Consider the following 140,209-nt stretch of genomic DNA (forward strand, 5'->3'; position numbering starts at 1 on the left):
CAGCAGAAAATGTTCACTTCACACACCCCGGTCAAAATCTAATAAACAGCAAACATTATGTGCGAAAATGTCACAATTAAAAAAAGAAAATAAGGTGGTAGAAAATGAATATGTGAAAGACGTTCACCGTCCTGCCGTCAGATAAGTTGGAAGTCTGGAAGTGGTCAGAAAAGAAGGGACACACTGAAAAAGTGATTTGGAAATACATTTAGCTTGTCACACTCAGAGCTGATCCATCATGACTTTCTTTCTGCCAGGTAGCAACAGCTTGAGCTTTCCTGTTGCTTTGAGGAGCAACACTGGATGCGTCCCACCACCCTGTGGTGTGCCGTAAAAAAACCAACAACACTGTGTTGTTTTACTGGACGACAGCCAAAAGCAGCAGGGGGGATAAGGGGAGGTGGGCAAATCAAAAAATAATTGGAAATAAAATCCACCAAGAAAACTTTTCTTTGATGTTCTTTGTTTTAGTTTAAATGTGAAAATAAAGTCCAACCCCGACAAAGCTGTAGCAGCGTGCTAATTGCTTAAGCCTTTGCAATGCTTTTTTTCCCCTTCCCATGTGAGCATGTTTATTATCCATCCATCCATCCATTTTCAAGAACCACTGGTTCTGGAACTCAGGGTTGCAGGAGTCTGCTGGAGCCAAGCCCAGCTGTCATAGGGCAAAGATGGGTTGACACCCTAAGGACAGTGATCGTCTCTCTGTGCAGCTAAGATGGACAAAAACTGCTTGATGTTGGAATTTTTTCAAGATGGATTTGGGAGACTTCAAATCTTGTGCTGGCTCAAATCACTGCTGTTCACTGCCGCTGCTGCAAAAAGGAAAACTACAGAGGCTCATTTTTTGCCTTGAGCAGCCTCCAGAGTCTTGGATAAGACGAGATCTGAGGTACAGTTTTCTGTGTCACAGAAACCTACAAACGGGAGAGAAAGACGTACTTGCACAGCCAAACAGCAAGTGAGCAGCGTTCAAAAGCCTCTCGGTTCAGTATGCCACCAGTTTATCCCTGAGGCCACGTGGTCTTCGGTCTAACTGCTGCACTGGATTAATTTTCCCTGTGTTGCTTATTGAAAGTTTAATGATCCATGTGATTTAATGTGTGAGGCGTGTTTAGTTATTAGACTAAGGTCAGACCTGGAGATATAATCAGGTTAAGGTCACAAGATTTAATTTCTTGCGGTTTCGAAGCTATTATGTTTTTAATTTTCATTTAATGAGTGTTTGTTCATGTTTTTTTTACTGTTTGCCTCATCACACAGCTTCCTCTGCATCAATTGTGAAAATGAAACACCCTTCAGATGTTTTTTTCATGATAGAATTGACAGACTTCAAAGGTTTGGTTCAAGGAGGGCTTGAGACTTTTTAATTTTGAAGAGCTTATACTTTGGTTTTTTGGGGGTTTTTTGCTCCTGCAATTAAAATTTCTCCTTGCATGCTTGCACTGGAAAACTCATTTAGTCTGCACATACTTTGGCCGTATCTCAAACATCTGCGCGTCTACTCGCTGACAGCCTTTGCTGCAGGTGCTTTTCACACTGTCACCATCACCTGCGTAAATCTTCTCTCTAACGTGGAATCAGAGGGGCCTGCAAAGACCCTTAATATATACGCAAAATGGGCCGTGCTGTGGAAAGACTCTTCAGAGTGATAAATAATGAGCAACCGTTTGCTTGTTACATCATGAAAGAGGTTTGTCTCCAATCAGGAATTAGAGGGTTAACGTTTGACCCAGATACAGCAGCCATGTGCTCCACATCAAAGAGTTCTCATTTCAATAGAAAAAAATCTTGGAAACAACATTTTTCCTTTCTTTCACCTCCCCATCCCTCTCCGAACAGGCAGCCACAAGCGAATCTGACTCCCTCAAAGGTGACTTGAGCTGTTTCGACGACTGAAACAAACAAAAAAAATGTCTTGTCTGGTTCTCCTTAATCTTCATATCGATGGCGAATCTGACCCAATCAGGCCAGGGGTCCTGACTCTTGCAGCGTCACGCGTGCAGGGCAGATTTGCATCCTATAACCCTTGTGTGCTGCATTCCACGAGATAGCGGCCGTCCTCCGCAGCCAGCTGCTCTCAGAGCTCCAATATCAGCAGTAATGAACGGCCCGTGCAGTCGCTATCAGGGCCAGAGGCTGATCGCTGCTTTGTGTCTACTTCCTCCTCATGCTGTTCCCCAGTAATGATCTGCATGTGAGCACAAGGCGAGTCGGAGTGCGACAGATCTGTCAGACGAAGGGGGTGTGAATTTGACTCTCACTCTCATTTTTTACTGATACATCTACTCTGCGCTTAACTTGCAAGATGGTTGTGTACTTGTCATCTAACCTGTGTAATAGTGTCTAATGAAACCTGGCAGCGCCACACGGAGCGGATCAGGGATGTGTGTGTGTGTGTGTGTGCGCATTCGATTCACATCGCTGCACTTTGCTTTTGAAGTCGCTGCCAAAGATGACAGAGACATAAGAATTTGAATGTCCAAGGTTATTTCACAGTGGTAATATTCTAATTGTGACCAAGGTGCCCCCGACAGTGGAGTGTGTCAATGCATATAATGAGGAGAAGAAGACATATCAAACACTGAAGTCACACTGATTTTACTGATTTTTTTTTTCGTTTGTCTTTTTTTTTTGTTGACGCCTTTGGTTTCGTTGTTACTGCAGGAGCCTTCTGTTGAATTGTGGCCAAAACAAAGCCCTGCAGGATCCGGACCTGCATCCGCCGGGTGCCTGATGAAGCACAGAACAAGCAAAGGCCGAGCGAAACCCCCCTGCATGCTGGGAAGACACCTCAAGAGCTGACGTCAGCTGCCCGCAGAGCTGCAGATCCTTCTGTGGGGAACTAAATGAGAAACAAAGTTGGCATGGAGAGCGAGCGATAAGGAGCAGGACGGGACGAGAGAGGACGTGATTTCCAGAGAGCGCAGGATGACTCTGCTGCTTGTGGCCAACCGACTGGAACAGAATGGGACACCTGACACTTGAGTCTCTGGAAGCCATTCCCCGTTTCTGGCGCCTCCGTTTGTACATATATGGAACCCACACACCCGACACACACACACACACACGCCATACAAAGGCGTGTTTCTCACGGAGCAACAGAAGGCTGAGCTCCGCGCTGGAGTGTACATGTGTTGTGTTAGCTTTTATTATTCAGCCGTTAATTTTTCATTTTAACAGCTCAGTGAAAGAAAAAAGACTTTTTCACATTTTTTTAGTCAAGTTGGGACCTGATTCATGTTTCAAGTCCTTGTTTTCCCAAACCACCAAGGTTCAAACTCAATGAATGTTCATGTTGTCGAGGGTGTGTGTGTGTGTGTGTGTGTGTGTGTGTGTGTGTGTGTGTGTGTGTGTGTGAGTGTGCAAATTTCCTTCATGCACTTGCGTAAAAGAGTCAGCCAAAGAGTGAGTTGATGGGGGAAGTGTAGCGTAAGTAGAGCGAAGCGGGTTCCCTGGAGCGCTTAATAAAAGATGATGCTGCAAAATGGAAACCAGCTCGAGCTCTGACGGGGCGCGAAGGCCATGACTTCTGTGTGTGTGTGTGTGTGAGTGTGAGTGTGTGTGTGTATGTGTGTGTGCGTGTGTGTGTGCGTGTGCATGTACGTGCGTGCGTTGGTGCTCCTTTCTCTTCTTCTCATTGTTCTTGTTAAAGGTTTTTCCAGATCAGAACTTACAGATCTGAACTGCTACTGTCTAGTTAGGTTGCGGCTTTGAAGTTGGCCTGACAAAGAGAGCAAAGAATTTAACCGCACCAGATCATCAGCTAATGACCAACTAAGTCACACTTCCATGTGCTGTGAAGTGACATCTTCAAAAAGGATGCTGCATCTCCAGCAAGCCTAATGGCATGCTCGAAAAATAGGATTACAGACAGACAGATAGACAGACAGATAGCCAGATAGATAGATAGATAGATAGATAGATAGATAGATAGATAGAAGCATGAAGACTTCACAAGGACAGTGCATGCGCTGTCCGTGGTGCTGATTCAGCCACCTCGCCTGCTGCTGCTGTATCCGCTGGGGGAAAATGCTCATAATGCATTTTATCTCTGGGATTTTTTTTTTTGTTTTATCATCAATTTTTTGGTGCAGCACTCAAGCTTTATCGTGACTATTACAAGGATCAGAATCACCGCCTGCCCCTTAGTTCATCGCACATCAGAGTTCAGGACCTGTGCAGGTAAAGGTAAAAAGACAAAATCCTTCTCCGTTTATAAATCATCACGAAAAACATTTGCTGAAAGCTCAGTGTTGATTTGCCAACGCAATTTTACACAAAAAAGGGGGGTGATGTTCAGGGAAGGTGGGGTTGGGGTTCTAAAATCCACTCCTAATAATCCCCTCCCCCCTGCTGTCGTCATCACCTGTCGGCCAGTGAGGACGCGGCGCATGGGTGCCTTTGTGTCTCGGCGGCCAATCGGAGCGAGCGGAGCGCTTTATCACGGCGAAATCAAAGTTGTTGTAAGAGCGCATGAGTGCGCGCGAAGAGCGGCGGACGAACCGGCTGCTGCCGCGAGGAGACGCCGTGGCGGAGAACCGGACGCACGGGCGACAACCGGGCGCGACGTCAGTGGCCGCGCGCTGCTCCAATTTAAGAGTCACTTAAAAAAAAATAATAATAATAACAAGAAGAAGAAACAAACACACGCTGTGAATATTGTGATATTGTGGCGACAGGATGCCTCGAGCCCTGAAGTGGCTCTGCTTCTGTGGATGAGACCTGCACCGCGGACGGACTCAGCCGCGTGTTTTTGTGTTGTGCATGTGTTGTGAGAGGAGCATCTCGTGAGCACCCGACATGACGGAGATCAGCGAGAAGGAGAACGAGCCGCAGAACCTGCACCGGCCGCAGGCGACAGTTCCCAGCCAGCCCGAGTCCAAGGTAAACAACCACCGCAGCGTCTCTCTCTCTCTCTCTCTCTCTCTCTCTCTCTCTCTCTCTCTCTCTCTCTCTCCCTGTCTCTATGATTTCTGCCCATTTCTATCCAAAAACACAACGTGCGTGTTGCGTTGCGCTGCTCGTGCAGGTGCTCGGGTTGATCAATTCGCCGGCTAATGCGCCGCCTGACAAGCGAGGCTAATTCTGTACGAGCTCTTACATAAGAAGTCAAAGCTTCTTTAATTCTTGTCAACTATAGTCTGACCCCGGAGTTGGAGGGCACAGATTACATGAGGGGGCGTAAGGTTGGGGGAGGTGGGAGTGTGTTGTAAGGGGGGGGGGGGCATGCAGCAACTGAACCGGTGAAGGATGGTTTTGATTTTCATTCCATTGTCTTCCTGCTGGAGGCAGAAAGCAGCAGACAAGAAGGATGGTTTCTCGGTTGACGAAGGCTAAATTTAAGGCACCCCCCCCCCCCCCCAAACCCTCCACAATCCTTTTTTCAAATGTATGCTCAAACATCCGAGCAGGTGTGTTGTTGAACCTGTCTTCCATCTTACAAGAAGAAACTTTTGCTGCAAAGAAATGAGGCAGAGCTGCGGTCTCCCAACTCTTTTTCATCTCTAAATCTCTAATGAGCACTTCTGGGTCCTTTGGCTGCAGCAGTCGGCAAGATCACAGTGATTAACTTTATTAATTACATATTTTTTCATTTGTTCTCGCTTAGTTCCTACCACTACTCACCATGTTCACTTGTTTTTTGTTTTTGCTGAATCAGGTATCTTGCAAAAAATGATCACGCCACCAAAAGAAGCTGTCAGTGTGACACAGGATGAGTTGGGGATAAATGCAATTTCAGAAACCTGTTCCATAACTAAAATGTTCATAAGAATGTTTTAAAAAGTTTAATATGAGGCTGTGCTGCGTCATTCATAGTGGAAAATTATATCTTGCATCAATTTAGTATCTTAAAACATACAAGGGTCCACACATTTCCAACCTGCAGGAATCCTTTAAATTCTCAGCTAATGAACCCCTTTTTTGACTGAGTTTCTGCAACAAAGAGACGAGGAGCCGGCGCAATAAATTCCTTCTTCCTCTCTGCTTTGACCCAGATTCCCATCATTGCTTTTATTTCTCATCTCTTCCCCCCCCTAAAATAATCCCAGTGCCTTTAATTGCAGCGATGATCTGGGCAACAAATTGCACCGGCGCTGACGTTTGTCGGCCATCGCCGTGGGGACCCAGACGCCACCACAGTCCTCTTGTTTGACTGCACACCACAACGACACAATGGACGGTGTGTGCGGGAGGGCGATGACGGGTCAGGCCCGCCGTGGATTTATGAGCCAATCAGCCGGCAGATGTTTGCTATGTCTCGCTAAGAGCTAAGAGGCCACAATTCACACAAACGAGCATCCAGACAAAACAGAGCTGGGAGGCAACAAACCTCTGGAGCGGCAGAGAAGAGATGGAAGAAGGGAGGGGTGACAAGAAAAAAGGAGAGGATGAGGGATAATAAGAAAAAAGGAGGGAAGGATGACAAGTCAAGAAAAAAGGAGGGATGGTTGACTAAAAGTGAAGGAAAGGATGATGAGGAAAAAGGGAGGGAAGGATGATAAGATAAGAAGAGGAGAGAAGGATGATAAGACAAGAAAAAGGAGGGAAGGATGACAAGTAAAGTGAGAAAAGGATAATGAGAAAAAAGTAGGTAAGGATGATGATGATAAAAGAGGAGGGAAGGATGACAAGACAAGAAAAAGGAGGGAAGGATGACAAGAAAAGTGGAGGAAAAATGTGTCACAAACTGAAGGTCTAAAAATAGCTGCAACTTCTTCCTTCTTCACTTCTGTCTGCTCCACAACAGCGTTCAGACTCGTCTTTTCCTCCTCTTCCTCCTCCTCCTCCTCGGCTGCTCTTGCTGCCTCCCTCTCTGCCATCCTTCCCTCTTTGTTGTCCTCTCATCGAGCTCTCTCTCCTTCATCTCTCAGTTCACTGTCTCCACTGTCCCTCGGCTCTGCCGGTGTTTATTACGCCTGCCGGGTTTCTCAAGAGCGCTTCTAATCGCGGCTGTGAGAGACGCTGAAGAGGGGTTTTTTTCCACCTCGTCCGCCTACAGCTGAGGTGACGGCTGCGGCGACGTTGCCGTGTAATCACTCATCAACCGCGGTGCTCAGATGGGTTTCCGTGAGTGCCGTACAGACGGGGGCATCGTCGATGTTTGATGGACAAAGCGGCACTCAAAGGAAGCTACAGGTTTCAAAAAGTGCCTTTTTCTTTTTTTGCTCACCGTGAAAAGTTGGAATCGATCGGGACGTGACCCTCTGACCAGCAGTATGTTTAGCTGAAGGTATCTTGAGGAGTTTTAACATGTAGTCCTCTTGAAAAGAACTGAACTCAATCCTCTTAAAGTGGACCAAGAGAATAGGGACACAGTTCTCTCTCCGGCCCACATCCGCTCCGACGGGGTCTCTTCCTGTTCACACTACCGTCGTGTTTTTGAGCACACCTGTACCTGGAGCGAACCATGTCTCATGTCACATGTCTGAGTTCGCTTTGAAGGCTGAAAGTGTGAAAACAGCCTCAGTCAGTCGTCCCCTGTGGAGCAATTTGTTGTACAGCCAGCGGAGGGACACGTAAAAGCACGTAGTCAAACATCAATAGGTATGACTAGCAAGAAAAGGAGCTTGCAACAACTAAAACAGCAACTCAGCAAAAATGTCTGTCTAATGTCTCATATCTGCTGCAACCATTTAAAATCCAGTGCCAGCAGGTTGGTTAGAGCACCAGTGAGTTCACCATTAGTTCACCAGTAGGGGGCCGCTTTTAGGTCAACAACATGGCAAGTTTTTGAGATCAGGCTTCATTGCAGCCTCACTTTGCCCACTTTTCGAGCTCTGTTTTGCAAATCCAGAGGTCGTCATCCAAAAAAAACTAAAGAACATGTTTAGCCCTCTGTTTGCAGCCTCGCCGTCCTCAGAGGGCTCAACTTTGGCTCCCTTGTTAAAGTCTGATGCTTTGTCGGACCTCCTACTTGTTAGGAAGCAGACAAAGTGGAGGCAGTTTGGGGGCGGAGCCAACAACTGGCAGGGGGTGTGGTCAGCCGAGGTGTCGCTGCTGATTTTGGTTGCACTAGTTTTTGGTTTTTCAAATAGTTTTTGAAAAGTGAAGCGAGCAACCTAACTTTCTTTATAAGGGCGCAAGGACAGTCAGTTGCTGTGCGTTTCAGGCTGTAGAGACACGTAGCTAGAAAACACTGGCAAAGCCATTCAGGCAGAAAATAAGGTCTTTAAAAATCCCAAACTGGAAACGTTTCAAAATCCATTCGCATAAAACTTAATATTGAGGCTTTAAGCGCTGATGACGCTATTTGGCACCGCATCGTCCAGATCCGCAGGGCCTTCGCTCGCCCTGCCACTCTCTCTCTCTCAGCCAACACACTCAGCCAACTATACAAGGTGTGTTGATGCCACTTCTAACCTTCCACACTGGCTGAGTCTGCCTCACATCCCCTCAATCTGCAGCTCTTCCCACCCAGCAGCAACTTCTTCCCCTCCATCCTTCCACCAATCCATCACCAAATCAAATAAAGGAAATCTAACTTTATTTAGAAAGCACTTTTCATACAAAGAAAATACAATGGAAAGTGCTTTAGCAAAAAAACAAAAAAACAAATGCGTACCGGAAATGCAACAGCTATTAAAAACACACCAACTCCACTCAAACACATAAACCCACATTCATCCATCATCCATCCATCCATCCATCCACCCACCCACCCACCCACCTGTCCACTCAATTTACCTTTCCCTCCTCTGTTAGAGCAGCACATCCCCCAGTAACTGAGGACCAAAGGCTCTTTTTCATCTGTTCAACCTCTTCTTCACCCCTCTTGTTACCACACTGTTGTAGTTTAACTTCCGCAGTGGTGACATTTAATTTTTTCACCAAATTCCAAAGTCGGTTGGTTACTAAGAGTCTTTAACGGGAGCTTTTTTTTGACTCGGTGTCTTTGTTATTATCTCGTGTGGGTGAAGTTTCTGCAGAAAGCGTCTTTTGTCTCATCTGGTTTGTGGCTCGGCCGGCGCTGTTAGCTGACCGACGCTTCACTTTAGCTCCGAGCTGTCTGAGAGACGCTGATAAGGTTGTGTCTCTCCGGGCCAGAGCCAGTTGATTTATACGACTGACCTTTTGGATGAGAACTGTGGTCGGTGCTGAATGCAGATACACAGACAGTGACAGGGAGACGCTCGGAATGAACACGCACGCGTGAAACAGGACGACGTTCCTTCTCCAACATTTCCAGACTTTGTAAAATCACTTAACCCTGAAATTGAAACTTGTACATTTTATTCCTCACATGGAAATGTTGCAAAAACGTGTCTATGCATCAGTGAGGTAGTAATTTGCATGATTTTAAACGGGCGGAGGTTTCACAAAACTGCTACGGAAGCAGGAGGTGAATGATTATGCTGGAAATAATGGGAATAACTCTGGAACAGAGGGATGCGATGGAGAGAACCAAGAAGACGCTGCAGTCTCAACAGCAGTGAGTGCAGTTGTTGCTGTGGAAATAAACCTGTGAAACTCTGCCGCCATGCTTCTTGCAAAAACATTGATTTCGGAAGTGGGTTTTATCAACCTTGCCCCCCTCAGCTCACTAACCGTCGATCCCCCTCCGTACCAAAGGTTGACCCAGAGCACTTTGTTTGAGGAGTAAGTCGCTGAATCACTGTCCTTGATTGGGTTGTGCAGTGCTGCTGACCCAGCAGATGCCCCGTGCTCGGGGCTGGAGAGGCGTCTGCAGGGAATTAAGACGGACCCGGTGGTCTTTTGTTCGCTACTGACCCCCGAGAGTCACCCAAGGTCTGTTTGACTCTCAGTGGCAGGACACTCACCTTGACAGTAAGATTGGAAAATACACCCAATGAACATGCAAATAATTAATGATGAAGATCTGCTCAAAGGGGCAAAACTCAATTTTCATCATTGTCAGATTGAAGGTAATAGAATTGCCATCTTTAGCTCTATAGGTGTTTTTTTTTCAGCTGTGGTAGAGCGTCACATCACGCATCCTCTCACGCACCTGCTGATGTTGAGCCCTTTTTATTCTCTTGTGTACAAAATGTTAGCTATGTAAATTGTAAATAGGGAGAAGTGCTGCGACTTCAGAAAACACATGCAAATAGCATGAAACGCATTCCAAATGAATGTTAACGTTAGCTAAAACAATGCTGGAAGAAACCCTAAATCCAGAGAGTCACCTTCTGTTGCCAGAACTGTTACAATGTCGTGTTTCCAAGGGGGCAACTATCGGTGACGGACCTGCATCCGACATCACTGGTTTGATTTTATTTTAACCAGGGTTCGATGAGTGAAATGAAACAAAAGCTAGATGGGTGCGGAGGCAGGTCCCTCTGGATACTTCATATATTTGTATTCATACAGTAACCAACAAAATTATAAAATTAACCAGAAATATTTTGTTTTCAAGTCTCTAAATTTTAATCCCATGTTTTCATCTGTGGAGATGACAACATCAGACAGAATGATATAATAATAATGCTTCTGGTTGCACTTGATCCCATTAACTGGTTGGACTTGGACATGTTGGTGTTTCTGCAGTCCAGGCAGGCAGCCAGTGATCCTGCAGTCTGAGCAGGCAGGATGATCACACATCATTAAGAAAACTGTGTCAAATAGGAGCCAGAATTGAATTTCCTTTTTCCGTGATTTTTAAAAGATAAGCCTGTTCCTGGAACTTTAATTGCCTCGATGTAATATCCATCCGGCTGTGACATGATGCGGTTCACACATTTGAAAACTAATGACAGAATCTGAGCACAACAGAAATACGTTAAACAAGTCGTAGCAGCTGAACTCTGAGGCTTGAAAAGAATTCCATCATTCCTGCCTCAACACAAGGACCAGGTCCAAAACTCAGTTGCTGCACTTTGGCTTCTGACCGTTTTTTCAAAAGCCAGCTTGGCTGATTGAAACAAGTCAGTGATGAGTAATAAATCACATAAGTCTTTTGTCGTTGTTGTTTTCTATCCTTTGTGATGTGATGTGATGACATCTCGTCCTCAATCCGAAATAAGGGATTTTATGCAAAAAGGCTCTGTGCCCAGAAATTCCCACAGCCTGCTCGTCGTCTCTGCCGGGAGACTAAAGGACGACGACGGTCACGCGTTGACCCCAAAGGAGCGTTTGCTGCGCGATGAAAATTCAATTCCCCCCCGACCTGGAAAAAAACTGAGCTGCGGCGGCGGCGGCGGTGGCGGCGGCGTCAGCCGGGTGGTCGCGGCAGCGGTGGTGATGACTTTCCTGCCTTTCATCGGCATTTGCACATAATCATTTATTTATCCCCGCACGCTTCACAACAGGCTATTTATAGCCAACCTTCGCCAAACATCTCTGCCAACAGCTGAGGAGCGAGGCAGAGCCAGCGTCTGCCGCTGTTCCGACCGTCGGTGTGACGGAGGTGCGGCAGAGACGGGGCCCCGGTGCATTGTAGGGAATTTCACAAACAAGGCCGTTTGTGCTGGTTTTTGTGTTGTTTCTCTCATTTGTTCCCCTTTTTAGCTTTCCCTCCCTTTATGTTGAGCTGTTGGTTTCTTATTCAGCAGCTCACCGTCTGTTCCAATGCACTACACTGCACCTGCGCCGTGTGATGCGTTAATTGCCATCCGAAGTTCAGAGTGTGACTGGCTCCCCAGATCTGTCGTCCACAAATAGACTCTTCAAAACCTCCCAAAGAGACACAGAAGCACCGAGGACAAACACAGACACTTGCACACGTCGTAACTTTATTCAGCTTCTTTTAATTCAACACCTGTGTTTTTTCAAAACCGGCCAAGATTCACTGCCACAAAACCATGTGAGTTCCTAATAGAACAAAGTTGTGTTGTGCCCTTAAGAAACCTCAAGAAGCTGCTGCATTGTGATATATTCCGAACGTTTCTTTGGTTTTAATTTTTGTAAAAACTCTAAAAAGGTATACAAGTATTGATTGACATTCACATATGGCCCGTTTTTTGTTTTTTTTTTAAAGTTAAAGACGGTGTTCCGTTTCCCCCTGAAAGTGACGCACAGCAAGCGCAGCTGTCGCCACACAGAAGATTAACATTGTCGGACAAGTTAAGAATCTAATAGAGGGCAACATCCATTACCGGGATGGGACGGCGGCCTGGCCAAGAAAGAACCATTAAGGGAAGCTTTTGACTCAGCTCCCTCTAGGAAACATTAACGAGAGGCACTCACTAATGAGTCAACAGAGAGTTCACTTTTCATCACTCAAACTAATTGGCATGGGCAACTCCGTGGCTTAAAAGAGAGAAAAAGGAGAAGAAAAAAAAAGGCGAAGCAACTGGATCCTCATCGATCGATCGAAGGCGGCGACGCGGTGGCTTTCGTAGTTCCAGGGTTCGGCAAGGACGAGGAGGAAGATATGATGGGGGCGTAAAAGTTTTCTCAGTTTTTTTTTTGTCACTTTCCACAAGCGATGCTGTTTACATGGTAAACCTCAAAGCAGACAAATTGGCTCAATTAATTCTGCGCCTGTTTGAAGTATGAGGCCAGACGGGGGTTAACAAAACAATCTCCTCAACCCAGGCGCTAACGGTGGCGGCTAATGAGCCTTGTATAACTCGAGAGAGCTGGTGGTGGAGGTGGTGGGGTGTGTGTGTGTGTGTGTGGCGGTGCTCATCAGGCAGGTGGATCTGTCTCATCTCTCTGCTGCCCTCCTCCTCCAGGCTGTGATAGTCGGCTACTATCACTTTGCCGCTCTTTTGCCGACAGACGCGGGCTGGAGAAAAAAAAAAGGCTGAGTGGAAGATAAACACAGCATTTTTCCGCGCATCGCCGACTGCATCGAGTGCTGAGGCTCAGCGCCGCTCAATAAATCTAATCAAACGTGAATTTTAAGAAGTATTGACCGGTGGATGCGCAAGGGACGGCACTTTGGTGATGTTGGGAGGAGGGAGGAGGCGGTGTGGGTGATGGGTTGGGGGGCAAAAAGCTGAGAAAAAGCTGAAATTGTAAGGTCAGAGGGGCAGGGCAAGAGCAGTTAGGGGGCGGAGCTCAGTCTTTTTTTTTTTTTAATGGAATATATTTAAGGAAATATGCATTTGAAGGTATTTTAAAGTGTGTTTCAGTCATGTTTCAGTCAAGACATAGACATTAAAGTCAGTCAAATAGCAAACATTTTGACTGGTGGGCCACGATGGGTTCCAAAATGTGACAGAGAGGGGCCGGAGCAGGAGCGGATGGATGGAGTGTTTTGGTGACCTACCTCATAGGAGAAAAAAATATATATCATGGGATCTGTAGACAATATGTCCCTGCTACAGGGGAAGAAGAGGACCTTTAAAATAAAACCCTGTGAACTGTGGCTCAAGTAAGAGAGCGGAAGCTAAAGCTAGCTCAGCTCGGCAGCTGATAGAGCCTCTCCATCGAGATAAGCTTCTTACTTCCTGTGTTCTGTTTTCTTCTGCGGTGTTTCGGGCGACTTGCACCTTAATGCTCTCATCAGAACTCAGTTCTGGCTTCCTAGACCAAGTGGACAGGATGATACAGGAAAAAGATTTCAGATTTGGAAACCCTGAGAAGAACAAAGCGAGTGTTTTGTGTTTTGTGTGACGGATGGAGGACGGATTAGAAACAAAGCAGGTGTCGCCCTGAAACAGAATCACGTTCCTCCTCTGACAAAAAAAAAAACAACACTATTCCCCCCCCCCCTTGTCCTGCAGCTACAGCGGCTGAAGCGCTCGCTGTCCTTCAAGTCGGTCATGCGCAGCAAGAGCGTGGACAACTTCTTCCAGCGCAGCAACGGCGAGCCCCGCCTCCCCTCGGCCGTCATCGCTGCGCCCCCCACCCAGCAGCAGCAGCCCTCCCCTCCCCCCTTCTCCGAGTGCCCTCCGGCCTACGAGCGCTCGCCGAGCGGCAGCCCCGACCTGTCGCCGTCGTCGCACTCGCCCTCAGTCAGCCCCTCGCCGCCGGTGGCCTCCAGGGCCCCGCCCAAGTCTCAGGCCCCGCCCCCTGTGCAGCCGCTCAAGACTCACTGCTTCCAGGAGCACGTCTTCCGCAGGCCCGCCAGCTGCCAGCGATGCAAACACATGATCCAAGGTGAGTCGCTGGTTTTGTAGTTTTGCACTTAAAAGTCCAGTTTGTAAGATTTGGCTTGATTTACAATTTCTATATTGGTAAAAGCCCAAAAATAATCCCCCTAAAAACATTCTTAAAAGCTTGTACTTTGAGTGCAATAAAAATCATTTGATTTTCCCATACTTAAAATGGATCTCATGTATCTATAAGAACACACATAAAGCAGTAACGGTCTTGCTCCCAGTTAGCTGCCATCTTGCACCGACATATTTCTAAGGAAGCCTGGTGTGGACAATCCAGATTGCCTGACAGCACGTGTTGTATTTAGGGTGAACGCTCACGTCCTCAAATAAACCAACAAAGAAGAAGGTGGACGAGGTATCCAGGTTTGTGTGCGCAGGCCACCGTAGTTCACGGACAAGCTCAGGAGCGACGGGGGGCGTGGAAGAGCGATGCCAAAATGTAACCACCTGATGTTGCTGTTTCTTCTCAAAATCTCCCAATATTACACACCTAACCTATAATGAGTAAAGACTATAGGCTGCTTTTTGTTGTTGTTGTTATCCACAAGTCTGGACGACCTCATAAAAGGTTTCTTTTGCTTTTTAACTGGAAGAGTGAAAGGGGATTTAGTCTGAATGCTAAACTTGCTTTGAACGTCGTTCAGGTCTATTTATTGACGGCAAGATTTTCCCATTCAATGTATTGACCTGCTGACCTGAGCCGACCCTGTTTACGTGCCCCCCAGGCTGTCGTCTTATTCCGTTCTTAATTGGTCAGCTTCATCCAGTCAAGGCCCCGTTTCTCTAACAATTTACTGTATGTTTCCAATCTGTCAGTTGACTCCACCCTCTTTTGCTTCATGTCTTTTTTTTCATTTACTCAGTCTTATTTGTGGAACCCAGCCGTGCCCTTTGTGATGTCAAAAATGGCATCTCACTGATTCCTCTCCCAGGTTGATGATCAAAAGCCCAGCCAAGTGTTGGCTGTGACAACTTCTTTTTAGCAGGACGCTGAAAACAGAGGGCTAAATATGTTGTTTTCAGCACATCTAGAAGGTTTTTTTGTGTGAGCTGCAGCTCCACTGGGTTCAAGGATGAAAAGTGAAGGTCCAGTATGTCCTCAAAGAACATACACCTGCAGCCTGTAGTTTGTATGGGATTTAAATTCATGTTTCAGTTGTTTTTTTTTTTATGTTTTTGCAGGAAACTCGAAGCAGGGGCTGCGCTGCAAAGCCTGTAAGCTGGCGGCCCACCTCTGGTGCTCTGCAGAGCTCTCACAGCAGCCCTGCAACGGAAAGGTAAGAGCGCTCGCAGTGCTACTGCTCCTGCTTGAAGGGGGCCAGGGTGGGGTTTTAAATATTAAACTGACTGTAGAACCACCAACCTTTAGCACATCAGTGACAGAAATATCCTGTAGCCGCCCGGCTCGTCATGCACTGGAGTTTATGTTTTCTCACAACGAACAAAAATACTTCTTTTTTTTCATTTGTTTGTTTGTTTGCATTCTGTAAGTGTGCTAATTAAACCTCCAGCATTCTGCAGGGCAGAGACTTACCCAGGATGCATCGTGTCAGCAGAATTAGACAGCAACTGGATGCTGTAATTGTCTCTGTCAGTCACTTGGCACAGCCTTCAGGCCAGCTAATATGCTTAGTCTCAAAGCCCCTTTCTTGTTAAAGGAGGATGAAGCCCCATTTCTTTCTTTTCCAAACCAGCAGAGACAAAAAGTTAAAGGTTGGAAAATGCACTGCATTGGCAGTGGTTTTGATTCCCCCCCCACCCATCTTATTCAGTCGAATAAGACACTGAGAAACATGTGAAAGGGCTGCAGCGAGAGAAAATAATCTCCACACTATAAATGCCAGCAGGAGAAAAGCAGCAGCTGATGACACTGATAAAGTTTCAGCTACCACGTCTCCACATTTCTTCACTCTCTCTTTTTTTTTTTTTTTTTTGTCCTTGATGTCCTCACATGCTGCCGTCCCTCTCGCACAACGCTTCATCTCTGCGCTTCATCTCTCTCTGGTCCGGATGCTGCATTTCCTTCCTGCCCTCTTGACTCTGCGAGAAAATCAATATCTCCTCGTACCAGCTGGCCGCACTAATTCACTGTGAAATTCAGTGTTTTTGAGGCACACACAATCCCTAGAGGATGCGACACAGCAGCCTCTCGCCAAGCCTTTGGCTGCGGCGGCGGCAGTGGCGGCCTCCTGCTCCATCACTGCACACTCATCGAAGCAAGGATTAGGCATTTTATGGAGCTGGATGCAGACAGAGGCTACATTGACTGGGTCTTCACCCAAGCGGCTGCCTCTGACGCTTTGGTTTGCCAATGGAGTGTTGTCAATGGGTACTAGGTATCATTTCTGATTTCTTAATATCTAAGTTGGTGTCGTAAAAGCGTTTTGCATTACGCAACAATTCACCTCAACGAGAGGGCAAAATGTACTGTTGCAACCATGGAGTCTGGGAAAAACTGGGCATGGCATTTGACATTCATTGACAGAGTAAAGTCCAAAAGCAGATTTTTGTTGTTGTTTCCTTGTTGTCGACTAAATAACTGCAAACTTGGTAACTGTCAACTGCCAAAGTAGGGATTATGGTCCCGATCCGACTTCATGGTCAGTCAGTTTGGTGCCAACACACGTTTTATGATAATGCAAAAGTGCAATTAGTAAATTATCATAAAATGACATCATATCAGGGGAATGATTGGTTTACTACTGTGTGCCACATTAGGGTGCAAAACCCAAAAAGTTTTTTTTTTTTTTTTTTACAATCTCTCTCTCTCTCTCTCTCTCTCATGTTTCAAGTAGGTCTGAACTTTGCAAGTAATTTAGAATGTTTTAGTAAACTTTGAGCAAAGGTGGCTTTTGAGGTGAAACCTGACAAGCCAATCAATTACCTTAAATTAACATGGGTCACAGATATTCCTAAAAAAAAAAAAAAAAAAAGCCTGAATCGTGCCGACGCAGCACATCCATCCAAGATAGAGTTTATGCAAAGCAGTGTAATTAAGAAATTCTAAAATAAAGAATATTGATGACTGCGCTTCCTCTGGCTCGCTTGCCGCCCATTTGCTGAGTATGCCCAGTGCTCTTAAAAAAAGAAGAAGCAGACGGTAACGACTTTAGAGCAAGACAACATCAGGCTCATCAATCTTCAGCAGACCTGCAGATGTTTAACAGTTTGATTAAAGTGAGGGGGCCCAGAGAGAGGTGTCCTCTGATTCCAACACACACACACACACACACACACACACACACACACACACACCCTCGACAACATGAACATCCATTGAGTTTGAACCTTGGTGGTTTGGGAAAACAAGGACTTGGAACATGAATCAGGTCCCAACTTGACTAAAACTCCGCTTTGATCTTTGATTACTTCTTCTTGTGTGTCTCCAATGAGCAACGTGTGAAATCCATTGATTTTATATGAAGATGGGCAGAGTCATTGGTGATGTCACTCACAAGTTTATTGGCCCTTTTTACTCTAAATTAGACCAAATCAAACAAAACAGACATTAGATTTCCTGATTTTCTTTATTTCATTTTATTTTTTTGCCGTTGTTTTTAACGATTTAGACCAAGAGAAATATTGTTACCAGTTTGTAACGCTGTGTCATTTTAAGTCATTTCAGTCTTTTTGCAACCAACTACGGCAGTCTCTGCTGGCCAACAGATAGAACGCAGGTTTTTGGCACTTGGGCGTCGGTCTCCTTTTTGAAACTGGAAGCTCCACCCTTCTTTTTATCCAGTCGATCCTGAGATCTCAGTCGCTCAGTCCGATCTGACGGCTGGAGAGCAGAAAAGAGAGATTTGTCTGAACTGCCCTCAGTTCTTAGTGTGTCACTTTGTTTTAATTTGGAGCAGCGGCAGCAACGGAGGTGAAGTCAGTATCCACTCATTAATTAGCATAAGCTGACAGCGAGTCGAGCGCCACCGCCGCAGGTTTATTTTCAGAGACGTATTTAATGTTTCCCTTTTTTTCACTTACAACTCTCAAAGCCCAGCTGTCTCGTGTATTTTGTAATAATCAAATCATGTTCTCATGACTGGAGATCAAATAACCTTTTTTAATTTATTAATTTTTTTATCCGAATCAAATGGCTGAAGAGTTTTGCCTTTGCACTTAACCGCTGTAATCAGTTCTAGTCGAGAGGTGAAGTTTGTGTTTCTTGATTCCAGTCACTCAGACGCCACTTGTTTTGGTTCCTCTACATCAACACATTCCTCTCCTTCGACAGCTAAATGTACAAAATATTACACGTCACGCTTCCTTCTGTCACCGACACATTTCTTTTCTCCCCCTTCTGTGGTTTTTAAAATAAAACACGTCAAAGATTACAAGGACACTTTCCTGATGTTGCGCTATACTCCAGACACACTGAGATGAAACAAACTGTTTCTATTCGCGGTGCGCGGGACACATTCATCACAGGCTCCCATCAGCGGTAGAACGTTTGTTTTGTTGCTTTCATCCCGCGGACCGACGGCCAGCGCTGCACTTAACATTGTTTTTTCTGCTAAATAAAGACACAATCAGATATCTGAGCTGCGCAGTACCAGATCTGCACCACTTTTCAAACTTGTAAGTGGCGCCACCACACACACACACACACACACACACACACACACACACTCAGTGATGGAGGGCCGCACTGATTCGATCCTCACACCAGCGCCTCCCCTCGAGTGTATCGTGTCCATTTGTTCTTGTTTCACTGGGGTTTCCGAACGCTCCTCCCCTCCTCCCGGCTCCATTAGCTGGTTTCTTCCTTTCTACGCGGTCAAGTAATTCCATTTATGCCAATGTTACCTGAGAACAGAAAAGCCGGGAGAATATCGATGTTCTCTCTTCACTCCAGCTCCGGGGTGGCTGCTGGTAAACTGAGCCTTCCAGCTTTTCAGCGGCTGAATCATTCTGGGCGCGGCGTGAACAGACTGGCTATAAAGGTTCTGAGGTCCAGCGTTGCTTTAAGCGTTGTTGTATCGTCACATAATTGAACAGTTAACTTAATAGTGGTTACATTTTTTCTCTTAAGGGAGATCCATGATTCATGTAACGGATCAATGAATCGCCCCTTCCTCCCTGCCTTGAACCTTAGCACCACTCTGTTTTCCTGACAGCGTGTCAATAAAGAACAACCAGAGGGAAATGGACAGAGCTCAGTGCTAACACTGAAAAAGCCCGTTAGGATGAACAATTAGCAAAAAATAATTGTTTTGCAGTATAAGCGGCACATAACTGTGACATCTAGTGGTGGGATAATATTGTGGAGAGCCGCTTTAACATTATTGCATAAAACTTTCAACTGAATTTATACCTGTACTTATATTTTCCTATAACTGTAACCCCTGCAGTCACATAAACTGGTACATTGCCTTTAATTATCTGTGGCAGTGAACGGTGTTGGTCTCCCTCCCTTGAAAGTCATAACTCTTCAAACACACAATCTAACAGCTCCAAAATGCACAAGTGGACAAATAGTGACCTGCACCCTCACCACGCTATCAAGTAATAATGAAACATTACAAGACAAGAACTGTGTTCCAGACACAGCTGCTGGATGCTGCTGAGTTTCAAACAGGCCCGTTCAGTGCAGCCTCTTCCCTCATTGACACACAAAAGGTATAAAGGTTCTGAGGTTCAGAGCCACAAACCAAGTCAATTCCCACAGTGCTGTTTGAGGTGTCATTGCCCTCACAACCCCCCCCCCCTTAAAAGCCTCCTCATAACAACAGCCACTGATAATTAAAGTGAGTGTATCAACTATGGCATTGGGTCCATCTGTGTAACCAAATTGTTCCCTCTCCTCCACATTTCACTGATCTCTTCTTCTTTCTGTCCTTGGTCTTTTTCTTTATTCCTCTTTTTTTTTAGAGAAGTGCTTTCAAGAGGAACTTCAGCTCTCCTCTGCTCACGAGTGAGACGCTTGATGTGGTCAAAGAAGCTCCTGCCGCGCAGGGTACATGACCGACAACCTCTACACACACACACACAGACACACAGACACACGTGTAATCTCACAATGACAAATCGCCGGGTCTCTGGCCTTGGCGGCTACTGCAGGCGTGTGTAGGTGTTTGTGTGTGAGAATGTATTGTTGCGATAAAACTGTCTTCCCTTCCTGGCTGTGTGTTAGAGGCCGCTAACGTCATCGTGGACCCGGTGTACGAGGCGCTGCGCTACGGGACGTCGCTGGCTCAGATGAGTCGCTCCAGCTTCGGCAGTATTTCAGAGTCGCCGTGTCACAAGGTAGGAAAGTGTCGCAAGAAACCCAATGGGGTGACGCCTCCGCCTGGGCCATTTGCTCATGCCGACACTAATCACAGCAAGCATCATGGAAGTCAGCGTGCTTATCACCTTATCACCACAGGCGGAGAAGCTGCAGGAGAAACTGGAAAACCAGCCGATCGCCGAGGAGGAGCAAATCCCAGGAAGTGAGTCACAATGTTTGGCCTACCTGAAGGTTGGCAAAGTGCATAGACTGTGATGAGTGGTGGACAGAGGGTGTGCGGATGGAACATCTTGGTTGGAGAAATTGTATTTTATTGTCCTATCTAATAAGAAAATTAGACAAAAAATTGGCACGCATGCAAAAACACCTGAGCTAAAAGACAGAAGGAATTCTTTACCTCTAAGAGCTTAAAATTCCTTTTTCCTACGTTCTGCACTTCCGTCTTTATCATGTAAAGGCCATTTGATGTGGAAATCTTTCAAAGCCATTTAAGAATATAGAATAACACTCTAAGAACAACTCTAACCTCACATCCATCTAAGCCATCTTGAAAGCCTCCAATCTGAAGTGTTTTCAGATTATTTTAGCACGCCGTAACCACTCAGTGTCCTTTCAGTCATGAGGAAATAAAAGTAAAAATAATTTACTGATTGGTCAGCTTTGAACGTGACCAATCACTCCTCCCCAGAGTAACACTGCCAACTAATCCAACTGATTTAGGCTGAAGCGTTCATCCAGCCAGCATCCAGCAAGACTTTGCAGAGCGTCCGAATAAAACTGGGTGTGTTTTCTTTTTCCCGTCTGGCTGCAGAGAGAAATGATGTAATCCTCAATTCTTTGCACAGTGTCGCATGTTCCCCGCACAGGAACGTCATGGGGGAAATGTCAGTTGAGATACAGTATATACGCACACTGTGTGTGTCTGTGTGTGTGTGCACTTGTGTGTTTAACCTCTCTGCCTTCACTCCCAGGGGGCGGGATCATCTGTTTGCGCCGCTGCCGCTTCACCGTCGGGTGACCTCGGCCTCAACCTTCCGTTCATGTGTGTTCATCGCCATCTGATTCGCTCTCCTTTTCTTTCCCCCATCCCCCGTCCTTCCAGTGCTCACCCCGCCTGAGAGCGAGAAGGCAGATTCAGAGGACAGGGTCAGTCTGAAGGTTCGTAGTGGTCGTCTCTTCTGGCAAAAAAAAAAAAGCCCTCTGTCAGGATCTTTATCTTCTTACTTCTGGGCATGGGAAGGCTGAACCTTTAACTGACCTTTCCTCTTATGCACCTTCCTCCACCAGACCCCCAATAGGGTCGAGGTTCACTCCATCCATACCTATGTGGCTCTTTACAAATTTCTGCCTCAGGAGAAGAACGACTTGGAGCTCAGGTAAGTGACAACAGTTTGGTTTTTTACCTGGGACGACGGCATGAAAAAAAATTGTGTCACCTAGTGATCAGATTTGAGATTGTATCACTCATTGGCCCATCCTCAATCCTCCCAAGCTTTCCAGTAAACTATGGTGGCTTTCACAAGTCATAAAGCCTTTTGATTTCTCCATCTAATTTTGAGTCAGTACACGTTACGATCGTTTGTTGGCGCAGTTTGCAAAAACTTCAAGTCGTAGCCGCACACGACAGCCGTTATCGCAATGTTTTTTTTTCTCTCACACTGACACACATGCTGCCGCTGCCAGCATCGTATTTATTGGTGGTATATTAAGCTTTTACCAATTAATCATGTCAAATTTTACTCCTTCACTGACCGGCCATTCCTCCAGGATGACTGTAGAAGTTTGTTTCTGATGTCCAAAAAAATCAAATCAGCAGGTTTCCCACATTCCTGAAGTATTTGGCAGGATGTCGTACATCTAATTTGGGAAGGGGAAGAGTGAAACACTCGAAGCCGAGCTTTCTCACCAATGCAACTTCTGTCTCCAGGCCCGGCGACCGTGTCCAAGTCACAGATGACTCCAATGAGGACTGGTGGAAGGTAAAGCAATGAAGAAATAACCTCACTGTGAACCCTTCCCCCTGCTATGTCTTTTTTATTGAGCCTAAGCAGATTAGGTATTATTGCAAGAAAGTACCCGGGTTAATTTTAAGTAGGCAGGTCTTTTAAGCCCCTTTTTTAGTTGTACAGTCGCTAAATCAGCTGAAGCTGAAAGAGGAGCCACCCGTCAACATTAGGATTATAGGGTTGGTGGATGAGCTTGAAGGACTCCGAGTGCTAACTGTCGTTAGCGCACCTATTTAGCGCTGTGGGGGAAAGAGGAGGATTGGCTGATACATTTTCTCCACCGTTCACACAAAACAGCAGCGTACCATTTGAGGTAACACAAACCCATGTCCATTCTAGAGCAGTCTTGTGAGTACAAATTCACAGTATTTCACCAAATAAATCTGAAAACAATATCATTATTACACATACATTAATGATACTAACTCAATGAAAGTCATTTTTCTGTATCAAAACTTCAATTCCTTTCAGCCTCCGACTCACGACCTGCTGTCACACTGTGCACATGCGCGTGCTAAACTGTCAACACTCGGGGCAGGAAGAGTTTGCTGTGTCTGCCTCGGTGTATTTATGCTGGATTTCTGGGGATCAGGGTTTCACACATGCCTCTTGATCTCATGCTACAGTCGCTAAAAAGGAAACAAAAACGTGCCGTTGTTTTGTTTCTCTATGTTCATAGTTCAAGTTTAGTTTAGTTCTTTTTTCTGTGTGCGTTCTGTGTGTGTGCTTTAGGCAAACAAATGAAGAAAAAGGAAAAAACGGCACCTATTGTGACGCTCAACCACAGGCTGCAAGCATGCTTGTTTGGCCTGTTTGTTTGTATAGACGCAAGACCTTGCTTAATTGAAATCACTGCGGCTTAATCTGCTGAGGAGGGATTTGAATCGGAAATCGGACAAAGTCGTCGCCGTCGTCGCGGAGTTATGACGGCACGGGGAAGAGTGGAGTTCATTTTTGCAGCCACTCAGAAAAGGACACATCTATTAATATCCACCAGTGATTAACAGTCAGTGTGTGTGTGTGTGTGTGTGTGTGTGTGTGTGTGTGTGTGTGTGTGTGTGTGTGTGTGTGTGTGTGTGTGTGTGTGTGTGTGTGTGTGTGTGTGTGTGTGTGTGTGTGTGTGTGTGTGTGTGTTTGGCCAGGGGAAAAGCAGGGACAAAGTGGGACTGTTCCCGGCCAACTTTGTGCAGCGCGTCCGCCCCGGCGAGCGGGTGTGGAAGGTCACCGCTGGTTTCCACGGCAACCGAGACAAAGGCCAGATGAGCGTGAAAGAGGCCCAGGTGAGCGTGCCTGGCCAACACCCACAGTTGCTGTCTCTCGCAAGCGCGCGCACACACACACACACACAATGCAATGTATGTAAATTGATGCAGAAAACTGCTGAGATCACGGCATACTAATGGCTTCCAACGCAGCCGAGGGTTGTTTTTTTTTTTTCCCCACTCACACAAATATTTTTCTCACTCGCATCTGAATGTCACACGCTCCTCCCACCCCCGCCCTCCTCCCGACCTCCAACCCCCGCTGCAGATCTGCGTGGGGAAGGACGAGGAGAGCGACGGCTTCCTGCGGCTGAGCAGTGGGAAGAGGCGTGGCCTCATCCCAGCTACCTGCCTGCTGGAGATATGACGGCGCCCCCTTCGCCTCTTTGGACAAAGAAGCCGCAGCGAGACGGAGGGAATCCTCAGGACGAGAGTTTGAACCTACCTGCCTACCTGCCTCCATCCTTCCAAAAACACAGCGGGAGGGTGAATTTTTGAGAGCTGGAGTGGACAAATGACCCAGTTGCAGGCCGTTTCCCGGGCTGGGAGAGCTGGTGGGAGGGGCTTCACCCCAGAGTTCTCTCCAGCTACTCCCCTTGTAGCAACCATCAGTGGCGCGTTAGTATTTTTGTTTGTTTGTTTTTTTTTTACCTAGGCGGCGCCCCAAATGTAGCATGGTGTTGAAGAGGAACGGTGCGGAGCGAGTCTGGCTACCTCACTGGCAACTTCTCATTGGCCGCCCATCTGCGATGGAAAAAAGAGAGGAAAAACACCTTTTGGGATGTCACCATGTGTCCAAGCCCTCGTTTTGTTTTTTTTTTCTTCTTTTTGTTGTTGTTGTTTGTGTTTAGAGGTGGAAAGCAGATTAGAGGGGGAAAGGAGCCACGCCGGTTGGTGGCTTTGCCTGGAGCAGATTTTGGTCCCAGCGGCCCATTTAGAAACGAGAGCTCAGTCACCTGGCGGCTCGGCCCGACGTGTGCTCGCCGTTCCAGGTCTGTAAATGTGTCACGAAGGGATTCAGGTATTCAAAAAAAAAACAAAGTGTGACAAAAAGCAAGTCCTTTACTACAACATCATAGTCAAATGAAACACGCACGCGCACGCACGCGCACACACACACACACACACACACACACACACACACACACACACACACACACACACACACACACACACGCACACACTGCGCTGTGTGTGTGAGATTACTGTACAATCGCGCTCTTCACAGCTCTGATGTGACGAGCGCTTTGTGTGCACCATGGGGAGCTTCTCACTCACTTTGCCCTTCAGTGACACTCTCAATCCGCGCACGCACACACACACACACACACACACACACACACATACACACACACACACACACAGAGTCATGCCGCATTCCCAACCAGGCAATCAGGCAGACGGCAGCTGGCGGAGAGGCTGCAGCAGTGGATGGGATTGCAGAAAGGTGAAAATATTCAAATATATATATATATATATATGTTATATATATATACATATATGAATTTAAAGCCAGATATGACTTTGTTTCTGTAGGATAAAAAAGAACCGTGGACGCACACAGAGTGCAGTTGTTCTCGTTCCACTGTTCGTCTTGGAAAAGAAATGGATGACCTGACGTTTTGGAGGGAGAATTTAATTTTTTTTGGAAAATATTTAAAAATGAAGTTTCACATTGCAACATAGTATTTAGGGGGTAACAGTTAGGATCGTACTGTACTTTCATATCCATAATAATCACATACAATATTACCCGCTAATTTACTGACTGTATTCTAATCCAGTTTGTTGTAAACAATTTGACATTGTCATAGCAACATATTATCACATACACATAGTTTTGTCAGACAGATTATTATTATTATTGTTGTTGTTGTTGTTGCTCCCCTTTGTCTGCCGTCTGCCTGATCCCCTGTGAATGCAGCACAACACAACATTTATAGATTTAGTTCATTCTGTCCCATGTAAAAAAAACAAACCAACAATCAAAACAATGTCTATTATAATCAAACATTCATGCTCATTATATTCTCTGTGTTGTTTTACCTGTATGTAATAATCCTGTAATATTTGCTTGAATACGCCATCTGCTCGTACGCCACCGCTGGACGACTCGACACGTCGACGCACCGGCGTTCGCTCGGTGTCGTTGCGTCTTTGTCGTGTTGACTGACAACAGGTGTGAGTCATCACCTCGTCACCACAGTGACGAGCGGCCGGCATTCTTGGCAATAACTGTACATAACAATATTATTTAGAGAAAAAAAGACATAACCATGACACTGGATGTAAATAGCCTTACGAAGACGCTGAATTTCTGGGCTGTGAGCGTCTCTATGACCGACAACTAAGGGCATTAACTTCACACTTGCACCACACAGCAGATTGTTGCTTTTGAGTCCTTTGCACTGACCAGCATCCCTTCCTGTCACTCGACGTCACGCCCAGTCAGCACAAGTCCTTTCTAATATACTATGCACAACAGTTCTAGTCATCCACTTTACTTTAGTTCCCAGCCCGGCGCTTTCATTGCAGAATTTTGACCTAGGTTCTGGGGAAATTCAACCCAGCTTGAATCGAGCTGCACCGACGACTCATCCTGAACATTCCCACCACCGACTAGAACCCAGATTTGGCTCAGGATCAGTTTAAACCCAGGTGAAATCCAGCCTCTCCTCACCTCAGTGCACATGACCAGGCTAGTTCTGTCTGCATGGCTAGCTGCCCTTTGATCCTCACATATCTCAGCGCGCTCAGATGGACTGACCAATGGCGTGCTCTACTTACTCGAGAATTAATTTCTTCTTTCGCCTCCTCGGCTCTGTGCTTTGATCTGGCTGCACGACGGGCGGAATGGGCTGAAATGGGAGATTTGTCTTGACTGGAATTTATGCCATTTTCAATAAAGGCAGTATAGTAGCTTGAACTTTGTGTGGCTGTTAAATCTGTTTGTTTTTGTTTTTTTCCAGAGATATGATAAAAATGTGTTTCCACTACACTAATGTTCGACAAATAAAACTGAATTTATTGTAAAGTCCAAAATAAGACAAAACAGGTTCCATGTTATGTAGAATTCACTTCTCCAACTCTTTCTACCCACACCACAACTATTCTGTTACATTAAAGAAAAAAAAGAAAAAAAAACGGTCAAGGCACTTCTCTTGCTTGCCTCACTTTCTGAAAACACATGGTAGAGAACATGCTGTTCTGAAATCAATCCTGAATGATGTCACAAAGGGCACTCGCACGCATGTCCCGGGTCGGTGAGCACACCCTCAGCCAGGTGTTGGCCCCGCCTTCTGTTTGTGTTTGCCTCCAAATGTGTGGAAGGTTAAATAAGTTCTTACTTTTAGCAGGAAGCGTTTAACATAGGGATAAATATGTTTTTTTCTGGAGATCTGGAAGTATTTACAAATTGGATGAGGTCACATCATGTCAGTGAAGGAGCAAAGAAATGTGCATGCCCTTGGCTCAAAATCCATGGCAAAGATTTTCTTGCAATTGGCTGCATCCCCCGCAAAGATGTAGCTAAATACAAGAAATCCATTTAAAAGTCAAAGGTCAAACTGAAAGGCACCCAATGACCAATCATCAAAAACAGAGATGAAAGCAGTTTGAGCAAAAACAATAGAGAAAATTAGCTGGTGTGAGAAGCTTATAGAACCTCAAACATCAGGCCCTACGGCCTCTACGAGGACATTTCATTATCATTGTAACTGATAAGGCCACTCGTTGTTAGCCCAGCGAGTGGCTAAGTAACAGTGGACAGGAGGAGAGTGGTTAGCTAACCCAGCTAACACCACTAGCTTCACCTGGAAGCGTCCCGACCAGAATAGATGAACTAGAAGGACTAGTGGATTCATCCTGGAAGCTCACGGTTCCTCCTGAGAGTCACGCAAACTCCACTGTGAATGAGTTATACTGCTACTGCCACCTCCTGGACAGACAGCCGGGAGCTGTTAGCATCACTGAAGGACATCATAACGTATTGACCGGTTTTTATTTTTTATGCTCCATTAGGAGTGAAGTGACCACTATGTTTATGGTTCAAGCGAAGTCGGTACAGGTACAGGCCTGCAACTAAAACTGTGATGTAAACTGAAAACACGACAACTACAATAAAAAGCCCACTAGTCAACATTGGGGTGATATTGGGGATTGCAGGTTTAAAGGGTCAGGTCTATTTAAACTATTTTTTAAAGGTAGTCTCTTAGTGTGTTAATTATATCTGACCAGGCTGATGTTGCTTAGAAGAAAGACCAAGTATTAGTAGTAGTATTCGAAGTATTCTTTCCAAAGTAAAGAACTGAGGTCTCCATCTGCATATACAGTATTGATGGCAGATGGGCTACAAAAAGATAACAATAGTTCTGTCATTTTACTCGAAGCCCAAAACAGTGAAGGAGGAAAAGTAGTATGTGTTTCACCCAGTTGTGAAACACAATCTGAGCCTTGACTTTCCTCCTTAACTGCACTGAATTTGTAATTTCACACTTAAATTCACAAGCTGGTGAATCCAGAGAGGAAATATGATCCTCGGCGGACGCGGAATTAACACTCAGATTTCTCATTTGGGTTGACGGAGCAGAGCCGGCAAGGACTTCTTGTTCTTAATGACCGTAAATAATATGATTAACTCCCAATAAAATTAGCTGGCGGTGGCAGAGCTGCTGGCAGGCTGCTGGGCCGAGCTGGCAAAGACACTGTGAGCGTGTGTGCGCACATCCCCGCTGTGGTGTCGTGCGAGGAGCATTTCTCAAATCATGACCCAATTCTGTTATCAAATTGGATCAAATGTGATTTCCGTCTCTTCAGAGCGCGAGACGAGAATGTGTGTGTGTCTGGCCGCGCACCAGGCTGCTTGTACGCTCGGTAAAAACGTAGACTTCGGGAGCTCTTAGCTGACTGCGGTGCGGAAGTCTCTTTTTCACGCCAATTGACTTAGATGGATTTTTTTTTTTTTTTTTCTAAATCCCTGCACAAAAATCCTGGCAATCCGCCTCAAACGCAGTGACGTGGACGGGAGGTGTGAGGCTGAACGGCCGGCAAATCGCCTTCAGTTCTTTTACACGCCACATCCATCAACATCACCACGAGATACCAAAAGTGTTTTGTGAGGGTTCAACAGATCTGAAACTGAAGGGATGCACATCTCGGCAAAACAATGTGAAACATCTTCACTACCTGAGTGATTTGTGGCTCATTTGTGAGAATTTTCTTCCCCTCGCTATATGTTCTCCCTCATTTGTTTTACATCCTGACTAGCGTGAACAGCGAGATGGAGGAGGGGAGGGAAAAAAAAAAATGCAAAACGGGGATGGGGGTTGTTGGGGAAATCTGATCCAGAAATAGAACAGGTGATCAGGTTGGATGGGAAGCAGCGTCAGTAAAAGGTGAAGCTTTTTGCAGGGGGAAGAAAAAAACAACAAAAATTGCAGACTGTACACAACACCTGCAAACAATCTAATAATAAACAGTGGACTGACCTTCAGTGTTCATGGACAGGAGAGATTGATCTATAAAGGCCTCAGAAATGAAACCCGGCCTCAGGAAGGAGAAGGAAGGATGCATGGCGCTTCCGTCTGTCTCTCTCTCCCTCTCTCTCTCCCTCACTGTCCAGTGTATGATTGCGCAGTGCGAGGAAGGCGGAAAACCCGGAGGTAGCCGAAGCAGAGACAGGGAGAACATACAAATTGCACACGGAAAGGTCTCAGATTGGGATGGAATCCACAACCTTCTTGCTGTGAGGCGACAGACTGACCACTGCACCACCGTGTCGCCCATGGGAGTCAAACCAAGAGGACCTGTGAATATTTGATCGGTTTAATTCGACATGAACTCTCAAAACACCGACAGAAAGGAACAAGGTGTCTTCCACCTCCTCCCTCCTTCCTCCATCTCCGTCCTCCTCCTGACTCCTCCCTCCACCACCTCCCTCCCCTCCTACCTCATCCTCCTTCTCTCCTTCCGCCCCCACCTCCTCCCTTCTCTGTCCTCCTCCTCCCTCCCTACCTTCTGCTGTTGTCGTCCTCGCCGCTCCAGCTGTGTTTACTCTTTCCAGACTCCCCCTGACCGACCGTTGAAGACTGTTGGGGAAGGTGCAGGGAGAGGGCATGTTTAATGCATGGTCAGATCTCTGGCTGCTTTCTCAGGACAAACACTCTCCGGTGTCAGGGCAGCCGGCAGGGTCCAGGCCCGGGGCAGTGACAGAGAGAGGGAGAGAGGAGTCTGAACCGGAGGAGCCGCGGTGCAGATCCTCGCAGCTGATCTCAAGACAGGACGGAGAAAATAAGCCCCTCGGGGTGTCGACGCATGAAAGCCGTCTTTGAAGCGCGCCGCTGAGGGAACGGCAGATTGGAGCAATGACGTCTATGCTCATTTTTCTTTGAGAGAATCAAATTTTAAGGGGAGGCCCAGGGCTCTTTTGAATTCTTTTTTATTCTTTCCTCTCCCATCTTTCAAACACAATAAAGAAAGAGATCAAGAGAGTTTTATTTATGAGGATGGATGGATGGATTAGCCTCAAACCATTGTCACCGCGACGGGTTCCAAAATCATTCGTCTCACAAAGGGCATTATCCAGCGGATGAAAACCATTATGAAAAAGATCTGCAGTGTGAAATGTATTGACAAAATAAAAAGGAGACGAGAGATGCAGAGGGGCAAATGACCTGAGAGGAGATAATTTGCTGTTTTGTTAAGTTTTTTTACTCATACGTTCAGTTTACACTGAAATAAACTGTTGATATTTCAAGGGTTTGATGTTTGCAATGCAACTGAATTGCCCAGATTTCAATTCTGAACTCTTTTGAACCTCTGTAAAGCAAAGTCGGAATCACTTCAGCTTCTGCTGCTGATGCTTCTGGCTTTAGACAGGAAGAGGAAAAACAGGAAGTGAATGCCAGTCCACCTGCTGAGACGATGGAACTGCACATTTTCAGCTTTTTTGTTTTGTTTTGTTTGTTTCACACCTGATTGGTTGTGGTTTAGTTCACAGCAGCTGGCGATCAGCCGTGGCTGACAAGGACACATCAAATTTTACCAACCACTTCAACTGGTGAGAAAAAAAATCATGGACATTTTAATTTATTTACACTCTCTTGTGTTAAAATGATCCTTAAATGTGTGTGATTGATGGACTCGATCATTATCATCATCCTCCAGGTCTGTTTTTTTTTGCTGTCCTCCTCCTTGATGAAGGTTATTTCGGTTTAGTTTGCTGCTCAGCAATCACACAACAAGCACCACTTTGACTAACACAAACAGAGCTCAACAGCAATCATTTGACCAAACAGCAACAATTGACTCAATGGGCCCATTACTGGCCAATCACGTCGATGACTCCCGCAGACCACTCCTGGGCTCCCCGTCATCGACTCTCCGTTATTCACCATATTCAGACTTTAACTGGGCCTTTCGTTGTTTTTCAATTTGCACTTTTCTCAACGCCAGTCTGGTTGAAGTCGTGCTGTGTGTTGTCAGAACTTCACCGTCATGCTGCCTCGCCCCGAGCCGTCTGCAAGCCAGATGGCGTCTTGTGCCACTCGCCGCAGATGTTTCTCGGAATTCCAGGCCCACGACACCCGGCAGGAAACAGGACGACTCTGAGTTCCAGTCGTGCTGACGCTCTCCACCTGCACACCTGCTCCACGGCTGCCCACCGCTCTGCAGCCGCCATCACAGCAGCTTGCAACACTTGATCCCCTCTACAGCCCTCCTCCCCGGCCACACACACACACACAAACACACACACACACTCTACATCAGTAATGGCCACTTACATGGCCGCCCACCCCTACCTCCTTCCACCCACCTCTTCATCTTTAACCTTTCGCCATTAAAATTTGCTCTGATGATTCTGGCCTCTCGACTCGGCGGCACGAAGGAAAATCAAAAGAAGGTCAGGAGGCACTATCACGAAACAAGACCATTAGAAGGCGTCTCTTCACCTGAGAGCAGAGGGTCACTGTGTGTTTGCCTCCATCTTTTTTTTCTTCTAGAGGTGAAGAATGTTTTGTTTGCTGCCGATTTGCTGGCACTCACACACTGATTATTCTGCCCCGGCAAACACAAGAGGCTCTTGTTTGTTTGTTTTTTTAACTTCCTGCTTGTACAGTCGGGCTTCCATGTCCACTCCTCCTCCCAGTGACAAATCACCTGTTTTTCATGAGTAAACAAGCTGAGCTCACAACTTCTCTCAAAGCACTGACTTCCTGCTTCCAGCTTCCACCTCTCAGTCCGACGGCCGTGTGCTCTTCCTCTCAGGGATATGTGATCAGACAGCGGCTTGCCGCCGTTCCTCTTAATGCCTCTCTCACCAACCTCAGCGTCTTCCCAAATCCAAAAATGCCATAAAATCTTGAAAGCAACCTTCCGGATGCATTAAGTCGCTAAGAAAAGGATTTTAGAACTCAGCAGGCAGGTTTTCTTTGGAGCTCTCACTCCCTTCAGCTCAAACCTTGGTGCATTTGTGGATCAGACCATATTAATTTTTCAGCTTGGCTGTCTTGGCTTTTTTCATATGTGCACACACTTTATACTCTACTCGCATTCCACCATGGCTGATTGTTTCCTTACAAGCTCTTTTTCAAACAAACCCTCCGTTTGTGTTCAAAATATCCAGAAAGGGTCTTTTAAAATGTCCCAGTTGTGAAGAGGATTCGCCAAAGCAAAATCTTTTTCATGTCGAAACGGGTCACAAACTTGAGGTTTTGTTGCCCCAGCGGCTGCAGGGATTACAGGATATTTGGTTCTGCTTCGCTTTCGCTTAAGATGCTTCGCTTGCTATCAGCTGAGGCTACTTTTCTCCCCCTCCCTCCACTGCTCACCGCCTGAGTCAACAGCTTTGTTGTGACAAACAGAAAGATGAAAAAGCCAAAGGAGCGTAGTGGAGATTCAGCCAGCCGGGGACGAGGCCTGAAATGAGGCGCGCTTGTTTTTGTTTTTAGCAGAGGAGAGTGCACAGGAGGGGTTAGGAGAGGAGGGAGTTGGAAAACTGGAAGAGTAAGCTGAAAGATGAAAGCAGTGTGAAATAGTGGAACTAATTCTTGTGTCCCCTTGGCACAATTATCTCTAAAACTTTCCTCCGTGCACAAAGCACTAGAGTGTAAACAAGTAAAATCTCAAAATGTACAAAATGTACGCGACGTGACGTCTAACTGGACCTTTTTTAAGAGCAGCTGACTTGGAGGGTGGCATGAAGACGCGCAGGATCAGGATCACTAAAGCATCTATAGACGTAAGATCTGGCAGTGCCCTTCATCAGATAAGGTCTTATCTGCACCGCCGAGCACCATTAATCCTCCATCAACTCTGAAAGAAAGAGACAAACAGCAGAGAACGAGCCCTTTTGATGCTTAGCATAATATATACAGAAATGACAGAGGGGGAGGAGCAGAGAGACTGACAGAAAGCCATATTAAGTTCATTATGTAATGCGTTACATGCATCATTGTCGCATCTCATGGCACCTTAGTCCATTTCACAGTGTTTAGATGTAAATAAGCACCATGGCAGGCGGCAACGCACCAAGATTTGGCGATGGATAAAGTTCATGACTCTGCTACTGTAGAGCTGAACAACACTTTGTCTTGATCTGACGTTTCCCTACAGCAAGTCAAAGCTGGTCACTAGAATTCAATGTGAATTTTATTCACTTTTAAAAAGTTCTATGCACCAACTCTGGTGGTACGAACCACACGGTGCCAAACTTCAACGGAGAAATACAATCACATTTGAATTTCTTAGATCCTCAATAAATGAAGCCTATTCAACTAAATATGCAACGTAATAAATCATTTGAGCTGCTGATATTTATTGATTTTAGATATGGATTTTTTTTTTTCTATCTCAAGAAGAATCTCCATTTTAATTTCTTTCACGTCCCCATCTGAGTTGTGATCAATGATAACTTGATCACTCGAGTGTGCCTGGTTTTGTTTTGTTTTGTTGTTTGCTCGGGTAGGAGGCCTTTAGTGAAGGATGCTCCTCCATGTCACTTGATAATTGTCCCCTTATCTGATCCCCTTAAAGTGCACGCTTCAGGAAGTAGCAGCTTCGTGTGCTAATGAAGAAATGCATGAAATAAGCTGCAAAATGGCCTTGACACACTAGGCCGGCATCCACCCTCAGCATTCCAAATTTAAATTATCAACAAATTTGAATATCGAATTTCAACTCCTTGTTTTATAAAAATAATTACATTTCAATTTCAGACCACTCCTTATTGCGTAATAATGAAGTAATGTCAAGGTTAGGAGCTGCATTATTTCAGCTTGTGCTTCCTTCCTATATCCTCAAGGCCTCCAAAAGCCATTTCCAAGTGTGAGGATTCTTCACTGCCAGCCTCTAAAGCTTGTGCCCCCTGTTGTTTATGCAACACGCTACACACGCCACAACACCCTCAGCTGTGAAGCTGGAAACATCTGCCAGAGAGCAGCAAGTTGATGCCCCAGGGTACATTGTCTTGCAAAAAAAGGGAGCTAAACATCTCATTTCTTACTCTTCCAAAAAAACAAACCCTCTCGACTGTTGCTGCTACAATCCCTTTAATACCCTTCTAACATCCCAAGACGGACTTAAGTAGCAGGCTGCCCTGCAAGCTAATGGCTGCACTGTCAAGTGTTTAAGTCACAGCTCCTTTGGGAAAAAGAAGAGCGAATCATTCAATGTCCGAGCTCAAGGTGAAGACAGCCGGATGACAGCAGCTCCAGGAGTTTTTTTTTGGCCGACGATGTCAGCGAGCACAGCCAATGTTTATGAAAATTAAGAGAATGCAATCCATGAGATAAACCATGTATTTAAACAGTGATTAATTGGGTGCATATAAAATTGCTTAGAAAGCAAAAAAAAATGTTGGCTTCTTCACCTGTGTGAGCGTTCAATTTCAATGTCATTTTCAATTAACCTTGAATCACGTTCAAATTGGACGATGACATCCGATTACTCACACAGTTAAGAGTCCAAATTGATGAGTCATGGATTAAAACTACATCAGTGACTCAGAGACATGCAGAGGGAGCAGCCCTGAAACATCTCAGGTCACCTTCCATTTCTCACAGACAACTGGCTAAAGTGTTGTGTTGCCCAGTGATGTGCAAGTAGTTCAGTACTCGGTGTTCAATCAGCTGTGTGAGTACACAACCAGCTGCAAGTGAACTGGAAAAGAAAAAAAAAAGTTGGGCAGCATATACATTAAAAGTCCTTCCCTCAGCAAACTTTTAGATTTCATTATTTATATGGATTTTTTTGAGGGGAGGTGCATCATAAAAAATGCATTCTGTCTCAGAGTGGTAGAGTTGGTGCCAAGTTGTGTAGCAGCTTAATATGGAAAAAAAAAATACCGAGATATATACAGGGCATACGTGACTGTGCCCTTTTAAAAGGTGTCTGACGTTGCAGGAGATGACTCTTTGCCGCCACCTGCTGGGCATTTAAGGAAAAACGCAGCGTAAAGGGACTAGTCACATTACTTTATTTCATTTAATGCACGTTTACCAGGTGACTTAAGGTTTGTTCATGAACTTAACAAAGTGTTTATACTGCTAAACAGCCCAGAACTGAGCATAGTTGACTGTTGTTTTTTTTTCTTCATGTAACTGACATAAGACACCTTTAAAAGAATCTGTCTTGTTCATACAAATTTATTACCAAATGACAATCCAACCAGAACTTTAATTTAGACTCATTTCTTTGTGGATTCCTCCTCCTTGGACAAATTTTTCATGATCTCTTCTTTCTTGGCCAGGAGACGCTCTTCTCTGCGTTTGCGGGCCTCCTTTGTCTTTGTACGACGAGCCTCAGCTTGGTCACTGGATGGTGTTTAAAAAAGAAAAGAAAAAAAAAAGGAGTTTATGAGAGGAAAATAACAAGAAACAATTGCTTTAAAATCCCCACAAGGGAAAAACTTACGCCAGAAGCTTCTTGCGAGCCTTGTCTGCCTTCAGCTTGTGGATGTGCTCCATGAGGATGCGTTTGTTTTTGAAGACGTTACCTTTGGCCTTCAGGTAGAGACTGTGGTACCTACGAGACACACAATAGACCTTTGAGCATTTTTAGAGCAAGCGGCATCCTCCTTAAACACATAATACACTGGCATATTCATGACGAGTGAGGAAATTCACACTTACATGTGCCTGTCAATTTTCTTTGACTCCCTGTAGCGACGGAGAAGGCGACGCAGGATTCTCATTCGCCGCATCCATATCAATTTCTCAGGCATACGTGCGTTGGCTGTTCCCTTTCTTTTACCTGAGACAGATCAAAAATTAAACACAGAATTATTACTAGAAAAAATAAGACATTTTACTGATGCTTGGGGAGGGGATAAGACACTCAACACACCATAACCCGTGTGACGTCCCTTGCGGCGGGCCAAAGTGTTCTTGCGGCAGCGAGCCCGGGAATGAACCGTCACTGGTTTCCTGATGATCAATCCATCCTTCACCAGTTTTCGGATCTGCTGGCCTGAGAGACAAATCAACCCAGTTAGGATTCGGCCTATAGGACACGAAACCAAAATTCAACGGGGGGACGCCGCAACACAAACGGACAACTCACGAGAGTTTGCATTGGCGATCTCATTGGTCTCATTTGGATCCAACCACACCTTCTTCTTGCCACAGCGCAAGACGCTGGACGCCAGGCGCTTCTGGAGCCTGAGCATGCTGGCAGAAAGAAAAGTTGCATATTTTGTGTTATTGTTTTTCCCAGAGTGGGCAGGCAAGAATGTCCTAAATGATTTTTAAAGGTCCAGTGGTTTTTTTTTGTTTTTGTTTTTTTTTAAGGAAGCCAGGTATTAAAGGAAGCCCGTCTGACAGCACATTTCATATTTAAGGTATTGTCAGGTGGCCTTCCTTAAAAAAATGGCAGCAAACTAGGAGCAAGACCCTTGCTCTACATACATACATACATACATATATATATATATATATACATATATATATATACATATATATATGTGTGTGTGTGAGAGCTGAGGGTAGCAGTATGTTACATTTTATCCAATATAAAAATCATAAATCGAGCCAAATTTTACACAGTGGACCTTTAACTGTCCTACGTACTAATGACAGAGGCAGTTCGCTTATAGTCACTGTGTCACATGACATAAAGTGTAAAATATAGTACCCACGACTACATAATTGTATAAACCCAGAGTAGGCTGTATTATTTCTTCATATTTGTCCAGTCACAATATGGTAGTATCAGGTCTTCGCACAGAATTGTTGAAATACAGTTATCTGCTAATCTCTTAGAATGGACATTTTTAATCACAGTAGCGACTAATTTAAAGCCAACTTCTCACGATTCTTCTCTTTTATGTTAAACTGTGCGCTACTGACAGCTCGTTAAAAGACTGACGCTCAGTCGGGTGTCCAACCTAAAAACCCAACTTCACTGCCGTGAACTTCACTAGGTCTGCGACCGCAACTGTTGCTCCCAAATACTCAAATTCTGGTTTATGTGAATTCAATAGCAGGCGAATCTGCATAATAAAGTGTGCCGTAGGTAGACTTTGTGCACGTAAGCGTAAACGCTGCCCCTTCTGTCCAGGAAGATCATGTAGTGACATGTCTTTACCAAATTAGCACTCGGTTAGCATAACAATTTGGGCCTTCGCGATCCGTGATATCTGGCATTACGTTACATTTTAATCCCGAGTCTAATTTATTTAGTGTTCTGTCTATATTCTTAAATATCAAAGTCCTCAGTTATGGGACTAATCACTGGGGATTCTTGGGAAAATACTGTTTTTAGTTCCACATTGCTCGCTTACCTCATGGCTGCAGCTAGCTTAGAAGAAACAGAGGAAAAAGAAACCCGAAGCACAAACCATTATAGCTTCAGCCGCGGGCGACCGAACAGTGGTGGTGCTTACAGTTCTTGCATACAGCAACTTATTTTAAGATTACCATCTTTATTGTATTTCTTCGAAAGGGTGAAAAATATTGTGGGTTTTCTGTACACGTCGCTTTATTGCGCTTTAAAAGTCATGTCAGTCGAATTAATTGTCCCCCCCTCCTCTATTCCTCCAGTGGTACGTTCCAGGACACATTTACAGTCGATATTTGACCGCTAGAGGTCCCCCATTACCCATAATCTAAAATTAAATACAACTCTCAAATATTTTCATTTTACGTCTGTTGTCGTCATAGTGAGGAACATGGACACTCGAGGTGCTGTTGGAGGAGTGACTGAAGAAAACACACTTTCCATTCATCCATTTTGATTTCAACAGAATAAAATAACACATTTAAGTTATTTATAAACGTATAAACTGGGAGTGCAATTGTGCATAAAGCACGATTCTGTAGTTTAAAGGAAACTAAAATTCTATCCGATGTTGGTGCCGCAGATAAGAACGCTCGTTCACGGAAGAAGGTAAAGGGGGGAAATGCGGTCTTCGAGAGGGGCCGGTGCAGTTGCTTGCTGCCATCTCCTGGAGGAAGGTGGGAACTTGGATCCGGGCGGCAGCACCAAAACACTCTCCTCCTCCTCCTACCTCCTGTCACACGCTTTTTTTGTGTCTCAGAGAGCTGTGCGCCCGTCCAGACCGAGGTCAGCGGCAGCGTCAACAGTGGAGGGGGAGGACACGAAGGAAAGCAAGGAGCTAACCGTCGACGGCGTCGTCCTTTCTAAAGAAATGTGTGAACATAATCCAACGCTCAAGGTAAGACGGACCGTTTCCCTGTCCCTCTGTCGCATGTCTCCCCCCCCCCTTGGCGGCTAACCAGCTAGCATAGCCTCGCCCACCAAGTTACTGCCATGCGAGTTTTCATTCAAGACATGGACGGTGTTCCTGCACGGGCTTCGCTGCCACGCTCAGCTGAGGAGGAGGTCGAAGTGGGAATCACATGGGCTCGATCACCGCGGCACGGCCGCACGCTAGCCCGCCGCTCACTTTCCGCTGACATTGAGCTGAAGCGCAGCTGAGCGGAGCCTCGTCGCCGGGGCACCGAGGGTCTCCTGCGGGGCTCTCCTCCTGCGTCTTGCGCCCCCCACGGCTGCTTTATTCTGAACAATAGCGCGTTAGTTCCCTACACTAACAGCTTTCAGTGCCCTTTTAGCGGGACTCTTGGTGCCGTTCTAGTATCGCGACTCTCTGAATCCACCCCCGACCCGGCCGGCTTTTTGCTCATGATGCTCGGCAGCGTGCCACAGAGACGGCGACAGAAAGTGCACGAGTCATCATTTATTAACATCACAAGCCCGGCTTTTCGAAATGCAGTCACGGGAAGGGGTTTTCTCCCCCTCTCCTAGAATGCTTGTTACAAGGCAGCGTCGCTTCTTTTTGACCAAACCCGGCAGCCAGAGATACTGACCGGTTGGCTCCATTGTTGTCTGCACTGCTAGTTATCCGCACACCCCATCTGTCACCCGTACACTCCTGTCTGACCTGCTTACGGTTGACAGCCTGGAGGTCACGGAGCAGATTAACCCGCCAGTGTACAGTGTGAAGAGTGACGACCGTTACTGTTATCTGGAAAATAAACAGAATGTTGCTTTGTCTTGAGATTAGGTGTGTCCCCGAAGCCAGATTTAGAGTGTTGATTTGAATATGTTTTCCTTGTCGTTATTGTAGTGTGAGGTGGCTCCCCTGAAAACATATTTGGGATTATGTGCATTGCTTTAACAGTTTTGAAAGTAATTGTATTGTTTTCACGTGGTTGTAAATATTAACCTACTGATTGTCTGGGCAAAAAGTAAACATCTCCAGTGCAACAACCACTGCCTTTGCTATAATTGAGTGTATTGAGTTTCAAGGTGTCACTGCTCACAGTAAAACCGACATTGTTGTTGCCCAGTTTATGTCTTCAGTACTAAACTGTAACGTATTCTGTCACTTGTTTTACACAACTGTTTATCCTTGAGGTTTTTTTCTCAAATGAATCCTTCAAAAAAAAAAAAAAAAAAGCAGTCAGTTTTTTTCAAATCATCCTTTTCATCCTTTTAAAACATGAACCTAAAGGATCAAAAACCTAATCAAAAACAACTGAGGCAGCGCTTGGACTGTGCTACAATAGTGCTTAAAGCATTTGTCGATAAGATAGTGTTTTTCTTCATACCTTCCAAGTGATAAACAAGTATTATCTGTATTCTTGTCATGTCAAAACACTTAACATAAACTTTGTGGAAGATAAGATGCACATAAACAAGTTTAATTACATTGATAATTAGATCACTTTTATCTCCTGGCCAGCCAGTTGTTGTACCTCCACAGCATCTAGTTCTGAAATCCATTTGTTTTGCTTCCAAAAGAAGGCGCCCCATCCAGTGTACTACTCTCGGTCGTTGACCCCGTGGAAAGCTCAGCGCGCCTCATCAGTGTGCATGTCACCTGCTGCCAACCAACCACAACAAAACGGCAGTACAATGGCTAAAAGTGTATTCATCCCCTCCTGGTTGTTGGCTTGCTTTCTTCTTGTTATATTAGATTCTGTTTTTTACAGAAAGAGGGAAAAAAAAAAGTTCTTTTCATTTCACTTCAGGTCTTTTACGGTGACCTTGAATGCTGCACGGTTGGCATGTTGAGTATAGCTCATTACCTCCAACTACCGCTGACAAGCAAAAAGCTTCAGGGGAATTTTTCAAATTTTTCACGAAAACAAGTGTATGTCCGATCTGTCACAACAGACGAAATACTTATTTTAAAGTGATCATGATCCGTTGAAAACCATTTAGGGAAACAGCATGCAGGTCAAGTAGTTTAGTGCAGCGGTTCTTCTTTGCTGTTGGTATTTGGGACCGAGTCACTGTGGGTCTCCATTGTAATTACAAGATGGCAACCAGTATTGTACATAACATTCTTAGTCACTTAATGACTTATTAAAATACATTTTCTTAAACTTATTATGCTGCTATTATTCTTATGCGTTCAGCTGTTTGCTCACTAAAGTTTGTATCAGATGTTTGGGGTGAGCTGTGCCTCGAAGTTTCCGTTTCTGTGGGTTGTTCTCAAGGCTTTGAATGCAGCCCACGCAATTTGTAAAAACTGTCTAGAGACAATTTAAACAATGCCACACCGACAAAAGCCAGAATCTGGACAAACTGGAGCAAACAAGTGTTTGGCAGAATGTTTGTCGTACTACCCGGGTGGATCTCCAGTTGTGCTTTTGCTTTTTCAGCATTGAATGCACAATTTGTTTTTGTCACAGATCAACGTTTTTCTCTTGAGTGCGTCAAATAATTGTCCAAGTCATACTAGTTTTAGAGGCAGCTGTATAAACAGCAGACAGTGCACCAGGGACCTGATGTTGAGCACCGTCCCTGCCCTGCCTCAGATGTATTCGATTAGGTTCTTATTCTTTGATGCCCCCATGAGTAATTTAATCGTCTCCTTCTTAAGCCTCTTCTTACATCATCCTTAGGTGTGTCGAAATAGTTTTAAAATTACACATCGCTTTTGTTACATTATTACCAACACAATCTCGTCCAACCAGTGCGTAGAATCGTCATTTGTCTACATTTTATCCTGATTTGTCACAGCTGTCTCAGGTTGAGTTCAAGACCCAAAGAACGCAGCTTTAAAACTGAATATAAACTAACTGATAGATATCTATCTATCGTGTATCTATCTATATTTGTGTCTTAAGTATGTAAATGAATATATATATATATATATATTTTTAATTTCTTAAGCAATGATGATTTGCGCTATAAATGGATCAATTTATCTTTCCAGCTGAACAGCGAGTGCTGAGCGATCCAGAGAAGAGGAAGAGACAGCCGAGAACATGGAGGCCTCCGATGGTTTGTTGCTGCAGGTCAACAATGGAGAGCAGTGGTGCAACCGCTGGAAACATCCTGGCGAAGACTTGGTAAGCAACTGACTTCTATCCCCTCACAGGAACTTGTGTTGTTGTTGTTGCTTTTATCCAGTTTCCTGCAGAAAAGGCTGTATTAAATGCTTGTGTGTTCCTCTGAACCTTGCGGTTGTTGTGTGTGCAGGACCGCAGCACCAGCCCCTCGGTCCTGCGCTGCGTTGCCAGCACTTGGAGGGAAGGCCTGCTGAACAGAAAGAGGCCCTTTGTGGGTCGCTGCTGTCACTCCTGTACACCACAGAGCTGGGTAATGCTACACTCAAGCTAATTAACTCCCTCATGGGTTCTGTGGACTGGGATCCCCTGAGATCCAGGCGCTATTTAGTTATTTATTTTTCAAAGTTGCTATCTTGGAAAGGGACCAGGCCAAAGTCGGAAGCATTCAGCTTTAGCTTTTTGATGACACAGGAACTTGCCATGTGAGTAAGATCTCACTAAACTGCATCAGATGTGGGATGTGGATTAGCCCTTGCCACAAGCACAATGGCTGAGACTTAATATAAAAATGATTATTTACAAACCCATAACCGTCTGCAAGGCTTGGGATGAAAATGATGGTTCTGTCTTTGTGCTTCATAGTTAAGTGTGTGTGTGTGTGTGTGTGTTTGTGTGTAAATTGAGGAATTGTAGAAAAGGAATTTCCTACAATTACTACATTAATTTGTTTGTTTGTTTGTTTACCCAATCACAGGAGAAACTGTTCAACTCCAGTATTCCTTCTCTGGGGCTGCGCAACGTCATCTACATCAACGAGACCCACACCAGGTAAAAACTCCTGTGGTAGTACGAGGCTTGTTTTGGGAGTCTGATGACCTCAAAGTTGAACCTTGCGCTCTGTGAAACTGTGGAAAGGGCGACCGGTGAATAATTGAAAGCGCGTCGTGTGTCAATGGACACCAGCCACCACATCACAGCGGAAAGAGGCCGTTCAAAAAAATCTACTGTAAACAGTAACATGTAATGAATACGTATGAATATGTAATGCAATGATCCAACGATAGCAAGTTTTTTGTTTTCGTTGTTTTTAAATTATGCGTTGCAGGAGCGCCTAAAAGCTGCCATTACAGTTCATGAGTGTTGATGATGTGTTGAGTTTCATTACATCTGTGCTGTGTATGTCCGTGCAGGCAGCGGGGCTGGCTGGCACGCAGGCTCAGCTATGTACTGTTTGTCATGGAGAGGGACGTCAACAAGGACATGTTCACCAGAAACGTCGTAGACAACGTGCTCAACAAAAATCGGTAGGGGGCGCCACCACCGACTTGGCCACGCGAGCGTTGGTTGGACTTCTGCCGTTCAGGAGAAATACTGCCGGGTGCGAGATGTTCACCTGGTGGAACTCTGCTCCTTGTGTTCCGCAGGGTGGTGAGTGTGATCGAGGAGGTCGCCACAGATCTGGGCGGTTCAGCCAGCCAACCGGGCCAGATGCAGAAAAATGTCAGTAAGGTGAAGCAGAAAGCCAGAGCCTGTCTGCAGGAGATGGTGGCCGGCGTTTCACCTGCGTTCATCAGGTATCTACACGTGTATCAGCTGCTGTTCTGGGGAGGGGGGCAGTATTTTCAAACAAACACTGCATGTCGAGGTCTTTTTTCATTTACCTTTATCATATTTTCCTTCAGGCTGACAGGTTGGATCCTCCTGAGGCTTTTTAATGGGTTTTTCTGGAGCATCCAGATCCACAAGGGACAGCTGGAGATGGTCAAAAAAGCTGCTACAGAGGTAAACATCACCACAGACAAAAGTCTGTTGACATACTTTGTTAAAACTGCCTTTGACAAGGACTACATCAATTATTGTAGTAAACTTTTTTGTTTGTTTAAACTTCCTGTTTTAATTTGGCAGTTTAATTTATGCAGCAGTCAATTGAAATATAAAGACATTATTATGACACTTCAAATGGATTCTGTGCCTTAAAATCACTCCCTTGTCTTTGCAGCAGAACATGCCCATGATCTTCCTTCCTGTTCACAAATCCCACATTGACTACCTGCTCATCACTTTGATCCTGTTCTGTCACAACATCAAGGCTCCGCACATCGCAGCTGGAAACAATCTCAGCATCCCGATCCTCAGGTAAGACTTCCCCAAAGCCGCGCAGCAGATCCCCTGGCGCCTGGTTAGGATGTTAAAAGTAACTCTGGCGGTTCTGTATATTATAAAGGAATTAAGTCTGACCTCAAGACACAGGCCAAAGAATTAAAATCAAGTATTAAACTAAAAACAGACATTTTTTGACTTGTGGCTTTATTTGATTTGATTTTTATTTATTTATTTTTTATTCAACCCTCAACCCACACACAAAATAAAGTACGGTTAAAAATCATTCTTTAGTTCATCTTTGAGACACCACTTGATGAGAGCTTCTTTATTTTCCCCAGCACTCTCATCAGAAAACTTGGAGGATTCTTCATACGTCGGAAGATGGAAGAGACGAGTGATGGAAGGAAAGACATTCTGTACCGATCGCTTTTACTCGCAGTAAGTGTGGAAAACACTGATTTCTTTCATTTTTTCCCAATTCTTTCAAGGTCCTATGTTTTCTCACTCATATGGTTTGTTTGGTTGAAAAAAACCCTGCATATTGTGGTCTGGACTACAGTTTAACAGGTTTGCACATTTAATCATCTACAATACAAAAAAAATTGTTCTCTTGGTTGTTAAACTCTATCTTTAGCCCTCTGTTTACAACCCCCTGTTGAATCTCTGGTTATTAGCTTCCTGATAAAAACTTTATCAGGAAAGCAAGGTGGACTCAGGGGGCAGAGTCAACACTGAGTCTTCAATGCTAAATTATCTTTTCTCTTCTTTTTTATTTCCTCAAGCATTTGTTACACTTTGGCAAAGTGTCGATCATTAAAAATTATCATAAGAAATCAGAACTTAAATTAACTCCCATGTGTGTTCCCCAATGTAGCACTAATGACTTCTGTCTTATGACTAATGTCAATATTGAGGATTAGGTGTATTACAAAGTCCACTTTTCATCATCCAGGCTTCATGGTATAGAAAGACAGATAAGAAGAACAATCTGCTGAGCTTATCAGTAGCGATAGAAACCATGACAATGTTTATTTTACACAACTTTATTTTCATCTGGTCCTGGTTAGAAATAGCTGCATCAGATCTGGTCCTTCTCATGTTGCTCCTAAAACTCCTCCCCTCTTTGAAATATCAGGCCGCAGTTCATTCAGCTAATCCACACACTTTGTTTAATATTTCATCTCATCTGTTTTCCATCACGCAGAAGGAGAGGGTGCACATCCACTCCTTGTACAGTGTAATTAACTGACACGGGCGCTCATTGAGCAGGTCTGTGTTTCCCTCTGGGGGAGTGAAAATAGACACATGCATTCACGCTTTATGGAAACTATGTTGGGGGAGTTTTGGCAGGGGGAGGGGGGGGGGGGGGGTTGACCTTGCTATGTGTTTTTTTGTTCTCCTGCAGATTAGAAGATTAGATGTCGGTCTTGCTCACGATTGAAGTCATTAAGCGCGTTATATTTATATTTCATTCATTTAAATGCACCCAAACCTCGACTTGTGTTTCTAACCCTGCAGTCTAGGACAAAGCTTCTCCCCTCCAGCGTGTCTATACAGCCAGAGACAGCTGAGCACACACTGCACGCAGGCAGATAGTGTTGCACAGCATGTCAGCCCTGCAGCCATGTGACCAGCTCACCATCACATGGTTGCATGGGGCCCCGACTCAATTTTAACAATAAACCCCCCCTTGCAGAGCAAACGTGACTTGACTTTTGACTCGGTTTTGTGACGCTTTTTAAAGGTGGATTGTGTTCTGCTTTTTAGCAATGTTTTCCCCAGAATGTTCACTCCAACTATCGTCTCCCTCTGTGCGTGATTAATCTTTCCCACAGTACACCGAAGAGCTGCTGTGTCAGCAGCAGTTTCTGGAGGTCTACCTGGAAGGGACCCGCTCCCGCAGCGGGAAGCCGTCCCCGGCTCGCGCCGGCATGCTGTCCCTGGTGGTGGACTCGCTGTCCACCGGCTCAGTGGCCGATGTGCTGGTGGTACCGGTGGGCATCTCGTACGACCGCATCATCGAGGGCAACTACAACAGCGAGCAGCTGGTGAGTGTCCCAACACTCCCCGACAATCCAACATTGTAATATCTGGGAGAAGTACAGCGGGGAAATGCCCAGCTGCACTTCCTGTGCGTGGATGATTGAAGCTCACAGCTCTGGCTGTTGATCCCACCAGGGCAAGCCCAAGAAGAATGAGAGCTTGTGGGGAATTGCGTGCGGAGTGTTCAGGATGCTCAGGAAGAACTACGGATGTGTCCGCGTCGACTTCAACCAGCCTTTCTCCCTGAAGGTAGCCAAGTGTTCATTGAATGTCAGACTCACAGGTGATTGTGGATCAAACACACTGGGTGTCGCATTCACTCTCACCTCCCTGCCGATATCTACACCACCTTTAAAGGTCCAGCGTGTGAAATCTGGCTTGATTTCTCATATTTATGTTGGTGTAAGCTTAATATACTGCCCATATATAAATTAATAAAAGCGTATACTCGCAGTACAATACATTTAATTTGTTTTTTCCTTCCAACGGCCCTCATATGCATAATCAAGAGTCTTGATTCTGCCATCTTGCACTGACATTTTTTTAAGGAAGCCCAGCTGACAGCGGCTTCTATACAAATTTTACACACAAGACCTTTAATTGTCTTTAATCACCTATCTATGTCTAATGTAGGAGTACCTGGACACCCAGCGGAGCCGCCACATCTCACCTTCAGTGTCCCTCGAACAAACCTTGATGCCCATCATCATTTCTGCGCAGTAAGGATATAGACACACACACACACACACACACACTTATATCCTCCACAAGCATGCACGCTCTCACCCCCTCATGCGGCCTGCAGCTCCAGGGACCCTCGTGTCTGGAGTTCACCCTCTGCCTCCCGCTCCGTCGCTGCAGGAGTCTTTTGTCTGACACCCGAGCCCTGTGTTGGAGTTCGCGGTCGGCAAGGGTCACTTCAGTCTGGAGGACTCGCTGTGCCTTTCATAATACAGCTGACACAGTCGTACTCCGCCTCCACACAGAGGGCAGCATTTCACCGCAGCTGGTCTGGAGTCACAAGTTCAGAACTCTGCAGAGTTGACTGAAAAACCATCTGGACACAAACTGTAAACACGTCCAGAGGAGACGGCTGCAGGGCTTTGACATGCGCAAAAGCCGCTAGTCCCGTCTTGAAACTTTGAAGTTCCGTTGGCTGAAACTTGCGTAGAGTATGAGTGAGTTCCGGAAATTAAAGATGTGAGAAACTTGAAACAGAAGTGAAAGTAGAGTGAAAGTAAAAAATATCTTCACATTGCTTCGTTGCGTCGAAGCAATGCGTCGTTATATGTGTGTATTTTTTTAAAGGTCAACTATTGGATCTTTTTGCATGTCTTTATTTTTTTGTCCATTGCCACTAAAAAGCGTAAAAATAAAAATAAATAAAAAAAGCCCTCCGTTTACAGCCTCCCGATAAACTCCTGGCTTTTAGCTTCTTGCTTGAACCAATGCTGTGTTTGGTGACAAAAAACAGGGCTGACTCTGGGGACTAGAACCAACACCTGACTGTTGATGTCGTCACTAACCTGGGAGAGACATTTGTGCCCTTTGTGACATCACATGGGGCCGGCTTCCTGAACAGATTTTTCCAGCCCACACTTTGAGAGGTTGAGCGGACCAGAGCAGCACAGTCCTGGTCAAAATGCCGGTGACAAGACGCACGATGTGACGCTCTTTTCCCTGCAGACCCGACGCCCAGCTCATTGAGGGTGGACAGCGGCAGGAAGAGGAGCAACAGCAGAACCGAGAGCTGCCCGACGACATCGTGAGACGACAACTCATCCATAACCTGGCCAAGCACGTCATCTTCAGTAAGGACACGGCAAACCTTCAGCCCAACTATAGACCTGTTGGATTAAGTTATTACTGTGGAATAGTAGCAGGTGTTTTTTTAGGTTGTTCTAGAAGCATATGCATGGGACAGAGGTCGCAAACCACTAAAGTGCAGGTTTATTTAAAGCCTCTGTTTTGAGGGGGGGGGCACTATCAGCTACATTGTTTAAGACTCAAAATGTGAGTGAATCATCACGCTGCAGCATATTTTCATCTTCCCTCCTTTCTTTTTTCCTTTTTTCCAATGAATGAGTCATGTTTTAGAGGTGCACCTGCTTGCAAATCCAAGGTCGCACTTGCTTCGCAATAATCATTTCATTCCACTCTAATTCTGTATAATTGTAATCCCATACAGCCAATGAGCCGCCATCAGTTTCACACCCCTCACAGCTTCTTGGCCCCAGCACAACAATAAGCAAACCAGTTTTCCCCTGCTCCCTCGGCTGCATTCTCTCGCTCTGGACCCGTTTGCCTTTTCTTTTTTTTTCTCTTTTTTTAAATCACTGGCCAATCACGGAGCACCCAGCAGGATGGCATGTTGTTTTCAGCCAATAGGGTGACGGGAAGGACGGGGGAAGCTGAGGAGGCAAGGAATGCAGCACCAGGGCTCACAAGCGTTTAACACCCCTGTAGCAAGCTCAAGATGCCCGGAGAAGAAGCTTATTTTAAGACATTAGCCGGAATTCTTCCACGTCCAAAATCATTCAGATAATCCATCAATGTTGCATTGTTTTTCTCTTTTTAATCAGCAGGCACCTTTTCAATTGTTTGAGATTTGTATTAAAATCACGTTTTGCTGTTCTATCGATGTGGCCTACTGGTTATACCAGTAAAATACCACAACTCATAAATTATCAACACAGCACAACACATACTGCAGTTATTCAGGGATGTGGTAGTTAATTGTAAAGACACAATGAGCTTTCTGCCCTCAAACAATGTTGTGTGTTGAATTGTGTCTTGTTTTGTGTCTCACAGCGGCCAACAAGTCCTCAGCCATCATGTCAACCCACATCATCGCCTGTCTGCTGCTCTACAGACACAGACAGGTGAGCTTGGCTGCTTTTTTTGTTTCTTCACCCATGTGGGTGAAGATGTATTAGCAGTTAATATATGCCCCCTGCTGGCAGAGAGCTGTAAGTGGCAGAGAAGAGGAACTGGGCTCACTCACAGTCGGTCTCTCCGGTGGTTTCCCTCAGGGGGTGGTCCTCTCCAAGCTGGTGGAGGACTTCTTCAACATGAAGGAGGAAATCCTGTCGCGGGATTTCGACCTGGGCTTCTCGGGGAACTCGGAGGACGTGGTCATGCGGGCGCTCCACCTGCTGGGAAACTGTGTCAACGTGACCAGCAGCGCCAATCGCAACGGCGAGTTCACCATCGCCCCGAGAGAGACTGTCCCCGCGCTCTTCGAGCTCAACTTCTACAGCAACGGCCTCTTCCACGTCTTCATATCGGATGCAATCATCGGTACGCTGACCTCCTCTTCCTCCTCTTCCTCGTCTCCTTGCTCTCTGGTGCCTCTTTGCCTGCAAGTTTACCGTTTGTCCAGACTGACGATTTTAAAATTTTTTGTGGTGATGATTTGTTTTGCAGCCTGCAGCATCCTGTCACTGCAGCGAGAGCTGATGGCAGAGATTGAGTCTGGTCAGCAGCCTGAAGATCCCAACAGCCTCCCTCTCAGTCAGGAGAGACTCATCTGCAAGGCTGCCAGTCTGTCCTACTTCCTCACCAACGAAGTAGCCGTGGCACCGGTAAGTACTTTTCTTGGCATTTCTGCAAGTCTGCACAGTAAAAAGGAAAGCAGTGTTTGGTAGGATCGATTTCAAAGGGTTTTTGTTTTTCCATTTGATTTTTGCAATGAACAAACACCTTGCTGTCCATCTGGTAACTCTAACAGCGCTTCATTCTTCTTCTTGCAGCCTTGTCAGACTATTTACCAGGTTTTCCATGAGGCGGTGACACGTCTCATTCAGTACGGAGTGCTCTACGTTGCCGAGGTGAGATCCTCAGTGCCAGTGTCCCTCATCTCCAGTGCAGCGTAGGGTTTCTGATGTTGTTTGTTCCCATGTGTCAGGAGGACCAGGAAGAACTGAGTCCCAACCCTTCAGAGGAACCGTGGCCCAAAAAATTTCCCGAGCCGCTTTCCTGGCGGAGCGACGAGGAGGATGAGGACAGTGACTTTGGAGAGGAGCAGAGAGATCGATACTTAAAGGTCTTTCCTTTTCTTCCAAACACAGAGAGACTAAACTAGAAACGCGCGCTAACCTCACCAACTCTTTCTTTTCCCCTGCAGGTGAGCGTTTCAGCCGAGCACCAGGAGTTCTTCGTCTTCCTCCAACGACTCGTCAGCCCCGTGCTGGAAGCGTACAGTGGCGCCGCCATCTTCATCCACAGTCTGAGTCAACCCACGTCGGAGTCGGACTACACCCAGAGGCTCTTCAGATACCTGCTCACACGCACAGAGAGAGGAGTGGCTGTCTATGGTAGTTGGAAAATAATTGATTGATGACTTTTTAGTGTCAGAATTCCTCCTGAAAATTGTCTTGCATCCGAGACGCCTGCTTGCTTCACGCAGAGTTTTAGCAGAGAGCAGAATTGATCCTTTGTAATCTTCCCTTCTCCAGGCGAAAGTGCGACTCATTACTTGGTGAAGAATACAGTGAGGACGTTCAAGGAGCTCGGGGTGAGTGGTCCGTTGGACCAGAAGCGGCGTGCTTGTTGCATCTCTGTCAGGCAAGTGCGATTTCCAAATGGCTTTTAACTTCGCCATGAACTTTGCCTGCAGGTTCTGAAGCAGCGACGAGAGAACCGGGTGACCACACTGGAGCTGAGCAGCACCTTTCTACCTCAGGCCAATCGCAACAAACTCCTGCAGTACATCTTGGGCTTCACCCTGCTGTGACCGGGACGCCTCTCGCTCCGGCTCGGACCCCCAGGCTCCTTCCAGTAAAGGGCTTCTCATGGTTACTTCGAAAACAATCCCAGGTGCTACTCTGTGGAAAGCTTTACCAGGAAGTGCCTTCACGCAACTGCTCGCTGGTAGCCGGAAGCCAATCTTCCCCTCTGTTGCTCCAGTCCGGGAGCTTGGAAACTGTCCAGCTGATTGGAAAAGGTGCATTGTCTCTTTGAAGAAGCACCTCTAGGATTTCTCTTTCTTTGGTAAAATCTTGAGATTTTAAATATGATCAATATTTTAAAGTAGAAGAAAATGCGCTCATGCCTCGTGAGTGAATATACATAGATCTTTGCAGCAGAAGAAGGCAATCGGCCTCCCAATCTCTACAGATGAAGAACTAAGATGTGTCGACAATAAGCATTACTACTGATGTCTTTGCTGTATGCTTAAAACACTCTATTAGTACTATTAGTTTTGAAACAAAGTGAATAATCAAAACTGAATCAAGACTTAATTTTGGGCAAATTGACAAATTCTTGTACATAGACCCTGCAAAATGCATTCACATCTGTAAACGAAAGAGTTCTGACGCACATTTGTTGAGTTGTAGTGTCAGTGGCTGCTTTTCAGACTTGGAACACAATCTACTCGACAAACACGAAGCGCGCGTGTGTCTGAGACCCAGTTGAAGCCTATAATCACCATCGTAACAAGTGCATTCAATACACCGACATCAAGTGCATTCAGTTTCACTTTTTTTACCTCAGCCGTGATTTAAGAAAAAAAAAAAAAACGGTTTTGATTTTTGTGTTGCCACGTGTTTTTGTTTCGTTTTTTTTCTTCCATTCTTTAATGAATGTCACAGCAGAGCGCTCGAGCCACTCCACACCAGCCGTCGCATCCACTTCACTTCAGCGTAGTGAGAAACTCATTGCTCGTCAGGGATAGCTGAGATATTTGAGGTAACCGTTTGAGGTGTTTGTTTTTTTTTTTTTTTTTTTTTTAAGTGTATTATAACTGTAGAAAGCCGTCAATGCGTCTTCTCTGAGGGGGAAACGTCGCTCCAGTAGTCAGTCAGCTGTTCCCAAGACAGAGGAATTGTAAAGTTACACAAAATATAAACGGTACATATCTGTGGTAGAATGACTCTTTAACTCGAGGTCAAGTCTGTAAAAGCTCTAAGACAGAAAAATCATCTTTTCCTTTTGTTTCTTACATAGCAGCCAAGTTGACCTATTATTTATTTCTGTCTGTGTCAATCTTAGACCGGACGTTTCACAGCGAGTTCACACAGATTCATTCTGGACCTCCAGTTAGTTGATGCTGATATTTTGCAGTTTAGCTTGGATATGCATGTGAGGGGGAGGGAGGGAGGGTTGGCTATGGCATGTTGGTAATGGTACATCAGAATGTGTTGATTTAAAAAAAAAAAAAAAAAGAGAGAGAGAGAGAGAAATTTTGACTGGATGAAACATTTGTTTTCTGTTTGGCTGTTTGATATTTTTTTTTGTTTTTCCATATTGACCAATGATGTTGAAGTAAAAAACCCCGGCTGACCCTGAAGATGAAAAATGACATTGTTTAACTCATAGCTATGAGCCAGTGTAAATGTTCTAAATCAACATTCTTGATCTGCAAATCAAACAGGAAAAAAATGTGTCAGAAGGAAAAGGAAAAAAAAAAAAACGTAAAAAGTAATATTGATATTTATTCAAAAACAAGTTTGCTGCACTATAACATTATCGTTTGCTGCCGATAATGTTATATTACTTAAATTATTGCGTTATTTAACATTGGAAGGAAAAAAATGCATATTTTAATGCAATCTGTCAGACCTGTGTAGGAAGTATCCGTTCAGCTGCAGCACGTCGTATTGAAGAGGGGGAGGGTGTGTTTCATTTAATCGCTGAAATAGGAATTGGAGTGGGGGGAGAACAAAACAGGTTGTCTGCACCCGTCATGACTTTCATAATGTTTCTGAGCCGACAGTCTGTTAAAGGACGCTTCCGCCAAGATCAAAAGCACGCCACGTACTGTACCACCTGTTTCCTGTTTCCTCCGCTCATCTTTGTTGACATTCGAGCCTGGAACGCCGTTCTCGTCAACAGTTTAGCTCGTGCATAGGGCTGCAGAGAAAGGCGGCTTTTGCCTGTTTGTGCAGGAGATGAGTTAGTTACCTCGTGAATGTATCCCACCTGCCCCTCCGAGAAGGCCGGTGTCGGGACAATGGCTTCCCGGTCGAGTCGGTACAGATGCGGCACTCGCAGGGATCGTTAAACACTCGTTAGCTGCTGAAGCTGCATAACAACAAATGCAACAGCAACAGCAACATCCCTCTGTAACTTACTTGTTTCTAGGAGTAAAATGTCTGTATCTGGGGAACAGGTGCCTTTTTATGCACTGTTGTGGTGTGTGTGTGTTTTTTCGGGGAGTGTTTTTGTTTTTCTGCATGTTAACTATTTTCTTTTTGTGAAAATCCAAGAGAACACTGTAGATGACTATGTAAAAAGAAAGTACGCACACGCAAGAGCAGAGGACGTGTGATTAGTGAACGACGACTCACCAGCTACCGAGGAAGAAAATGTGTCATGTTGTTTTGTTTTGTTTTTTGCTTTGGCTGAGCGAAGCACAAATGGCATGATGGGATGGAATTTTGTTTTTAAAATAAATTAATGATAGATGAACAGTGGCCTCTTGTCTAACTTGTTTTTCTTTGTTTTTGTTTTTTTTTTACAACTGTGTGAGTAACTATAATTATTATTAGATCAGTTTGAATGTAACCACTTTGGTCACAGAAAAAAATTACACTCAAAGAAATCAGACAGTGTGAGACAAGAAATTGATTATTATTATACATTATTGGATATTCTGTCTCACCTCAATTTGCATTGTTTTTTTTGTCCCCTTTCAAACATGTGGAAAGTGCAAGGAGCTAAACCCTTTCTTTTAGAAGGAAGCTGTAAACACACGGCTAAACATGCTGTTTGCAGGAAACCTAAAGACTTTTCCTGTCTAATTTTGGCCATTACTCTTGAGTCTGTTGGGACACTTCACCAGGCATAGGAAAGTGTCCACATGTCGCTGAACCGGGAGGAAGGGTGAGCAGGGTGTGTCCAGGGTGAGGGGAGGATAAAAGGAGAGCAGCCTTGAGACTCCAGCCTGTTCGTGGCCATGAAGATTACGCAGAGACGACAAGTGTGCGTCCTCCTGCCTAACAGGCAGCACCTGGACTGTGCCATCAGGGTGAGTCTCCCTCTGATGTCACACACATGTAATATCCACACTTGACAGACACCTGTTTTACTGCCACACTGTGTTGTAATTCTCTTCACTTCTGAAAACTACAAGCTGAATGTGCATCTCCTGTTTGCGCTTTATAGGGATGTCAATGTTATTTGGTTAGTTGTGTGTCTCCCGCAACAGGGACCGTGATTGTGTTAAACTCATTTTTAGTGTGTGTGTTTAGGTGAAAGCCAAGGGACACGAGGTGCTGGATGTTGTGCTGGAGCACCTGGGCCTCACCGAGCTCCAGGTCTTTGGTTTGGCTGTTCTCAGAGGTCGGTGTCAGTGTGGGAGTTCAGGGGCCGATGTTTTGAATTAATTTGGTGAGAAGTGCCGCGAGTCAAGGAGGCGACGAGTGATGCTTTAATGAACCTGTAGAATGTTATTTTGCACAGGAGGGTCCTTCATTATTCCAGAACACTATTCACTGTGCAAAAAAGAAAAAATAATAACTCTCCAGCTGTCCAGAAAATGGCATACTCGGTGCTCCATTTAGATAACGCAGGTGAAGTGAACAGTGCATAATTGAACCTTTAACATTGTTTTTTTTTTATGTTCTACAGCTAATGAATACCTCTTTCTGGATCTGGAGCAAAAAGTAAGCAAGTACTTTGGCAGAATGTGGTGCAGGAGATCATTTAAGGTGAGGTCTGTGCTTAGATCTTTTTTCCTCCTAAACATTCACTAGATACATTTCTGTTCCTCCTGACATCCTTCACTCTTTTCAGTGCTCATTTGACAGATCCCTCCGATCATACTTGAGAATACTTGATCTGTATTTCCAGGTCCCATACATGTTGTTCCTGAGGGTGCAGTACCATGTGCAGAGCGGGCAGCTGATCTCGTGAGTCAGCCTTCTGCCATCCTGTCTTCTAAAGCAAATTCATCTGCACATGTTTGTCATGGTTTGTTTTTTTTCAATTTCTCAATGAAATAAACACAACAAAACATAGGAGCGCCAAGGTCCAGGAACTGTACTATGCCGAACTGAGGCAAAAGGTTCTGCAGTCACAGTCCCACCTGCAGGAGGCACTGTTCTTCCAGCTGGCAGCTTGTGCACTACAGGCTGAGGTGGGAGATCTGGAGCTGATAGACTGTCTGAATAATGTGGATGAGCAAGAGAAGATCAGACAGGATGGGAAACGGAAACATTACTTTCTCCCAGAGGATTACTTCCCCTCTTGGGTAAAATGAATAAATAAATAACAAGCATAGACTAAATAAAATCTTTTATAAATGTTTTGTGAGCTTATTTTGGTACCCACAGCTGATAAAGCGTCGTGGGCGGGACTTCCTGCTCCAACACTGTCCTGCATTGCACGATGAGATGAGGGCTGTGTCGCGCAGCCAAGCCATCCTGCAGTTTATCAAAGAGGCCGGTGGTCTGCAGGATGGACCAGTCAACTTTTACAGGATGAGGAAGGTCCGTCACTGAAACTGGCTCACACACATGATCCCAGGAAGAGTATAGTGTAACCATACTCCAAATTAGGCAAAGAGGATGCATGTTTATAACGCAGAGAAATGAGAAATGTTTTGCACGATTTAAAAAAACAACCCTAACATCTATAGTTTGGTACTTGTGCTGTTTTGTCTGCAGGATAAGAAAGAACAAAGAAGTCTCATCCTTTTCGCTGTTGGACTGAGCGGATTCCACATCTATCAGGCATGGCATCTACAATAGATCTTCTGACCTGCTGTCATGCGGATGTGAAAATGAACTGATGAACGATCCATATCTAAGTACCTTCACAACTGACCCTGCATCTACCATGATTTATTATTTATTTCTTGAGGAGGTGGAAGGAAAGCGGTATGTACTCCACGATTTCTCCTGGACCGACATTGAGCGTTTCACTTTTCAGGTAAACAAACAAACCAACCAACTAACTAATCAATCAATCAATCAATCAATCAATCAATCAGTCAATCAATCAAGGAACTTTTATTTATAAAACACTAACTCACATCCAGAGGCGTCTCAAAGCACTTCGCACAATCAAATGAAAAAAACCAACAGAGCAGCATGAACTGCGACTGTCAGGAAAAACTTGCCAGTCTGAAGAACGGTTGAGCAGACCTGGACACTAGAGGGCGACCTTCTGTTTTGACGCGTTGGGGTAAAGAGGAAATACAAGACGACAGAGCATGGCAGACATGTCAGGGAGAGACATAGTGGGAATACATCCAAAGATCTACAAAGTTACTAATGTATAGGCATATATATGACAGCATATATAGCCTCCAGAAAGAGCACTGGCACGCCAGGCTTCTGCTTTGATCATACATATATTTATACGTGAACGGCACTGTTTAACTTCCATACAGTTTTAAAGTCGGCTTAGAGGAAAATAATTTTTTCCTTGTTTTCTCTCTGTCTGCTTCACCAGGGCAGCAGGTTTGAAGTCTCTGCCGTTGGCTCTCTTTGCCTCCCCAAGCTTGTTTACTACACGTCCTCGGCTTTTCACTCCAAACACGTCCTGATGCACCTCAGCAACAGTCACCAGCTCCACATCAAGACCAGGGACGCCGTTCGTTCCATTCAGGAGCTGGAGAACATTGGAGGTCAAGGCTGATGTTGTATTTCAACAGTTAATTATCTTCCAACAATCAGAGACTAAAGGCGTCTCTTTTTTTTATCTACTATCAGCCGGTCAGTTCTACAAGGAGGCCTACATCTGTGACCCGACGCACCTCAAACACAGACTCCAGACACTGACATGCTCCATGTCTGACTGCAGTGTTGCTACTGAGGAAACCACAGCCTGGTTCAGAGGAGAAGAGGAAGGTAACAGCTTTTTTTGTTGGTGCAGCTATATACTTTGACCCGAGACTGAGGTCTTATGTTCCATGTGCCTGAGGCAGACTTGGAGCTGTGGGTGGACGAATCGGAGGAGCTACTAGTGGACGACCCTGATGAGGTGTCGTGGCTGGCCGAGCTGCTTCACAACGCGCCTATTAACGGACCGCCACTGTTTTCCCTCCCTCAGTGGGCAGGTTAGTCCAAAGAGAATCTGAGAAGAAAGATGAAGGTGAAAGCGCATTTTACTATTTGCTGATGTGCTCTCCTCCCCTCTTTTCTCAGCTGTCACCATGGAAATGGAACAGGTGAGCCAAATCTCTGATCACTGCTGATGGAACATTTTCGGGACATCAAGGTTTTCACTGTTTTGTTTGATCTACGCGCAGGTTTTCAGGCGCAGAGCTGATGAAGGGGTTTCTGTGGACTAATGCAGCCGGAGGGAAAAAGAGCAGAGGACAAGACACCTAATGACACCTCCCTGAACCTTATATTATCTATTTAAAAGTCCTGTGTTGCGCAAAGTCCACCAAACCACGGTTTTTCATCATAAAAGGGAGTCTAGACTGTCAATCACCTCCCCAGAAAATAAAAAGGTCTATTTATTAACTTCTTTAGGTGGTTCTTTAAAAATAAAAAATAAAAAAGAATAAATAAAAAGAAATCTGAAAACAACAGCAAAGCCTGCCTTTCTGAATCTTAGTTGTTTGAAACTAATATAGTACCAATTCAATCAATTGTAGTGAATTGAACAAATGCCCTAATAAAGTGCATGTGTACTCAGAATACTGTGCTGTGCTACTGTTTAACTGTCATTGTTGTGCTAAATGTGCCATTAGATTTGTTTCAAAATTGGCTTCATTTTTTTTTTTTTTTTTTTTTTTTAAGTTGACAAAATTTACAATTAAAGTAACACATTTCAGTTGGTAAGAAAAAAAAATTATTCGTTGTGTAGTACAGATTATATCATGCCGGTTAGGCATAAATGTCTTGTAAAGTTTTATTATTTATGTTGTGTTTTTTTTTTTTAGAGCGGGTACCGCGAGAACCCGCTTGAAATCAGCGTTTATCTGACGTAACAATGTATTCAGCCAATCAGTGCAGGAGGCTCAACCCAAATACGGAAGTGACGCTGAAAGGAATCGGAAGGCTGTTTAATTCCAACGCAGCTGCCTTTAATGGACGCTATTAATGTTTGCGCGGACTAGTTAGTCGTTCTACTTGACATTTACCGTCCGTGATGTCTGTCGCCGGCTTTGGCACCGTGGTGTGGCTTTCTGTGGCGGCTTTGCCAGTTGTAGTTGGGATCGTCGCACTAAGTTTGGGTGAGTACGAGCAGCTTTTCAACATCAACAGGAAGCGGTGTGTGGTTTGTTGGCCCAACAGCGCCCCCACATGGTCTCACTGATTCTCGTTTGTGTCGCTTGTGTAACAAACTCACTCACCGGCTCTTCTACATACAGCGATGCCGTCCACCGTGACCGCAGCCGCCACCGCCGGCGTCGGCGTTTGTTCGCTGGCCGGGATGGCGCTCGTCTGGAGGGACATCGGCTCGAAAATGAAGGGCGACAACAGGACGTTCGGCAGCCTGCTCAGCCAGTATCTGGCTGTCAAGGTGGTCGGCTGGCTCGGCGAGAGGCAGAGGCGCAAGCTCGAAGCCGACACTCGGAACGTGGGGCAGGTCCAACTGGAGACGCTGCTGAAGCGTCTGAGTAAAAATGCAAACACGCATTATGGGAGAAAGTACGACTTCAGCTCGATCAAAGGTGAGGCGGCTAACACACACACACACACACACACACACACACACACACACACACACACACACACACACACACACACAGCAATGACACTCAGTCGTCCTCTGTGATGTAACTATCATCACAGTGACATGCCAGTGGTTTCATTCTGTTCAACCTCTTCATTTTTCTGTCAAATTACCCATTTATTCTTTTGTTTTATTTTTGTGTTTTTACCGTTATATAAATTACTCATTTTATTGAAAAGGTCCAATGTCATACAACTCTGGCTCTACCTGGTAGCATGTATCTCTAGTCAGAGTCTGACAGTGAACTCGCCAAAAGTAAGGCAAACCTCTTTTGCCTCTCTCTTTACTTTTAAGAAAGTGTATGAACTAAAGAACTCACTTCTGTGATGTCACAAAGGGGACTGATCTCTTGAATGACAACAGGCCCTGCAAGATCTTGGCTCTGTTTTTTGTTCCCTCCTACATGTGTGGAAGGTCCAACAAACAACAAACAAACACTTTACAATATAATCCATACAACCTTGTTATAATTCTAATTGTTATAATATATAACAATATAATTATTTATATAATTGTTATACAACCACATTATTGCTCCAAACGAAAGGTGGACGGTAACTTTTGCATCTTGTTAGCACTGACCAACGGTAAGCTTTCCTGTTGTGTTGTTGTTTAATTTTCCTAGACAGCAGTGACTTTAGACAACGCCACCCCATCACCACATATGAGCACTACAGAGAGCTTATTGGGCGCATCGCGGCAGGTGAGGAGAAGGTGATCATCTCCGAGAAGCCTCTGATCCTGGCCATGACCTCCGGGACGTCAGGACCCAGCGCTATGCTGCTCAGCACCAGAGACACCAACACAGAGTTCTTCCTGCAGGTCATTGCTGCTTTGATGTAGCCAAACATTAATCAACCATTCACTCTTGATGATTTTAAACATTTGTGCCTTAATCTGTGTCTCCTCCAGGGAGTCACTGTCTGTTTGGATGCAATGAGAAAAGCCTTTCCAGCAACAGACGGCCTCCAGAGAACCACCAAGTTCTTCTACTCACCTACCTTCCGCCAGTCTGAGGCTGGTATCCCCATCGGCCCAAACTCCTCCACACCTGCCTCCTCTCGCCACATGCTCAACCTCTACACGACCCCGGAGCCTGCTTTTGAGGTACACACTCTTTTTTTTTTGTGTCACTGACTATGTTTAAATTGAACCTTTTCACATTTCTCTCCGTCTGTGTTTGCAGGTCCTCAGTGAGAAGGACACACTTTACCTGCATCTCCTGTTTGCTCTCAAAGATCCCAGTGTGGGGACGCTGGAGTCCAACTTTGCATCTACAGTCTTCTACGCCTTTGGTGCTTTGCAGGTGATTTTTTCATTTTTTCATTTTTTTTTTTTTTAGCATGACGCTGCTATTTATTTAAAGGTCTTTATTATTTGTTATGAACAAATAGCCTTTACTCATGTTAACATGAAAAAAATCATTATTGAAAGATAATTCATGAAAAGGTGTGTGTGTGTGTGTGAATAGATTGATAGGTTTATTTTGTCCTTTGCAGGAAATTAGTTTCCACATTCTGTCCAACCTCTAAACAGAAAGACCCACAGTATACATCTGAAACCTCAGTATGAAGCTTTTGCTGAATTTGACCTTTTTCCAGGCTATTGTTCTGTAACGGTGGTTGAGGGGGCGATTGGGGTAGTGTGCAATAGAATACACACACACACACATACATACATACACACACACACACAATAGTTCCTTTAATGTTGATTTTCAAAGTCTGTTTTGCTGTAAAATGTAGCTTTTTTTTTTTTAGAAACAGCCTCCACTGTCCCAAAGAAAAACTCTTTAACAGTAGCTTTTGACAGATCAGGGATTAGAACACTACTCACTCCGCCCCTGTCCTCTCTGGCCAACAGGACCGCTGGCAGGAGCTGGTGGAGGACATTGAAAGAGGGAAGGTCAGCAGCGCTCTGACCCTGGAGCCCAGTCTGAGGTCCAGGCTCGAGGCGCTGATGAAGCCTGACCCAGTGAGGGCGGCACAGCTCCGGTCCCACTTCCAGGACGGTTTCCGCGGCATTGCCAGGCGGCTGTGGCCTCACCTCCACCTGGTGCTGGCGGTCGACTCAGGCTCCAACCAGATCTACGGCGAGATGTTGAGGGAGAACTACGGCCAAGGGGTTCCTTTCTACTCGCCGTTCTACGCTGCGACTGAAGGTAGGCGTCGGCCCGCCTGACCAGTAGGGTGCTGTTAGTGGCAGCTCTGATGGTTCCCACTCCCGCAGGTCTTATCGGGGTGAACCTTTGGCCGCAGGAGTCCAACAGACGCTACTTGCTGAGCCCTCGCTCCATGTTTTGCGAGTTCCTGCCCGAGAGCAGCTTAGAGGAGGAGACGCCACACACCCTGCTGATGGAGGAGGTGAAGGAGGGCCAGAGCTACGAACTCGTCATCACAAATGCCTCCGGACTATTCAGGTCTGCTCCCTGTATGGAAAAAAACAGCTGTTAAAAGGGCATTTCTTGCAGGATTTGTTTGTGTAAAAGAAACAGTTTTGCGCATCTGCTTTAGCTGAGATTAGCTGGGAGCAATGTGACACAGACGGTGAATATGACAAAAGTGACCCTTGAAGTATTCTGATAAAGGTCCAGGTCAGTTTTCCAAACAAACCAAAGATAACCTGCTGGTGGTTGTGTGAAATTGAAGTCACCAATGCGTCTCCAAACGAGATTGAATTATTAAAACACTCTTCACAACAAAATTCGGTTGCTACCTCAAGCATGTTGCTTCATCTACACGCCAACATAAGTTTTGCAAACAGCCACGCCACAGTTTCAGCTGTTCTCCACTTCCATACTGCATTGTCTTGTAAACCTCTGCCGTGCCAAAACCTTGGCAAAACCTTTTTCTGTGTCCACGTCGTGACAGGTGTGAACAATATTTCACATTTCTGTGCTGTTTACACGCCACACATTCAGCGAGCAGAGGTCTTCAGTGTGACCTTTTGTGCGACAGGTCCTTTATCAAACAAAAGGTCAAACAAAGAGAACAAGACAAATCTTACCTGGCGCTTCTTACGTGGCCTTTGCTTTTTTCCTTCTTCTTTGACAGGTATCGCATCGGAGACATCGTGAAAGTGGTCGGTTTCCACAACCAGTGTCCCATTGTTGAGTTTCAGTACAGGTACATTATGACGAACACTTGTTAAATCAGTTTTGCTTTGTCTAATTTTGAGTGAATTGGGTCTTCTGACTGTCTCTCCTCTGTCTGTCAGACGAGGCCAGATGTTGAACGTCCGGGGGGAGAAGGTGTCCGAGGCGTTGTTCCTCAGTGCTCTGAAGGAGGCGCTGTCTCAGTGGCCCGCAGCTCAGCTGGTGGACTACTGCTGCGCCGAGAGTGGGATTATGGGTAAGACGTCCCATCACACACTCCCTGGATTCACACCTTGTGTTTCTTAATAAAATAAATGCCTGCTGTTAAATAAATAGTCATTTTGTCAGTTTCTTGAATTAAAAAAAAAAATCTTGTGTGTTTTTTTTTTAATTTTTTTTAGGAGATTCAATCGGAGGCTCAGATCCTCATTACCAGGTCTTCTTGGAGCTCAGAGGTGTAAGAAACCTCAGTGAGGAACAGCGATACAAGGTAATAATAATAATAAAAATTAAGCTACACTCGACTTCCTCTTGATAACGATAACGATTCTCTCCCGCCGTCTCCTTCCTTCCTTTCTTTGCCAGTTGGACGCGTGTCTCCAGCGGGACTCGGCCGTCTACAGGTCTTTCCGCATCAAAGGCAGCATCGGACCAATGAGGGTGCAGCTGGTGGCGGCGGGAGCTTTCGACGAGCTGCGCAAACGCATGATGGAATATTCAAACACGTCACCCAACACCTTTAAAATGCACCGAGTGCTGCGCAGGAAAGAGTACGCCGACTTCCTCCTGGGAAGAACCTTTTCCTGAGCGCCTCAGAAACTGACGGATTGGTTGCTTTAGTTTTGTTGAGCAGTGTGCAGAAACACTCGTGCCTGCATGCTCTTGTTTTGAGTCTGGTTGGTGCAACGGTTCACCAGGAGCAGCGTTTGTTATGGAGCTGTGATTCCTCTCCTTCACAGGCATCCTGCTGCTTATGTGGCTCAGCTTGTTGGTCTTCAGGAGTGGACACACAAATACTTAGATGTCAAGATGGGGGCTCTCCTGTCTTTAGTTGGAGATGATGAACTGTGCCTTTTGAAATGCAAAAAAAAAGGGTTCTATGACCGATTTTTCTATTTCATGATATTATGAAACTGTTAAAAGTTTTAATTCATCGGTTTGATGGCTTTGACTGCCGTGATTACCGTGGTAATAAACACAAACTTTTTCTTGAGTATATAATGTGTTTTAAATGGCTGCAATGGCAGCAAGTCCAACATTAAAAGAAAGATCAGTGCGTGCGTGCGTGCGTGCTTGTTTTCAGCAGTGAGATTTCTAAAGAGCTGCTCCACTCTGCAGGTCTGGTGCCCCTGGTTCAGTGTTTAACACATGTAACACCTGGACACACACACACACACACACACACACACACACACACACACACACACACACACACACACACACACAAACGGTCTCATACCTACAGCTGGTACCATCTGGTGTTGTTTAATCCATCATATTCCCACCTTCCCACAAGTGCAGCTACTGTGACGATTAAAGCTTGAGTTATGAGTGCAAATGAATCCCTCTTGTAAAAAAATCTGCAGTTTATTGAAATGTAATAATATAGAAATGTAGAATAATACAATGAAACTATATCAATTATATATTTTATATTATATTTCTGAATCTCCCCTCTTCTTAAAAAAAAAAAACCCACCTGAATCTCCACTCTTCTTTAAAAAAAAAAAACCTGGTTGTGTGGTTATTACGGTCCAGTGAGCTGTAGCGTGACCGTGCAGCATACCATGCTGCCACTAGAGGGGGGTAGACCTGTGTAAAATGTAAAATTGCGGCTTGCCATGTGGTCAAGTGCATATCGGCAGTTTCTGCCTCCGTTCATCTTGATCAGAACTACGGATTCCTGATAACAACATGTAGGTACGGGTGCATAAACCAGATCAAGAGTCTTTACTTGCACATTATTTTCAACAACCAGGGCAGGTCAAGCCACTCTAATAACCTCATTCATTCCAAGAGTGATTCCCTGGGCTGGCTTCAGCCTGTAGTTGTGTGGAAGTGGCCGAAGTGCTGTCTGACACCCTGCTGGACGTGTTGTGTCGTCAGGCTCTGTTGTTTCGCGCTTCTTCTCCTCTGCCGCTCTCGCCGCGTGCACAAAGTGGGCTAATATTTTTAGCACCGTCCCATTTCGGTGTGAGGTTCAACGGCTCTCGCGCTTCTTCTTCGCTTTTTTTTTCTCTCTCGTAGCGGGAAACCGAAACACTATTTATCATCAAATTGGTGTCGACCTGCGCCAACGGCCCTCTCAAAGTTTTAACAGCAGGACGTTAGAACTCACGGTGAGCCTGCCTCGGCATTTCACTGACTTGCTTTTCTAAGAAAAGAAAAGAAAAAGGTAGTAAATGGGTCACTCGCTTTCTTTTGGTTGTGCTGACATCTTTTTTTTTCTTCTTCTTTTTTTTTTGTTGTCACAGATCCAGCCGAGGTGACAGCCTGACAGGCAGGCCAGCGGATTTCCACACTGTCAACAGTTTGTTTTGTTTATTTACAACAGATTGACGACGACGAGTCGTTCTCTGCTTGTGTGCATCTTTCACAGGACACGTGCCTTCCCTTGAGGATTTGCATGTGGTGCAAATCCAGACACACACACACACACACACAAATCTGCTCAGGCATGACTCAATTCAAAGTAAACAGGGAGATCTGAGAATGACAGTCCTGATTTCTCAATGGGCCGCTGCTCAGGGACTGGAGAGTCTGGGCGCGTTTAATTGAGAGAAGGGAGGTTGCATGCTAAGTGAATGATGCTCGGCCATGGAGAAGAGCTTAACTCTTCTACACTCAGGATTAGGGCTGTGGATTTTCTGCAGTACAAAAAAAAGAAGAAAGAAAGACAGAATGTGACCCTCCAATAGTTTCTTTCTGTTAGAAAAGAATAATAGGAAACAAAAACAAACAAAAAACATAGATCCAGAGCTTCTGGTTTCTAAAGTTGGACCAGTGCTGAAGTACCAAAAACCTGCATTCTATTGCTTGGCCAGCAGGGACTGCCAATGTTGGTTGCAAAAAGATTAAAAATGGCTGTCTGTCAATATGGAAAGGAGCCCTAAATTCATCATACGGCAATTGAAAAAAAATTACAAATTTCTCATGTATTTTGTTGAATGCGTTTTGTCTAATTTCTTGTCTGATTTGTTCGAACTTTGAGTGCACAAAGTTGTGGGCTTAACTACAACGATGGGCGGAGGTGGTGAAGTGGGGCAGTGGGGGAGTCAGCAGTAGTTTTTCACCTGTCTACTTGGTGGACACTGAGCATGTTTAATGGATAAGTCCCTCTGTTAGCGACAAGCCCAGATGGATGGACGACGTGAAGAAACACAATGAATTGTCTTTAATAATAGACGACAGGCAGTGGCTGCCAGCAGCTCCAGCAGGATCTGAGAGGCAGAACAAAAGAGCTTCCTGCAGCCTGAGAGCCTTGGCTTGTAACGTCACTGCTCTACTTACCTGCCTTGGCAGCGAAGGGGGGGGGGCACACCTGCGCTGCCTGCTGGCTTCTGGGCCAGCGAGCCTCTCCGATCGCTGCCAGCAGGTTTCTGCCACGGTGAAACACAGACGCCGCTCACTTTTGTGCGTCACCTGAAATGAAAAAGCCGATGGGGTCGTTGCCATTCCTCCACTTCCTTGACCTTTTCAATCTCGCCAAGTCGAAATAGAAGCAATGGCAACAACACCAGTGTGGTTGACTGTGAATCGGGATCAAAAACAAAACTTACTTCTTGACCCTAAGAATTACAAACTTCACTTCAGGCTCTAGGAGACACCCACTCAGCTGAAGAAACCAGTTCAATTTTCCTTTTTTCTTTTCCCTTTTTTCAAGATTTCCAACGCCCCCACAAGTGTATTTCTATTTCTTTTTCTTCCAGCCATGTTTTTTTAGGCTTCCTAATTTCCATAAAGTTACACTTGTTCCATGGTCTTGAAAAGATATTATGAAGATGTGTTGTGCTTATTGTTGCAGGCTTAAGAAAATCTCTACACCTTATAAATAATTTGTTATGATTTTTGAATAGTGCTAAAATAATCTGCTGTGTTGCTGATATAGTGATGGACTTCCGATGCTATTTTATCTTGTCAAGCTGCCTTTGAGTTATTATATTGAGATAGTAGCATGGAGACCTTGTACGATTTTCAATCGTGTATGTTTTTTTTTTTAATATCTAAAAATGGAAAGGCTCACGGTTTCCAAAAGAGCAGGATGCATTTTCAATTTTTCAAAACACATCCTCCTCCCATGTTTTCCAATCATTTACACTCCAGGAAAAACATTCCCTCCCACTCAAAGCTGTTTCACCATCATTTAGGACGAGCCGAATCTGCATGGTCTCTCCTCCACCTTCCCACTGGCTCCCCCTTCAGGCGTTTTCAAACCGACGAACAATAACCTTTAATTACATGATTCATGGAAGCGGCGCTAAAAGTCTCGCTAAAATCATCTGCCACCTTCATGTAATTTCATATCATGACTATCTCACTGCAGTTCCTGCCGAGCAGGCGAAGAGCAGGATGCCACGGCCGATGACTGAAAAACGTTCCCCCTGATCTTCCACCATCCGGTATTTCCCGCCTTTGGTTTGACGGGAAGTAATTTTCCTTGTGTCTCCCCTCAAAGTATGTTGAGGCTCAGTGTTTCTTGTTGGTGTGTTAAACATCAAGTTCTCATGACAAACATCTCCCGGCTTATCCTTTTAATCCGCTCTTAGCCCCTTTCATCCCGGAGACTTAATTCCCTGGAGAGGACGCAGCAGGGTCTGGGATGGGAGGGCAGCAGAGTGGTCGACTCGGTCCGCATCCAGAGGGGGAGCAAAGTTTGGGACCTCGGTTGATGTTGCCGCAGCAGCCAGCAGTAGGTGCCTCGACTCGGCTGGTATGCTGGAAATGCATCTGAATATTTCTTCTGCTTCCCACACACACACAAACACACGCACACGCACAGGCAGGCTCAATTCTCCCTTGGAAAACGCTCCGGTGGCCAACAGTGGGGCCGAACACAATGGGCTGCGCTGAGCGACGTGCAGGTGATCCGTCTTTCCCTGGTTTGCAGACACGCACACAAAAGCCATGTGCTGATAGTAACACAGTAACACTGTGGGGTGTAATGGTGCTGTCAGCTGCTCCCAAAGCGTCCTCCCTCCTCCCTCCCTCTCTCCCTCCTCCTCCTCCTCCTCCTCCTCCTCATCTGCTCGCATCCCTCCCTCCCCGTCTCTTTGTACCCCCACCACAGATGAAAACAGGTCCCCACAGTGTGTGCCATCGTCTCATTGGCCGGGCAGTCACAGGAGTGGATACTGGAAGCTGGAGCGAGAGAGAGAGAGAGAGAGAGAGGGAGTGCGAGGCGAAGACAGGAGGGAGCGAGTGAGCGCGAGAAGATGCAAACAGTCGGCCGCAGCATCCACCCGGAGTGCCGAGCCGAGAGACGCTGAGGACGCAGACGTCTCTCTTCTTCTCTTCTCCTCTCTTTCCTCTCTTCTCTTCTTCCCTGCTGCCTGCTGGAAGTGGGAAAAGTGAAGTGAGGATTCCTCTCAAGTGGCAAGACGACCAGGATGTGGCGTCCAGTCAGGAGGGTCAAGCTGAGCGGGGCCCACTGATCTGGCCGTCACCTGGTCGGACGCCGTCAGCAGCAGCTGCTGAACAGCTGAACAGTCCAGGCTCCTCACACACACTCGGGATGAGCCGCCGCCACCACCAACGCCGCCGCCTCTCTGCTACCACCTCGCTGTAGATGTGCTCTCCTGCGGCAGGCGCCCGTCGTCTCCGCCGCCTGCACCTGCCGCCTGCACCTGCCGCCTGCACCTGAGATGGTGGTGTGACCCTCAGCCCAGCCGCAGGCTTGCTGCACGCCGGGGGTCACCATGCCGGTGATGAAGGGCCTCCTGGCCCCCCAGAACACCTTCCTGGACACCATCGCAACACGCTTCGACGGCACCCGTGAGTTCTAGCGCACACGCACACACACAGACACTCACACACACTATGAACTTGCTCTCGCGGTGTCGCTGGCTCTCCTACTCCAATCACACTTTGGTTCTTTTGTGATTCTGCTGCTGCTGCTTCCAGTGGGAGGCAAAAAGCAACACAAAGACGCTCCAGTTTAACAGTCACGTCTCGTTTTCTCTTCTTTCTTCTTTTTGCCTTTTCACTTCTGCTTCACTCTACCGTCCACGGCCATCAGGTGGCATCGCTGCACCTGCCCGGCTCGCTCGCTCGCTCCTGTGCCTCTTGTTTTGTACCCAGCGCCCCCTCAGGGGAGGCGGTGTCTTGGTTGTAAACAAACTCTGCGGGGATTTCACCGCTTTGTTCCTCCCTCGCTCTGTCTGCAGCAGCTGAAGAAGCCACGCAATGACTCCAGCTTTCACTGGGAAACAAAACAAAACAAAACAAAAAAAAATCCACAGAGAAAATAGGGAGCCATTGTTTAGCAAACCTTAATAAGTTGTGACTTGGCAGGCACACCTTCTAATTAGCTGCTGTGGAAGTCACAAAGCAATGGGGACATCTGGCTCAACCAGCAGCGCCTCACCAGTGTGAGGAGGTCGCTGGTCCGATCCGGTCCAGTCTGGTGCTCAGATGAGGTGGCAGGAGTACAGTTCAGTCGGAGGAGCAGGGGGTCGCGACCCCGCTGCTGCCAGGGGCTGCCGCAGAGCCCTTGAGCTAAACATAGACACTGTGCCAACTCCAGAGGGTCTCTGCTCTCTGCTTGAACCTGCTGTCTGACCTCCCCGCTGACAGGGATCCAGTCCAATGACTTTTTCCCTCATCCACAGCGAAGCAAAGCAAGGCATCACAATAACAAGGCTTTATTCACCGCCCTTCTTCTTCTTCTTCTTCTTCTTCTTCTTCTTCTTCTTCTTCTTCTTCCAAGGGTTGTTATTTTGCACAGTGCCAAAAAAGCATCTTGAGACGCCTTTATTTGAACTGATGTGGCGACGAGAGCGAGAGATTGTGTGTTCTCAAACCCTCGGGGAAGTGGCTTTGTACAGTGTCAGCCTAAAATAATGTATACACACATCAGGAAAAGAAAAACCTGCAGAAATATTTCAATACCAAATTTGTTAAGACATCACGAGATTAATACAAGTTACCTTCGGCCACTACAAGTGTCTACATGTATAGAAGTACTAATTAAATATGTGTGTATACATTATTTTGTGTTGCATCCTGTGTTCGTCTTTGCTGTTTATTTCTGCAGGTTTGTCGGTACATAAGACGCGTGTCAAAACTCTTGAATTAAACGTTGTCTTTGCCAGATTTTTGCGACGGAGCTCTAAGAGGCAATGCTGGGTGTCCGCAGCTCAAAATAGCTTCATTCCTGTTGCCGGGGCGACAGGGTCCCACTACTTGACATGGATGATGCTTAAACAGTTTGGCCTTGGAGGAGAAAGATGGTTTTCTAAAAAGAAAGTGCTCGAACCTGCTCCTCAGTCAGGGGAATTACAGTTTGCAGCTGGTTTCTTCTTACACGCTCACAGACGCGCACACCCCCAAGACAAACCCAAAGAAGCAGAATTGTGGGTCATGCAGCTGTCGGTGTAAGTGGTTCTAGCGCAGGATGTCATTTGGCGGTGGGGGGGGTTCTTTTTACTTTGTCATTTTAGTTTTGGGGTTGTGAGGTAAAATAAAGAAAATACACATCAAAAGCTTTTTACAGTTGGGAGAATGTGTGGAGGGAATCTTGTTCGTTCCGTTCAAAAAAATCTTTTCTCCTCCAGCTTTTAACACGTTAGTAAAAATCCTCCAGTCTTCTGTATTTTCTTCTTATTGTGATATCCACTAAGTGACAGTACTGCATGTTATGTCAACGCTTTCATTCTAGACCTCGTAAATGACGGTCGTTGTTAGCCCTCTGTTTGCATCCCGACTAATAAAACCGATGCTTTGTTAGTCGGACCTTCCGTGTGTTTTTTAAGGGGACAAATCAAGGGGTCAAGAGGGCAGAGCCAACAGAAGCCAACACCTGCAGCTGCAAGGGAGAGTTGTCATTGCCCTTTGTGACATCACAAAGTGCGGCCTGCCAACACTCTATTCTTAAAACAGGGATAAACAACATAAAGACATGAAAGATTGACTTTTCAGTGGTAAATTGTTTGTTGCTACATTTGGGACCTTTAAATATTTAGTGTATCTATTAAAAATGAACACAGAAGTGGCACAGAAGTGTTCACTGACAGTATCTGTAAAGCAGGTGATTGCACATAATGTGTGAGATTGTGCCCTAGCTTATGTTAAAGCTTAAACCAAGTAGTAAGTAAACGAAACAGGCCCTGAAAGCAGAAGGTCTCCAAGAGCCGTGAGAGCAGCGGAGCAGCGCCGCTGACTCAGCTGCCCCGCAGCCCAACACTTGTTCCCGGTGCGCGTCGATCAAACAAAACCCACTCTCACCGACAACGAATCACACATATTTGCATACGCACCGGCCGACCAGCTGACGTTATCCCATGACGCTTCCTCCGGATTTGCGGAACGCGGCAAAACAAGCGAAACCAACCCCCGCGGGCGCCGTCACAACACAACACAACAATGTTTTCGCTGTGATGGGAGCAATTTCAATTTACAGCTAACCCAGCCCCCCACCCTCACAACCACCACCACCACCGCCACCTTGCCCCCTATTAAAATATTGATTGGGCCGATGTGACCCCAGCGGTGACCGTTATGAAAGTGAAAGTGACTTCCTGAGCCGAGATCTCAATTTAACGCTTCCTGATCGCAGGAAAAAAAAAAAGAAATTGCACTTCTGTTGACGCGGATTTCCGTTCCACTTGAAGCAAAAATGTCACAGCAGGATCAGTCAGTAACCTTTGGCAGCAAGCGCTGCGCAGACCAGCATGTGGCAGCAGCTCGTGGCAAAGTCAGCGACCCCCCCCCCACACACACACACACACTACCACCACCGGCGGTGCAGTGTGAGTGCCTGGATCTAGGGCTTCGTCACGGGTTATACGCTTATTTTTATCTATTTCTTTAGTTTTTATTTTTTCTATGATGTGTTTCTGTGTCTTTTTGTGAATTTGGATTTCTGGGGGTGTTTGGGGGTTGTGGGAGGCGAAAATCCTTTGAGGTCAAATGTGACAATCACTTCCTAAATCAGCATCTCTGCAGCTTTATCAGCTCCGGGCCGCCTCAGCACATTGACATATGTTTGCGGTTGCACGGGCCAAAACTGTGACCTTTGCATCCGCTGCTGTGTGTGTTTGTGTGTACACGAACCACGCTGTTCCCCCCTTTATCCACCACCCCCTCCAAAACCTCCCCCCCGGCTCCTTTTACACAACCACGGCGGCAGAGTTTTCACATTGACAGCGACGCCGGCCCTGCCGGGGGTCGCGGCGTAACCGCAGGGCGGCTGCGGACGGAGATAAGAAGGAGAAGCAGTTTTTTTTTTCTTTCCCATTTTGCCCCTTAAACACATTTCCAGCTGGAAGGCGAGCGGCGGAGCGCGGCAGAGACAAGGAGAGCTGTCAGGCTGAAGTGAACAGAGGTCATTGTTAACCAGCTGACGAGCGGCTCCTTAACGGGAGGCAGCGGCGGCTTGGCGAGGCCACAGGCAGCAGGAGGTGCTGCTGCTGCTGCTGCTGCTGCAGCTCCTCCTGCTTTTTGTGCTTTAAAAGCTGTTTTAGAGGTTTTTTTTATTTTTTTTTAGATTTTTTGCAGGTCTCCGAACGAGCTGAGATTCAGGAGAGGCAGGATTTCTGCTTTCATCCCGCCACCTGCGGCTTCTGCCTGTTTTTTTTTTTTTTCTTCATCGAGCCGCATGTTCACACGTCAGCTTTCCTCCCGACGGTGCAGCACCACCTCCAGCAGCGTTGTGAATTGTTGGAGGTGTTTGTTTATTTGTTTGTCTGTTGAGCCAGGAACCCCATTGGCCGAGCCCTAAAGATCGCTAGTCTGACCGGGGTCCAGTGAGACTGTCTGTCACCACTGTACTGGACATGAAGGCTCCGGGCGCCTGTGCTGAACCCACTCGAATTTCTCTTTGCGTCACGTCAAGTGTGAACGAAATTCCCTCCTGCCTTGATGATTCAGCGCCGCAGTTACTGGACGACGCTGCACCTTCCATGCTTATGTGGTTTATCGGGTTTCCTTCCAGATCTTTAAAGGTACTGTAGATCTCCATAAAGCAGCACCTTGAGCCCTCTGTTTACACCTTGCCACTAAAACTGGTGCTTTGTTGGGCCATTCACACGTTTTTGATGGGGGAAAATTTAAAAATGGGCGGCGCCATCAGTTGACTGGTTACATCGTCATTAACGTTGGTGAGGTTTCAGTGTCATTTGTGACTTCACAACGGGATGGACTCTTGGACAGAATCTGAAAAGTCGAGCTGACGAAACAAGTAAAGGTGGATTTTTCTTGTTTCTTTTGTACTCAGTAACTGCTGACGGGTCTCTCTCTTTGTTAACCCCTGTTGTTCCACCTGAGGCAGCTGTGTTGCTCGGGTGGAAAACCAAAGCCTCGGCAGATTCACAATATAATTCAAAACAGTTTATTTTAAATACATTTTATCTTGACACTTGCTGCACATGTTACACAATAGCCTTATACTAACACCTTCTAAAACAGACTCTTTTTTTTATTGGCCTTTCAGCCATTCAACATACACTACAATACATGTCTTTACTAATCCTACATATGAGTCAAAACTACCCCGATCTATGGTCTGTAACCAGCAATCTTTCTGAAAAAGCTTTTGAGCTCAAGTGCTTCTCCTGGCACAGGCTTGCTTCTCTTTCTGTCTCTGCAGCTGAATGCTTGTCCTTGGTCTTAATTATGAGCTGAACAAATTTCAATTCAGTTTATGAAGTTATGAAAACTTTTATTCAGTTTTGAGTCTGTGACTTGTGGCGTCGCAGAAAGTCAGTTCTGCTCAAAGACTGTTTAAGATTCTAAGACTAGTTTTGACATTTTTTGGTAATCAAGAGGACTGATCCATAATCCAAATTAATTTGTCATTTGTCCTATTTTAACAGTCGTATTGTTAAAATAATAATAAAAAAAAAACAATGTTAAACTTGAGAACACGTCCCTCAAGTCCTGTTGAAGAACTTCCAAGAAATGTATTGCCGCTGACTCTTCAGCAGCCGAGTGACCTTTTCTCCTCGGAGCCCGAGTCTTTGCACCCATCTGCCCCAATAAGTAATGACGTGCCTCCTGGTGGTAATTAGCGGCTGAGGCGACGACGCACACCCCAGAGGGCTTCATCCGTCTTCCCCTCTCCGAGGAACTTCTCGGACACATACGCAACCCTTCCTGCTAACCGTAGCACGTAACACGGGGGACCTGTCACATTACGGAGTTGGCAAGTCAGCACAGATGTGTAATTAAGGGAGCGAGCGCTGCCGAGCATCCACTCAAAGCCATATCCCTGAGAGGATTAGAGGCTAAGAACCGAAGCATTGTCACAATCACTTCTTCCCTCTCTCTCTCTGTCTCTCTCACACACACACACACACACTTGCAGAAACTGTTTATCAAGCAGAGTTTGTGTGGGATTATACTTGAACGCAAAGTCAAAAAAATAGGCGTCTAATTGTGAAAGCTGGAGGGTAAATCTTGGTGCAAAAAAAAATTTTGTGGATTCAAAAAGCTCATTTCAAGAACAAAACATACCTAATTGCATTACACCAGCAAGTTTGTGTCCTAGGGCTTGAAAAATGTATTTCAGGAAGTTTTCCGTGATGACGCATGAGGAAATGTCTTATATTGGGGTATTAGTGTTGGAGGGGAGAGAGGAAAAAAAAAAGGAAAGAAGCTTAAATTTCACAGCTAACTGTTGCCGTCGCTTTTAATCATCTGAATTCTCGCTCATCCGTGTTGCCTGCCTCCTACAGATTTTTATTTTATTTTACAGTGTTTACAGTCATCTTCATTGCAGTGGTGACAGAAACCAGGAATCATGGAAAAGTCAAGCATGGCCATTGCTAAAGAAATTAGCACATCTGCAGCGACTTATCGGAGCGCTTTCGCATCACAAGAAGAGCGAAGACCAACGAAGAGCAGCGCTGAAGGATTTTCTCCAAAGGGAGACACGCGGTTGCGGCAGCAACGGCTTGGGTAGCATCGCCGAGCTGCAGCTACCTGAGCAAAACGGCTTTAGCCTGAACGTGACAGAAGCTTAATCGGACTTCCATGTTTAGATCCTCCATTCGGTAAAAGAACGTCCCGTTGGGCTCCTAACCGGAGGAAATGTGAGAGAAATCCACGCGGTTTTGGAAGCGTTCCATCAAGCTTGCTGACTTATTTAATAACCCCCAACAGTAAAGCCGGGAAAGTTCTCAATTGTGGTCTGCTTGCTTTAAAAAATCTTCTTACAAAACTGTATGTATGTATAGACATATGTGACTGCGCTTTGGCCGCGACCTGTTCTTGGTCCTGGTGCGGATTCGAACCTATTCTTGGGTTACGTTACATAAACCAGACATGAATGCCGCGGCTCTCCAGCACTCGGCTCACAGTTTCTGGGTGTGAGAAATTTTTAGCACATGAAAAGAGAGGCCGTGCTCTTTGTACGTATAGGCCACCGCGTTGTGTGTATGTGCGCGCTCAGCCGGCACTCCTGGGACTGTTTACTCCATTTCAGGCGCCTGGTTGTGCAACAGTTGCCTGTCCGCCTTCGCCACGCACACCAGACCCCCAGGATCCAACATGGAGGGCTCACATATTTCAATAGAGTTGCTCACCTGGCGACAAACTTTTTGGCTTTCAGGTTACTTCGCCAATATTACGGCTCCCCACAAAGCATGCGGCAGAAGTCTTCCCATCATGCCTCGGCCTTAGCCATGTATATATATGTGTATGTATATATATATATATATATATATATATATATATATATATATATATATATATATATATATATATATATGTATATATATATATATATACACATACACACACATAACAGGTCTGTGGGGAAAAATGCTTTTTGGGCTGCATGGGGTTTTAGGCTGCAGTACCGCCAGTGGCCACTGGGAAAAACATGGCAAACGACAGGAATATTCCGGCCTCTGAAAGTGTCTTGGCTGCCGCCGACGTGGCGGCTGCCGCTGTCAGATCCAACTGACGCCCGTCTCCCTCTGTAATTCCCATGGTGACAGTTGAGTCGACGGTTTTCACTCTTCAGTCTGGCCAATTAAAAGTGCAAGAGCGGCGAAAAGAAAGAAAGGCCGCTGCAGCATCTGCTTCTTCTTCAGGTCCTGTTTCTCTGTGAAATCTGAGGAATCCAGAGCGACAGCTCTCCGTGTGAAGAAGACAATACGGCGTTTTGGTGTGAAAAGTCGCAAAAGAAGAAAGTTTAGGCTGAAAGGCTGATGCCTCAGGGAGGAGAAGCTTCAGAAGAAGCTGAGCAGAGGGAATAAAACACGTATACTGCATATAGGCAGGTGTTTTTAGGCATATGGCATATAAAACGAAGCGATAATGTGATTCCAAATCTATTTTGAATTTTATCGCTCATCCTAAAGCATTAACACCATCTCCCATGCAGAATTTTCTGACTGATTACTTTTCTTTCGTGTCAAAGTAATCAGTCATGTCTCCTCCTGAACCTTTACAGGTTTATTATTCATTTGATAGCCATTTTCAGATTTTCAGGGTCAAAGGTCTTTCATCCCAGACTCTGACCTGAGTGTTTCTTTTTTTGAACGCTGCCTTAACTTGGACTTCCAGCATCTGCGTAGCTTGAACACCGCTTTGGTTCGAACCTCATCAAAGAAATCAATATCATACAGGAAATGCGAAATCTCATGTTGGCCTTTGAGAGCTCAGGCGCTGAGCTGTCCGTGGTGCTGAAAGTTTTGCAGATTTTTTTTTTTTTTTTTCATTTTATTACATTAATTTCCTCCTCTCCCTCACTTCCTCCCTCCAGACTCAATAATCAAGGGCTTTAAATTGAAATTAAGATTGTCGTCCGAGTTCACTCTCAGAAGTGTTCCCCAGGCTGCTTTAGGTGGAGCAGCATGTGGCGTCATCTCGCTGAGATGAGCAGGTGAGGAGATGGGAATGAAGGGGCAACGACAATATTCTGGCATTTTATTGGATTTGGAATTAGGTTCAGCCTCCCTAGTGCAGCCCAAGAATAAGATCAGTATACGTCACCCTTGGTACAGATCAGATATGATTCATCCGTGTGAGCCGTAAGACAACTCAAGAGACCAGACAATGTAATTAAAGAGCAGTCATTCAAAATATGTGGACATTGCTGCTTCCAAAGAAATTCTAAACAAAAAAAGGAAAAGAAAAAACAACATTCCCCCGAGGGGTGTTTGGCTTTTGCTGGGTTTCCCTTCACAAATATCTCAACCTTGCATTTATAATCATCCGTCTTTGATATTAATACGACTCTGGCTCTTTGCCACTACCGCAATAGTTTCTGTTTTGCATTTCTTTCAACAGGGTCCCTGGTTTGCATCAGCCGGTCAATTAAAAGCAGTTATCTAAAAAAAAAAAAAAACCTGCTTAACTTTGTGATGCTTGTTTTGCTTTCTTTTTTCTCTTCCTCGGCCAGCTGCCGCCGTGCACGCCAGCGCCTTTAACTGGCCACATCAGTGATGTTGCCTGGCACCGGGCAGTCGGACCTAGGGGAAATTAATTTAGTCTGAAAATTGACTCAACATTAAAGTGTGATTCATGTTTGCTTTTTGAACTTGTATACTGCAGTTAATGCAAACCTGCAAAGCTTTGACATCTGGTTCAAAGAGGCGAGAGGACTTTGGCTGCGGTGCAACATCACAAACCTGAAGGAAGCGTCGGACTTCTGCTGTGATGCTCCCAGCTGCCCGGACGCACTGTGTTCATCTTTGATCCTTTTTTTTTTTTTTTTAACCTCTTGTGACTTTGAGATTGTCAGTAGGGGATATAAGACAATATATTTTTAAAGAGTGACTATCAAAAATTGGTATGTTTCTGACTGAATCACAGTCAGAAAAGTGTCCATAAGATAATTTGTTTCTTTTTGTAATGAGGAACATCTCACGAGTCAAACAGAACATGATACAGTGTCACAACAACTAACAGCGAGTCACTGTGTGGAACCAAGAGACAAAGTATCTTAAAACCCCTGATGTCGTGGCAACCACAAAACAGTCCATGCGGGTAATTGTTATCAAACTATTGGGTGTGATATTAGGCCTCTGGAAATGACCAGATCTGGTTCTTCTTCTTGCAGACAGCAACTTCCTGCTGGGGAACGCCCAGGGCCACCGCGGCTACCCCATCGTCTACTGCTCGGACGGCTTCTGCGAGCTGACGGGCTTCACCAGGACCGAGGTGATGCAGAAGAACTGCAGCTGCCGCTTCCTGTATGGCGGCGACACCAGCGAGAGCGTGGCCCAGCAGATGATCAAGGCTCTGGAGGAGCGGGAGGAGTACCAGGCCGAGGTCCGCTTCTACAAGAAGAGCGGTGGGTGGCAGGGAGGGCCGGTCTCTGCATGCAGAAGTGAAAAATAGAGAAAGAATGATTGTAATAGTAAGACCATGTGGCTGCTAACACCCCGACCATCGTTTGTTGCAGTTGATCAAACTCCTCTGTTAACTTGTTTTAGTGGAAATTGGTGCTCTTTTCCCCCTTGATCGTGGGCCAGACTGTGATGTCGGGCTTTTCTTTTTTGGCAAACATTATTAGAAGGCAAAGTATTACTCATTTATTTATTTATTTTTAGATAGAGAGCCTCTCTGAGGAAATTTAAAAGAAATCTCTCAGTGATGCTGTCTATTTTTCTATTCTTTTTTTCTCCCCCAAAAACACTTTGCATCAAAACTGCTTTGAGGGTTGACGCTTATTAGAAAACGTGTTGGCTCATGTTTGTGTCGAAGACGCTCTAAAAGCATTTCTGCCTGGACTGAAATAATCCTTAAATCCATTTCCACCACTGAACTCAGCTAACTCTTCTTTATTTTTTTGTTATTTACTCATTTCACATTGAAGTCATTTCCTACTTGTTGCTCTTGAATTAGACTTTAAAAATGCAAATCAACCTACCAGAGGAGCACATGAAGGTCTCTTCAACTCTCCCTGACTGACCTTCAGGGTGTCCGCAGCCGCTACACAATCCGGCCGCCTCAAGTGAGAGTAGCGGCTAATAAATCGCAGTGGGTTGCACAGGAAGGAGGGAGGGAGAGGAGCAGCGTCGCTGTGTGCGGCTGTGGGTGTCATTGTTTAAATAAAGATAAATAAAGGCCGAACTAAAAGAGAATTAAAGAAAATGCCTTATTCTAAAAAAGGTTAAACGAGGCCGGCTGGAATTTTTTCAGCAACAGCAACAAAAAAACAACCCTCATAATAAATTCACCAACGCATTTAAAAAAAAAAAAATGTTTTAACATGCACATACTATTCTCCAGTGCCTCTGCTCTGCTCGCAGGCACACACATAGAAAAAAAACAACACACAAACATTTAATCCATTTGTCTCTCCACCCACAGCTGTGCCCTGAGATGCCTGCGCTGTTTCTCCATCGGCACCTCGTGCCTTTTTCCTTAATGTGACACACTCACTCTCACACACACACACACACACACACACACTGGTGCAGCAGTGAAGACGTGCAGCAGCTGCTCTCTCTCTCTCGCCGTGCCACTCTCTGCAGAGATGCTAATGAGCGAAGGTCCAGAATCCTGCCGTGCTCGTCTCCTTCCCGCCTTATTACACACACACACACACACACACACACACACACACACACACACACACACACACACACACACACACAACCCTGCATTCACACACTCCTCTCTCTCTCTCTCTCTCTCTCTCTCTCTCTCTCTTTCTCTCTTTAATCCACCACCACCAATACGTTCCACGTGCAGCTAAATGCGACGTGTTTTCACCACACTTTAATGATCCCTGGCAGGAACTCGGACGAGTGCAGGGCGCCCCGATGTTTAGGATTTGATTTAAATCTCCCAAATGAGGAATCCGAGACTAATCGCATGTCCCTGATTTTTTTTTTAATTTTTATTTATTCCAGGTGTGTCCTTCTGGTGTCTCCTAGACATCGTGCCCATAAAGAATGAGAAGGGTGAAATGGTCCTCTTCCTCTTCTCCTTCAAGGACATCAGCGACACTCAAGGGAAGAGCCACCACAGCAGCAGGAAAGACGGTAGGTCGGCGGTGCCGGCGCCTTATTTGCATGTTTCCGCGGACGTTCCTTGGCCCAGCTCGCCTCGGCTTGGTTCGAAGGCCTTTCCACTGCCGAATTACATGATTCCAACTGTAACCATTTTGGTCCCTGCCTCTTCTGGGTTCCAAGCGGGCTGACCAGGGACTATAGTGGTGACGTAGCACAGAGCGGGGCACTGATTGGGTAAGAGTTTTGACGAAAGCTGACTGGGAGTCTTTCACGAAAAGCAAAACCGCCATTTTTATGCCCCACGTGTGGATTTTTACATTTTCAAGTTTCAGCTTCTGAAACTGATCAGTTGGCCCCCCTCCCATTGTTCATCACTGTCAAATTCCTGTGGGCGGCCTTGTTCGGCTTGGGATTCCTCCACCGGGGGGCCTCGTTCAGGTGGACGTGTGTCTTCAACTGAAACCTGGACACAGTCGGACGAGAAAAGAGCCCACCAAGTGAAATTCAACACTTTGAAAAGTCATTGTTGTTGTTTTTTTCTCTCGTTAATAAGTGTTTGTTTCCGACGCACTGAATGAATGACTGAATAACTGTGCGACAGGTGCGGAAGACCGGAGGCATCGGAGGAAGAGCAGCTCCCGCTTCAGTGAGGCGCAGAAACGAGGCCGCACCATGTTGTACCAGCTGACCAGCCAGTTTTCACGGGGAGGCAAGAGAGAGGTCAACCTGGGCGGGGTGAGTGGTCTCCATCCACCTTCATCCTCCGTGGGGGGGTGAGGGGCGGGGGGGTGGAATGAAAGTTCCTCAGACATGCCGCACCCTGGGTCCTGAGTGTGAATTATTAACGCTGATGTCTGGAGGCTTGACGACCGTTTGTGGGTAAAAGTCTCGACCCACATTCCCAGAGAGTTGCTCTTGGCCCTGGAGTGTTTCCATTTCTAAGGCTTTTGAATGGATTAAATCTTTATTTGGTGCCGCTGGCTGCTGTTTTTAAATTGGCCAACAGGGAGGCCAGAGGTCAGGCAGCGCAAGTGCATTGTTTTGGCTAAAATGATTTATTGTTCCCTGCAGTTTTTTTTTTTTTCAGGTTGCGGCCAATTTAATGTCTGAGAAAATTGGAAAATTGGATTTTCAGGATTAGTTTCCAGCGTCACAGCTGCAGCAGAAATCTTCCCGCCTGTTTTAGGGAAACTGTGTTATTTTAGATAGATAGATACATAGATACATTGATAGATAGATACATAAGGTATGCCTCTCGAAGAAATTCGCCAGACGCATTTATCACTCTGGCCAGCTGCATATTTAGGCCTCAAAACCAACAGTGTGCAGTTTTTCTAACTTGGTGTGAAAAGCATGCCGCGTTCTTCAGAGACAGATAAAGAGAGAGGGAGAGAGAGGGAGAGAGAGAGTTAAAGAGAGAGATTGAGGGCAAAACCGTACTAATATAGTCCTTCTTGAGCCACCCGGGGGCGCTGTGCCACCAACAGTCGTCGTGTTTCACAGAACTTCACACTTCACAGAAGTTTCCTGTGTGTTCCTAAGTGATGTCACAAAGGGCGCCGATACTGTTCTTTAGATAGTTTTAGCACTACTCGCCAGGTGCTGGCCACGCCCCCCCCGAAGCTGCCTTTTTTCTGTCTGCATGTTCGTTTTTTGAACAGAGCATCACTTCTATAAGGAGAGTAAAACCAGGTTTCTAACAGAGGGCTAAATAATCAGGGGTTGGCTTTTTTTTGAAGATTTGAAGTGTTTTTTAGATGATAAATCAAAGGCTGCTGCAAAGCAAAGACCTGTGGGCTGTAATATGGGTCCTTTAAATCCCAGAGGAGCAGCGAGAGCAGGAGTTTGTGGTGACGATTACCGTGTAGAGATAAACCCCCTCCACCCCCGCCCCTCCCATCCCCGTCCCTCCTCCCACCTTCCCCAGTCACCAACTGTCTGTACTGGCCGTCCTTCACAATGTGACATCTCATCCCAAGGGGGCGCAAAAGCAATTCAGAACTTTCTTTTCTTCTTCCTTTTTTTCCGGGTGAATTAAAATGTAGGAAAAAAAAAAAATGAAATTGTTAAAAGCCTTTGAGACGTGTGTAATTCCAACGGCTAAAATTAGCATTTATGGATGAAGGAAAGGAGGTGGTGGGCTGTTGGGTATTTGCGGGTACGTCCACCAAACACTTTCAAAGAGACTGGAGGATTTTCTTGCACCAAAAGTTGGACGAGCGAGAATCGGGGGGAAAAAAAAAAAATAGAGACAAAGTTTGCCAGCATGAATTGTGTCTGCACTTGTATAATAACACTTTAGGTTCAGTATTGTGTTGCGTACTTGGAGTACACTGTGTTTGTTGTATTTATACTACGAGTTAAGTAATAAGATCCCGAACTGATCTCGCCACCGCCGTCCTCCCACTGCGACTATTCTGCCCCCTTCATTCTGTTTTCTTTCCAACCTTCTTTCACTCTTTCTCATGCCGCCTCAGGAGCGCGTACCTGCTCGACCTGCTGCCTCCACAGCACCATCCACTCCGGCTCTCTATTTGTAGCACGTCAGCCAAGGAAGAAAGGCGGGTCCGGTGTTATTTTGACTTGAGCTGAGAAAAAAACAAAACACACACACACACACACACAGATGGCAGCGCACATTCATGAGCATGAGCCCGGCCAGGGAAACATCGGTGTGTGAAAGAGACAGAAATCTGTTACTCAACCATGACAGGTGCAACGTTTTCCTCCCTGTAATTCTTCTCTGAGTGCCAGTTTCCATATTTCTCACATGATTTAACTTTATGATTCCTTTTCATTTTTATTCTACCACCATCAATTCCTCCTCACCCCTCTGCCTCGCACTCTGGCCCCCAGGGTTTCAATGAAAACACAACAATTCTTTATTGTTTCACACAAAGCCGGCGTCTTCACCGAAATGACACGTTTAGACAATTTAGACGTTTTTTTCTAAACGGTTCTGTAAATGGTCAGTTTAAAAAAAATGCTGTCTTCATGTCAGCAGGGGCTTCAGTTTGTCGCAGCCTCTTTTGCCCCATCTCACGTTAGTTAGTTAGTGCAGCTGTCTGGTGTGTGTGTGTGTGTGTGTGTGTGTGTGTGTGTGTGTGTGTGTGTGTGTGTGCACACTTTCTCTCAAGGTAAATAAAGTTGTGCAGCAAATTGAAGTCGACTGACTCATAAAGTGTGCGCGCCTGACGTAAGCGGCTGCCAGGCTTTGATCGGGGAGTCAACAGACTGAGTCCATAGCAGTCGATAAACAGAGACGCTGTCGGCTCTTTGCAGACGTCTTCTTCTCTGTTTGGCTGCAGACTGTCTGTAAACCGTTTATCACCTCGGCTGCACCGAGACGACCACCACGACCTCTCGTCCGTCTCTCTATGCCTTTCAACCAACAACTATTGGAGGCAGCGAATGTTACTGGATTTGCAGGGCATTCAAGGCTGAAATTGTGTGAAATATGCTGAAATGGTAGAACTGTGAAGCGTTTCTATCGCTCGCAGTCAAGCTATTTGTGCATTCAGCGTCTCAGGTCAGCGATGTGACTTTCTCGGGAATTCAATTCAATTCAGCACAAACAGCCACAACCGCTGGGTTTCAACAGCAAAACAAAACGGCTATTTCTGGAATTTCGGTGAAGTGCAATTGCGCTTTGTTTGCATTTTACATTGGAGGCTGTTTTGGACTTGAGCTTCATAATTCCTGTGAAATTCCTGAAATGTCATCTTGTGAGACGCCGGTTGCCTTGTCAGGCTTGAATAAAAGACTAAGGCAACGGATGAGAGTTCACTGGCAACGTCCGCTAGAGTGTGTCAGAGGCCTCGTATAAGCGAGGAATTTCTCTCTCGCAGATAACTGGTCTTGTTACTGCATGGGTGAAGCCCTATGTTGTGTAAATACAAACAAAGTGTTTCCGTTGCACTTTTGTAATATTTTCCTGTATCAAAATGTCTGTAATACCTGCTCATGAGAGTGAAAAAACTTTTTAAATATGTGAAAGTTTTCAAATTCTTGTTCAAAATTTCTGTTAACCAGTTTGTTTTTATCATGGAGGAGGAGGAGGTGGCAGAGAAGGATGATGATGATATGAGGAGGAGGAGGAGGCGGAGGAGGAGGTGGAGGAACGATGATGAGGAGGAGGAGGAGGAGGAGAAGGAAGAGGAGGTGAAGGAGGACGATGAGGAGGTGGAGGATGATGATGAGGAGGGGGAGGAAGAGGAGGTGAAGGAGGTGGAGGAGGAGGATGATGATGATGAGGAGGATGAGGGGGAGGAAGAGGAGGTGAAGGAGGAGGATGAGGAGGTGGAGGATGATGATGATGAGGAGGATGAGGGGGAGGAAGAGGAGGTGAAGGAGGAGGATGAGGAGGTGGATGATGATGATGATGATGATGATCAGGAGTAGGAGGAGGCATCCTCCTGTGGCCGGCACGCAGCACTCCGGCTCCAGACAGGCGGTGGTGCTCAGTGGCCCTCCTGCTGCTCTGGCCAGCCTCACGGCAGCAGCTGTTCTCTGTTGGCAAACTTGAAAGTAGGCTGAATATCTGCGGGCACTCCGCTATTCTCTGTTTGCCTTCATGCCATGTTAATCTCTCTCTCCCCTTTTTTTTCTCTTCTTTTCACCCTGTTGTCGGCGTTTTCTCGGCCAATCTCTCCGTCCTCATGCGGTGGTTTCCGGGTCACGCGAGACACAGGCCCTTCTGTCATCCACTCACAATCACTCAATCAATCAATCCATCCACTTTTATTTCTCTAGTGCTAAATCACATCCAAAGGCATCTCAAAGTGTTTTATACAATCAGAGGAAAACCAACTGAACCCTCCAGAGAACGCAAGGTGCAACTGTGGCCAGGAAAAACTCCCCTGGAGGAAGAAACCTGGAGCAGATCCAGACTCCGGAGGGCGCTCATCTGCTTCTGACTGGTTGGGGTGAAAAAGAAATACAAAAAAATCTAGTGAGCGAGAGATAAAGAGAGAAAGAAATAGTCAGAGTGGTCGAAAGGTCAGAGTGAGTCGCAGGGTCAACAACCAAGTACATACAGAGTTTCCATAATATATAGATGTATATAAATAAATAATTGAAATATAGAAAAATAGAAAGACATGCAGAAGTACATGACACATAGAAATCTAAACATGTACATAAATAAACATATTATTATACCTCAAATTATTATACTATTCAAATAGCCTTGAATGTATAATAGTGTTTGTCTGTGGATTTGAGGGGGGCAGAACGACATGTTCACAAGCACTGTGTTGTGTTCAGGAACACAACAGCCCAGCCTGCTTTCTCTCCTGGAGGAGTTGTTCTCTCAGGACTGCCGCGAGCGCAGAGGAAAGTTTCCAACTTTCAAGGTTTTCATGTGGCACGATGATAAACAGCACAATCAGTTTGACTGACAATCAACGCAAGTGGAAAACGTCAGAGCCAAACTGCTGCTGATCCTGTCGGATTGTGTGCGGAGCGTCTTTTTTTCCACTGTCAGTCGGTTACGTCACACACTGTGTGCCCCGACGAGGCCGCCGTCCCCATTCTGAGTCCCCTTCGAACGCAGCTGATGGACGAAGCCTTTCCAAGGATGCAACAGATGGACCCTCAGTGGCTCAGCTTATCACCAAAATGCATTGCGGCACAGCGTTTTTCTCTGAAAAGAGGGGCCGGGGATAGTTAATGACGAGGCCTGATGTCTTTCGGATGCCAAACTGTCTCGTTTCAAATGTTGTAGCTGCTGAAATCTGCAGGAAGTAGCCTGGACCGTCAGGAGGAGATCTGGTGGTTCAGGCCTTCACTGCTCCTCAGCAGTCAGTCATGCAGCTGCATGTCCTGCAGACCTTTTTGTCTGGTCGCACGGAGGCGTGGCAGCCTGCAGCTCCTGAGAAGAGACGCTTATGCTGATGATGCTTATCTTTTTCTCTGCGGCAGTGTTGTTTTTTTTTTATTTTTTATACCTGCAACCTCTAAAAAAAACATCGAAAAAAAAAAAACCCATCTCACACTCCCATTAAGATGTTTGCCAACACAGACAGAGAAATCAGAATAGACCTGTAACATAACATAATTTTTTTTTTTTATTAATTTTTTTTTTTAACCAATAACACTTTTGGTAGAGCTAAAACAATTATTTGACTGAAATCGATTTTTTTTAAAAAAATCATTCAATTACAACTTTCCTGAATTCTTTCCTTCATTTTGCTGCTGCTAAATATTGGTTCCACTGATGTGTTTTATGGGAACACTCATTACGACACACATAACGCCAAGATGAATATTTTTAATTGACATTCATTTATTTTATTATTTCATTTTTATTTTTATACTTTCTGTGGTCGCTCTCTAAGCTACTTTTAGAATCAGAAATGTCTTTTTCACATTTTTACTCTTTTTGTTTTTGCCTACTCAAATAATCGCTTAATCATCAGGGAATAAAGAAAATAATCACTAGATTCATCACTTACAAAATAATTGACAGTCACAGCTCTGATTCTTGGACCATTTTTTTTTTACGTAAAAGTCTCATTTAATGAAAACTTGAAAATCATGATTTTTTTTTTTTATAGAACCATAGTTGAAATAATCGTCAATTGACGCAAACAAATGAAATGCGAGCTTCTCTCTGAGACCCTTAAGGTATTTTCAAAAGTTTTACACCCCCAAAAAAGTGCAAAAATTTAAAACCTCTGACCCCAACTTCCAGCTCCGCCTACATCCTTTAGTCACATGTTATGGCCGCATGCCCCCCCCCTCCCCCCTTCCCCCGCAACCCCCCATCAAGGACGGACTTTCATCTCGGCTAAAGCCCAGAGGATGGTGGGAGATGTAGTTGAGGGCTCAAAGCTGCGGGCGGCAGCGTGACTTAATGAGGTATGAAGAGCAGCTGGAGCTGCTGTGTGTGACGTTCGGCCGCGTGTGTCCCCACAGCGCCATGGCTTTTCTTTTTTAATCACGCCGACGCGCTCCGCCGGCCGCCCGCGGAGCCAAAGGTCACGCGGCCGCTCCGACCCCTTCTGATGTAAGGCAAATTAAAAATAAAATAGTGCAGCTTTTGCTGACGCAGCCGCCGCCGCCGCCACTCATGTTGCCACATCTGTTGACGACAGTTGACATTTTTTTTTTTTTCCTGGGGATTTTACTGCTGGGGTTGAAAACGATGGATGGTTGCTGTCAAGTTCACACAGTCGGGCTGGAAAATCTCCAGTTCCAATCAGCCGTAAAACTATTTGGAGATTTTATTTTATTATTATTTTATTATTATTATTGTTGTCGAATGTTTTTCACCCAAGTATTAAAAGATCAGGCTGCGTTCTCCCGATCTGTCACGCAGCTTCTCTGGAAATCCTTACTTAAGACTTTATTCGGCGGCCTCCCGGTTGGAGGCCCTTCCTCCACCTGTCTGGGAAGCATCGTTTTCAGACAGATTACGCCTCATTTGTCCCCATCCCCCATTTACCTCTCTTCCTCACAGCTAATATCTTCCCCTCCTGTCTCCCCGAGCACGGTTAGGGCCATTATGTGCCAAGTTGCACCGTCTTATTATCCGCACGATGGAGCCGCCTCATCTGCCGCAGACAATCTTAATATCTGCGATTGGATTTTTCTCTATAAAAACAAGAAAAATAAAATAAAAATTAATGAGCTGATTGAGTGATTTTCAAAAATAAATCCAGCTGCTTCACTTTCCCTCATTTTCCTGTTACGGCCCTGCTGATGTTTCACCGCGGTCACACCGATTGCCTTGGGAGGGGCGGAGTCAAGCCAAGGCCAAGTCATGTATGAAATTAGCTCAACTCCAATGTTTCCTGTCTCTGTCCACCCCGTGCTGCTAATGCGCGGCCATTCGAAGCCTTTTATCACTCTCATTAGGAGGCTGTCGAGCGCAGATAACACACACACAAGCGCCGGCACACACATACGCACACACACACTTCCCTCCGCTGTATGACAATATATACGTTTCACTTGAGTCACTGAATCATCTGACAGGGTGTTGACATTTATATGGAGCACTTTGTGCGAGAAAAAAAGAGAAAAAGATCAAAACCTTGCGCTGTGGTGTCCATCTAATTATCATCTATTTTCCCACAGCTCCATCTCACGACCATCTGCTTATCATGCGATCCATTAACGTGGCTCCCCCGGGCGGCCTTTCTCTAATTAGTGCCGCAAGTTTTAAAAACAACATAAAGGTCCCTTCGCTCGTCTCCCCCTACCCCCACCAGGGCATGATTGACAAGCCCTCCATGCCGGAGTACAAGGTGGCGGCTGTGCAGAAGTCGCGCTTTATCCTGCTCCACTACAGTGTGTCCAAGGCCCTGTGGGATTGGCTGATCCTGCTGGCCACCTTCTACGTGGCTGTCACCGTCCCCTACAACGTCAGCTTCACGCCGTACGACGACGCGGTGGCGGCGGCGCGCTCCACCATCGTCACCGACATCGTAGTGGAGATGCTCTTCATTTTGGGTGAGTCCTGGAAGAACCCCCCTACCCCCTCCACCAACTGTGTACTGTGTAGCAGTTGCTAAGGTGGGGAGAAGGAGGGCGACTCAATAGACGCTACATCACTATAGCAACACAAGGGTTTTCTAGCTTGAAAGGATATTTCCAAAATGTTTCTTTTTCCACATCAACTTGGAATGAGGATAATTGGTCTGGTGCCATTGACAGAGTGCCCCCTTCTGGCCTGAATGTCAATGATATCACTTCGGTTGCCTGCCCGGCATCTCCTCATGAGAGGAACAAAGCAGGACAACATCAACATCTCTTTCCCAGATAGTTCAGTAGTCACTGCATGTTTGCTATGTACCTCAACAACAAAGGCACCAAAGAAGAAGTTATTTGAGGAGGCCAGAAGAAAAAAGTTATATAGGCCAGCACAGCAGACCTTAGCCACTCACACTCGCTGTCTCAAATCATGGAATCATGAAACTACAATTTAAATCAAGAAAAACAACAACTGTTCTGCTTTGAAGGGGCCCCTTAATGACGAAATCAGGAGGTGTTTTTGTGATGTCACAAAAACGCACCGGTATCACTCCCAGGTCAGTCAAGCTGTCTGAGACCATCTAAACACAGAGACACTTTGTTTTTGTCTTCGTCCAAACGTGGACCATCTGGTCTAATAAAGGATCTGTTTTAGCAGGAAGCTAACTCAAACTCATTTATAAATTGTGCAAATGTTGGAAACATGGGTCAAAGACGAGGCCTCACTCACTTCCTGCTGCTGGTTCCAATTTTTTCTATTTGTAGACATCGTCCTGAATTTCCGCACCACCTTTGTGAGCCAGTCAGGGCAGGTGGTTTACGAGTCGCGCGACATCTGCATCCACTACGCCACCACCTGGTTCTTTGTGGACCTGGTGGCTGCCCTGCCCTTTGACCTGCTGTACGCCTTCAACATCACGGTGGTGAGTACGACAAGTCCGTGCTTGGTAATACAATCGAGGAGCAGATTGAACCTGGTTGCTACTGGCCCTGTGGAAACAGTGTCAACCACTGACTGTATACAAAGGTGGGCCGAGTCACCGTGACATCACCCATTGGTTCGCAAATATTTGTTCTGAAGCCGCGTTGTTTGATAGATCAGAAGATTTCATGTGAATTAGACCAAGTGAACTTCTGAGCCTATTGGATGATTTTTTTTTTTTTACGAGCAATTTAGTCCGAACCAAAAACAATTAACAGACGTTTGAAGTGTGAATTTAGGGCTCATTTTCTGAATTGACAACTGACCGTTTTTTTGTCTTTTTGCAACCAACTTTGGCCGTCCCTGCTGGCCAAACGATAGAATGCAGGTTTTTGAAACTTTCGCGTTGGCCATCTTTAAACCCAGGCCCTCGCCTGCCTGAGTCACAAAAAAAATTTTAAGCTTCATTTTTTCGTAGCAGCTGTATTCAGAGCGAGACTCCAAACTCCTCTCCTGCCCAGACATCGCTGGTTCACCTCCTCAAGACTGTGCGGCTGCTGCGCCTCCTCCGCCTGCTGCAGAAGTTGGACCGCTACTCGCAGTACAGCGCCATGGTGCTGACCTTGCTGATGTCCGTGTTCGCCCTCGTGGCGCACTGGATGGCCTGCATCTGGTACATGATTGGACGCAGAGAGATCGAGACCAGTGACACTTGGGAGATCGGTGAGTCTTGCTTGTTTTTTTGTTTTTTTTTGTTTTTTTTGGTAATAATCGGCATGTCCCAGATTCAAACATGTCTATTATTACTTTTTTTTGAGGTAGCCTCTCATGATTGTTTCTCCCAAACAGAAATCCTCTCGATTGCCAGAAAACAACCTTACTTACTAGTGAGTGTCTTAGTAAGCAGAACAAGTGGAAGATAGGCCTCCAATGAGAATATAGATATAGATATAGATATAGATATGGATATAGACGCAATTTTCTTCTTTCGACTTTGACAAAGTGGAAAAGTTGCATTGCAGTTATTGAGGCGCAACCTTGAAAGTCTTACAGTTTTTTTTACTGTTTAATTATCCACATTCAGCTCAGTGACACTGTTTTCCTTTGTGTGCTTAAATATGCAGAAATCTCCCATCAGTAAGATTACACTTTGCTCTTTTTTTCAGTGAGTAGGCATTCGCCGTGTCCCCACTCAGCTATTAATAGACGCTTCGGTTCTTCTATTTGGACGTCTGGCTTTGTTCAGCAACGAGCTGGTGGCGAACGCCGCACTGGGCTCTAATGAGGGCCGCCTGAAACCAGATCAAAGGGTTGGCGGGGAAGAAATCTCCCTCTGCCGTCCATTTGAAAACCGGCCACAACACCCCAACACAATGACCAGACCCAATCAGAGACAGGCAGGATTTTCTCGTCTAGAAATAAACCTGAGGCATCAGATCAAACCGAGATCGAAAGTTCAGGCTGGTTTTTTTTTGTTTTTTTGTTTGTTTGTTGATTCGATCCTGCAAGTTTGAGTCAATTGTTAACAACAATAGGAAACGACAATCTGCAACATTTTGCAGTCTGGTGCATGTAGGTGTGTGTGTGTGTGTTTGTGTATGTGTGCGTGTGTGTTTTTGCATTTAAGATTTTGCCGATTCATCACGATTCAGTTTCACAGGCTAATTCTCACTTGACCCCTGAAGCAGCAGTTTGATTCTGCCCTACTGACCTGGAACACACACACACACACACACACACACACACACACACTGGTTGATCCGAGCTGACTCCAACCCTGCTGTGTGTCCCAGGGTGGCTCCACGAGCTGGGCAAACGGCTGGAGACGCCCTACGTCAACAGCACGGCGGGCGGCCCGACGGTGCGCAGCTCCTACATCGCCGCCCTCTACTTCACCCTCAGCAGCCTGACCAGCGTGGGTTTTGGCAACGTGTGCGCCAACACCGACGCCGAGAAGATCTTCTCCATCTGCACCATGCTCGTCGGCGGTACGTCTCCCGCCGGGGGCAGCCGCTCGGCCGCGCTCAGGATTTTTCGGGAATTTGGGAGGGGAAGTGGTGAAGAGATTATTTTCAAGCGGGCAACTGAACAAGAGGGAACATGGCTGTGGTGCTCGAAGGTCTGTGCGAGACTCCTGCACTGATTTTTTTTTATATAACGTATGCAATCGTATAAATTGCACCAGCCTGCAGCCAGAGGTGTTTTTTGTTTTTTTTTTGAAGACGCCATACTTTGGCCAAATATTTTATTTAATCATCAGACTGCCATTTTTTGCAATAATAATATTATATATAATAATAAAATTGCATAAACGTTCATTGTATTCATTTGATTTGACAGGCCATATAGTGAAGAATTTTTGCTCTGCAACAATCGCAAAAAAAACTCATTTTGCATTTTTTCTGGAGGGGATGGTTTATGTCCTGTGCCGTGGTGATCATCCAGGAACGGCAACGTGCAACGAGGCGACGACAAGCAGAGACTAATCTTATTTCTCCTCTACACCTCCACAGCTCTGATGCACGCCCTGGTCTTTGGCAACGTGACCGCCATCATCCAGCGCATGTACTCCCGCCGCTCCCTCTACCACACGCGGATGAAGGACATGAAGGACTTCATCCGCGTCCACCGCCTGCCCCAGCAGCTCAAGCAGCGCATGCTGGAGTACTTCCAGACCACCTGGTCTGTCAACAACGGCATCGACGCCAACGAGGTGGGCGGGGCCGCCTGCCCTCAAAGAAACATTTATGAAACATATTGTCAGGCCTTTGGTTATTTTTGTTTTATTTTATAAGCAGACTCCAGTGGAAGAGCCTCACAAGATGAATTGACTAATAAACAAAATCTCTTTACATTTAGTGTATTTAGCCCTCTGTTTAGAGCCTCCTGCTAAATCATTGGGTCTTTAGCTTCCTGTTGGAGTTTCCTGTTGTCCTCTTGGGACAAAAGCAAGGCTTTGGGAACAGGTGGTGGCGGGGTGGAGTCACTCAGCTGGGAGAGATAGGAGAGCCCTTTGTGACACCACAAACATCTGATTCCCTTATTTGTGTGGGGTTTTTTTGCACTCACTTCCTGGAAAGTAGAGCAAGCAGATAAAGTCCAAAGTTAACTTTTCTCCATTGTTGGCATTTTTCTTTGATAACAGACATAAAACTATTTTAGATGTTACCTTAGTACCTTGACAAGATACAAAGATAACAAATGCTAATAAGTGTACATACGTTATGAAGACACAATGAACCTCACTCAGTTATTAAATGAACTTTTCTCATACTACCACGATGGAGAGGCATGTTATTCTTTAAAAAAAATCAATTAAAAAAATGTCTGGCAGCTGCTCAAAAAACATCAACACAGCAGATATCTTCTCATGCTCCACCTTGCAGCCGCAGGTTCAAGACACTTTCACAAAATGACGTTGTCATTCAGATTCAGTCAAAACAGAGTGAAACCCTCGCCGTGACCTCACCAATCAGTGTTGCTCCCCGTTGCCTCCGTCACGCAGCTCCTTCACGACTTCCCCGATGAGCTGCGGGCCGACATCGCCATGCACCTGAACAAGGACATCCTGCAGCTGCCGGCCTTCAAGGGCGCCAGCCGCGGCTGCCTGCGCTCGCTCTCCCTGCACATCAAGACCTCCTTCTGCGTGCCGGGCGAGTACCTCATCCGCCAGGGCGACGCGCTGCACGCCAACTACTTCGTCTGCTCGGGATCTCTGGAGGTGTTGAAGGACGGCATGGTGCTGGCCATACTGGGTTGGTGTTGGCCTCCTCCTCCTCCTCTTCCTCCACCACCACCTCCTCCACCTCAACCACAACCACCTCCTACTCCTCCTCCTTCTCCACCACCTCGACCTCCACTTCTTCCTCCTCCTCTACCACCACCACCTTCTACTTCTCCTGCTGCTCCTCCTCCCCCACCTCTTCCTGCTTTTGCTGCTCAACCTCCACTTCTTCCTACTCATCTTCTTCCTCCTCTCTGACCTCCTCCTTCACTACCACCACCTCCTGCTCCTCCTCCTCCAGCTCCACGTCTTCCTCATCCACCTTCTCCTCCTCCTCTACCTCTTCAGTCTCCTCCTCCACCTCTTCCTCCTCCTCCACCTCTTCCTCTTCCACCTCCTCTTCTACCTTCTCAACCACCTTCTCCTCCTCCTCCTCCCCTTCTTCCTCCTCCCCCCTCTGTAGCCATTATCACACAACATCTTCTCATGACCTTTTTTAGGCAAAGGTGACCTGATCGGGTCGGACCTGCCTGGGACTGAGCAGGTGATTAAAACCAACGCCGATGTGAAGGCGCTGACCTACTGCGACCTGCAGTACATCAGCGTGCGCGGCCTGAGGGAGGTGCTGGAGCTCTACCCCGAGTATGGCAGCGTGTTCGCCTCTGACATCCACAACAACCTCACCTACAACCTGCGTGAGGGCAGCCAGGATGAGGTAGGACCACTAAGACCTCACACACCTACCTAGTCATCCATTTAACCTTACATTTTATTTAGACTTTTTACATTTCTTCCTCCTGCCCTATTTTCAATCATGGAATGACCCAAGGAGAAAAAGCAACAAACTGGTTATTGATCATCAACATAATAATATGAGTGTCCTGTTGAAATACAAAAGCAGAATTCATGTTTAGCGCCATCAAATGTAAGGAAGCAAAGCTTCAATTCAGGAAATAATGTCATCAAATGGGTTTTCTTTTATTCGGTTGGATAATTGTTAGTCCAATGAGTGACTAGATTGATTTTTTCTTTACATCCAATGGCGCAACATCACATGATTGATGATGCAAAAAAGACTTGCAAGCATATTTATCGCTTTGTTTGCAGCCTCCAGCTAGAACACTAGGCTTTAGTTTCCTGATAAAACTACTGCTTTGTTGGACCTTTCAAACGTGCACTATTGAGCTGTAGAGAAAAATGTCCTGTACCGCTAATGTATCCATGCCCTTTGTGGCATCACAGAGGGTGAATTTCCAGTATTCCAGTGTGAGAAAGCAGAGGAATTATGGACTTTTCGCTCATTTCTTCAGAGTTTTATGGCCAAATTTAGGACCTTATTATGCCACTCACATTCGTCTCATCATTGATTGTCACAATGACCAATGACCAGGTGTTGGTGTGGCAGTCAGGAGGCCACAGTGCTTCTTCGCTGGGACGGCATTAAATCTCGGCAGCCAGCCCCTCCGCCGTTGGAATGAGAACCTACCTGACTCAACAGGACACGCGGCAGCCTCAGTTTTTTAGGCGTCGGTGTTATGCAAGACGGCGCGTGGGCCCAAAATAGATGGGCTGTGGTGTTGGCAGGGCAGCAGAACCCAGCACTGGTCAAGCAGGAGCTTTATGTTGAATTAGACCATCAAAAACAAAAATCAGGCGTGTGACGGACGATCCTGACACGGCTGTCTGAAGACCTTCCACTTCTGTCTGGACGGAGATCTTGGTTTAAAACTGCTCCTCTGTTTGGAGATTTTATCAGTGATTGGTGGGAATTGTTTGTTTGTTTGGTTTTAGAGGCTCAGAGAGATAGATGGATAAAGTTACTATTCCAGTGATGTAAAGCTTCCTAAATCTATCTATCTATCTATCTATCTATCTATCTATCCATCCATCCATCCATCCATCAGTGGTGATTGGAACTGCAGTCAGGGCACAAATGTGATGTTGTTGCTGTCGTTGAACGATCGAGTTTACGTACACGCCCATGCTGTCTTTTGCTGTAGTTTCTCGTCTCGGCCGCCGATGTAAGCGTCCGTCTCTGGGGTGCAGTCGATCATGAGCACTTGTTACCCTCTTCTCTCGCACCATCTGCTCTGGGTTTTCACTCGAGCACCAGAGTCTGTGTGTGCTGACAGAATGAAGGAGTGCTTGGCCAACCTGAGTGAGATACAGGGCACATACACACACACACACACACACACACACACACACGCACACGCCTTCTGATGGGATTTCTAGTGGAATGGGAGGTGCTTTCATACTGCAGCACAGATGAGGAATTGTTATCTGCCTCAACAGAAATCTGTGACCTGAGGACGGACACCAGCCAGTCGTCTATTGCAGCATCCAAATACTTCATCTTATTTATTTATTTCAAGAAGGAAGTTAACAGATTGTCAAGTGGACAGTCCATTATAGCAATTTTTTTTGTCAACTTCACAATAACCACATTTTTGATCATTCTGCCTTTGCATGTTTCCCTTGATGGTGCGTTTTTTGAAACTATTTTTTCTTCCTTTGACTTCCTGCAGGGCCACAGCAGGTTCTTGAGGTCACCCAGGCTTTCCCTCGTGAGTTGACCTCCATTTTATTCATTCTCTCCAGAGCTGCAGCTGTCAATTATTGTGGTAGTCGACTATCGATTTCCTTTGATTCGCTCGATTAAACAATTTCATTTGAAATGTCAAAAGATGTGAAAAGATGTGAAAACATGAAAAACACTGAAAGTCTAAAAATGGCACAACTGTTTTTTATACCAGCTGAAACAACAACCACAGACAGTTTAAAACTAAAAGGTATTAAAAAAAAAAAATCCATCCTGGTGTCAAGTACATGACACAATAAGCATCTGTGTGAAACACAGGAGCAGCACTATTGTTTAGCAGCAGCTCAGATTGGATTCAGGAAAATTGTAACCGAACAATTTATTTTTTTAATGGACTTGCGTCGATTAATCTGTTCAGCCGTTACTCTCTCCATGTCTCCAAACACACCAGCAAGTAATAATTAGTTTAGAACTTAAATTAGTTAATTGCACCCACGTCACACTCTCTCATGTTCTGTTTCTGGACCGGATGACGGTCTCGACAGCCTCGGTGTTCTGCACCGCTGACGATCGCAGTGGGAGGGTTTGCACGAGGTTCTTCCCCTTCAGGTGCAAACTCATTTAAAAAGGGGAGAGTTGCTCAGTCCCCCCGGAGCCTGTTTCAAACTCGGCCAGTGGCTCCTCTGCCTGGGAACCTCGTGAGCTACTTTTTGTGAACGCAAGCTCCCCGAGTGCCGTGTTTTCTCCTCCTGTTCAGACGTAATGGGGATGAACCGTCATTGTGATTGAAGTGTCCGCAGGTGCATCTAATTAAAGCCTGAATGAGCCTGTGATTAACACTTAGCAGCACCTTTTAAAAGTAGATTGGCTTTTTATATGCGGGAATGATGGTAAAATATTTTAGGATTGTGAGTGGCATTTTAAATTTAGAGCAGGTTGCAAACACACTGCAGGTGCGGGGGGCTGCCTGTGTTTGTGCTTTATCATAACTGTCTGTGTTTGATCCATATAATTTAGTAGTTTTACAGCATTTGCCCTTTATTGTATTTTTTTTCACGATCCCGTTTTGCTCTTTGAGCAGGAGCCCAGGCTGCCGTCCATCGTGGAAACAAAGGGCGACGCCTCAGACGACTCCTTCCACCTCTCCCCAAGCACGCGTTCCCGCCGCAATCTGCTGCTGCCCAACCTCAGCAGCCCCGTCCGCCGCACGTCCCTGGGGAACCTGCTGGGGGACGAGCTGCGGCAGTTCAACGCCTTGCGACACTGCCGTTCCCCGAGCCTGAGCCGCGGCGTCCACGGTCAGGCCGTGTCGCCAAAGCCCCCGGCGAAGAGAGAACACGCCAGCCACCTGACGGCGGCACCGGCCTCGGCGTCGGGCCAGGCAGAGTGCGACGTGGAGCTGAAGCCCAGGAAGCTGCTGATCCCAACTGTCACCTGCTTTGGGCCCCCAGACCTCAGTCCCAGGTAAGGCCAGAGTGTCTTAATGCATCTATTTATAAATGTTTTTATGAATAGATGCATGTATTTATATGTATACATATTAAATAGTTTATAAATGCGCTACAATAACTACATCAACTCATGCCTGCATTAGTGTAATTAATTTCTGATTGAATAAGATGATCCTTCTCAAAGTGCCCCTGAGGCAAACCACACAACCTGTGGCAATGTTCCAAAAAAAAGTTTTTAATGCTGTTAACTTGAGTTTGAAATCCATTGATGCAGCTTCAGGAGGTGAAATATAAAAAAAAAAGGTTCCATTTTGCACAGCAATCAGCAGTCTGTGTCTCTGTCTTGTCACAGACTTGGAAAAAGTCCATTCTTTACTTATTTTGCTTGCTGCACTCATGAGAACTTGAAACCCCGGTTTCTTATACTGGAAGGCAGAAGAGAGTCAGAATATTGCATTGCTGCAGCGCCCCCCATAGGCTGCCATGAAACCTTTTCTTCCTCGGGTTAGAGCCAAACTCAGGTCCAGCACAATGAGGCATCGAAGGCCTCGACCCGGGCGACTTCCTGTCTAAATGGCTTTGAACCTTTTAGGTGCTCAGTGAAACAATTCAATATTTTTAAATGTAGCTTGTGATGATGATGATGGTGATGATGATGTCACAAAGGGCAATGATACCTCTCCACTAGTTGGCAAGTCACAACTCTACACAGATGTCTGCTCCACCCTCTCAGTCCACTGCTGTTGTTTTGTGAAGGTCCAACAGTACATCAGTTTCAAGCTAAAACCCAGTGTTGGTGCAGAGGATCGCTGCAAACAGGGGGCTAAATATGCTGTTTTCAGGCATTAAACTCTTTTCTGAATAATGCAGTAATTCTAGGACCTGTAAATATAAACAATAAAGATCTGAAAGATCAACATCATCATCATCATCCTCCTCCTCCTCCTCCTCCCCTCTAATGCAAATCCAGCATATTTGCATTGCATATTTCCACAGATGTCCCCACTGTATTTTATTACCTGGCATTCTATCTCTTTGCCCCGGTCACCTGCATCCCTGATGCAGCCCAGAGTCACCCTGAGCCCCAGCTACGTGTGACCGCTGCTGCAGAGATCTCAGGTGGCCTCCAGGGCTCCTCTCCTCTCTTCTCCTCACGTCTGCCCGCAGCAGCAGCTCTCTCCTGCGTCGCCAAGCTGGCTTTTCGCCATAATTGAAAACGCCGTCTCTGGTTACGTTGCCTTACTCCTCCCTTCTCCTCCCTCCTCCCCGCCAGGGTCGTCGATGGCATCGAAGACAACGGCCACTCCTTCCATTTCAACGTGGAGCGCGACGGGCCCAACGCCAGCTCTGGAAGCTGCAACCAAGGTAGGCGGAGCCGCCGCCGCTGCCGCCACCTGCTGCGAGGGTCAGCCAACTGCCAGATGGCTGCAGGTGAACTCAGCAGTTTAAAGGGTGGATGAGAACAGGGCAACACGAGAGTCCCGGGGGAATGAAATGACAGCCCGGCGTCCCGACAGCCGAGGAACATGTAGAACATGTTGAAGGACAGCAGGGGTCAAACCAGGCTGCAGGCTGCAGCTGATCATGAGCTTCCACTCAGGTTCATCCCGGGGTCATGTGTCACGTTCAACTTTATCTCATCTAGTTTAGAGTAACCCACGACTGGGTTGCTTACCAGTCTAAGCAGTGAAGGCAGAGGAGAGTCAGAATGTTTGTGCGTTACTACAGCGCCCCCCGTAGGTTGCCATGAAACATTTTTTTCTTCAGGTTAGAGCCAAAGATGTCAATATCTCCACTCAGGTCCAGCACAATGAGGCATCAAAGGCCTCGACCAGAGCAACTTCCTGTCCTGGCTTTGAACCTTTTAGGTGCTCAGTGAAACAATGAGATATTTTTAAATGGAACTACTGGAATTTCAATTGTGAATATAAGAAGATAATTTTTCACAAGTGACTTTTAACATTTTTAGACTAAATCACATATGAAGAAGCTTCCATACAGAGTTGCTTGTCCATTGATGTTATTTTGTGTATGTAAAACAATACACGTATATGAAAAATTTAAATTTTGAAAAAATTATAATTTAAAAATTATAAGAACATTAATTTCCTTTTGCAATGAGAAACTTCTCACTAGTCAAGCAGTGTGTGGTGCAGTGTAAAATAAAACTTATTCTGCAGTCCATGTTTTATTATTATTGTTATTATTATCATTATTATTATTATTATTATTATTAGTAGTAGTAGTATTATTATTAGTATTAATAATAATAAATGATAATGTGCCTCTGTAAATGACAGGCTTGCTCCGTAAAGAGTTAACTTACCACACAAAAGTTGCTGATTGCACGTGCAGGACGTGCTAATGTTGCGGCGGTCGTCTGCGGGTCACTGATCCGTCCTCTGTCTGTCTCCTCCAGAGTGCACACAGGCCAATGCCGTCCTGCTGCAGGAGACGGAGGAGGTCAAGCGCAGCATCAGTCAACTCAACAACAAGGTGAGGAGACTCTTCCAGGATTGTTTTGTTTTTTTGTTTTTTTTTTAGAATCAACTTCTTTCTGCACTTCTGCGCCGGGACCAAGTTTGATGAGTGGCGCCCGGTAGGGTGAAGGCCCTGCTGAGGTGACTTTCACTTTGGATGTGGAGGGAGCAGAAGCAGGTGCAGATGGTCCCAGGTACCTGTCTGAAGTAGAGATACTAATTAATCAGCAGGGCTCTCTCTGCACTAAAGTACAGTCAGGGGTTGCTGAGTCGGTAGTCCATGTATATATATGTATATATAAATATATATGAAGAGGGTGACAACTTTAGCTCTATGCAGCGTAGCTCTAGTCTTCCTTTCTCTCATTTGTTCTGCTCTAAGTTTCCCAGTTTTCTGTCTCCCGTCCTGCCTATTTGCGTCACTTACCTCAGACTGTGTTTCCTGGGGGATTTCACTATTGCGCAGCAGCCGGAAAGCAGATTGAGTAATTCGGCTGGGTCATTAGAAGAAGGAAAAAAAACAGCTTCTGGTTGTGAGTCTGAGATGAATGGCAGGAAGTGAAGAGCAGGTTAGTTGCTGGGGATCTGTCCTGTAGATAGATAAATAGATAGATAGATGTACTTTATTGATCCCAAATTGGGAAACTACAATGTTGCAGCACTAAAAAATAGTACAAAAAATAAACTGTGTACAACAAAAAACCAAAGCAGATGTGAAGACACAGGGTAATGGGCCTCGGCAGGAAGGATCTCCTGAAGCGTTCCTTCAGACAACGCAGCTGTCTATAGAAAAATGCAGATGTTTTGCGTAGTTTACGGGTGCTGCATTCGCTCTAACTGCTCTAATTCCATTTCTACTTCCTGCCCTCCATCTGAATCCGCCACCTTTGCGTGTCTTCATACCCACATGACTGAAACCCAGCTATTGCGATGAGCTGTTTCCTCACAGCTCCTCTTGAGTCACGCAATCATTCACCGCCGTCTTCCTTAACACCGTGTGCTCTCCACACAGATGGGGACCCTGAATGAGGAGGTTTCTGTGCTCAGCAAGGGTCTGCACCACATGATGCACCTGCTGCAGGCCCACATATCCATGCAACACTATAACGCCTACCCGTACGGCCTTCAGATGGTGTCCATGCCCACCTCGCACCCCAGCACGGACGTGTCTTTCAGCCCGTCCTCAGCCTACCACCTTCGCAGCGAGCCAGCCAGCTTCGGGTCACCGGGCGGCTCGCACGGCGCCCAGTGGGGCTGCGGTGCAGCCGCGACCGAGGGCCACACGACCAGCAGCCAGCAGACGCAGCTCCGCGCGAGTCCACCGATGAACCCCGGGCACCGTCCGGCCCCGGGTCAAGGCTCTGAGAGCACGAGCACACCCAGCGAGTGGAGCGTCGGGCCTCTCCTCAACATCAGCCCGGAGTCTCAGTGTGAAGGTCCCGCCGCTGCACCTCATGGACCGGGCCACAGAACCAGCGAGAGCAGACCCCTGGGGTCCAGCCCCACCGCCATCAGCCAGTCCCAGCCCGCCTTGTGCCTGCAGCCTCCCACCGACGCCGATGGATTTTCTTGCCTTTTGACCAGCCGGCCGTCGGGCGCGTCCACGCAGAGCCTGCTGGACTCCTCGCCCGCTTCCAACCCGCGGCCTCCTTGCCTGCCTGCTCAGCCCGGTGTCAAGACGCCGCTGGACAAACCGGAGGAGATCTGCCTCGTCCCGTCCGCCGCCACCACCGCCACCGCCACTCACAACGTGATGGAGGACTCCTCCATATTCCAAATCAAGGACTCGTGCCCCCCGATGCTCCCTGTGTCTGCCTCGCCCACACTGTCCAGCCTCCCCGCTCGCAGGTCCTCACTGGAAACGGGGCCGTCGCGGTCAGAAACTCTGGATCCTCGCCTCCCGCTGTGCGACCCCCCCGCCAGTCTGGAGCACCGGCTGGGGAACGGGGCCTTCGAGGAGGGCGGGAACGGTTAGCAAGCACGTTGTGTCAAAGGTCCAGCATGGCAGTTCAAACCCCGAGCGCGGAACAGTCGTGGTGTCTGGACCTCACTGACTGAGTCGAGCGATCTGGTCGTGTTCTGACAGTGTTCAAGCAGATGCCACCACAGATTGAACGTGTGCTTGCTGTGTGACCTCCTCTTATTGGCTGGGCTCAAATATCGATCCGATTCTTGGCAAAACGACACCATTTCTATGCAAGAAGCATGTCGCGTGTGCACTGTCTGGGCTTCTCTCCGGTGGGCCCACAGCAGTGGGCTCCAGTCCACACTGTAAATATGTTTTTCAACATCACAAGAGGCATTTTTGCAGTTCTGAATACCTGTTACCTCTTGGCATGGTAAAGTTGTTCATTCTTTTTCCTAAGGAAAAGGTTTCCAGATTAATGTGTCAGCATTCTACCTTGACTACCTGTTGACTGTGTGCACAGATGCAGGTGTGAGCAAGCGGAGGCTTTGATTCTGTGACACACGCTTCGTCTTGCACATGGGGCCAAGGGTATGTGCAACACGCAGCATAGACTGTTTTTATTCATTTATTTGTTTTTGTTTTTGTTTTCTTATTTAAGATGTTCAAAGGATTTGAACCACAAGCTGAAATCCCAACTCTTCTGATAAGTAAACTGTGCGTAATTTGTAAGATTCAGAGATGAAAAATTCAACAAATTAGTTCATCTTCACTTTCTTTTTTGCACCTGGAAATAGGCCAAATCACACTACATTTATTCTGCGCTGACTTAAAAACATATTTTTTTCCTCCCCTTTAAACATAACAGGGCTTTTAAAATATAGATAAAGAAACATATTTATTAGAAAGGTGAGTCCCATGAAGAGTTTAAGGCTGCCATTCCTTTTCAAATGAATGATAATAATGAAAAAAAAAACAAAAAAAAAAACTTCCAGGAGGAATCGTGTTACTCATACAATATTTAGAGAGCTCGAGAGCTCTGTTCTTTTACACTGATCTCCCCTTGGCTGACAAAATAAAGTATGCAGGAATATACAACTGTGTCCTTTTACTGAGCTGTCACATTCATCACTTCTGACACACAAACACACACACACACACACGTAAAATGTCAAAACAAGTAGCATCTCCATGTATACAAATATCTGCTACTAAATCCTTTCTTGTCACTCAGTCTGATGGAAAGGATGGAAAACTCCAACATTTGACAGATAACAGTTGACAATCTGTACATTCTTTTTTAGTTAAATTTGATTACAACAAAAAGAAAAAAGACTCTAAATGCAACATCATGTGTTTTAATCATACGTTTAAGGTCTGTGTTATTTGGCTCACTTTCCTCACCCCTTGTGTCAATACAGCCAGTTTGGTTGGTTCATTAGAAACAAATACATGGTGCTTTCCCAATAGTACGTGCAGTATTCGATTTCACAAGAAACAGGTCATAGAGCTGATTCTGTTTAAAACAAATAGAAATTATTGACATTATCGCACCGTACCAAGCCGTTAAACTGTTCTCTCTCTCATCAGATACACATTGTGTCATTAGGACGTTAAGAAAGCAGACTTCAGTAAAAGTTCTGAATATTTATTCTTTTTTTTGTTGGTAGTTTTGGTGTTGCCACAGACTAGACCATCTGCCCTCTTGCGTGTGTTTCCCATGAGTCAGTGCTGTTTACAGATTTCCCTAGTTTAAAATGTCCTAGAAATTTAACTATGGTGCAAATATTGTGTAACAAGACTGAATAAAGGGGACCATCAGCAGCACATTGTCACAACACAACTCATCTGGTTCGCTCTGGTAAGACTTGTCCATAGTATCCCGACCTGGGTCGTGATGGTCAGTGTGTGTTTTTTCAACTCTCCCCCCTCTTCATCTCTTTGAGCAGAGACCTGCGTGAAGAACCGCCACATCAGTACAACATGAAGACTGTTATTCTCGCTCTTGTTGTGTTGTTGGCCGTCAGCCACAGTGAGTTGGCTCCTCTGTTGTCACTTTATACAAGTTTGCCCTAAAATGTTGAACAAACTCACTTTTTTTTTGTCTCAGGCGAAGCCTTACAATGTAACTGTGGCGGATCAAAGATCTGCTCCAGCCCTGTGGAGACCTGCCACGGCCCGACCGACGTCTGCGCCAGCATCATCTTTTATGCAGGAACCCGTGAGTGATATGGTCCCTTTCTCTGAGCAGCAGTGAAAATTAACCAACTAAAAAAACAAACACAACGCAATAAAACTAGATACACCGATCATCCACCCTCGTGTGTGTTTCCACAGGGCCGACCTACTCCAAGAGCTGCATGAAGATGGTGGACTGCATGAGACTGAATTATCCAGGAATATCGACAGCCAGGTGCTGCAGGACCAACCTGTGCAACTGATGAAATGTGCACTAAAAACTAAAAACAACACTGTCTCACCTTTGCACCAAAATGTGTCTAATCTCGTTTCATTTTGTTCTTGACCGCTGTGTTCAATAAAGTTTGGCTTCCTACCCTACTGTTCTTCAAATAACTATGTCCTACATTGGAAAAACATGCTTATGGCTTTTTTCTTTAAAAGTGTTTGAAAGATACAAATTCTGGTAAACGTAATTCACTTATTTAGTTATTAGGGTTGTTGTTGCGAGAAGTGGAGCTATTTAAACTCTGCTGTTGTGTATTTCTTGTTGCATTCATGTAGCACCTGTTGTGACAGTGAAGGGATAAAGTCGGACGGGGTAAAGGGATCAGTCAGTGCGTTTGTATGCACAGCGCTGGAGTTCAACTCCTCGAGCCAAGTACTGAGAGCGGGTGGTGAGTACCGCCTGGTGGATGTTGCAGGTAACAGCGTGAGCCAGCCAGATCAGTGGTTTCGGTTTGTGGTGCTAGCCAGTGACGTAGTCTACATAAAATACTCCGTCTGTGTGTGTGAACTAGTGACGGGAATCTCGGCTCTTTTCAGAGAACCGGTTCTTTTGGCTCGGCTCATTAAAAAGAGCCGACTCTTCTGGCTGGATTTCTTTGTCGCTTGTATTGTTTTACGACCAAATGATGTGCTAAAATGAATGATTCATGTTTGTGACATTAACCATAATAATTGTGTATTATTTATACACTCAACATGGTGCTGTAAAAATAACAAACACCCACCCTAATTGAAATCCGTTTCCCCCCAGACATTATCTGAATGAAACAGGAAGTGGGATCTCGCTGTTGTTGAAAATCTGAAAACGTGTCTTTTTTTTTTTTGACTGTAATTTCTTGACAAAGAAGATTGTGATAAACTAAATTTTGAAAGAAGAATGGTTTAAAGAAATTTTTCCTGTCCTGTCAGAATCCTCAACAATCATCATTTTATAAATGCCATATTTTAATTTGAACCTTTTTGAATCTCACCTGCTCTTTTCTAATCCCATCCCATCTTAATTTTGATTTGATTTTCTAACAGTGACTGTTGACTTTGCCAGGGCAGGAAACCCATATCTCAGTCAGTGCGGACGACTGTATAATGAGACTCTGATTAAAACGAATAGAGAAGTCTCGCTGGTTCGGTGTTACCTGTGCAAAGAACATACTGTACCTCTTCAGTCTGATGCTGCTCCCAGTGTATCAAATGGTTTCTGGTGTGTTTCCTCTTCCTCTGAGCTCTTTCACTTGAACACAGAACCTCAGGTGTTACTTCAGGTCTCATCCAGACTGGACACAGTTGGTGGTAATTTGGATTGTGATACTGGAAAACATTCCTTCTATAGTGTGGAAAAGAGGAAAGTCTCGTTAGAAGTTTGACTGTTTAGCTGTTGGTCATGAACTGTATCCACTTTTCAACGCAGGATTAGGAGACCAATCACCACCGAGGTTAACACATGACAAATGTTTTTGTCCAGCTATACTGCGAGAGTACCACTCGCAATACTCTGTAACAGTACCTTGACCTTTTTTCATTTTGATAGAACTCCTTTTCCTTTTGGCTGCTGGCCACAGCCAATCACCTGCCTCCATCTGACCCCCTCCATCCTCTGCGAACTTATCTTGCAGACCAACTGACTTCTCATCCTCTCTCACTGCATTCATAAATTTCCTCTCCGCTTGTCTTCTTGGCCTTCTGCCTGCCAGTTCCAACCTCAGCATCCTTCTCCCGATTGATTCACTGTCCCTCCTCTGTACTTGTCAAAAACCTTAAAAACACGAGGTTGGTGATTTGTGACGTTCATGCGTAAAGACAGAGAAAAGATTCTAATCGAAAATAACCTCAATAAGATTTTTAAGAGAAACATACAGTGTAAATCAGGATAACACATTACATACATATAATAAAGCAAAAACTCTCAGTTCCTGTACTTTACTTTTTGACAATGTTACTATTGGACATTTTGCTATTGTGGATGCAGTCATCAGCATCCATAGCTGAAAAACAGCTGACAGTGCTTTACATCCAATATTTATTGTTTATGAGATAGTTGTGAGAAATGTCAATGTTAAATGCCAGACATGAAAAGTAATACAAACCAAGATAATGTGCGGTGCTTAATTTTGGCTTGATGTATTCCAGAACATCAGAGTAATGACAAACAAAAACTCTTCAGCCAAAGTTTAGCAAGTTTCCAATGAATAAAAAAAACACTTGAAAAAAAAAAACTTAAGAGTGCTGATTGAATCAAATTAAGTCTGTTTTTACTCTGCTCTCAGTTCAGCTCAAACCATATTTAATCTATGTGGTGCATCATTTTGTTATATGCGAGTTTACCAAACTATGAGTTGAAGTAGATGCCCTGAATTCCAGATTTTTGGGGGAGACTGTAATCGAAGCATGGGCGCAAGCCAACAGGAAGATTGTCTTCTGTGGATGATGATTATGCTAAATTAAATTTTTCAGTTTTGCTGATTTAAATATCCAAAATGTATACATCACACTCAAAGAGGTTTTGATTCAACTGATTTTTTTGTTTCTTTTTTAAGTGCATTATTTTAACCTCGGTAATTTAGAGCAGCAAATACTGTGCATTTAATTTGCGTTTCTATATACATCTGCACAAATGCATTCTGTTCATTTGTGCATGATGCGTGACGTCTGCTCTCCTGGGTCTGCTTATCATTGAACTTGACTGTCGATTGATGCTTTTGTCAACTAATTGGAAACAAAACAATTTTGACTCAATAAATGGCATTTTGGATTTTTTAAATACTTGAATCGTTAACATACCTTTTCTTAAACAAACACTAACGAAATTGGAATTCTAGATTTATTTGTCATTTCTGTTTTGTTTGTGCCCTTGGCGTCCACAATGCAAAACTCACTTAACAATCCTGTTTAGGAAAAACACATCAAAATGTCATACACTTTAATAGGTACAGATATTTACAGTATATACAACATAGCAATACTAAATACTAAATATTTCATCACTACTGTATACTTTAAGATAAAGAAGTATTTACTTTGTAAATAAGACCATATGTCATGTTTTTTTCTGATGCACAATAAATTCAAGTCAGCGTGCCTTGATACACAACAGTCTATCACGATGATAAAAAGGGGAAGTAAGAACCATTTGACGGAGGCTCGTAGTCCAACACTTGTAAGAATACTTTTGAAATACACTTTGGGAGTACAAGTTAATACCAAACACAATCTATACAAGTTCATCAATGGTATTCATCCTGGAGACACACAGTCCAACAGTTGGGGATTTTACAGAGCACAACCACTGACTCCTAAGATTCACACATTCACATCTGACCTGGGACCATAACTGTTGCTGCGTGTCTTCACAAAGCATTTGTCTCTCTCCTGAATCTTCCAACACTTTGTTACGTCATAAAAAAAGATGACACAAAATTTATCTGTACAAAAAAACCTCGTTCACTGTGTCTTGTGTCATTGACAGGACACAGTGAACTCTTGTCCAGCTGTTTGAAATCAGTATCCTGAAGGTACAACTACACTGCACGGAGGCGCCCTCACTACCAAACCCTAAGATCAACTCAGGTAATTGCACCTGAGGCATCGCTCCCATGCAGCCACAGACTTTTCCTCTTCATTCCAACTGCTGCTGGTTTATTACACTGTAGTTACAAGTCTACCATCAACACTGAGTCTGTGTCCTAGCAGACGGCGGCGGCGCTCTCCCTCCTGCCCTGCTTCTTCAGCAGTTGGATGCGGTTGTGGACGTAGAACTTGATGGCTCGCCAGTCTCTGTGATTGCTCACCAGCAGGGGGCAGAGTTCCAGACAGCGCTCGCAGTCGGCCTTGGCCGGCACTCGCAGCTCCACGAGGTTCCTCTTGAGGTGCGTCTCCACAGCGACGCGCTCCGCCTCGGACCACGGACGCTTCAGCACACCGCGCTTCCCTGCAGGAGGCAGAGGGGGGCGCTGTTAAAGAACATTTAACATCTGGAAGTGGCTTCTTGAGGATTCCGTAGGCTGACCGTTACCTGACTTTGGCGGAACACATCTCCTCTTGTGTGTATTGGATGCAGGCGGGCTGACGGGCAGAGAGGGGGTGGTGGGCGCTCTCTTCTTTCGCGGCGGCCGTCCTGGGCCTTTTTTCTTCTTCACAACCACCTCCGGCTTCTCCTTCACCTCCTCCTTCTCTTCCTCGGCCTCCGAGTCCTCGGAAAACGAGTCGGCCGAGTTGCCAGACATGACTGCAGGAGAGAGTTCAAAACATGTGGCGATGATTCACGCTCAACGTTTCCACACAGTAACCCATGTAATTTGACTTGATAAATGCCCAGTTAAACTACCTCCCAAACTAACGGGCTCTTCATGATCATACTTGTGGCAGTTTGCTACGATAAGCAGTAATTTGCCAAACTTTAAGTGAAGGTAAAGCCGTTAATTAGCTTAATTTGGCCTGCCTGCACTTTGAAAGCTAAAAAAATGGCATTTAATTGGGAAAAAGAGAAAAACAGTTGGCTGTGGTTTTATATGAAGTCCAGTAAGAGCATTTCTTGAGTGACTTTGACGTGTTCTCGCTGAGTGATAACATCAGGAAGTCACCACTCAAGCTCAATCCTCACCCACATGTAAAATAATATAAACCTTTAAATAAAACCAACATTAAAAAAATATCATAGACCTGTCAGTGTGTAATTAAGAGGTTTCTAGTTTGTTTCCTCGACGTTGGGGCTCAATAACCAATTTACTATCGCGAGCGGAGCCTCTCAAAAAAATGGATGTTTTAATTTAATAAAGGCTTCAGTGGCAAACGCTGCACATGATGGTTTGAACACAGAGGCGATGTAAGCAAAGTGAAACCTCACCATCCAACTCGAGGCAGATGTGCTGCAGACTCATCCCTCGGAAGAGGACGCCCTCCCTTTCGCCATAGAGGACCACGCGGCCCACGCGGCCCATCAGCGCCGGGTCGCGCAAGATGGAGGCGCAGCTCTGCGTCACGTGGTACTCTCGTTCCAGGAAGTCCTCCAGTCGTTTGGTGGCCGCCCCCTGTTGGCTCTCGCCCTCCTCCAGTAGCAGCAGCTGAGTGAGTATCGCCACCTGCCGTCGCACCCGCGTGGCCGTGAGAGAACCCGGGTTCTTGGCCCCGCTGGCCCGGGCCTGGTTCCTCAGGAGGTCCGTCCCCCGGAGAGGGGTGGCGGGAGAGTGGTAGGGACGAGAGAAGACGTAGGGGCTTCCCGGGTCCACTCCCACGTTGGGGCTGGTCTGCAGCAGCAGGTCCAGGCAGGACTCGCAGTGTGGTGGGAGAACCAGGGGTTGGACGCGGCCGCGTTTCCCCAGGACGCTGGCCCGCGGCAGGTGACAGAGAACCTGCCGCTCAAACGGAGACAAGAGGGACTCTGTGCCGCCGCTGCTGCTGATGCTGCTGCTGCTGCTGCTGATGCTGCTGCTCTGGGGGGTGGAGCGGTTGCGGTAGTCCTGGATGGTGAGCTTGGCCACCTCGCACTCCCTGTGACGGTTGTACAGGATGAGCAGGGACAGGCTGGAGTGGCAGAGCAGCCGCCAGGCCTCGGCAGAGTGCGGCGAGCGGCTCAGCGACAGGAAGGACGAGTGCTGCTGGCGGCGGAGGTAGAGAACCAAGCAGGAGAGCGAGGAGAGCAGCGGAGAGGTGTGGTGTCTTTGGGAGCTGGGGGGGGCATTGAAAAGCAGCAGCTAGAATGATTAAGAGCATCTAAACACTTGTGAATAAGTAATATGTACACGGGGCTCGACGCTAGGCAATTGCCGAAGGCGTCCACTAGGGGGCGTGCTTCTAACGTAGAAAAATTTAGGAGCACATCAACAATTTTAGGGGCTTGATGAAAACAAATCAAATGTGTTTCCTCTCATAAAGGGGAATAAGGAGGAATTTGTCAGCAAACGATTCATTATATTTAGGTAGAAAAACATACTCGAGGTTTAAAGTGATTCATTTTGGCACCTGAGGCACTTTACTTCCACAGAGAAGACAGAGGAAACTTTTCTTTCGACCTGTGTTCAGTCAAAACGTGTAGCGTTCATATGTGACCAGTAGGGCCTCTGAAATAAATCAGGTGATTTACTTCACTGGCAGCGGTGGTCCCAGGAGCCCGCTGAGAGCTTGCAGATGAGCTCCTTTTCATGCTGTACGTGACAGTTCTAAAATTTCATAGCTGCATGGAGTCTCTGTGACAGCACGTCAGCACAACAAAGGAGGTAAATTAACATTTAATAAAAAAGACAAAAACCTTCAGTGTTCCCAATTGCATTTTGCAAACGGCTCCATTTTAAGACACAAATGCCATGGAAATGACCCCACCGTCGAGCCCTGATGTGACAATGTTGTGCAACAATGTGGGTGACATCAGTTAAAACCAACCTCACTGTCTCTCCATTTTTCTCCTCTGGTGCGTCTTCTTCTCCTGCACTCAGCTCCAGCTCCTCGTTGGGGTCGACGTCCGGCTCCGGGGTGGGAGGCGGAGCCAACTCCTCTTGGCTCCTCACGCTCTCCTCCTCCACCTTCGGCTGCTCTTCGGGCTTCTCCTTCTTCATCCTCCGACCCCTCCTGGGTGTGGACGGGGGAGGAGGGGAGGGCGTCTTCACTCGAGACGCCGCTTGCAGAGCGATGCGTTTGGCAGGGGGCGCTGACGGCGCTGACGGCGCCGGTGCGACAGGAGCCTTTTTACTGGCCGTCTGTTGAGTGGTGGAGGGCGGCGATAGCGACAGGGAGAAGGAGACTCCTCCAGCGCTGGAGCGCGTGGCCGGGGGTTCCCTCTCCCTGGAGAAGAGTGGGGGAGGCGGGGCGCTGGAGGGCTGAGGAACAGCGAAGGAGTGGCTGTGAGGAGGAGCGGCGGCGGCGGCGGCGGAGGAGGAAGAGGAGGAGGGGTGAGGAGGAGCGGCGGTGCCGTTAGCAGAGCCGTGCGTGTGCATGTGGGCCAGCTCCAGGGCCGTGCGCACCTCCGGCTGGTTGGCGTGGTGCTTCTCCAGGTGGCGAGCCAGCGAGCGGTAGTGGCGGCCGCAGTACGGGCAGTGCTGCCGCCGGCTCAGCGTGGCGCTGCCGGAGCCGCCGATGTTGATGTTGATGTTGTTGTTGATGTTGGTGGTTGGAGGAGCAGCGAGTGCGCCCGGCGCCTGGGGTCTGGGTGCAGCAGGTGGAACAGGCGCTGGGCGGGAGAAGGAGGAGCAAGCAGGGCGGCCCGGCCCCGCGGAGGCGGCGCCGGTGCTTTTCTTCTTGGAACTGACCGGCGCTGGAAGTTTACGTTTCTTGCGCCGGCGAAGCATCCGACCCCTCATCTCCTCCAGTTCCTCCTCCTCATCATCGTCATCGTCATCGTCCTCTTCCTCCTCCTCGTCCTCCTCGCGGTCCGAGTCGCTGGGCTCCGAGTGGGTAAGGGGGGAGGAGGAAGGTGAGAGCGACCAGGAGGGGGTGAGGTAATCAGACACGGACAGCGACAGAGGGTGGGGGCCCGCTTCCTCCTCCTGGTGGTCGCAAGTCAAACACACCACAATCAGTTTGACAAATAACATAAACCCCATCAGTTGTGGTGTCTAGTTTATTCTCGTTCTATAATCTGATCCCCAGCCTCGTACACATCTGTCCATCATCAGCAGCTGCTTCAAAACAACACAGAACCAGAAGCTCCATCAGTCTCAGGGGATGCAGCATCCACATAGCAGGGACATCATGAAAGACTCATCTGATGATGTCAGTGTCTCAATGTAAATGTATTGGACCAACACAAGATCTATAACATCATTTACAGCTGGACTTTAACGGAGAGGCCAACAACATCACATGACAAATTAATTAAGATAAAGAAAAATGAATAAATAATTAAAACACTTATATAAAAATAAAGTTTCAGCAATCAAGTGCAGAAAGTGGTGCAAAAATTTAAAAAATAAATTCTCTAACGCGAAGCGACACTAAAGCAACAACTGACATAAACAGATCAGAACATAAAACATCCTTTTAATCACATGTTTTAAACAGGAAAGAAAAAACAGCCTGATACATATCTTTGCGCATTTTTCAGTGGTTGTACGGTCATTCGGGACCTTTTCTAGTGGTCATACGGTGTATAGCTGCATATGGCACAGAGACTCCACCACTGAACCCGATCACCGTTCTCTTCAAGCTTTGGCCTAAACTGTGAGCATTTCTTACATGTGAGTTTAAAGTCATTTACTCACCATGGCGTTCTCTCCCCAGTCGGTCAGGCTGTAATCGACCGTGATCTCCTCCCCCTTGGCGATGTCTCGTATGGCGATGACCACCAGCCGGACCTGCGTGCCACAGTGGACCTCTCGAATGCGGCAGTTTGGCGGCGGGTGGAAAAGCACGGGGCCCCTGACGCCACTCGCTCCCTCTTCTCCCAACTCTGGGACGCTGGTTGACATCAAAGCAATGCTAGAACCACGGCTTCACCAGCAGCAAAGCAAGCTGGGGGACGCTGACGTTGCTTACCAGAGCTGAGAGGGATCAGGCAGGTAGTAGGGACTCCCAGCTGGAGGCAGCCGGTCCTCAGCACCCTCTGGATACTGACTGTCACCTGGGACACAATGGAAGGAGTCCATGAAGAGAGTTTGGAAAATGAAAGGTGGGGACTTCAAACTGTAATAATATGAAAATTGTATCTCTGAAAAAATGTTGTGTACCAGGGCTGTAGCTGTGTTCTGACATGCTCTCCTCCTCCTCATCTTCGGTAACGTATGCTCGGTCGCACACCTTCACCGGTGTTCCCTTCCTCTTCCTCCCACAGACGCGACTAGAAAAAAAAAAAGAAAAAAAAAAGACTCAAAATATAACTTTTTTTTAACCAACAATGACAACAAACAGCGCTCCTGGCCACCAAAAACGACATAATAGTAGTCACGCCTTCACTACATTTTTACTCATTGTGTGACTCGACTACCCACAATTTGTGCTATATGACTGAGGAAGGCTGGATTGTATGCCAATACAGTGCTAAATACATTTGATTTGACATGTCATTAAAATGAATGACGACATCTTGAGCACAACAACAAACATGGTGAAATTACAAAGAAACACAAACAGTATTTTTAGTGGCAACTTTATATTCTCATTTGTCACTAACTCACTCTAGAATTGTAAACGAGATACGATTTCAAGTTTGAGTGAAAACTGTGAAGCTGCGACCATGAAAGGAAACTCCGGTTGAATGTGGGCAGAAAATGCGTGATTATTAATTTACATGGCGGTGACTTGTAGCAAAAACAGTTACCCAACATGGTTTGGTTTGAAGTGTAACACTTTGGCTGGTCAGCAACGTTGTTTTACCCACAAGCCCAACAAACAAACAAACAAACCAACCAACCGACCGAGCAGCGGGTTCGAGCCGATGCTGCAGCAGCTGAGCAGCAACAGAACCAAGGTGTTAGCATCAACAGCTAACAGATTAGCTGCTCAGAATGAGCTTTCGGAACGTGCAGGACAGTTTGAAGGCGACCAGGAGTGGATTGTGGAGAACGTTGATGAGCGACCACCTCATCATTCTACAGCAGAAGGTTCCTGCAGGCTGCTAATGACGGTGCTAAACAGCAGCTAGCTAGCCAGCCTGTTAGCATCCCAGGTGCTAACGTCAAAACATTCAAACAAAATAAGCAGCTGACGATTGAACGCCAACTGGGTGTAACAGCGGAAGGCTGTGCCTTCACTGCACGACCAGGATCCAAACATCGCGATTCTCGCTCAGTTGTTTGAATTTATCGCATTATTAAGATGAAAACCTGCACGAGAGCGCAGCCCTCCGATGAGACACTAAGCGGACGTGCACGCGAGCGAGCAGCGCGTGCGTCCGGGCTATTTCGCTGCCAGATGTGTCCCGGTCTGCAGCAGCAGCAGCAGCAGCACCGGTCCGAACCCGAACCCGAACAAACTCACCCTCGCGGCGGCGGCGGTTTGCTGCCATCGCCGTCGCTGTCGAGGGTCGGCGGCTCGCGGTAGTCGAACGGCGAGCGGACCGTCTCCGCCATTAGGACTCAGAGCGGACACAGTGCGCATGTGCACAACATCCTTGGGGGTTCTAATGGCAAAATGGGGTTCACTGCACTCACCTTTGGAATACAGCCCCGCCCCCCTGCTCTCACGTTATAGATACATAATAATCGAGCATCTAAAAGCATGGAAACCATTTTTGATCATACATGTATTATATAATATTGAACATTATACTATGTACATCATACATTAAATTACATTACGTCGTATTTTATGTTAATTTATATAAATGAACGACATAAGACATTGTGCTAGGCAGAATACTTTCTGATACTTTGTGCGTTACATTTTCATGTAAATGTCATCACACACATTTGTCTTACGTAATATGCAGTAAAATATAATTTTCCATAGTACTCTATGAGAGTGGATGTGTGTGTGTGTGTGTGTGTGTGTGTGTGTGTATTTAGGTTTACAACAGAAGACAGTTGTTGGAATAGTCTTTCCAGCAATTCATTTAGATTCATATTTTTATTGTATTTATTTTTTTTTTTTTAAACTTCTATATTTTATTTTAAAGGCACAATGTACAAAATTAAGCTTGAGGCACAAGAGACTCCAATGAAACCAGATGCTATGAACAGAACTGACAGCATCATGACAGCTACAACAGGACAAGTCATCACACGATCTCTGTGTTCTTCTGGTTGACTGGCTTGGCTGGTCAGCCAGTGCAGCTCATCTCCTCTTCCTCCCCGTCACCGGCCATTCCGGGTCCTGACAGCGGCTCAATGCAATTAACTGCTGATACAAAATGATGAGCTAAATATAATTATTAGGAAAACAAAACAATAGCAAGAAATACCAAGAGGATCATCTGCTGCTGAGGACAGACATGGTGTGTACACAACATTGTTGTTGTGTACACGCAGTGCAAAACTCCAACAAACTCCAGGGGTGCAAAATGCACCTGTGCAACATTGCACAAATACCTGGGCTCATTAACATTCTGCTGTTGCACACTGACTAAATGAAAGCACTTGGTAAAAATGTCCTTTGGTACAAAGCGCACACTTGATAATTAAAACCAACACTCCGTGGGTTAATGCTGGGTTTTAATCAATGCAAATCCAGTCCAGTTATTCAACACACAGTTTAAAGAGAAAGCAAGGTACTATGAAATTCTCAGAACCAGAAAGCCACAGGTCATCGACTCAGTGAGGCGAAAATAAGGTGAACACAATGGTGAGGTTGTGGTGCAGATAGTTTGATACTTTTGGCTACAGACAACACAATCCTAGTGTTAAAACAACGTGACTCTTGAACTTTCCTAAAGCTTCCAGCGGAGGGTGAAACAGGAGGGAATTAAGTCACTTCTCACATCTTAAAGTTCACATGTGAACAGTGTAGCAGCACATTCAAGTATCACATCAGGGAAGAAGTTGTGACTGGAGCAGCAAGCATGACATTGGATCACAGATTGTGCTAATCTATACAATGAAGCTGTTTTTGGTTAGAACATGAAAAAAATGTGGAATGAGATATGGAATTATTTCAGATAATATCGTATGTTAATAAATTGTTACAGCAAAAGCTACGTGATCTATCTAGAAGAGCAAATGGCAACAGAATAACATTAGTCACAGTTTAGCAGTCATTTATTTTTGGCTACATTCTAGCGGTTAGTAAAGATTATTCGTGATCGTTATGAACAGCAGAGAACCATTCCACTTAAATAAAATAAATAACAATTTATATATAAAAAAGAGACACTCTCAAAAAAAGTCTGCCACTTCACAAAGCAAACGGCCCTTCAATACAGTGAAGAGTCTTCAGTTCGGCCGCAGTCAAAGGAAACCAGAGGTCAATTTAACACTTGCTGTGGAAATACCAACGTCTGGGAAAACTGAAGGCTTATTAGTGAGCTGAGGTGTAACTGCTCTTTCATCTTGAAAACTCTAGTGTTCACAGGCTATATTACACACAATGTACTAATACTGTTGGAATACATGATTGAAAAAGCTGGCTGTTAGTTACGCAAGTTCATTCATTGATGCACGTTGGCTTTATGAGGCAGTGATCAGATGTCCTCAGTTCCTTCCCTCTTCTGGTGTAAGAGGTGGAGAGTCAGTGCAGCCTGATCTGCCCAGTGGATTATCTCCTGCAGCACTCGGTAGGTCCACAGTTTGAGTCCGAACGCTCCTCCAGCACCGTCCGTTTCCTGCACACAAGGTCCAAACCCAAAGAAAGCTCTTTTTTTTTTTTTTTTTTTTTTTTTTTTACAAGTAATAGCACAATGTGGGGAAACACAGAGCACTCAAAGGTATATGTGAGATGTTGTTAGTATTCTGTCACTGCCCAGTAGATTATTTCAAAATTTAAAACAATGTTTCGTATTAATAGTTTGAACCGTAACACATCCGCTGTGATTTCTGTCACTGCGTCATCAGACAGTTTGAATATTTCCATCTGAAGTCAACGTTTGGAATGACTGTGACTAACATTAGTCACATTTACATGAGGGCATTATTCAAGTAATTCATGGTTGAGTCACATCCTCTCAAAGACTTTGCTTATATTATCCAGACAGTCTCACTACAGAGTCACACTACCTTTTTTGGTCTTACTGTGAAAAACTGTGGCATAAATAAATAAAGTTATTGTGGTCTTGACTCATTTCAAAGTGAAAGATGAGATTCTAAGAGAGCGAAGATTCGTTTTGCAACTGCGTGATGGTGATGGTGATGATGATGGTGATGGTGATGATGATGATGATGATGATGATGGGATGTTGGATAGAAGTGACTCCTCTACCTCACTGCACTGGTGGTCTGGCGTCACGTCCAAAGTCTCCTCAGTATCAGCCAAGTCTTTGGTGGTGTGGAGCAGATGCTCCAGCCGGACCCTTACGGTCTCCCTCATGGTCTCGTAGTCGCCTTCCTGCTCCCCCCACTCCTGGTCTTCCTTCAGGATGACACAGTGGATGAGGCCCAGGCACTGGCGGAGAGCTCCATGCAGCAGCTGCACCTGCTGCTCTGTGCTGGGCTCCTCAGTTTGGTGGGACAGGGAGACGATGCGTCCTCCGTCTGGGGTGTGGCCCACAAAGAAGCTCTCTCTCTCTTTCTAAACGTGGCAAAACAAACAAAGAATAGGCCGATTTTTATTGATAACCTGCTGCTGGCTCAAAGCAAAAGCTCTGCAGATGGTGATGTTGGCTGAGCTCCTGGCCCTTTAATTCTATGTCAGATCCAATGGAAATGCGGTACTCAGTGACAGCCGTATTGATTCCACAAATCGATTAAAAGGTGTTCTTAAAAAAGGAAGACAGCACCGAAACACCTCGAGGCAAATAATAAACTCAATAGATCACTATTAGACAAGCCACAGCAGATAGAGGGAAGTGTGCGCGAGTAGGGTCGTTTTTTTTGTTTTGTTTGTTTTTTTTTAAGCACGGTTACACATTCCACCGAGACCTAGTGCTCACAACCATACCAGAACAAACTAAACGTCAAATGCCGTTTAAAGTCGTTAGTGATGCGAGTAGCGGTTTGGAGGAGGACGAGCTCGCCGACACAACTCACCCAAAGCTGCAGCAGGAGGCTCGACTCACGGTGCAGCAGCCGAGCCAGAGACACCGCTCGGCCAGTCTGGGAGTCGCTGGGAGCCGCCGAGTCCGACACGACCCGGTCCTGCTGCTGCTCGTCCCGAGCTGCCATCTGCACCAGCACCCTGTTTACATTGGTAGCTTAGCAGCGAAGCAGCAGGGAGCAGGGAGCAGTGAACACACACACACACACACACACACACACACACACACACACACACACACACACACACACACACACACACACACACACACCTCAAAACACGCGAAACGGTTCTCACTTTCTCCTCGCTGTGTTATCAGTTGATGAAGCGGGCGGAGGTCCGTCAGAGCAGCGACTCGATGTCGGTCGGTGTCGGTCAGTGTCGGTGTTCATGCTGCAACGAAGGGATTTCATTGGTTCCGCCGGCGAGGGGGCGCTTTAGGGGGACGCACAGAGGCGGCATTCTCAAAAGAATGACGTCACCTCAGGGTCCGCCCACCCCACCGCAAAAATATACCTCACGTTTTTCTCTAATAAAAGCATTTTCAGACGCTGTCGGTAAATTTGACTTCACTCGGTTTGTTGCTCATGTTTTCCTCCAAATTAATTAATCTGTAAAATGTCCTAAAACAAAACAAAAAGGGTTGCTTGTGCAGAATTGTAGCTTTACATAAAACATACATACAGGTGAGGTTTTTTTTCATAAGCATAAATTTGTTCTATGTATATGTGTAGATTTTATGAATTGAACCATGTCAGTGTTCAGACATGATGCTGCTGCTGCTGCTGCTAATAATAATAATAATAATAATAATAATAATAATAATAATAATAATAATAATAATAATAATAATAATAACTGTATGCAAAGCATTAGCATAAATAATTGTAAAGTTGTTCCATAATGTTGTTAAATAATTGTAAACTTGTAAAGCAGTTACACATAATTGCTTGGCCAGAGGAGAGGAATGAACAGATTAACACGGCCGTAGTTCTGTGATTGCTGCCTGATACAATGTCGTCATCAAACACAATAATTCTTAAATCTTAAACAGAGACGACATGGCTGATTTCAAAAATGTCACATGTCTTTAGCATAGCTACTTTCCCGTGTGTTGACCATCATCATCCAACCCACACAGAACCACTGGATACCACCTTTATCCCCCATGGGAAGCGGTCTGTCTTCATGAGCTCAACCGCTCTCTTCTGCTGGGAAACAGCTGGCCAGGCTGCAGCTGGGGGTGGTGGAGACATAAATGAGATGATGGTGGCTGCTTTGTTGAGCGTGAATATGAGTGACGGGAAAGGTTGTGGGCTGCTGCAGGAACTGTGTTTGAGACGTTTCAAGAAGCGGGAGCGCCACCTGCTGGAGGGGACCGAGAGTAGCACTCAGAGCCGGACGATCTATCTATCTATCTATCTATCTATCTATCTATCTATCTATCTATCTATCTATCTTCTTACAGCAGAGATCTGCGTGAGCAGGAAAAGGCTCTCCACATCGACGGCAGGTGAAGCCGCAGATCTCACACCTGCCACCGAGTGGCGACAAAGCTCCAGGCTACTTCTGGGCCCCTTGCTGGTGTGAAGTAAAAGCATCTCGAAGTGGGGAAAAAAAGATATTGAATTTACAATAAATCACAAAAAATACATTACATAAGAGAGAGAGAATTTGGTCCTCCTCTTCAGATCAATGTTTCTTTCTCAAGAATATAAAATGTGAACATTATAATGCAAGTCAACAGATACAGTGCATCCAGAAATATCAGTGTGGCCCAACTTATCATACATGCTTCCCTCAGGTTCACAGGTGAGATCTTCAGGCCCATTGTAGACATGTGGATTATGGACACGCCAGATTGCTGATCTGGAGCTCAAACTGGCCTCAGCAAAAATCATTACATCAAATCCACAAATCTCCACTGGTCATCAACCATCCATTTCGTGACTGAAATGCCGGACTTTCATTTCAGTCAAATTGCTTGTATGAAAATGTCCTAGCAGTAATCTGGGTCTTAGCACATGGTGGATTCTCTATCCTCTATTTCTATTCTGGTGCCTGTTCTGTTAGGAGGCTCTGGCCAGTGGTTTCTCCTTACACCACTGGCAATTTTGTCAGAATTGCTGTAAGGGTGGTATGCTTGAGAGCTATCAAAGTGAAGCACCGACACGTACTGTCAGACCGAATACAAATCAGAAATAAAACTGCTTGCACACTCAGGTGTTTTTTTCTTTTTATTAACTAGTTATTTCGAAGATGAGAAATAAAATGCAACATTTAAACACAAGTACTGCCCTGAGCCAGGTCCTACCTCTCCGCATGTTTGTGTTCTGTGTACTTATTCTGAGACAGGTGTATCTTTGTTGCTCAATACTGGATGTCTTCCATGTCGCATGCTGTCCTTTTGTGCTTGTTGATGGCTTCCTCTGAGTTATTAATGGCACTGGATGGCTCACAAAGTACGCTTAGCGCTAACTGCGCTACACTCACGTTAAGTGGAAGACAGTGTGGTTATCAAGCGCCTCCTTATTCTCCACAGAGAAGATTTAGGTGAGTCCAGGGATTACTTTGTAAGGACGGAAAGTTAAAGTTTCATCACTCGCCAGTCTATGTCATTTAATCTTAACATTTGCAGCGTTTAAACTTAGTTTTTAAGGTACTCATGAATGTAAAAAAAAAAGAAAAGAAATGTAGGCCAGCAAAGACCCAAGTAATCAAGTAAAGGTCATAAATGAAATTTAGAGTTGAACAAAAAAAGAATAACACAGATTATCTCTAAGAACATTGTGATAAAGGACACATTATTGATCAAGGTTTTTATTTCCTCAAAGCCAAAGCCGGCCTGACATTCCTTTGGCCAAGTACAAAGATTATGCATTAAGTTGGCAAAACTTGAAAAACAACAGGACTTAGAGCAAACAGGTTAAATGAGGCTATCTGTCTGTGAAGGTCGATGGACAAACTGACAACATACCAGGGCTTGCTGTTGCATACAGGGCAGATCAAGGCTGATATCTGAATGCCAGGAAAGCTTCTTGTTCCTTTCAGAAACGACTGGGCCAAACACCGGTGAATCTGACAACAGGGATGAAGACACATACTGTGTGGAACTCAATGTTTATGCATCAATCAATTTTTAAATCGGTGCATATGTTGCACTCAGGATTGCAGAGGTGCTGGAACAAATCCTGTTCTATGTAGCAGATATGTTGGGGTGAAGTCGGGATACAACCTGTGCCACTTACCAGTCCATGGCACGGCTAACACAGGCACACAATCATTCAGTATGTGGAAATAGATGGTTATGATGCACACTTGGTCCAGCAAGAGAGAAAATTAATCAGAACTGTCGTTTCATTATTCTGTCACTGTGAAAACCATTTCAGACTATGTTGAAATCTCGTCATTTAAATAACATTTCTCATCATTTAAAGTGGTTGCATATTTTAGGCAAAATATTTGTAAATAAGGAACAGAAATTCTGTGGCAAATGTGTAATTTTCCTACATGGAAATGCAAAACTAGCTACCTTCCCTTATTGCATACTGTCACCCGTAGCAGCCATAGTACATGCATAGTTTTACTTCACACAGTTGTAACAGAACTGGTCCAGTGAGACGGCTTGTGATCATTTTTCTAATCAGGTTTTTTTGTTCAGCAGTGTTAAGCAACATTTCACACTGTTGAAAGATGGCAGTATTGTTTCCCCACATATGACTCCCACGGTTGTGTTCCACGAATTTTTGAGACCTCAAAAAAACTCCCAAATATTGGAGATCTATTTATGCTACTTTGAGATGTTTCAGGTATCGATGCACCAGTAAGAGCATCATAAGGTATCCTCATTTTTGAAATGTCTCATTTTCTTAATTTTTGACAATGCTTTTTTCTTAAAAATAAAAAAAAGCCACATTCACTTTATTCACACATCCACTATGTAAGAAACAATTATTTATTTATTATTTATTTAATATTTCTTCATTTTATATTTCAATTTTTTGTTGAATCTCTTTGATTCAACTAATTTTCTTTCCAGCATTGATATCTTTCTATAGAAGACAAGTGTTTTTACCCTTTGAAAAAAGTCCTCCTCAAGTAAAGAATAAAATAATGATGCCCATGAAGCTGTTAAGATATTGAATAACTTCAATTTACTGACTGGGTGTAAGGGGAAATACATTGCAAATATTCTATCCTAACAGCCTGTTTGCATTTTAATTTATTGTCAAACTCATTGAAATACGATGCGACTTGGGAGGCACGATGAAGTGAGTTCATCTGTCTGTTGCATTTTTCCAACTGTTTGAGTCATCTATGGAGACGTAGATGCACCACTGAAAATATGTACTGTTTTCTATTGAAGTCGGGAGGTCTTTGGATAAAAATACCAGGTAAGCAATGCCAGGAATGTCTTGTTTTTTTTTGTGTGTTTGCGTTGGTTGCTGTCCTCTCATGGATAACCATCACTTGGCAGCATGGGCTTATCTGAGCTCACTCACTGAGTTCCACAGCATCAATTGTTTCCTGACATGACTAACTATAAGCAACCAAACAGATTTTAGACATGTAAGGAAAAAAAATGGTATGGCGTCGCACTAATTTTTCAAAAGGAACCTAGAAAGATTTTACTCTTTAAACAGGTAAAAAGTTAAATAAATAAATAAATAAAAAACGTACAAGTACAAAAAGGCCTGTCAGAAGAAAAATGACTGGCTCTCTGTACATGAATGGAGCAGGATTCAGCTAAGCCCTTTCACCATGTGACTATTCCGCAACTGCTGCCATGGACAACATACCTTACTGATCGGTCCATAGATATCTTACTTTGTGTCACAACAGGTCATGGACGTCACAGGGCTTTTCAAACTCTATGGCAGGGTTGTCGTTACAGGCACCATCATGTATAGAGTGATGGGTAAAATGAAGCTTTCCTGAAATTTCCAAAACATCAAACTACAGCAGACACCACAGAAACAGTCAGTAATAAAAATGGCAGGGCACTGAGGACAGGAAACAGCCAAGGGGAGGCCGGGGGGATCATCCACACTGAGAGGGGTCCCCATGATGATGACACACCAGCAGGCAAACTGGCGAACCCCACCCAGTGTGGAGCCCCCCCCCGCCCCATGAAGAAGCACTGGAGCTTAAAACTAAACCTTGGTCAAACACTCATTCCCATAAGGACGTTTACGGTAACGAAGGGCATTTGCAATAGCCTGCTGTACTTTTTTTGTTATCGCCATTAATTTCCTTGTGACATTTGTACCTTCATTCTATGAATGTGTTTTTGCATTGTGGCATCTTCTGTTTATCTATTTTATCTATTTTTTCTCTCTGTTTTCTATCTTTTCGAGCTGTTGAGACACTGACATTTAAGAAATAAGACAATAAAATACAACAAAATTACCTAACATCCAAAAGACAATAGGCTTTAAAAGCTAAAAGACAGTTGTAGAAGTAGAAGAAAGTTAAAAAAAAAAAAAGAGTTAAAGAAATAAGAAAGAAAATCAGTTATAGGACAAACTGTATTAATAAAAACCTGTGATGCCCTGGTTCTGAACAGGTGTATGTGTATGTCTATAAATATATATACATATATTTATAGACATACACATACATATATATATATAAAGGAAATTCATGGTTCTACCTTTAAAAAAAATAAAAATACAAGATTGTATAGGATATAAAAGATATATGCACATACACACACACACACAACACACACACACACACACACACACACACACACACACACACATTTGGCCAATGTCATGTCCTGGTTACGTCCTTCAGGATGATTCTTCTAGTCACAGATGATAGTGATTTTGTGGGAGGGCAACACAACTGATATTTAGTCACAGAACCCAGATTTGCTAGCCACCTTCCTGGTAATGTGCACTGATTTGAAAACCAGAAAAATGAAAAACAGAAGAATGTCTGACCAAACATATGTGACGTCACTGATACACCTAAGGTTTCTCAGACTGAGTCAACGTGCCCATCACTCAGCTGTCATTTCATTATGTGCAGTAGACTGTTAACTTTTGCCCCAACCGTGGACAGAAGAAGATGCCAAAAATAGACGTTTCACTCAACTAACAACGTCATGGATGGTTAAAACAAGCATTGTTAAAGTACCCTGCACATGTTCCTGGTGGTTAGACCAGTTACACCCAAATTTCTCTTTTCATTTGTGTCCTTTTCTAAGATAACATTCATTTTTGATGTATTATCTCCATTTGCAAGTTTCTTGTCACACTTGGAAAATTATGTTATATTTGTGTGTGCAGATGCAACGCTACAGACTTGATTTATGTGTAACTTGAGTTTTCTGCCTTTTCCTTCTTAGTTTTTTTTTTGCAAGGTTTTATGTTTAGTTTGTTTTTTTTCTTCTTCACTGCTTCTTTACCTCATAAAACAACACTCTAATAAACCATTTTTCCAACATCTCATTCATTTGGACTATTTTCTTTGTATTTGTTTTTTCAATCACAGGTGCTTTGTGAAGTCCAGTCTGTTCCAGCAGAGAGCACAAGGCTCCAATATGTTTCTCTGACAATCAGTAAATACCAGAACAGTGTGGTTCTACTGGACACTGGACTGTTTCTCAAATAACTTCTCCTTCCTCTTATACTACTACTACTACTGATAAGAATAATAATGATAATAAAACTTAAAACAACAATAACTTAAGTTATGACAAAGTAACCAAGGCCTTAGAGTGAGGACTTTTAAAAATATGAGAAGAGTAGCGGTATCAAGTGTGATGACAAAGAAAAATACCAACCACAGAAACTTATTTTTTCACAGCTTCATCCAAACACTATGCAAATATGTAATTCTAGGTAGAATATACACATACATATGTATATATATATATGTATATATATATATATATATATATATATATATATATATATATATATATATATATATATATATATATGTATATATATATATATATACACACATACATATATATCTATCTATCAAGGAACCTTATGGTTCTACCTTTAAAAAATAAAAAATACAAGATTGCAACATCCGGTTAGTCCACTTGAGTGGAATGCAAACAAAACTCAGAAGGATAGTCTAAGTGATAATGACTGTTCTGTGTGTCTATAGGCGGCATTTTTCTGTTTTTTTTCCCCCTGCTTCACTGATGTCAACGCACGTCATTTCAGAGATCAGCAAGATGTATTTAAGAGGTGGACAGGTGGCACCGCAAGGAAGTGCACCAGCATAGAGCAAATACTGAGGCTTGGATTCAATTCATAAAATTTCCCTTCATACGGAGCAGCTGCCAAAACCAATATAAACTGTGAACATTGTTTTGGGTAAGTCATTTTTATGTCTATAGTACACATAAGGTACAACTGATAAGTTACTGACATATGATGTAGTTTTAATCATATTTGTATATGTGTTGTATTTCTTGTTGTTGTTCTTCTTGTTATTATTATTATTATTATTATTGTTATTATGAACATCATCAATCCATTCATACATACATGCTTCATCCTGCACTCAGGGTTTTAGGGTTCACTGGAGCAAATAATATATATATATATATGGATTACATTTGTTAAAGTCTCTGATGATGTATTTAGGCAACAATAATATATTTTAGAAATAATCTAGTAGTTTAATCTCAATTGTTGCTCCTTTCTAATTGGAAACAATGTTTCTCACATGGCTGCCATGAATGTACTTATTTTTAGCATGTGCATGTAGTGAATTGGCAACCCTACATTGGCAGTATGAGTACCAGTGAGAGTGGTTGTCATGTTATGTGGTCTTGTGATAAACTGCAGATTTTCCAGGGTGTAACCTGCATTCACCCATGAACAGCTGGGTTCGGTTCCAGCAACCCCGCCACCCAGTGCACCACAGGTGGTGATAATAAATGAATGCATAGGCAGATGGATGGATGTACATTCTTATTTCCTCCAGCAATTATTCTATTGCCAGTAGACATTAGTATTCAAAGGCTACATTGTTTTTCTTTTAAAACAATCTAGGACAATGCAATGAAACTAAGTGTATGAAATTCTCACGTTTCAACAGGGTTGGGGAAGACACAATGGGTGCTCGACAGGTCTTTCCAATTGTATTCATACTTGCAGGTAAATGAATAACTGTGACATGACAATCAAAATACCTTGATTTTTTAAAGGATTATCTGAAAATCTGATTGGAAATTTATTCTTGTTTCTTTTCTCTTTGACAAGTAACTATAAGCCTCAGCCCTATCCCAGCAAATGCAGTGAATTCAACGACAGCTGCTACAACTACAAATGACACGACAGCCACAGCTGAAAATGCGACAGCCACAGCTGCTTCAAATACAATGGCGACTACTGCAAATACAAATGCTACAACTACAGCCACATCCGCTTCAAATACAACCATGACTGGTACAACTACAAATGCTACAACCACAGCCACAACTTCCCCAAATACAACGGCTACTCCTGAAAGTACAAATGCTACAGACACAGCGACCACTGCTTCAAATACAACTGTGGCTGATACAACTACAAATGCTACGAGCACAGTCACTACTGCTGCAAATACAACCATGACTGATACAACTACAAATGCTACAACCACAGCCACATCCGCTTCAAATACAACCATGACTGATACAACTACAAATGCTACAACCACAGCCACAGGTGCTGCAAATACAACGGCTACTCCTGCAAGCACAAATGCTACAGACACAGCGACCACTGCTTCAAATACAACTGTGGCTGATACAACTACAAATGCTACAAGCACAGTCACTACTGCTGCAAATACAACCATGGCTGATACAACTACAAATGCTACAACCACAGCCACAGCTGCTGCAAATACAACGGCTACTCCTGCAAGTACAAATGCTACAGACACAGCGACCACTGCTTCAAATACAACTGTGGCTGATACAACTACAAATGCTACAACCACAGCCACAGCTGCTGCAAATACAACGGCTACTCCTGCAACTACAAATGCTACAGACACAGCGACCACTGCTTCAAATACAACTGTGGCTGATACAACTACAAATGCTACAACCACAGCCACAGCTGCTGCAAATATAACGGCTACTCCTGCAAGTACAAATGCTACAGACACAGCGACCACTGCTTCAAATACAACTGTGGCTGACACAACTACAAATGCTACGAGCACAGTCACTACTGCTGCAAATACAACCATGACTGCTACAACTACAAACGCTACAAGCACAGCTACTACTGCTGCAAATACAACCATGACTGCTACAACTACAAATGTTACTACAGCAACCACTGCTTCAAATATTAACATGACTGCTATAACTACAAATGCTACTACGGCCACCACTGCTTCAAATAACACGACTGCTACAACTACAAATGTGACAACTTCAGCCACCACTGCAGGAAATACAACTAGTGCTATTACAAATAATACAACCACAGCTGCTGCAACTACAAATGGTACAACAGCTACCAGTGCAGCAAATACAACCATGACTGCTGCAACCACAAATGATTCAACTACAACCACCACTGCTGCAAAAGTGACTACAACTACTACACCCATAAATGTGATGACCACAGCCCTAACCGCATCAAATACAACTACGACAGCTGCAGATTCCACTTCTTCCACTCAAAGTGTTACAACTTCTGTAACTACAGCCACCACTGCTGTAAGTACAACTACAGGTCCAACTGATACAAACACAGCCACCACATCTACAAGCGCGACAACACTCCCCTTGACTACCACCACTACTGCTACTACAACTGCTGCTCCAGCAGCTATTGTGGTCATTGCTGCAGTCTTGATAGAACCATTTGTGGAAGTGTTGAGTGATCCAAACAGCCAAGAATTTAAAGACCTTGAAGTGAAAGTTGTTGCAGTGGTAAGTGTATTTTTGTGATTTGGTTACTGTAGTGTAGTGTATTTCAAAGTGATGATAACATCTTTATTAATGTTTCCATTTTCATTACTTCCAACAGTATGAATTCATCTACAGAGAACAATATGGTGACCTCTTTGTTCGTGCCTATGTGATGGCATTCAGGTTCGATTCACATGACTAAAATTCCTTCCCTTTCCTTATTTTTGTGATGTTATATTAAGGCAATGAAATGCATTTATACAATGCTGTTCTGTTATAATTTTATCCTTTTTTTAACAGACGAGCCTCAACTGGCACAAGAACAGAAAACACTGAAGCTGAAATGGGGATTGAGTTCAACACCACTGCATCGGAAGACACAATTCCACAGGCTGATGAAGTTGCACAAACTTTAATCACTGCTGTGTCCAACTCCAGCAATAACTTCAGCCTTGGTGTTGATTCATCATCGGTCAAAGTAATAGGTAAGTAAATACATATACACTTCCATTACTGATGAACGTAGCAAGCTAATAAATAACATTTATATAAATAAAAATTCATATTTCCTATAGAAACAACAACTGTGGCCCCAAATACTGCAGCAGCCACCACAGCTGCAAATACAAATGCGATGTCCACAGCAACCACAACTGGTGCCACTACCACAAACATCGCAAGCACTGTGAATACAATTACGACTGCAGCAACTTCAAGTGCCACAGCAATGACAACCACTACTGTAAAGCCAACCACGTCTGCTGGTGACACTACAAATGCAACCACTGTTGCAAATACAAACACTGCTGCAACTACAAATGCTTCAACAGCAGCCACCACTGCTGCACAAACAGCAACCACTGTTGCAACTACACATGCTACAACCATGGAAACCACTTCAGCAAATACAACTACAACTGTTGAAACTACAAATGGCCCAACAACAGTCACCACTGCTGAAAATACAACAACCACTGTTGAGACTTTACATGTGACATCAACTGCCACCAGTACTGCAAATTCAACCCCGACTCATGAAACTACAAATGCTACAACTGCCACCACTGTTTCTAATACAGTTACCACTGTTGCAACCACAAATGCTACAACCATAGACACCACTGCTGCTAAAACAACCATGACTGCTGCAACGACAACTGCAGCAACTACAACAGTAACTGCAACAACTCCACCCACCACTGCTGCTCACACAACCACCACTGTTGCAGCTACAACTTCTGTAACTACAGCCACCACCGCCGCAATTACAACCACAAGTACCACTACAGCTGCTGTTTCAGCACCTGTTGTGGTTCTATCAGCAGTTTTGATTGAACCATTTGTAGTAGAACTGAGCGATCCAACCAGCCAACCGTTTAAGGAACTTGAAGCAAAAGTTGTTGCAGTGGTAAGAACATCGCCCTTTAATGCTTTAACTATGTTAAATGTCTTCAAAATTTTATATATGACTACAAGCTTAACATTTTGAATATTGTAATTGTTAAAAATATATATACTCTGCTTTTTTCTTCAGTATGACATCATCTTCAGAGCACAATATGGCTTCCTTTTCATTCGTTCCTTTGTTGTGAAATTTAGGTAGGTGTAAAAATTATATTTATATTGCTACACATTTCTTAAAGCTGTAAGATCAAATGATTTAGTACCAACAAATATATATTGTTTTTTTTTTTCTTACATTGCAATAATATTTTATTACGCAGTCAAGCTATAACCAGGACAAGGAGTACAAACACTGAAGCAGAAATGGGGATCGAGTTCAACAGCACTTCATCACAAGATCAAATCCCACAGGCTGATGCTGTTGCACAAACCTTGATCTCAGCAGTATCGAACTCCAGCAATTCCTTCAACGTCAGCATTGAATCCAGTTCAGTTAAAGTAGTTGGTAAGAAAAAATATATGGCAGCAAGGGTTCACAATCGGAATATCACCTATGATTACATCCAGATTTTGACTAAACTTAACTGAAGTAAATGTAACAAAATCTTGACCAAATAAGATCAATATGCTCAAATGAATATTAATAATATCTTCTTTACCCTAAACAGAGACAAACACTACAACCACAAATTCAACAACAGACACTACTGCAAATACAACCACCACTGCTACAGCCACAAATACTTCAGCTGCAAATTCAACAACAGCCACTAGTGCTGAAAATACAACCACAACTGCAACAGCGACAAATACTTCAGCTGCAAATTCAACCACAGCCACGACAGCTGAAAATACAACCACCACTGTTACAGCCACAAACGATACGACTCCAGCCACAACTACAGCTACAACTACAGCTGCAGCTACAACCACTGAGGCAGTCACAACGAGGCAGATGACGTTCAGATCTGCTGGAGAGACATTTACAAGTGACTTACTAGATTCAACATCCACTGCATTCACCACTCGCGCTGAACTGATAAAGTCAACGGTGAGTCTTTGCCATGCATTAAATACTGACTTTGTTAGGTGCAAGAAGACACTGATTATTGTTGTGTCAAAGATCAAAATAGCAACTTTTGTTAACTTCAAATTTTGTTATTTTTGGAAAAATAGTACAGAATCTTCCCTAAAAATCTAGATGATATGTGAAATCTGTTTTAACCACTTGATTTACTTTTGGTGCCCTCTTCTCTCCACAGCTTACACCTTTCTACCAAAATGCATTTACCGCATTCCGCTTACTGACTGTTGTTTCATTCAGGTGAGACTGGTTCTGGACAGATGTGTTTAGCCTCAAAATAGTGTTGATTTTTAATCATACGGGTGAATATTATATAATAATACTGTGCACATATTCCTTTTACAGCAATGGGTCAATCATCAACAATGTCGACATCTCATTTGCATCCTCATCTGTCCCCAATGACACCCAGATTGCAAACGTTCTTATCGGGGCTTCTTCCAACATTACAGCCTTTAACATCGACACCAGCTCCATTTCCATCAATGGCACTCGTAAGCAACATTTAGCGCTACCTCATTGCAATTAAAAGTGTTTAAAGGTGTTTTAATTTAGATCTTTAAATTTCTGTCTTTTTTTGCATACAGAAGTTTCAAGCGCAGTGAGCCACCAGATCAGCCTCATCACAGCATCACTCCTTGTGCTCATGTCGTGGCTGCTTTCAGGCCAGCACTAAAGTTGGGACTCACAACCGCGTAGTGCCTTTATAGACAGAAACTGCACTGCATTGGTATGAAAAGGACCTTGTTGCCACAGTCTGGAAGGAGCTTCGTGCCATGGGAACTCTTTTACAATTGTTTGACAGAGGGCTAAAAGTGAGCCATTACTGTCATTCTTAACCAACTTGATCCCCAAAAGTTGTGGTATTCATGAAATACACAATGTCGTCGCAACATCCTATATGACTACCCAGTGGTTTCTTATTTATGAGTATTTATATATGTTGTGTATTCTGCGTCCATATTTTGTAAAGCTTAAGCAGAAAACACTGCTTTCTTTGGTACTCGTTTCTATAATGTCCATGTGTTTTTATATCTGAAGGACTTACAGATTTCTGCATAACGTTGTACTGTTTTCATTAAAAGCATTTTACAAAGATACAGAGGCTGAAAACTGTCTTTTTTCTTTAACAAATCCTGTCAGAACAGGCGTGAATTAAATGAAGTTTTCACGTCCTGGTAATGAAAATTACCAGGATGGTATGCAACCTTTGTATGCAACCTAATACTTAAAAAGCACAATAATACAGCATCGTCTCAACTTGTGGGAGGACGCTGTTATCCCGAACTACAGCTATATTTGTAATACTTCCTACTCTCGTATTGTGTGATTGCTAAGAGGTGACAAGCAATAGGCGTATATGTGTTGTAGACACCTTCAAAAGGCAAAAGGCAAAAGACAAAGTCAAGGTTGAACTAAAGGTTGAAACCACTTGTTGATCATGTATGAACACTGACAAATGAATAAAACAGAACTTATTTTGATAAGAAACAACACATGAATGGCTTTTTGTTGAAGAAAAATGGGGACATAGCTTCCATAGACAACAAGCGTCACCAGGTGATGACATGTGGTAAAAATGTGACGTTCTTTTGTCACCAAGCCATTATTACCTCACATGGAAAGAGTTGATTTCACCAAGTCAGGATTAAGATTTTTCCTTTTTACTATTTCTTGACGTAAAACTATGTTCATATTTGAAAGATCCTTTTTCAGTACCATGCCAGGGTTGTCACTAAGACAATCTGTCTGTGCAAACAAAGAATTTTACATTCACATGGCAGTAAAATATGTTGTTGACTGATAAGACATGACATTCATGACTCTGCCGTGTATCAGGCCTTGTCAACAGGAGATCTAGCAGAAAGAGAAGAATGACAGAATACAAGAGTTTTTTTGTTAACAGGAAACATATTTATCTTTGACTTCATTTCTAAATACAGAAAATGAAGAAACATTTAACTGTTTTAAATGTGTACTTTCAGCCTTTTACTTTTGTTCTTATTACCTGTAGCTTTCCTTGCTAGCTAACCCTAACCTAAATGATGAATTTAAAAGCATTAATAAAAAAAAATTCCGTGGTCCACAAGGAAGAACGTGAAGAATATGTGGTGGGACAATACACACACACACACGCACACACACACACACACACACACACACACTCCGCAAAGACACACAAACACACACACACACACACACACACACACACACACACACACACACTCTAGATAAGCCCTAAGGAAAAAAAAAATTATGTTGGAAAAAATATATACTATTTAGAAAACAGTTAATTTAGATAATGATGGTAATAATAATACTAATACTAATACTACTACTACTACTAATAATAATGATAATGCAAGCAGTGTTTGCGGGACTGAGCCGCTGTGGCCGACGCGACCCCCGACCTCTGCCGACCCATGCTGATGACCCCCGACCTCTGCCGACGCCCCCATGCCCGCCGACATCTGTCGAATTTTGGCAATTTTAAACAACTTGAAATATGTCACTTCCTGTTTGTCGTATCAAACAATTTGAGCTTGACGAGACTAACGCGTGGGTTTTTGTAGCATGAATTTCCAATGTTCCTAGAGGGTGCTATGGGCATGTTTAGTTTTCTCGTGTTTTTTTTTTATTTTGGTCAATTTTGACATACATCGACTTTAAAGACCTATAAAATGAAAACTTTGCAACGCTTACGGACCAATCCTTTGATGTTGACCTTCTGGCAGTGTAGTCTGTGTAAAACAAAAGTTTTGAAACTTCCACCATTCACGGTTTTTGAGTTCTGTGATGCTGGATGATTTCAAAGAAGTGAAAATAGCTAACTTCCGGTTTTTCAGGGGTCAAAGGTCAGGGGGTCATAATGCACGTCCCTATCCAAGGACCGCGTGATTTTTGTCCCATGTAGTTTCAACTGTCCTAGAGGGCGCTAGAGGCTTTTTAATTTTTGCGGCGGGATTTTGAGAGATTTTTGGTCAATTTTCAAAGTGCATAGACTTTGGAGGGCTGTTACATGAAAACGGTTTGAGTTATTAAAACAAAACTGCTGATTCTTCATAATGAAGATGACCTAGACGACCTTCCTAGTGTGCACTATTAAGGATTTAGTGTTTGGGTACGCTATTGAGCGACTGTGTGAACTTGTTTTAAAAGATCAAATTTTAAGCGAGATATGACCTGTGTGTAAAATTTGGTGAGTTTTGGAGCTTGTTCAGGGGATCAAATTGGGGCGGGAAATCTTTGAACGTGTCTAGGGGGATTTTATTTTATGAAATTTCTCACCATTTTCTACCTGCATGCAAAATTTGGTGAGTACTGAAGCATGCTAAGGGGTTCTAATTAGCGTCCAAAAAGACGGAATAATAAAAATAATTAAAGCTGCAAGCAGCGTTTGCGGAACTTAGCCGCCGTGGCCGACGCGACCCCCGACCTCTGCCAACGCCTGCAATTGACCCCTGTCTACTGGTAAATCTTCAATGTGTGTCGACTTTGGAGGGCCGTTGCACGAAAACGGTTTGAAAATTTCACACTTTTTTTTATGATTCTTTAGAATGAAGGTCCAGTGTATGTCATACTGAATTTTCAAGCACCTCGGACTTGCGCTGTGTTTTCACTCTGTTCCAAACAAGTGACGATAGCTCACTTCTGGTTTGTCTGGGGTCAAAGGTCAGCATATCAGCAAATAGGTCTTGATTGACTGCACACGTGGGTGTTGGCCCTGTGTCTCTACGACCTTCCTAGAAGGAAATAGGTTTTCACGAGGGGCAAGAAATTCGTCAAAAAAGTGGAAATAACTCACCTCCTGTTTGTCAGACGACATAAATTCGAGCGTACGAAATGTCGGGCTTGAAGAGATGAACGCATGGAATTTTTCTGCATATTTTTTCAACCTTCCTAGTGGAAGCTAGGCCCATTTCTAATTTTTTGACGCCTGTAGGGGGCGCTAGAGAGTGGAATTTTGCCTTTTGCTTTTCATTTTATGAAATTTTCACCAGTTTCTGACCTATGTGGCAGATTTAATTTACATATTTTGAATGGTAAGGGGGTCAAATTTGAGCAGAAAACGGCGGCGGAACTATAATAATAAGAAACATACGAGGAACAATCGAGTCTTCGTCATGCTGAGGCTCAGTCCTGAATAATAAACATACAAATGTAGTGCCATATCTGGACCTAATGTTTTTCACCAGGACAATCGGAATTTATTGCAGCATGGCCTTCCGGTGAACCACGTTTGGAGGAACTAAAGGTGGTACCTGATTGGCTGTGATGCTACTTTCACTGCGATTATCTCTACTTAAAATCTTAAAGCCGTAAACACCCGCTCTAGGAAGAACACTTTCACCCACAAATCACAGTTGGGAGTCCACTCTGAAGCTTTCTCAGACGACCTGGTTCCAGGCAGGGACTGGTACCACTGTCGGCCAGCGCTAGTTTTACGACCGTTATCTCTCTGCAGAACATTCCAAGGGGCATCCTCAACACAGATGTTCCTGAATATCTCAATATCAGACAATGTTAAAAACTCTATTTTCCCTTTCCTCATATCAATGTTACATGCTTTGCCATAATCCCTATCATTACCATCACCAGTTTTCCACGTTACACATAGGCGACTGTTACCTCAATCCATACGTACACCTTTTAAATATTGACAACCACAGATACATATATCTACTCATATATATAAAAATATTTGTATACGTGCCCATATAAGTGCCTGAATGCGAAATCTATTAAATCTTTCAGTTGTCTTTTAAATATAAATAAACTTACTCCTGCCCTTGTATGCATGCTTAGATATATTGATAGGTATTTAGATATAAAATATATGTTGAAGTTTTAATGTGCTTTGAACGCTTTATTTCCTCAACTGTTTCCTAACTTTCGCAAGGTATCCACCATAGGAAGGATCACACAGTTTTTATTTCTTCATGTTGTTCTTCTATTTCGTTTTTGGTTGTTGTTTTATTTCTTTATCAGCAACGAACCCGACACCACATACATATTCATCAGATGCATATAGCGTAAGACAACCCATCAGTTTTAGTGTTGGAACAGCCTTTTCATTGGTTCTTGGAGTTCAAAAGACCACCCTCTTCTCCAAGTTATACTAGTGAATTCAGTTCCTTTGTCTCAGAAGAAGAAGAAGTTGGTGTTTTTAGTTTTCCTGAGTGATGTCTAGTCTTTCTTAGTGTCGTCTTGTCTAGTGTTTTTGTCTTCGTCATTTCTCTTTATTCAAATTTTTTGTCAACTTAATTTTTCCTAATTTCTGGCAAAAGGCCAATTTAAGACAGAAACAGAAACAACTCAGCCTCGTCCAGTGACCATTATTTTTCATTTTAACTTTTGCCCAATCTTAACTGGCATCCTCAGCCCCGAGATTATGATTTTTGTGATTTTTCTTTTTGGACCAGCCAAGCAGTTTTTCCTTCCTCGTAACCGTGTAATTCGTTTGATCAAAAAAATTACAACTGGTTACGAAGAAAGACTCTGATGCCAAAACGGCAGTGAAGCCACCTGCAGTCCAGAGCAGAACGGGCAGTTCCACCTCGACGGTCGGTGTTGCTAATCCAAGCTTCCTGCGCGGTACTGGACCCAAACGGTACAGTACAAACTCCCAGGACCACCTTGGAAGAAGCTCATCCAACGTAAGCCCTCATCAGTTGCTCACTGTCAAGAGTCTGGTTGTCGCATCAGTGTAACCAATAACTGCCAAATTATTTTTGCTAGACTTAGCCACAACAAGTCTACTAGACAAACAAAACTCTTTTATATTTCTTCTTTTATTTTGTTACTTTTATCTTAAGTTTAGGTTTTCTTTACTTACTATCTCTCTCGCCCACTCTCTCTCTCTCTCTCTCTCTCTCTCTCTCTCTCACACACACACACACACGCACGCACACACAACACTCACACAGTTCGTTGCTGATTGTGTCTTCATGTTCACACTCATGTCATACTGTTCTGTGTGAACCATCTATTGTTACACAAATAAATGCACATTAAGCCTGATGTCATTGTTTGACTGACTTATTAAAGTGTGGTTCAAATCCCTGCGTATCGTCAAGAACTCTCCGTTAAGGAGACGGTATTGAGACCAATTCTGGCGTTTCCTGCTGACGTCAACAACCAAAAAGCAGGTGGTGCCCCGATCAAATCATATCAAATATTATAAACATTAAAATTATTAATTTCTTTTTGATGTCCGTTTCCACTCCTTCGTGAGTTTGATCGATTAAATTAATCAATCAACCTTACCCCACTACACGAAGAACAATCTAGTCTTCGCCTTGCGAAGACCTGCTCTGATGAGAGCAGGCCTTCGCTGAGGCTCAGTCCTGAATAAACACAGCAAAAACAAACGAGTCTTCGCCTTGCGAAGACCTGCTCTGATGAGAGCAGGCCTTCGCTGAGGCTCAGTCCCAAATAATAATAATAATAATAATAATAATAATAATAATAATAATAATATACTGTATTTTAAAAAGGATGACATCTCTGCAGTCATCAGGTGCCATATCAAAAGAACAACAGTCTTAATATAAAAATATAACAAACATTATTTAAAAAAATAAAATAAAGATAAATTAAAGGAGGTAAACAGGGAATCAAGGCATTTTGTACAAAAAATAAATACAAATTCAAAGGTCTGTATATACACCCTGCATAAACCAAACAAACAATAACGCTTGGCTGACAACGGCGACCACCCGTGGTAGCCAGCCTTTCTCCCCTTCGCTTAACTCGACAGTAACCGACCGCCGCCAGCAGAGGGTAGCAACAATTCTCAGATGACAAGGTTAGACGATACCTGACAGAAGGAGAGAGAGGGGTGGTTATTCTTTACTTAAAATTAAGCTTGAGCAGAAGAAGCATGAAGAGCAAATGAACAAAAGAGAAACTTTACAAATCACAAACGGAAGTGAAGTCAGTGAGCTTGTCTATTTACATAAAAAAAAGAGCCTGCTGGAATTACATTGACACAATTTCACTTGCATCTGCAGTCAATTTAAACTGACTTAATCAGAGTGCGACTGCGTTTTCGAAAATGTCAAAGAACAATATGAATCGTATCTGTGATGGTGTAAGAAGCGGAGCAGCAAGTGTGCGAAAGTGCACTACTTACACATTCAGGCTGTCTGCAAAACTTTGCCTCGATCCATCTTTTTGTTGTATAACTGTGGTGGTATTGCCATTCTTTTTGTATTTGCTCCTTTACCTCCTTTAGAGCTTCCATGAGGATTTATTCTGCCTCGGACGAGAAGAACGCCGCTCTGGTTGCTGTGGTGAATCAGTGATTCTGAGCTCGATAGCGGGGGTCTAGTGAAGGAAGCCGAGTGCAAGCACTGATCCAGGACAGGTTTCACCTGGCTGCCACCTGTCGGCTCATCATGCTCGTCTTCTGGATTGGTCGAACTTGTCTTAGTTATTAATTCTGGATGTCGGCATCCGCCGACAATTGCTATTCAAGTCCCACATTATCAGAGCATTATCATAGCTCTCCGAAAAAAGAATTTTTTTGGGGGGGAAAAAAGCTTCAAAATTCCTGTTTTATTGTGATGAAAAATGCCATTGAAGAAATCAATAACCGATATATTATATATGTGTTTTACGGACTGCCTGCTACAGATTGAAAAATCTAGTTAGCACACAATCACGATCAGATGCAAATCACATGATCATGAGGGTAGGGTCCCTTATTTTCTTTTCTTTTCTTTTTTTAAGACATAATACAAATGAAGAGTGCCTTAAATCCTGTAATATTGAACCCTTTTCACTATTTTTTGTGATTGACTGTTTGGTATTTCACTGTTCCTCTAATGCAAAAATAAAAAATTCCCAGATGACTCAAAGAAACATTGTTATAAAGTCACACCTGTTGATTCATAACATAAGGTTGTGTCATACTCCAATAACTATTGCTTCCTGTAATGTGGGCCAACAACATACCCTGTCAAAAAATTGTCTTCCAGACAAGAGCAATGTCACTATCTTCTCCAGGAGCAGGTTATGCAGGTTGGCTGGCACACAAAGGTTGTTATTGAGAGCAGCTGCTGTCAATAGCTGGCACCAGAGTGTGGAAATTCAAGCAGTTGTTGCACCCACTAAAACATAAGAATGTTTACGTCATTCAACTGAACCCATTTGCATAAAAGAACAAGCTGTCTTATTGTCTTTGAAACTGGATATCCACATTTCCAAACACATCACTGATCTGCCAGTGTCCATTTTGGGCTCCGCTTGTGAGAATTTTTAGAGGTCAACAAAATATCAAAAATGGCCACCCGATCTACCTATGGTACAAAAATGGTGATAGTGGAGCCATCACCAGGATGCATCTGACCTACTCACGGCAAATGCAGGCAGGTTTGAATTACAAAATATATTGGAGTTGACCAAGATCTCAGCGGTGGAAAAAAGAAGAATCTTGTCTGCCTGTGATAGAACATGGGAAACTGATGTTCCTTCTGTGGAACTGGAGCTCAGCAAAGAGCTAAAAAAAATTAAACACTATTTTGTTCAGTGCTGGTAAAAAATTGGCCTGTGATCTGACTCTGACGGCCTAGCCAGTCAATCCCAAGTTGCTTTGAATTTGTTTTTACTTAAATGGGTATTTTCTTTTGAAAATGTTATGATGTTTCATATGTAGTTGTCACCCCTCTGTGTGGTGTGGGGTACCATGGAGTACCATGGAGTGATGTCACCTACGGCACCAAAGTAGCCAGAGCTTGACGTCTGTGCAGCTATGAACTGAAGTTTATTCTCAAAATATCATAAATTTCACATTGCGTGTATTCTCTTTTAAAAAGTAATTGTAAAAGAAAGGGACAAAGTACAAAGTAATAGGTAAGTAGGTAAGTAAAGTACCTAATCTGCTGTATTACCTTATGTGGCCTTGATTAGGCTATTATAACGTCACCCTATTAAAATAATGGCCTAAGTCATTTTTTCAAGTTTTTGGGAAAACGCAAAAAGAGACGGCCAGCATTAATCAAGAGATGATTTAAGCCAAAAACTAATTTTCGTCAAAAAACGACCTAGGCCATTATTTTAATAGGGTGACGATATGCCCTTAGGGAGAATATATATGCTCCATAGGGTCTATCTTTCTGCGTGATAAATTAATATTACAAAATAAAATAAAAAACAGCTCTTCATTGTTTTGATACTTCCCAATGGACCAAAAGGATGTGTTCATTTTTAAGAAGAGTTGAGTTCTGTTGTGGAGCCACAAAAAATAAATATAAACTTTTCATAGATCAAAATATTATGAACACTTGTTCCCATAAGACCAGTTTCCAGTCACCTAAATGGTGCATTTATGCTCCATTTGGATATGTCGTGACTTTACATTTTAGTCACCACAGGAGGCTGCTGTTACCCTAATGTGGAGCCACAGGACACACCTGTCATATCACAACATAACTATCATAACATCAAGTCCACATTCCTGTAAGAGGAGCAGCTTGGCTTATTGTCCAATAGAGCATTGTTATTTTAGTCCTTTACAGGTGTTCCATTGAATAGGTGTGTTGTATTGACGCATTCAGGAATTGAATATTAGACTCTTAAAAGGAATAATTTTACGAAATGTATAAAGTTGTAAAAGAAATTGTAGATCTGGCAGTTTTGGATCTTAGCAAGTAAGTTATGAGTTCTTAACAAGTTAGAACTGTATTGGAGCCGATGAACAGAATGCAAGACATGTTTTTCGTTTCACTTCTGAAAAAAAGCTACATTTGAAGGAGGTTGACTAATAGAAAATGATGCTTCAACTACTATGAAAATTAAAACCACTAACATAATTTAATTTGATATGATATAATTGAACATTATATACATTATATAATGCTAAACAGCACAATAATAGACAAAGTATACCTTGACCTGTTGTGCAACATGTGTTTTTAAAAAAAAAAAAAAAACTTGAAATATGATTAAAAATGATCTGAAACATTTCAAACATTATAAACTTGCTGACAACACACAAACACTTTGAAATCCAACGTAGCTGAAATATAAATGCAAATGAGAATTATGTTTCCAAGGTTTGTCTCTGTGACGAAGCACCTCAGTTGACATTTGATGTCAGAAGACCCGCCCAAGTATAAAAAATAACAAATAACTGATCCATACAACAACTCAACAACAAAGGAAGTTGTCTGTTTATGTTTGAGAGCCATTTACAGGCACACCTGTGGTTGTCACCTGGTGCAAACACACTACTGAGGTTTTCTCAGATCACATTCACCAGTTTGATTTAAGGACTGAACAAGGCAGCGACCAAGGCCTCATTCTTTTCTGTTTGACATATTTGAGTGTAGTGGAGATCATTAGAAAACGTTCAACAAATTGCCATTACCTGCACAGTTTACCTTTTCTTTCTGGGCTCCATTTTAATATCACTTTATCAAAAGAGAAATAAGATGAAAACTGGACAAAATCAATTTAAAGACCAATTTATATGTTGCTGCATGTTTCATTTCTTATTTATTACTTCTTATTTTTGTTTAACCTATTATACCATCAATGAACTATCCTTATTATGTTTTGTGTGTAAGAGAAAGGTGAACGTTTTAAATAATGTACTTGAACTCTGAATTCGGGATACACAAACTCAATCTATCATTAGATGTCGCAAAAGGAACTGATCTCTCCATGAAGTTAGTGATAAGTAGTTTTTTTATTAGTGAAGTTAGCTCCAAAACTGTCCGAACAGGGAGATAAAACTCCGTAAACAGAGGGCTAAACATGCTGTTGAGTGAAGATCTTGAGTTTTAGTATAGAACAAATGAATGCCTTGGTTGACGTCCACAAGGAAAAACTAAAGATATGAAAAATGAATAGAATTTGGGGTTTTCAAATCATTAAATGTCAATCAAAAAAAAAAATCAAAAAGCTTTTCTGGAGATTGAGAAATAACCGAGAATTGTTTATTTGGCACAACACACATACAAACCTTCTAGAGAACTGGCTTCTTTGTTGTGGCTGATTTGACTGACATTTTCTTTCTTGCATGAGCTAAAAAAAAAACCCTGATAGTCAATGAGTCACAAAAGCTTTGAAGAGAGGGAGAAGAATGACATTTGGGCTGGGTTACCATGTTATGCTTCTGTGCGATACGAATACCACAGAATCCTAAGTGTTATTAGCTTGACAGGTGATTTTTCTACAACAACAAAACAAAGTGGATGGAACACTCCAAGACAAACACATGAAGCTAAAATAGCTCTACTTGCAAGAAATGCGTCATTTGCATGGCGTGAAAAGAGGGAGCCAATGTGATATGTCAAACAAAGGTATCAGATTAAGTTTAAGATTTTAAATTAGTAGTAGTAGTTTCACATTACTTTTGAAGTCATATAAAAAGTTCAGACTGTCAAAAATATAGGAAAAGACAAGTTCAGTTTCGATTGTGATGATGTTGACAAACCACATTTCTTTCTAACCATCTGACTGGATTTTTTTTTTTTGAAGTGTCATGTTTTCAGGTCACATGGGTGTTTTGGCACTGTGTACAAGTTAAAGTTTGAAGTGAATGATCTCTCCAAGGAATTTCAGGTGTATTGTTGTCTTAACATTCCTCCATGATAGCACTTCCTGGACCAGGTTTCAAAGAAGAAGAAGTGAAACCTAAACAGTGTTTAAACGTAATTTAACTTTTAACTTTTAACAATTACTGGCTACTAATCACACATTCCTTTCAGTGCACTTGAAAATGTACACACAGGTGTTAAACAATTCATCAGATATTTTTTGTGCTCATTTGATTATATGCACTTAAATAGACCAATGACAGGAGCTACAATGGACTGCTCAGCAAGAACAACTATTGTCTTGTAAATTGGCCCAAACACATGGAGGATATTTTTCATATTGCAGAACTTAATGTACTTGAACATGGATCACTGTGGCATGCTTTAAAGAAATTGGCACAATGGTTAGCGCTGTCACCTCACAGCGAGAAGTTTGTGGGTTCAATCCTGGGTCTGGGGCCTTTCTGTGTGGAGTTTGCATGTTCTCCCTGTGTCTGCATGG

General features: G+C 44.6%; 9 protein-coding genes and 1 long non-coding RNA gene across 12 annotated transcripts; 7 read left to right on the forward strand and 3 right to left on the reverse strand.

Annotated features, from left to right (window-relative positions):
- Window positions 1-4,493: 4,493 nt before the first annotated feature.
- Window positions 4,494-24,804, forward strand: LOC142904503 (SH3 and cysteine-rich domain-containing protein 2-like). Its single transcript, XM_076050654.1, has 11 exons — window positions 4,494-4,887; window positions 13,635-14,010; window positions 15,195-15,289; window positions 19,881-19,965; window positions 20,143-20,255; window positions 20,377-20,440; window positions 21,341-21,396; window positions 21,526-21,614; window positions 22,166-22,217; window positions 23,387-23,524; window positions 23,775-24,804. Exons 1-11 carry the CDS (start codon window positions 4,804-4,806, stop codon window positions 23,871-23,873), a joined length of 1,251 nt encoding a protein of 416 aa, XP_075906769.1. The 5' UTR covers window positions 4,494-4,803; the 3' UTR covers window positions 23,874-24,804.
- A 10,328-nt stretch (window positions 24,805-35,132) lies between these two features.
- Window positions 35,133-37,437, reverse strand: LOC142904505 (large ribosomal subunit protein eL19). The gene is made up of 6 exons (XM_076050656.1): window positions 37,284-37,437; window positions 36,065-36,171; window positions 35,849-35,971; window positions 35,635-35,755; window positions 35,417-35,527; window positions 35,133-35,316 (listed from the first exon to the last, which is right to left on the reverse strand). The coding sequence occupies exons 1-6, from the start codon at window positions 37,286-37,288 to the stop codon at window positions 35,190-35,192; spliced, it is 594 nt and encodes a 197-aa protein (XP_075906771.1). The 5' UTR covers window positions 37,289-37,437; the 3' UTR covers window positions 35,133-35,189.
- Window positions 37,438-37,553: 116 nt separating this feature from the next.
- On the forward strand, window positions 37,554-52,829 carry gpam (glycerol-3-phosphate acyltransferase, mitochondrial). Of its 2 annotated transcripts, XM_076050633.1 has the most exons (22): window positions 37,554-37,956; window positions 38,040-38,177; window positions 41,190-41,325; window positions 41,456-41,575; window positions 42,020-42,093; window positions 42,456-42,569; window positions 42,690-42,839; window positions 42,948-43,047; window positions 43,265-43,401; window positions 43,707-43,806; window positions 45,204-45,416; window positions 45,547-45,660; window positions 46,045-46,130; window positions 47,098-47,222; window positions 48,223-48,293; window positions 48,444-48,711; window positions 48,838-48,995; window positions 49,164-49,241; window positions 49,319-49,456; window positions 49,538-49,727; window positions 49,869-49,927; window positions 50,030-52,829. In XM_076050633.1, exons 3-22 carry the CDS (start codon window positions 41,242-41,244, stop codon window positions 50,144-50,146), a joined length of 2,496 nt encoding a protein of 831 aa, XP_075906748.1. In that variant the 5' UTR covers window positions 37,554-37,956; window positions 38,040-38,177; window positions 41,190-41,241; the 3' UTR covers window positions 50,147-52,829. The 2 variants fall into 2 exon arrangements, with proteins under 2 accessions (XP_075906748.1, XP_075906747.1); XM_076050632.1 differs by lacking the exon at window positions 37,554-37,956 and having other exon boundaries at window positions 37,963-38,177.
- A 106-nt stretch (window positions 52,830-52,935) lies between these two features.
- On the forward strand, window positions 52,936-56,894 carry LOC142904443 (FERM domain-containing protein 6-like). Its single transcript, XM_076050545.1, has 13 exons — window positions 52,936-53,383; window positions 53,607-53,697; window positions 53,986-54,065; window positions 54,208-54,266; window positions 54,376-54,607; window positions 54,690-54,845; window positions 54,915-54,925; window positions 55,089-55,287; window positions 55,813-55,987; window positions 56,073-56,239; window positions 56,272-56,419; window positions 56,508-56,530; window positions 56,612-56,894. The coding sequence occupies exons 1-13, from the start codon at window positions 53,312-53,314 to the stop codon at window positions 56,651-56,653; spliced, it is 1,455 nt and encodes a 484-aa protein (XP_075906660.1). The 5' UTR covers window positions 52,936-53,311; the 3' UTR covers window positions 56,654-56,894.
- A 438-nt stretch (window positions 56,895-57,332) lies between these two features.
- On the forward strand, window positions 57,333-62,420 carry ghdc (GH3 domain containing). The gene is made up of 11 exons (XM_076050635.1): window positions 57,333-57,547; window positions 57,686-57,988; window positions 58,676-58,872; window positions 58,963-59,157; window positions 59,237-59,356; window positions 59,914-60,211; window positions 60,280-60,469; window positions 61,104-61,175; window positions 61,267-61,400; window positions 61,546-61,634; window positions 61,730-62,420. Exons 1-11 carry the CDS (start codon window positions 57,463-57,465, stop codon window positions 61,949-61,951), a joined length of 1,905 nt encoding a protein of 634 aa, XP_075906750.1. The 5' UTR covers window positions 57,333-57,462; the 3' UTR covers window positions 61,952-62,420.
- Window positions 62,421-63,015: 595 nt separating this feature from the next.
- On the forward strand, window positions 63,016-100,921 carry kcnh4b (potassium voltage-gated channel, subfamily H (eag-related), member 4b). Its single transcript, XM_076050575.1, has 19 exons — window positions 63,016-63,483; window positions 63,619-65,763; window positions 65,911-66,225; window positions 66,432-67,135; window positions 76,371-76,604; window positions 78,172-78,303; window positions 78,875-79,008; window positions 86,490-86,730; window positions 87,517-87,674; window positions 88,195-88,396; window positions 89,467-89,661; window positions 90,187-90,386; window positions 91,179-91,428; window positions 91,898-92,112; window positions 93,926-93,964; window positions 95,021-95,403; window positions 96,664-96,755; window positions 97,810-97,886; window positions 98,883-100,921. The coding sequence occupies exons 4-19, from the start codon at window positions 67,060-67,062 to the stop codon at window positions 99,843-99,845; spliced, it is 3,591 nt and encodes a 1,196-aa protein (XP_075906690.1). The 5' UTR covers window positions 63,016-63,483; window positions 63,619-65,763; window positions 65,911-66,225; window positions 66,432-67,059; the 3' UTR covers window positions 99,846-100,921.
- Window positions 100,922-105,124: 4,203 nt separating this feature from the next.
- LOC142904497 (uncharacterized) lies at window positions 105,125-112,274 on the reverse strand. 2 transcript variants are annotated; one of them, XM_076050629.1, is made up of 8 exons: window positions 112,140-112,274; window positions 110,891-111,000; window positions 110,700-110,784; window positions 110,426-110,621; window positions 108,612-109,711; window positions 107,080-107,900; window positions 106,249-106,461; window positions 105,125-106,164 (listed from the first exon to the last, which is right to left on the reverse strand). In XM_076050629.1, the coding sequence occupies exons 1-8, from the start codon at window positions 112,229-112,231 to the stop codon at window positions 105,920-105,922; spliced, it is 2,862 nt and encodes a 953-aa protein (XP_075906744.1). In that variant the 5' UTR covers window positions 112,232-112,274; the 3' UTR covers window positions 105,125-105,919. The 2 variants fall into 2 exon arrangements, with proteins under 2 accessions (XP_075906744.1, XP_075906745.1); XM_076050630.1 differs by lacking the exon at window positions 112,140-112,274 and adding an exon at window positions 111,578-112,125.
- On the forward strand, window positions 110,616-114,868 carry LOC142904509 (uncharacterized). The gene is made up of 2 exons (XR_012929410.1): window positions 110,616-110,832; window positions 112,777-114,868. It is a non-coding gene; the product is annotated as an uncharacterized LOC142904509 (long non-coding RNA).
- Window positions 113,294-116,371, reverse strand: LOC142904504 (uncharacterized). Its single transcript, XM_076050655.1, has 4 exons — window positions 116,082-116,371; window positions 115,778-115,925; window positions 115,011-115,319; window positions 113,294-114,417 (listed from the first exon to the last, which is right to left on the reverse strand). The coding sequence occupies exons 1-4, from the start codon at window positions 116,195-116,197 to the stop codon at window positions 114,277-114,279; spliced, it is 714 nt and encodes a 237-aa protein (XP_075906770.1). The 5' UTR covers window positions 116,198-116,371; the 3' UTR covers window positions 113,294-114,276.
- A 6,607-nt stretch (window positions 116,372-122,978) lies between these two features.
- LOC142904496 (uncharacterized) lies at window positions 122,979-129,261 on the forward strand. Its single transcript, XM_076050628.1, has 12 exons — window positions 122,979-123,127; window positions 123,858-123,916; window positions 124,022-125,694; window positions 125,792-125,856; window positions 125,974-126,158; window positions 126,249-127,081; window positions 127,208-127,272; window positions 127,398-127,582; window positions 127,746-128,128; window positions 128,340-128,401; window positions 128,507-128,655; window positions 128,749-129,261. The coding sequence occupies exons 2-12, from the start codon at window positions 123,874-123,876 to the stop codon at window positions 128,835-128,837; spliced, it is 3,732 nt and encodes a 1,243-aa protein (XP_075906743.1). The 5' UTR covers window positions 122,979-123,127; window positions 123,858-123,873; the 3' UTR covers window positions 128,838-129,261.
- Window positions 129,262-140,209: the final 10,948 nt, after the last annotated feature.

Source organism: Nelusetta ayraudi, unplaced genomic scaffold, assembly GCF_046127955.1.
Source record: "Nelusetta ayraudi isolate G7.1 ecotype Tasmania unplaced genomic scaffold, CSIRO-AGI_Nayr_v1 ptg000128l, whole genome shotgun sequence".
In the NCBI taxonomy this organism is placed as follows: Eukaryota; Metazoa; Chordata; class Actinopteri; order Tetraodontiformes; family Monacanthidae; genus Nelusetta; species Nelusetta ayraudi.

Coding starts and splice junctions, on each gene's coding strand:
- LOC142904503 (XM_076050654.1), top strand. CDS start 4,804: ATGACGGAGATCAGCGAGAAGGAGAACGAGCCGCAGAACCTGCACCGG. Junction 4,888..13,634: donor CCAGCCAGCCCGAGTCCAAG/GTAAACAACCAC, acceptor CTTGTCCTGCAG/CTACAGCGGCTGAAGCGCTC. Junction 23,525..23,774: donor TGAGCGTGAAAGAGGCCCAG/GTGAGCGTGCCT, acceptor CCCCCGCTGCAG/ATCTGCGTGGGGAAGGACGA.
- gpam (XM_076050633.1), top strand. CDS start 41,242: ATGGAGGCCTCCGATGGTTTGTTGCTGCAGGTCAACAATGGAGAGCAG. Junction 45,417..45,546: donor ACTACAACAGCGAGCAGCTG/GTGAGTGTCCCA, acceptor TGATCCCACCAG/GGCAAGCCCAAGAAGAATGA. Junction 48,712..48,837: donor CATATCGGATGCAATCATCG/GTACGCTGACCT, acceptor TTTGTTTTGCAG/CCTGCAGCATCCTGTCACTG.
- LOC142904496 (XM_076050628.1), top strand. CDS start 123,874: ATGGGTGCTCGACAGGTCTTTCCAATTGTATTCATACTTGCAG. Junction 123,917..124,021: donor AATTGTATTCATACTTGCAG/GTAAATGAATAA, acceptor CTCTTTGACAAG/TAACTATAAGCCTCAGCCCT. Junction 127,273..127,397: donor TCCTTTGTTGTGAAATTTAG/GTAGGTGTAAAA, acceptor TTTATTACGCAG/TCAAGCTATAACCAGGACAA.
- LOC142904497 (XM_076050629.1), bottom strand. CDS start 112,231: ATGGCGGAGACGGTCCGCTCGCCGTTCGACTACCGCGAGCCGCCGACC. Junction 106,462..107,079: donor CATCTGCCTCGAGTTGGATG/GTGAGGTTTCAC, acceptor TCTCTCCTGCAG/TCATGTCTGGCAACTCGGCC. Junction 106,165..106,248: donor ATGTGTTCCGCCAAAGTCAG/GTAACGGTCAGC, acceptor TGCCTCCTGCAG/GGAAGCGCGGTGTGCTGAAG.
- LOC142904505 (XM_076050656.1), bottom strand. Junction 35,972..36,064: donor GATCGCCAATGCAAACTCTC/GTGAGTTGTCCG, acceptor TTTGTCTCTCAG/GCCAGCAGATCCGAAAACTG. Junction 35,317..35,416: donor GCTCGCAAGAAGCTTCTGGC/GTAAGTTTTTCC, acceptor AACACCATCCAG/TGACCAAGCTGAGGCTCGTC.
- LOC142904504 (XM_076050655.1), bottom strand. CDS start 116,197: ATGAAATCCCTTCGTTGCAGCATGAACACCGACACTGACCGACACCGA. Junction 115,320..115,777: donor GCCTCCTGCTGCAGCTTTGG/GTGAGTTGTGTC, acceptor TGCCACGTTTAG/AAAGAGAGAGAGAGCTTCTT. Junction 114,418..115,010: donor CAGACCACCAGTGCAGTGAG/GTAGAGGAGTCA, acceptor CCTTGTGTGCAG/GAAACGGACGGTGCTGGAGG.
- kcnh4b (XM_076050575.1), top strand. CDS start 67,060: ATGCCGGTGATGAAGGGCCTCCTGGCCCCCCAGAACACCTTCCTGGAC. Junction 67,136..76,370: donor AACACGCTTCGACGGCACCC/GTGAGTTCTAGC, acceptor TTCTTCTTGCAG/ACAGCAACTTCCTGCTGGGG. Junction 91,429..91,897: donor CATGGTGCTGGCCATACTGG/GTTGGTGTTGGC, acceptor GACCTTTTTTAG/GCAAAGGTGACCTGATCGGG.
- LOC142904443 (XM_076050545.1), top strand. CDS start 53,312: ATGAAGATTACGCAGAGACGACAAGTGTGCGTCCTCCTGCCTAACAGG. Junction 54,267..54,375: donor CAGAGCGGGCAGCTGATCTC/GTGAGTCAGCCT, acceptor AACAAAACATAG/GAGCGCCAAGGTCCAGGAAC. Junction 56,531..56,611: donor TCACCATGGAAATGGAACAG/GTGAGCCAAATC, acceptor ATCTACGCGCAG/GTTTTCAGGCGCAGAGCTGA.
- ghdc (XM_076050635.1), top strand. CDS start 57,463: ATGTCTGTCGCCGGCTTTGGCACCGTGGTGTGGCTTTCTGTGGCGGCT. Junction 57,989..58,675: donor CGACTTCAGCTCGATCAAAG/GTGAGGCGGCTA, acceptor TAATTTTCCTAG/ACAGCAGTGACTTTAGACAA. Junction 60,470..61,103: donor AATGCCTCCGGACTATTCAG/GTCTGCTCCCTG, acceptor CTTCTTTGACAG/GTATCGCATCGGAGACATCG.